Raw genomic sequence first — 144,179 nt, 5'->3', positions numbered from 1 at the left:
CCATGCAGGGAGCCCGATGTGGGACTCGATCCCGGGTCTCCAGGATCACACCCCAGGCAGTGCCAAACCGCTGCACCACCGGGGCTGCCTGGATCATATTTTTAAACATACACTTAAAAGGTACAATCTTGTCCTAAAAATTTATGATCATGAATGTCCCTTCACTTAAAAAAAAAAAAGTGTAATAACATCTTTAGACTCTTTGCTATTTTTTAGTATTTAAACCTTGTGTTCTCTCCCCGTCTCCCCACTATGTTCCTAGAGAGCGACAAACCCATCTCTGGGTGAAACATATGCCTGTTTTGAGACCCTGTGTCCTATAGATTTCTGAGTTCCTATCTGGTTTGAAGTCCCTTGTCCCCTACCCCCAAGGCAGTCTTATCTCAGCTCTGAGCTAGTGTTGTCCATGAGTCCGTCAGTAAAGAACCATTCACTAAGCTTCTGCTCCTCACGTGCCTTTCCTCACACATGAACACAAAAGACGGAAAGGGAGTCCTGGCCCTTGAGGAGCTCTCAATCTGGTGAGGGAGGAACGTACAGCCGAGTAATCACAGAAGTATAACTGCAAACACAGGAAGGTGCTGCGGTGAGGGCACAGAGGGAGACACTCTCAGTCAGCCCTTCTGGTGGGATGGGTGAAACTTTCTAGAAATCTTTGGATTGAACTAGTGGGCAGGTTGGAGGAGAAAGTGGAAGGCGTTACTAGCACAGAGAAGTAGATGAAGACATGATGACACAGGGAGTTCTGGGAACTTCGAGTGTATCTGGAGGGCAGAGTGTTGGAGATTGGGGCTAGGGATATAAGTCAAGAGATTAGCTGGGATAGGTTGGTAAGCAGGAGCCAGATCAGGGAGTCTGCTCATTATGCTGAAAGCTGGGGAGTGGGGGGCACACTCAGGAAGAATGATGTGCAGAATGACTGGGGAGGTTAGACCCAAGGCAAGGAGACTAGATCAGAGGCTACTGGGGCGGTCAGGATAAGGGATGATAAAGGCCCAGTGAAGGCAGAACCAGTAAGGACAGTGAGGAGTTGGACTTTGAGAGAGTCAAGAAAAAAAGAGAGTCAAGGATCCTTCTCAGGTGTTCCGCTGGGAAGTTGCCATTCCTCGAGAGAATTAATTAGAGGATCAGCAGGCAAAATAGTAGATTCATGTGGAGACGAGGGATACTTAGCCATTGTAAGGCACGGTACTCGGTGCTCAAGGGGCACAACAGCTGGAGGTGAGAGATTCTCACACACTGTGTGTGGCAGGCAAATCGCAGGGCACACGGCTTAACCAAAGTAACGAGCCACCTCAAGTATGGGCTCCAGGGCCGGTTAGTAACCAGATTCAAGTAAGTGCAAGTCCACCTCGGTGGATTTTGGGGAGCAGAAGAGATGGCAGGTTCTGATGCGATGGGCAAGCCTAAGAAAGTACTTTCTAATGGATCAGTCTTCTTGAGGGGTCAGCACAGTTCGGAGGAAGAAAAAGAATTAAAGTTGCGTGAGACTTAGGTAGGCCTGCAACAGACCTTTTGAAAACATATTTAAACACAATGCAACACACACACAGCCCCTGGAGCAAAGGTTGATAAAATCCCTTTTGCAGCTAGGGAGGGAATTAGGGAGAGAATTCTACTTTCAAGGAGCTGAAGCTGGGGAGCTTTTGCTGATCCCTTTTGGGGGTAGTACTGACTGATGGGGAGCCATTTAAAAGCTTTGAATCTAAAAAAAATCTAAAAAACAAACAAACAAACAAAAAAAAATAAAATAAAAGCTTTGAATCTGAAATCGGCATATAGATAGGAGCACCTGCCTGGCTCAGTCCGTGGAGCATGGGACTCTTGATCTCAGGGTTGTGGGTTCAAGCCCCATGTCGGGCATAGAGCTTATTTAGAAAAAATATATTAAAACCAGCACATAGACAAATAAATTATTTATTGTTATTTGCATAGGTTCTAGGTAGATGTGGCCTGGAAACAAATCTTAAAAAAGATATAATTCAGGATTTTAATTGACCACAAATGCAATGAATCAACAGCATAGTAGTGCTGAAAGAAAGGTAATACTACCCTGGTCTGCACGAATATTCTACAGCAGTCTTACTGGTTATCTTCTTGTGCTAGTTTGAGTACAAAGTAAAAAATGAAATTATGACTTCTACCCTAAAAGAAACTCCTCTTCCTGCAGGGGAGACACACACTTTTTTCTTCCTTATTGCTATGCCAACAGAGATATGGCCCCCCCAAAGGTCAAACAACTGTTGGTCATTTATGGGAGAGTTGCAACACTAAACCCTCAGCAGAGAGGCAGATTATTTCTCACTGTGTTTATATATTTCTTAGCAACGGGAACTGCATGGCTTGTTTTCCTATGTGACAAGCCCTGACAGTGGCAAGAAAATCTGTGCCAGAGAGCCATGGGAGTTTACTGGCTCTAGGCTCTGCCTTCCTGGAAAACCTAGCCTGGATACCTGAGGGTATAAACAGCCAGAGGCAGTTTTCTGACACATCTAACTTTCTCTACAACACTACTTGCAAACAATCTGTGGACCAAGAAAATTGGAACTACCTGAACACCTATCCTCTCCCTTACATTTGTAAGCCTCCTTTGCAAATAAGAGTGGGCCTGACTGGTTCTGGCCAATGGTTTACAGAAAAAAAAGTGATACACATCACTCCCTGAGGCAGTTCACTGTTGACCTATCCCCAGTGTCTTTCTCTGCTGCATTAGCCTGGAAGGCCAAGATGTATTTCTCACATTAAGGAGAAATACATCTTGCATAAAGCTGTTATTCTCAAGTTTGGCCATTGCAGCAATTAGCATGAAGTTTGTCTTGACTAATAAACTGTGAAGCTTCCTTCTTGACCTCCCCATATGGCACTGTTGACTTACTGGATGTCCCTCACTGTGATGACTCTCATTCTTCAGTGGTTCATTATCCTTTACCTTTTTTTTATTTTTATTTTTATTTTTATTTTTATTTTTAAGATTTATTTATTCATGACAGACACACAGAGAGAGAGGCAGAGACACAGGCAGAGGGAGAAGCAGGCTCCATGCAGGGAGCCTGATGTGGGACTCGACCCCGGGTCTCCAGGATCACACCCCAGGCTGCAGGCGGCACCAAACCGCTGCACCACCGGGGCTGCCCCCCCCCCTTTTTTTTAAAGATTTTATTTATTCATGAGAGACAGACATACACAGAGAGAGAAAAAGAGAGAGAGAGAGAGAGGCAGAGACAGAAGCAGGCTCCACACAGGGAGCCCAACTCGGGACTGGATCCTGGGTCTCCAGGATCACACCCTGGGCCAGAGGCGGCGCTAAACCACTGAGCCACCCAGGCTGCCCTATCCTTTACCTTTGTATGCCCTGGGGTACTATGTTCAACCCTCTACACATCCAGGTCAAAATGGAATCTGGAAAAACTCACCTAGTCTTGGGATTTCAATTATCACCCCTCTGGTGACAACTTCCAAATCTACATCTCTGACTTGGGGTACTTCTGACCTTATGCCTTAAAGTCATGCAAAATGTGGGGCTTCACAGGGTTCATGGATAACTGGTTTTAATAGATAACAAAACCCTGTTAAGATGTATGCATTAGGTTTCCTCCCTAAATTAACATTTCTTAAAAGTTTGCAACTTAAAGGGATTTTTTTATGTCAAGCATTTACAAAGTAATTTTAACCCAGGTTCTGAGGGTTACAAACTAGGACAAAGAAATGATGAGTTTTGTAATCTGAAACCTGTTATGTACTGATCAACAGGAACACCCCGGAATGAAAGGTTTTTCCAACTTCTCTCCACAGCTCATTTCTAGTTACCAGCATGCCACCAAATGTGGAGCTGGGAAGAGATGCACAGTTTTTGTGAAGAGGAGAATGCTTCAATCTTCCCTTGTCTGGGGCAAATCTTTTTCCCAAATGGGGTTTCTGACTTCATTCTGTACTCACAGCCACCAGCAGGGCCATAATCCGGAGGTTATTTCCTTACTGAAACAAATCATTGGTCTTCTGTGCAGGTTATCTTCCCAGGTTCCCTTCATTTCTCATTTGGTCTCATTCCCCTGTGCCAGTGTTGCTCAAATTTTAGTGAGCATGAGAATCGCTTGAAGGTTCTTCTTAATAAACAGATTGCTGGGCTCCATTCTAAGCTCTATTCAGTAGGTCTGGAGCTGGGCATGAGAATTTGTATTTCTAACAAATTCCCACATACTGCTATTGGTTCCCAGAACTACATTGATGACAGTCACTGTCCTGTGCCTAGGGTAGCAGTTTAGCAGCTCAAACGGGCTCTAGCTGGATGTTTTCCTAGACCTGCAGCTAACCAGCTCTGTGACCTTGGACAGGGTATTATTCCAAAGGAAGATCACAAGCTTCAAGATTCAATGATCGTATTGACTTTCCAATGTATTGTTATTTTGTTTATCCATCTTAGCTGGTTACTATTCCATATATAGCATTTGGAGACACAAAAGCAGAGCATTGGGTATCTCCAGATTTTGCAAGCAGCAAAGTCCCCCATCAGGCTTAATATTCTCCTGGGTGACAATACACACACTAAAATTAATGTACGATATTGTCTTTCCTGATGCTGTTATAAACACAGCACATTTCCCTCTAAAGGTAGAAATTGAAGATAGACAAATGGCATTTATAAAGACATTGAAGGCGCCTGGGTGGCTCAGTTGGTTAAGCATCTGCCTTCAGCTCAGGCCATGATCCCATCCTGGGAACGAGCCCCACATTGAGCTCCCTGCTCAGTGGGGAGCCTCTCTCTCCTGCTCTCCCTACTTGTGCTGCCAAACACATAATTTTTTTTTTTTTAATTAAAGACATTGAATACATTTATTCTACTGGGGCAGATTATTAGCCTTAAAGTCCAACAAAAAGATTTCCTTCAGTATGTAACAGCACCCAAGGACTCCTAACCATCATCACCAATTTAGAAGGTTATTGAGCCAACTGTTAGTATCATGAGCATGACATTGTAAGCAGATGTGGGATTGATGTAAAGGGATGATATTCTGCTGTCTGCTGGGGAAACCACCTCATCTCCACCCCCACCCACTGCCCAACACCTCTCATAAGTCCAGTTTATGCTTGCAGCTTGGATTTTCCCACACCTTGTCATCCTCTGCCCCCTACCACTTAAGGTCATTTTCTCTCATTATTTCCATGCTGATTTCCTCCTTGACTGCAGTGCAAGGGCTTGTATTTGGGCTAAACGGTCTTTACTTCTGAATTATTTAAACTTTTTGTACAAACCCATGTACAGCTTACATATGACTCAGGTAATCTCATTATAAGAGATGTGGAACCCCTACCATCCACTGTCTGAGCCACTCAGCTGGCTCCACACTAGAGTATCAGGCCAGATTAAATTACTCCTGTGGGTGTTCTGGTACCATTCCTCCAGGAATAGCCTCAAAAGTGAGGAGTCTCCTTTGCCTAATGGAATCTTACTCATCCTTCAAGATGCAAGTCTGATTGTCTCCTCTGACTTCCTTTTTTTTTTTTTTAATTTTTATTTATTTATGATAGTCACAGAGAGAGAGAGAGAGAGAGGCAGACACACAGGCAGAGGGAGAAGCAGGCTCCATGCACCGGGAGCCTGATGTGGGATTCAATCCCGGGTCTCCAGGATCGCGCCCTGGGCCAAAGGCAGGCACCAAACCGCTGCGCCACCCAGGGATCCCCTCTCCTCTGACTTCCATCTGCTTCACTAGTATTGCACTTATTTTGGTAACATCCCATATTGCGTAGTCTCATATGAATTGTCACTCCTGAATTCCCAGGGAGTGGCACAGTGCCTGGCACTTGAGACTCAGTAAATGCTCTTTATCTGCTAATCTATTTGTGCATAAAATTAATCCCTATTACTGTTTGTGCACGACTTGCACTTCTGTACACAGGCTTGAAAAAAAACCATACATGCTTTGTTATATAGTATTCAAAATAGAGAAGCAGTAACTTACGCTTTACTCACCATTTTGCAAGGGGCAGGGTGGTCAAAATATTAAAAATACTTAAGAATATTGTCATGTTTTTTGGTCTTTATTCTCACATGTGCACTTGCACCCACACATACCATCTAGAAGCTAACTTAGTATGTTTTACTGTGCTTCTAAATCTAGACTAAATCATTACACTCTTAATGGAGTTGCATGTTACTATAGTTCAAACCAGTTTTGCAATTAATAAAAAATATTTACTTAGCAACTGTTGAGAGCAGTTTCTAAAAATACCCACCTCCCCCCTTTCTTCCAATCCTAAATATCTAATGCACTTTATCACCACCAAGATTTGTGCCACTGTCCACTGGCAGAGAACCAATGTATGGCTGCCTGACATCAAACAAGAAATTGTTTCCAATGGTTATTCAAACTATTTACTTCTCTGTACAGTAACATTGCAGACTTAATATGGTAATGTTGAGAGGGCTACATTTTTTCTACTTAAGACACTATAGTCCATAAATGTCATTACCAGGCTATAAAAGTACTATAGTACTGAAGGAATACTCTTTCAGTGAATGGATTAATGTATTAAAATAACCTACACAGACCTGATTGTATGAAAATGCTCCAAAAATGTACAGGAAATAGGGATCCCTGGGTGGCACAAGGGTTTGGCGCCTGCCTTTGGCCCAGGGCGCGATCCTGGAGACCCGGGATCGAGTCCCACGTCGGGCTCCCGGTGCATGGAGCCTGCTTCTCCCTCTGCCTGTGTCTCTGCCTCTCTCTCTGTGTGTGACTATCATTAATAATAAATAAAAAAAATTAAAAAAAAAATATACAGGAAATACAACCACAAAGAAAAATAACTTGACCAAATTTGTGTATCTAGTAGAATGCAATTTTAATGCATTCCACTCTTGATCATAGATAGCGTATCTTACACAACCCAACACTGACCATTTTTTTAACCCCACAGGCACCCAGGGGGTTTCCACCTGCCCAGCCCCACAGCCACCGGGCAGCCCCCTCCCGGCCGCTGCCAGGACCGTGGGTGGCGCGGCGACCCCGCCCCGCGGGGGTGGGGGTGGACGGCAGAGTCTGGGGGAGAAGGGACTGTCCCCACGGGCCCGACCGCCCTGACCCCAGGCGGAAGGGTGAACCCCAAGGGTCTTTTAAACCTCTGCGCTGGGCGCGCTAGGTACCTGGGCAGGGGTGATACGTAATTTTACATTTTAATTGCTTTAAGGTGATTTCAAAAATTTTTTTTTCCAATTTTACTAAGACCAGTGAGTAGCAAAACAGGCTAACATTTTCTTGCCATCATTAGCACGCAGATGAGGTACTTGGTGTAACTAGGTAAAAGTTGGCTGATAAATGTAATAGATAAACGAATTGCTCTGGCTTGATGGCAAGTGCCACTGGGAAGGAAATTCTTTTTGGCCTGGGTTCTAGTCTTGGTTGTGGTTAATTTCAGTACATGAATCTTTTTGGGCTTCACTTTCATCAACTGATTTTCAACAGACTGAAGAAAACAATGTAGTATTTGGTCCTAAATGCAGACTCTACTAACATCCCAAGCTTATTTCTGAAAACCTTTTAGGGCATGGTTTTGGACTTTTAACTCCTAGGATGCCATCCCATTTGATATGCATTTAAAGATATATAGACAACAAATTATTTTAAAGGGGTAAGTTGTTAGAGATGTCAAGAGCATGGAAGTTAACTACTGCAGCCCTGTGGTTCAGGATCCTCAAAATTAAAAGGGAGACACGACTTACCTCATGGGAGGCTGTGACAATTGGGCGAATACATGTAAGACACTTGGAAAGGTGCCTGGCATATAGCATTCAACAAATCATGGTTAATATTATCAACCTCTTTTTTTAAAGATTTTATTTATTCATGAGAGACAGAGAGAGAGAGAGGCAGAGACACAGGCAGAGGGAGAAGCAGGCTCCATGCAGGGAGCCCAATGTGGGACTTGATTCCCAAGACTTGGGGATCACACCCTGAGTCAAAGGCAGACACTCAACCCCTGAGCCACCCAGGCGTTTCCAACCTCTGGCTTTCAAATGGTGACAAAATTTATATAGGGATGGGTACCAGGTCTAACCATATAAAAACTAAAGGAAATCAGGTTTCGATCCTGGCTCTGTAAAACTTGACAAAGGTTGTATCTTGGGTAATCCTACTTTTCTCAATTATTTTCTAATGGAAAGAATATTAGTTGTTTCAGGACTGTTCTAATGAAGTCAGATGAAGCACAAAATTTTGACAACTGCCAAGTTCTATATGGATTCAAATTCCTTAATTCTCCAAGATATTCTATGAAACTTAGTATTTCAATCTTTAAAATGGGGACAATCACACCACCTTTCCAACTGAGTGTCCAGGCTAGTTATTTCTTAGAATATCTCCTGGCAAGGTGTATTTTTACATGGCAAGTAATAGTTTTAGGATGACATAAACATTCCTGCTCATCAAAACTGTACCTTCTCCCTTTAGTAAAATTGTGACTTTTCAAACACAGCATTACTTTTCTTGGCTGGTACTCTTTTAAAATAAGCTTTCCCTTCTCCCCATTTTTTATACGAATAAAGAAATCATGGATATTTAGTGTTATATTGTAATCAATACTTTCATAATCACATTTGGCCAATAGGAACATTTGGGGTGTGACTCCAGCGTTCTGACATGCACTCATCATTTTTTGAGATTTCCTTTCATTCTGGCACAACAGAATGTTCCAGGTTCATCTTCTATTTTCTCTATCCCAGCCCTGAAGCTGGACATTTCTCCAAGAACCCATGGTTCCTTTTAGTATTTAGAAATTAAGATGTGGGTGCTCAGGTGTGCTCACTGCTACTGTTAATATCACAGGTTCCAGACCCTCAGCGAACACAGCTGGAAAATAAAACACGCATACACACACACACACACACACAGAATATTAAAGTCATGAATGACAAAGGGTGAGGAATTGTTCCGAATTAAAAAACACTACACAAACACAACTAAGTACAATAAATGGCCCTGTGTTGGATCCTGAACAACTCGAAGTGTTACGAAAGACACTTGGGATAACTGATGAAACAGGCTGAACTAGAAAATTGGGTCAATCTTAAAATGTTCTGATTTTGGTAACTGTACCACAATTAATACAGGCAGGTCTTTGTTCTTAAAGAAATCTACATTAAAATATTTAGGTACAGAGGCACGTGAGTGCCTCAGTTGGTTAAGCATCTGACTTTTTAGGCTCAGACCATGATCTCAGGGTTGTGAGATCAAGTTCCTTATAGGGCTCTGCACTGGCTGTGAAGCCTACTTACGATTCTCACTCTCCCTTCCTCTTCTCTGAACCCCTCATGCTCTAATAAAGAAGATAAATAAAAATAAAAATGTTCAATGCACGCTTTAAAGAGATGTGCAAAAAAATAAAGGGGCAAAATGTAAACTGTTCAATCGGTTGAGCAGTGGGACTCATTTTACTAGTCTTATACCAAAGTAACAAAAATTAAAAGCTTAATAAGAACCTTGTAAACTAAAGGCTTATATAAAATGCAGACAATTTCTGCAGATATTGACTCAGTTCACGGAGATGACCTAGCTCTGGCCTTGTTAAGGTTTGAACCATGATACTTAGTAGATAAATGTACAACTCATGATTTTAAATCAACGAAAAGGCACAATTTTAATTCAAAAATAAAGCTAAAACAATCTGTACTTCACAGCTTTCTTAAGGATTTACACCCAAGATGGGGCTGAACTTCACAACCTGGAGATCAAGAGGCATGCTCTACTGAGCCAGCCAGGTGTCCCTATAACCTCTTTATTGGTATCAAAGAGGTGCCTGGGTGGTGCAAGGGTTTAAGTGTCTGACTCTGGGTTTCAGTTCTGGTCCTGATTTGAATCCTATCAAGGCCCACATCAGGTTCCTTACTCAGTTGGAGTCTGCTTGAGACTCTCTCCCTCTACCCCTACTTCTCACTCTGAAATAAACCTTTAGGGGGATCCCTGGGTGGCGCAGCGGTTTAGTGCCTGCCTTTGGCCCAGGGCGCGATCCTGGAGACCCGGGATCGAGTCCCACATCGGGCTCCCAGTGCATGGAGCCTGCTTCTCCCTCTGCCTGTGTTTCTGCCTCTCTCTCTCTGTGCGACTATCATAAATAAATAAATAAAAATTTTAAAAAAATGAAATAAACCTTTAATGGCATCAAAGAAATGTATATATAAACACCTAAATTTTGCTACAGGTGAAGGTAGTTTTGGGGATAGTAACTGAAAATACTGGTTTCCTATTCACTGGTTTTCCACACCCTTTTGCTTTCATGGAATGGCCCTGGTCTCCCTACAGCTCACATGTGTTGCCCACCTCCATTAGATCCCTCGAGTACTTTGTGATCCTTCCAAAGAGCACTTGATTTTTAACTTCCCTTTATGGTCCTACACCTGTTCTCTACCTTCCATACTTCTTTCAGTTTTCATTTACTGCTCACTATTGATCTGCTCCCACATTTGTCTACACTTCCATTTTTAAAACCTTAAACTCTAGGACCGTTTGTCCCTGCTGGGTGCTCTCATAGCACCTAAAAGCTTATTCTTACAGCAATGGTTACATTGAGCTGTTGAAAGGGTTTTGGTCACTTCTGAACTCCCGGTAGCTGCACAGCTACTGACAGTCTAAAATCAATTTGGAATGTGCACTGATGTCAAAATAATTCAGTTCATTTCTTCAAATCCTTCTGCAACCAAATACGTACCTATAAAAACAAAACATGACTGGAGTGATAAAATGGCCATGTGATGTAAGAAATCCTCAATTTGAGTATCAGACGACTAACCAGAACTCATACATACTCTGGTTGGCTTCCTCGGTATGAAGGATGTGGATCTAACCTACTGATCATTTAAACACTCTATCCATCTCTACCTTACTCTTCTACCCATCCAGAAGTCATTTAGGGAGTCAGGTGTTCTGGCTCAGGTCTAGGGTAGTACTGACACCAGAGAACCTTTCCCAGTACTTAAATCATCACCATCACAAACATGTCTTCATAGTAGCCAATAGGAGCCATTCCTCAAAAACAAAAACAAAACAAAAAAACGTCTTTGAGGGATCTGGTATGGTAAAGGCAAAAGGTCAAATGAACCAATTCACCCTGCCAGGCTGAAAAAGAACAGGGACCAAAACAACAGAATGAAGTGTGAATTCCCAGGTCTCTCCAACTTGCAGAGTTTTCCTTCTCATCGTGCATTCTAGTTATGGTGGGTCCACAATGTCGTTTGACCACAACCTAAAACATGCCTTGGACAGCTAGTCTAATAGTTCCCCTATTGCTCAACATTTTCATTACTTTTGCCTTTTGCCTATGTTCTCAAAACTGATCTAACAAGTCATTTAAGAAAAAAGTCATTTCATTGCAACAATGTACCGTTTGGTGATACACAACCTGGTTAGATCGACTTACTCTTGATTCATCACCATCTTTGGCCATTTAAAAGGGGACAGCATATCTGAGATGAATTGTTTCTGAGACTGCTACACCTCATAAAGACTTACTTACATTTTTATTACATGGTTATTCATATTAAAAACAGAGAAATCCTAAAATATTGATACATATCCATTTCTCTCAGGAAGAGTCTCTAAAGGGACTGAATTTTCTGGAGCTGGGAGTCTGGGGCACCCTTCTTAGAAGACCCACAGTTCATTCTACTTAAGTTAAAGAACCCATTCTCTGTATTTCAGCAAATGTTAGGGAACACTAACTTATTGACTTGGGTTCTAAAATCTTGTTTGGTATTTTTATTACAATGGAATTAAGTTTATAATCATTACAGTATTCTCTGCTTGAAACATTTTAATAGTGTTGCAAGGACTAGTAGAAATAGGAAAATCTCTTGCTAGTTGTTGATGGAAAATAGTAGTAAACGCAAACCTCCAAAATGTCACTTGTAGGCCATAGGAGCAGGAGCACAACCATATGGGAGGAGATAACCAGTCTCTCCCTTCATATATATTCTTTTTTATTTTCTTGTTATACCTTCCCAAAACAGAGACATTCAACAGTAGTTAGAATGGCCATCTCCCAACATTTAAAAAAAACTGCACCCCCCAATGGGTGAACAAAGTAGAGTAGTAACCTAGAGTTCAGCTGGGTAAGCCACTGCGGAGCCTTAAGTGGTGAGGTCTTCCAATTTCAGAGTGATGTGTCTTCAACTTGTATCATCATTTTAGTGGAAAAACATAATTTAATTTTGGTGAAATGAGATTCATCTCCCGACAGGATTAGTAACAGCATTCACTGAATTTCACATTCTTCTTTTGTGAACTGTGAAGAAAATGAATGGTAGCTAGAAGATCAATGGGATTCCAGCTCCAGCTGCAGATGGAATGAAGATATACCAGGACAAAAACACCTATATTTTGATTTACAAAGCTAACAGCAGTTTTAAATCTGCAACTTAATTACAGACCAACTACACCACAACCTTTTCAAATGGCAAAAATACAAAAAAGTTAAGTGTTACAAAAATATTTCAGAAAAAGTGCATAGTCTAAGTGCATAGTAAATAAAAGCACTGAAAAATATCTTGCTAGAGGGAGTTCAGCTTGGAAAAGTTATTACCAAAGCTAAACATTTTTATTTTACACAAACTATACTCAAAAATAGCTTTATGAGACTGATTTCTGGCTAAAAGTATCAAAGGGTTTATTAGTCAAGAAACAAATACCTTAACTGACATGGTGGACAGAAAAGAAACAAGTAAGCTGCCTACCTCAAAAGTTTGCACTCATTAAGATTTCTGCATGTGATGGTGCTAAGAGATCTTTAATAGCAGAACGTGGTACTCATGGGATTATTGCTAAAGTAGTTTTAAGAAAGAAAAAAGAAATAAAACAAATTAAGCCTGACACAATCCGACCAAATATGTGTCAATGTACAGTTTCAAGGTTATTTTTACAAAATACCTACATTTACACAACAGGTCCTGTCAGCATTTTCAGACAAAAGTTCTTTTAATCTACAAATGAATAAATTACACTATTTAAAGAATTACTGTCAAGCTTTTCTTTCTCTTGGGTCAGAAAGAGGCAAGAAATGAGTGCATTTAAGATTGAGAGGAAGCACAGATAACTGAGGGAAAATAGGGGCAAAGGGAGGGTCAGCAATCATATGAACCTCACCTGGTGGGATGCTCTCCAAGGTTAAGAATCAATCTGCTCAACTCCAATTAACAAGGAATTTAAAGAAAAACTACAAATGGTAGTTAAACCCTTTAACGCTTTCATTCTTATTCAAAATCAGTCCAGCTGTGTAGTCTGAGGCTGCAGGAATTACAACACCAAGTCCTGGCAGCTGCAGCTACTAGGTATTGTGCCTGCAAGTCATTAAAAAAGGAAAAATAAAAGAATGCCTTTCCCCTTCAGACGAAAGAATAATTTTTTTAAATAAAAAAATCTGAGGAAAAGTTATAACACTAAATCTAAAATGATTTGCAAAGGAATAGTATGTAACAAATGGCTTGAAGTAGTCTATTAAAAAATTGGGGAGATTTTGATTTCATAGTGAGTCAGCAAGGCATTTTTGTTGTTAAAAAAAATCTCATTTCCTTACAGAAACAGTTTTTAGTTTTTAATGAACTTGTAAACAAAAAGCTCCCATTTCAAAATAAAAACAAAATCCCAGATCATATAGATGTTTACAGTGATTACATTTATCTAAGCAACATACATACATGTTCAGTTGTAAGATGTTAACTAAACTTCTGTGACAAATATGCTTTTTTTTTAATACCAAGAACATTATAGAGTTAATGCAGAGTCCTAAGGATAATCTAGTAGTCACTAAGTTTTTCTTAAGTCTTCACTTTAGATGCTGTTATTTCTAGCACAGGTAAGCAGGCAGAGTCTTTCGTATGCTCAAACACTGGAATCTTTGGTTGCTACCATATCAGCTGGCTTGCAAACAAGAAGCCAACCATTTTAAGAATGTTTTAAGTGAACAACTTGCAAACCCCAGGGATGGATAAACCCTAAGAATGCACAATTGTGAGCATTTACAACCATCACAACTGTGGCTGAAGACTGTTCATGCCGTTCTTCTGAAATGAGATCTCAAAGCAGTATAGTTCAAAATAAAAGATTTTAACAAAAAATTGGCATATGCACAATTTCTCCACCAATTTGTGTGTGTCAACCATTTAGTTAACTTTTCCACTTGAAAAAATGCAATAGAAAACTGGACACCATGTTTCACTATCTCAGTTAATATTCACAATTACAGCGGCTACAACTCAGGACACGGCATCACCAATGCTGCCCAGAGCCAGTTTATACTGAAATTAAGTTCTTTACACCAAGTAAATGGTTGTTCACAACCACTGGCTAGTGTACATATGAACTAAAATTCCTAGAATTGGGGAGAAACAAATGCTGCTCCGATCATCTGCTCTGCTTCTTCTGTTCCTCGATTCATGCTTAGAAACCTGTTAAAAAAAAAAATCAGAACAGAAAAAATAATTAAAATTCCAAGTTAAAAAAGATTTAAAAAAAAAAAAAAACCCTACACCCAAATTTGGGAAATTGGATGAAATTGAGCTAATAATTACTTGAGAATGGTGATTCGTGTTATTTTCATCTATTTGAAAATGACTAGCTCGATTTTTAGAACAACAAAAAACCTTTTTCTGGATGCTTTTAGGTAGGAGCTGTATCATTCTTCCCAGTCAGCACACAATTCTCAAGCTACAGAATTACTGGTGGTTCCAATGAGCCTGTTTTGTTTACTTTTATTTCTCTAGTACCTAGAACATACTATGTGTTCTAATATCTATTGAATGAAAAACAGATTGCTTTGCCTTAAAAACTACAAAGTATATACATTTTAACCATACTGTGTGCAGGAACCTCTCTGCACATTTCTGATGCATGTAAGTAACAGTAAGCTTTAACAACGAATGTATTCAAAAGATAACTGAATTATTCCATAGAACACAAAACTGCTATGTATATGATTTTTATACAGAAACCATATACCTTTCAAAAATTTTTACTTTCATCAATTACATTAAAAGGGAAAGGTTTTGCTCCAGATCTGAAAATATAAACAACTGAAGCCTTTACTTCCCACCCTACACATACTACCCTCCTCCCCCACAATTAGACTTTTAAGACTTCCACATCCAGGCAGGTTTGAATAGAAAACAGCTTTAGGTAGTAATAGCTGCATGTTCCATCTGTGGTTAAAGACCACTAAAGGAAATGCTGATCTCTATTACCTACAAGCTTTATATATGGCTAGAGGCAGAAAGGAAATAAGCCTACTTTTCAACAATAACATGAGAATCCCATTAGTACCCTCTTCTCACCAACAGCCATTCTTTGAGGTGCCCATGTCCCTTGGTTCACCACCCCCTGCAGACTCATTATAAATAACTCTTTCTAGCCCACTCCGATCTCTCACTTCTTTAGCACTGAAATCACATTTTTGTTAATCATAAACTTCTCCCGTTTTTGTGCTTCTCAAACATTTGTTGGGCCATCTCCAATGGGCTTTGTGGGACAAATAATATGCTTCTATAATTTACTTAGCACGTATATATGCCCCCATTTTCCCCCAGAATAATGCCAAATATTTATAGATCATTTGTTGGTTAATACTGTCTCAACCTGTTAACTAGGAGCTTTTCCATTTGAGAACAGAAAGTCATCTTCATCCATTTAAAAATATATTGTGCTTGAGACCTGAGGACAAACAAGTAAGTGTCATATACTTCTTTCTCTCTCTACATTACTAACAGAGTAGGCACACAATAGACCTTTGTTGCCTGCCCAAGTATTAAAATTCATAAAGCAAATGCCAAAAATGAAAAACAAAACAATGAAACTTTCTGAAAATGTACTTCACTACAGGAGTATTTGGTGTGTATTACTAAACAGAAATACCAAGGTAAGTATAAAAAGAAACGGCTGTCAAAGCAATGAATTAAATTTTAAAATAAGACCATATTCTGTAACCTAATTCCAATGTTAAAATACAGAGTATCATAAAGCAGATTAACACTATGAATTAGCTAAACAGAAATGACCCTTACCCTGATGAGCATTTGAAGTCCTGGAATTATACTTAAATATGATAAAGAAAAACATTTACACAACTACTAAAACAGTTTATCATAGCTTGCTATGCAGTTACAATATATGGAGTAATTTAATCACTATGTTGAATATACAAATCAGCCTTAAAATAGAAACCAGTGTCACTGACTAAAAAGAAAACGTAAGTCATGTCAACCAAAATATTAGAAAATTTGGGGTCTCTAATAGGAATAAAAATTATACCTAAATAAGAATTTATCTGTTCTTTTAATCTGGTATTTGAGAAATTACTGGGTCAATTAATGATTACAATTGCTTAGGGATCAGACAATGGCTAGCCTAAAAATATTCCTGGTAGAATAGAGCAGTCACATCCAGATATAACTCTTCAGGTTGGCCAGTGGTAGGATATGTGTGCATCCAGGGATCAATGCTTCTCCAGTGAATTGTTCTAAGATGTTACTGAAGTTAAAAGAAAAATCTCAATGGGAGCATTTAGCAGGTAATTCAGCATTCAATCTTCGAATGCTAAGCATTCTTTTTCCCCAGCGTGCATGAGTCCTTGGTTTTCATCTTGTAGTTTGGGTAGTCTTCTCCTGGCTTCTGGCTTCTAAAAGTCCCAAAACCCATCTTCACTGCAACAACAGTTAAAATAAGGAATGGATCCCTTTGTTCCTAAAAAAAAAAAAAAAAAAAAAAGAGGAAAAAACAAAGTTAAAACAGGGTTGGACAATCATTGGGACCACTGAATTATAATAGCTACATTTAAGTTTCTTTTCAAATCTGCAAAAGGAAAAAAAATGTTTATGTGTATTTAACTAATGAGATTCTACCCCTTACTCCAAAATCTGAATAGTATATATTAGCTCTTTCTTATGAATTCACTTCATATGTCCTTGACTTTCTTTTTTAAACAGAACCACAAATTAGTTCAAAGGGCTATTTATATAATAGTATGGCTTGATGGGCTTTTGAAATTTTTGGATCCTTTCACAGATGACAGAACTTTTAAAAAATAGTTTGAAGACAATATTAATCTTCACAATGCAATGCCATTTATATGAGTCAACTTTTCTATAACATGCTTGTGTGGAATTTTTGGTTGCACAAAAAATCAGATCAAGCTTGGACAATTTTGAATCAGACTGACACTATAAAAGTTAAAGAAGAAAAACAAAAACTATAATAACTTTTCCTAACTAAAAAACTAAAAAAAATGTATTAGAAATTGGGAAAGAAAATAATTTTATTTTTATCACTACAAATAAATGACATCTTAAGTATACAAAGTACACATTACCCCAAAACTGTATTAAAAAAAAAAAAAAAAAAGACTAATGATCTGATTTCTTTTGTCTTCCCTAATAGAGAATTCTGAGGTTGTTGAACTTTAAAATACCTGTTACAATGGATTCCTTCCCCAATTGGTAGATGGTCTGCATATACTGAGTCACAGCAACACTCTACTCTTCTGTCTTCTAACTGATGTGGTATCCTATCCATCCAATCTGACAAGTTGAAGTTTGATCGGTCCAGCAAGCCTTGGAGATGTAGGCTTCAGATCACCACAAATCAACTCTTGCACACTCCTCTTCATTTCTTGTTGGATTACTGAGCTCTTCTCTCCAGTTGTACTGTCCATAGTGAAAAAAGCTGACAAAAATTTCAGCAAGCAGATGTAGCTCCCTGGCACTTCTTTAGATTGAGTGTATTCAGAGATCAGTCTCCAGATATTTCAAGGTCTTCCCCTGTGATTTGGGTTACGTTGCTGAGTGACCAGCCACGTTCCTAGCAGCAGTTGGTGAAGTCAGAAAAAGTTAAGCTAAACATAAATGGTAGATGAATCCCAGTAAATACTGGAAGGTAACTCAAGGAAGACCATGGGCATTGTAGGAGAATGTGATGGAAAAATCTATCTTTTGTCAACAATTTGACATCCACATACACGATGATAAAACTATGTTTAGTATCACTGGCAGGAGTAGTGAACAGATGGATAAAGATAATGAGAAAAGAATTATGTAAGGATCCAACTTTGGCTTCACTACCTTCCGGAATTCTCCCCTTCTCTGACCTCAAAGAAATGGTGAACTTAACTGGATTCTGAATGTCCTAAAAATATTTCCTTTTCCTTTAGTACTTCTTAAATGTCTTGATGAGTACTTTTGTGATAATCACATATAGTTGAAGAAAAGGAAGTGAAATGAATTTGAAAGTGCCTCAGATATGAATCTTTTATTTTTCTCCTTAACATGTACAAAACAGTAATTATAATCTTGTGGCACATGAACACTGAAAATTAGCCACTGTGGTGGGCTTTATGAGAAATGCCTTGTTTCATACTCTTTTGATGGGTTTTGGAATGGAATATTTCAAAAGATCTTTTCTTTAGAAAATTAATTAGAAGTCTAATACATAGAAGAAGCCCATCTTAGCTGAGTAAGTCAGCTTACTGTTTTGAAATAAGAGTAAGGCAGACTTTAGAATCTCTTAACGAAAATTCTTAACCAACTGCTGAAACAATTTATACTTTTCCACAGAAACATTTGATATAGATTTTTCAAAAATAAAAATAATAATGCAAAATATGTTATTAGTCAAGAGCACCATTTGAGGGATTTTTCCAGGAACATATTCCTGCAATATACAGCTTTACTCGCTGAAGACTCATTTAAGAAACTGTATTCTCTGCTGTGGAAAACCTCTGAAGAGTGTAACTCTGTGAATGAAAACTGAGATGCTGTATTTAAAAAGCATCTTCTAAAATTTTAATACTATGATGTTATCATCACTGAAAGGATTTCTTGGAATCAGCAAATAGTTGAGTTGCATGGGCTCTTCCTTGAATAAAAAACTATTGTAATGGACCCTAAGATGGTATGCTTTTTAAAACACTCTTAATACTTAAGAGATTGAAATCAGTAAATAAGTAACCTAAAGTGACTATCTTCATTCCAGACTTCAACTCCAGACTTCAAGATTTCTTGATAGTCTGGATAATGGGGTTTGGGCCAGGAAAATAGGCTCAAACTATTTATTTTCATGCCACCCTCAAACTTGATATACTTCCATAGCTTTATACATAAGAGATATCATGTGAGATCGGTTTGGGGCTCTATACCCAAAATTAATGTTTTCAAGAAGTCAAAGATCAAATACAATTTTGTTGTTCGTATTCTACAATATGGAACATTTTAGTAGCAAGCAACATTTCACTTGGAATCAAAATATATCACCTTAAAATGTTTCTCTGAAGGTTATCACAAAGGTAAGTGATAACATTTTATGGAAAGTCAAATTTTTCAAAATTTTACAAGTTGGTGTTTATGTGATAATTTGTATAAGCCTTGTCTAACACTGCTATGAAAATTCTATGAGACTTTCTTGTTCTAAAATATATTCTACCTTCAATGTAGAGCTCCAACTCATGACCTTGAGATCAAGAGTCATATGCTATACTAATTGAGCCAGCCAAGCACCGTAAAAATTTTATAAGATTTTAAAGTTGCTTTTATGAAAAATAGTTACAATACAAAATTAAGGATTAAACTTAATTTACAATTTCTTTCCAAGGAAACACACTAACTCCGTGGATCCAACTTCTCATCTTTAAGACCTAAATAAGGCAGGACAAAAATTCTGCTTGTTTATTGAGAAAGAGACAAACAGTAAACTAACAATGGAACTAATTCAAAATAAGGGAATTCTTTCTGAAAGCTGCTGAATGCCTGAAGTGAAATGTTCTAGGTCAGATGAGATTTCAATCTAATTTTAGTTCTAGAAAATGCAACTCGTGATGATCCTATTATCCCAGCTAGCTTTAGGCAAAAATTGGTTTCATTTTATGAAAAAAAGTAAATATCCTATAGATACCAGGTATAACAAGTCCTAAGTCTAAAACATTACACTGGTAGGATCATTTCTCAGCGACACTAGCTAGTAAACCTACTTCATTAAGAGGTTGACACTGCGATTAGTCATACAATGATTAAAACACTCAAAGGGACAATTAAGTCCCAACTGAGATGCAAAGGCAACCATTAGTGTTTGCTATCCTGAGCTGAAATGTCATCATCTAAGAACCCCCATTACATTAAGTCTTCAACTGTGAATCCTTCCCAAATACAGAAACGTGAAAGAGAAGAATCTCAACTTCATTCCTAATAGATGAGCTGCTGGGATGAGGATGACATCAATGAATTCTATTTCTTGAAAAGTATCCTCAGATTAGAGTCTATTTTTAAATCACAAAATTGTTTAAATACAATTCCAAAAAAATAGACCAAAGAAGACTAAGTTCAGACTAAAGCAGTTGTTCAGAAATTAAATAATTAGAAGCCAAAGACCAAACCTTACCTGCCCACCACTTCCAGAAACTAGTCAAGTATCAGGAGGTAATAAGCCCCAGAAAGGGGGGAAAGAAAAACAAACAAAACCACGAAACACAGGAGTCGAACTGTATGGCAACAGTGACAAGAATGGAACTGTGCCCTAACAGTTCTACTCCTTAGTAGCACTAGGAGTGCCAGAGACAGAAAAGAAACAGACTACCAGTTCAATGGCATTTGCCCCAGTTTTTTCAATTCGCGAAGCCTAACTGCAGAATTCAATTCCACAATGAACTCCCAGACCCTGAATATTTGCAAGATGTTATAAAATAAAGCCCAAAACAAAAAAATTGTTTTGAAATTAAGAACCTTATGTAAACAGCAACTAAGAAAGACCTGGTTTTTTGACTAGGAAAGACGTGTCGAGCTTTTCAGTTATTTGAGCTTTTAAGAGCGCAAATGAGATGCTCTGCAACTGAGAAGATAGACACTTTGGGGGCAATGCCAGACTCACCTCTGAAAATTAGATCATGTTCACAATTTTCCATTTTAAATGCTAAAGCATTAACATGCAGAAAAAAATTCTTAACACTGTTAGTCTGGAAGAAAGTCAAAATACCATGGCCAACCAGATTCATTATTAAAAATCAACAAGTGTTAGGTCTAGGATTTTGGATTGATTGATTATAGCATATTCCCAACACCAAATGTGTTTTGGAAAGGGTTAATGAATGAGTAAAAAAGATGCAGTTGTTAAAAATGACCCAAAATCCCAAGAGAAATGATATAATATATATACACACATATATGTATATACAAATACATATACATATATATATGAACAAGGACATTTGGGTTTAAAGTTAGTAGTCAAATTTTCCAAGGACGTCTTTTTTTAAAAACACAGAGCCAAATTTTTATGTATTTTAAAACCACCTCCTTGATCTAACACTGTTAGCAATGAATGAATTACCCAATTTTGTGCTCAATTTGTTCCCTGTAACGTCACTTGGTTCTTGGCTACTAACCTTTCATGTTACTCTTGGTTTTGTCAGTTTGCTTGCCTGTGGGGGTTTGGGCCTGCTGACCCTGCCCACTTGAAGAGGCTGCCTGCTGTGCTGCTTTCTGCTTTAACATTGTCCAATCAAATGTGTAGTCATATTGGTGGTTCAGGGTCCTGGAAAATATAAAATGATATATGTTAATCCTTTAATAATAGAGTCTCGCTAAACACTCTAATGAGCTTTCAAGTCAGTAAAGGCATTTTTTAACAAAAAGAAGCCGCCTTTATTACTTTCTTCAAAGAGGCAGCGGGGTGGGAATAAAAGGCAGAGTGAACAACAAAAACATGGAGTCAAGCTGTCAATTATCTAGAGAACCATCTGAGTAAGAGGTACCTTCTAAGAACAAATCACAGTAAGTATAAGAATGTAAGCTTGTGGGAGATATGTGTATGTTGGTAGCTTAGAAAGAAGATTTTTCTGGGGTTAGAGGATTACCCTCAACTCTTATTCTTTTCCAACTAAAATTTCCAGCCACATGTACTTTATTTCCCCCCTCCACTCAAGACCAATTCTAGGTTGCACCTAGTGAACCCTAGAGTCTGAGGCCTGCCTCCACACAATCATAGACCCCGTAACTCTATTTTAATTGCTGTTAGTTTTGATATTAAGTAGGGTTCGGTAGCAAAGTTGGAAAATTTCAAGGGCCCCCAATAATCACTTCTGTATCTAATATGAATTGCAATTATCATGAAAAGTTAGATTCTACTTTGAGTTTGAGTCAACTGTTTCTTATTCGAAACTAAAATAATTTCAGGTACATCTGCACCACAAATGGAAAGATGTCAAAAAAAAAAAAAAAAAAAAAGCACCTCAGTTTCTTAAAATTTTATTCATAGGGTTGTTAAACTCATGTTAATTTTCCACTTGTCAGAACAGATGTGTTGGATGGATTTAACTCATTTCCCTCACTGGAATCTATAGTCTTAAAAACACCTTAAAAACTAACCTGAAAAGAATGCGGAATAGCTGCCTCAGATACATGTAATCCGGGGCTTCCTCAAAGCGTAGCCCACGACAATAGTTTAAGTACATGGCAAATTCTGCAGGAAACCCCTACAAGTTCAAGAGTTAAAACACAAAGAACAAAATTTAAGACAAAAAAAATGTATCTAAATACAAGTAAAATTTGTTTTTGAGGAGTGTTTCACTACTTGGCCATAAGATCAAGAACTAAACTTACTACAATATGACTTGGTATCCCCATAAATTTAACACAATTTCATCATTCTGACCACCTCATCATGTAAATCTTGTAATACTGGCAAAGTAAACATGGATCCTTTCCCTACAGTATAATGTTCTTAAATAATTTGGGTATCCCACTTATTATTTTTCAGTGTCTAATAATTCAATGGCAACACTGAACAAATGGAAGAATGGAGGCCAATATCCTCCTCTACCACAATAGGACAGTGAACTGGCACTTTCTCCCTCTCAAATTACCTCTTTTTGGATAACTGTATACCTATATAAACAGAAAAGTAAAATCACTAAGAGTACAAACATACAAAGCAACCAATGTTGTGATATAAATCAACCCAATGCTTTATCCTAGGAACAGACTGGGTTTGCCTTTTCTTTTTTCCGTAACTGTGATGATATAACATACATAACATACTGTTTTTCCACTAACATTTTATTGCAATTATCATTCTGTTATTTCCAACCTGTTCATAAGCTTCTGAATGGTTGCATAATATCCACACCAGTGAATACATCATAATTAACTTGTTCCCTATAACTAGACATTTAGGTATTAAAATTTTCATAAACAATACTAATAAGTACATCTGTGGCCATAAACTTTTTCCATGCTCAGTTTCTTAGGAAAGATTCTCAAAAATGTATAGAAAACATCTTTAAGGGATGCCTGGGTGGCTCAGCGGTTGAGCATCTGCCTTTGGCTCAGGGCGTGATCCCAGAGTCCCAAGATTGAATCCCACATTGGGCTTCCTGCATGAAGCCTGCTTCTCCCTCTGCCTGTGTCTCTGCCTCTCTCTTCGTATCTCTCTCATGAATAAATAGTATCTTAAAAAAAAAAAAAAAATCTTTAAGCCTATAGATATTTATCACCAAAAAGATTTTGCCACCAGGAATGTAGAAATGAAAATTAAAACAAAAATCCCTAAACCCCTGCCTTGAGTATATGTGAATGTGAAAGGTTTCTAAGTTAAAAGAGACCATCTCTTTCCACAACCTTCCAATTTTGAGAAACTTCTCCCCAGCGGGAGGTTAAGGTGAGATAGAATGGACATACTTGCAACATTTAATTTTATTGGCTGTATTGATATAAACAGATTTCATTCTTATGTTACTTCACTGTTGAGGAGTGGACAGCTGAAACCTTTTAAGTGATAGATATATTGTACATTGTTTATTGAAACTCTTAACATGACTTTAAAATTTTTAATATACATTCATGTCTGTGTTAATGGTGAGCACCATATACCAAATAAACTTGCTTTTTACATGTATTTACAAATGGTGCTAAACCACCACAACTATAAGTCCAACAGTTTTCTTCATGCATTGCTACTTTATGAAAACAGGTAAAATCTTAAAAGAAAACTACCAATATCGTGTTAGATATGAATTAAGGAGTTACCAGTGGACCACAAGACTGAAAACAATCTCACTACTTCACAGCAATACTAACATTCTGTGTTCACTGTACCCTTGGTCAATTATGTGTGGCCAATCCAGAACAACCTAGTTATTTCTAGATCAAAATTAGAGACAGCCCAGGAGCAGACAATGTAACCCTTTCTTTTCCTGTAAAAATGGCTGACTTTTCCAGTAAGCCAAATGCATCATCGTGTTGCACAGATAAAGTAGTGTATAGAAAATGTTTTGCTTCCTGAAGTATACAGATTTTGGAGTTATTTGGGTGTACCATAATACATGAACATTTTATTCACGGACCTAAAATGTATTTTATAATTTAGAATAAATCCCAAAGAGTCTCAGAAAAAAATATAGTATCTCACCACTGACCCCAACCCTTCCTTTACTATAGATCTAGAGAAAGGAAAAGCAAAACTGTGGACAGGGAGACATAAAAACATTACCTCTCCCCCTTCCACAAAGTACTATTTCAACTCCACGTTGACTTTCTCCTTCTAACACCCAACTATATAAATTATATACTGTCTACTAATAATCTGAGTTATCCAATTGCCTCAAGATGACCATGTTCTTCCTATAAAGAGATCATGGTTATCCATCACGTCAGAGCTATTTTTCCATTCTCAACTTATAGGCTTCTCAACAAAGTTTGAGATTTTAGGGGAATAAGCCTGACTCAAATTGTCATCTATATTGTTAAACACTGGCTATTTTGGATTGCTATGATCTGCCTTTGTTTTTCTACTCCTTGATGTCCCTGCCAACGGTTGATATCCTTTCTTTACTGGCACCAGTTTAGGGATAAAGAGAATTATTTCCTAATTTTGTCACAAATTGATGAGGTTCCACTAGAAAACTTTACCTGCCTTCTTCTTTCTTAAAATTTTAACTGATTAATTATAGGGCCCAAACAAACCAGAAACATAAAACGTTTATTTAAAATGACTCGTATGGGGGCACCTAACTAGCTCAGTTAAGCATCTGCCTACGGCACAAGGTCATCATCCCAGATGAGTCCTGCATCTGGTTCCTTGCTCAGCAAGGAGTCTGCTTCTCCTTTTCCCTCTGCCCATCCCCTCATATGCGTGTACTCTTTCTTAGATAAATAAAATCTTAAAATAAAATGACCCATATGTTCAAGCCACTCTCAAAAATACTCAGAATTATCAAAATGAACATTTAAAATGATAAATAGCTAACTACCTAATGAGATGTTTAAGTTTCAGAGTTCTTGGATTATTATTGTATTAAAACAAAAAAAAAGAAAAGCCATCATGCACACTTACCTTACATAAAACTTCAACAGGAGTGGACATCTTCTTTTCACTAATCTTTTCATATTTTTGTTTTTTTGTTGCAGCCTGGGGAAAATAAGAATCAAACCAGATGACATATTCAATACTACTGAGAAGAACCTTACTAGTATAACCCACCAGACAGAAATGTAAACTTGCAATTCAAGAGAAATAATCCTAGAATAAAAAAGACACCAAAGTATATAATATGCCAAAAATTCTCTCCCCTAAACAATTAGCTTTTTAGAGGAGTTTTTAGCTGTTAGGAAAAGGTAAGTCTTAATAGGAATATGATTTAAGAAAAATGAGTGAAGTCAAATCTGAAGTTTTCATATTTAACACAAGGGCAAAAATATAAACAGAGCAATACCAAAATAAGGGTCCATCATTTAGTAACGTTAGTAAGTGAAGTCAAAATGTTTTTCCAATGTAAAAGTCATATTGGATAGAGCTATCCACATAAGCACTGACCAAATGGTCTAGTTCATAAATGCTCAATAAATACAAGGATCATTTTCCTTAAAAGTACTAATAAAGTGGCAAAATAAACCATTAGAATTCCAGGACACAGTGAGTTATAATTAAGACACTCAAAAAAAAAGTCAAGGTGATACTCCTAATTAATAGAAACAAATGTTAGGATAATTATACTAGATCAGCCAGTTTTACTACACAAAAAAAATATACATTTTCAACATACTGGCAACACATCAAAATTAGAAAGTCTCCAGCTTTAACTGGCCCATGTCAATTTCCATTCAGATTAAAGTTACTGGTTACCGGTGGGTACCTGCTTACTGTCCAGAGGAAAATTGTTCTTCAGGCCTAACTATGGGATTCCATTAACTTAATTCTTGCTAAAATGATCAGATTTTATTTTTCCAATAAAAGGTAAAAATAAGCCTCATTTTTGAAAGGGAATCTTATCTCCAACATGTATTTTTATTCTTTTTTTTTTATTATTATAAAGATTTTGTTTATTTATTCACAAGAGACAGACAGAGAGAGAGGCAGAGACATAGGCAGACAGAGAAGCAGAGAAGAGGATCCCGTTGTGGGACTTGATCCTAGGACTCCAGGACCATGCCCTGGGCTGAAAGCAGATGCTCAACCGCTGAGCCACCCAGGCGTCCCTATGTATTTTTATTCTTAAAATGAAACAGAAAACTGTTAACAGAAGTCTCATTTACCTTTAGTCCTTGCCATGGCAGGCTGGTTCTATTAAAATACATCAAAACATATCCTAATGATTCCATGTCATCTCGGCGACTAGAAAAGAAAATGTAATTTATGAGCTGGAATTATTATGGAAAACGTGAAGAAAAGGTAAGCACACAAGTTTTCCTAAGTGAGGAGAAAGAGCCAATTTGGTGGTTTGTGATAAAGGTGCTTAAAATAAAAGTTCATAATGAGTTGCATGTAAATAAAATTTACTCCCAGAATATAAAATTATAAAAAAATCTACAACACATTTGTGCAATTTAAATTTTAAAAAGCAAAAAGGATTTAGCTAAACAACTTTCCAAATGAGGTTAATGAAAATGAAAGAACAAAGTAGGAGGTTATAAAAAATAACTTGAGGGATGATGAAATAAATCAATATTTTAAAGCTAATTAAACTTCTATATGAATATATTCACATACATACACTGAATATTTCTAAAGCTCAAAATTCTTCTCTTGAAGTTCCCTAACCTGGAAACATCATTTATCATTTCTATGCTTCTTTTAAGGAGCAAAAACTGACTGACAAAAGATGAAGGGAAGACAAAAAGCCGGGGGGTGGGGGGTGGGGGGTGGGGGGGGTGGAACCTAGAAAAAGCACAGAGATCATGACAATGTTTACCTTAAACCAGATCCTATTAATTTGTGTAGGAGTAAAAGAGAACATGAGATGGCCTACCAACCCCCCTTTTGGTCCATCAGGACTCAGACAACATTTTCCTTATAAGTAATACATTCTCCTCCAAAACTTAACTTCTATTGCTAAAATATAAAATGTCCAAGATTAGCTTTAAGAAATAAAGTACTGTATTCAGCTGAAAAAAAAAAATAAACACCAAGATAAAACTGCATTTATGCTAACCTTTCCACCATGCAGTATTTTCTCCCTGAGAGGCAACCTTAAAACAAAGAAAACAAAAGGTCTCTCATTTAATTGGCTTCTCAGCTCTGACTAAAGCCAACAGGTAAAAGGATTAACAAGCGTCCTTCACATCCTCAGCCAAGAGACATAGTTAGGTATCATAAGAAATTAGCTAAAACATTTCAAAAACCCTTTAGTGACTTTTGCTATGGATCTGATAAATACATTCATTTTTCAAACTTACCTCTGTTCAATACCAAGATGTGCATTGATGCTAGCATATCGGGCAGTGCCAGTGAGATTTTTATCTTCTCTGTATGGTATGTGTTGCCTTGTCCTGTTGTCTCTGTACTTTTTGGCCAAACCAAAATCAATAAGGAATAACTTTAAAAGAAAATAAAGAAGATATTAGGTTTCCAACCTTGCTCAATTGAATTGCTTCCTATTCATTACACAGCATCTATACCATCTTGTTCAATTAGATTAAAATAAAGTATCATAAGCAAAAAAGATAATGAACAAACTTAACATTCCAATAAGCTTCTACTAGTCCTCATCAATAAATCAAGTTAAAAAAAATACAGTTAAGTGGTTGATCCTTGTTAGCTGAACCAATTTCACAGGCCCAGTTTACTATATACTAAGGAGCCTGTCTTTAGTAAAGCAGTGAAGAAATATATACATGCTTGATAGTAGAGTTGACAAGTGTGCTGTGTGCCATGATGAAATCTGACATCCTGTTATTGTTGGTAAACAAGCATGAGGTTTCAAAAACTAAACTATCTGGAATTCTTCCATTTTACAAAGGCCATTCTTCATCAGTATGCCAACAGAATGTTCATTATCTAAAATAAGACAACCCTGAAAGTTTGATATTGACAACAAAACCAAGATTTTTATGAAAAAATAAGGATTTTTTTTAAAAAGCATGCATTACAGTCTATTACTTCCCACTGACATTTATCCACATATCAGGTTAAACTACTGGGAAATACAAGTTGATCAAAAATCTTAAAAAAAAAACAAAAAACTTAGTGTTTATTTACACCATGATAACACAACTAGCAGTTTAAAGGAGTTAAAAACCAGACTAGTATTTTAGAACAAAATAATGTTTAGTGTGGTCTTATTTATATGGTACACAGAGAATAAAAATTCTTTTATAACGTAGCTAATTTTAAAAAGTAATTGGGGTTTATTCTCCATGATTAACACTTTAAAAGAAGGAACATACCTATTTCTGACAAAAAAAAAATTCAAAATATATTCATATTTACCTACCTACTAAAGCAAAATAAATAATCTTTACTTCAAATTTTAGTCTTGATCATAAACTCATTTATTTAAGTTATGTTTACAAAGATTATCCAACAAGGCAGGTCTTTGTGCCCCCACAGTACATACTATGTGCCCTAGATCTTTTTTTTTTCCCCTAGTTATGCCTAAATTTTGTAGTTCTTTTCAAAAAGCAGATTTTGGATCCCTTCTGCTCACTTTATAATCTGTGACGTCCTGGGAAACACATTACCTAGCTTATTAGGGTCTGTTTAAGAATAAATAAAGTGACTGATTTAGGTGAAAAAAATCTGATCAAACTCCTCTCTTAGGAGGATAAAAAACTTTTATAGAGGGGCATGTGGCTGGCTCAGTTGGTAGAGCATGAGGCTCTTGATGTCAGGATTGTGAGTACAAGTGTCATGTTGGGCACAGAGATTACCTAAATAAATAAATAAATCTAAAAAAAAGAGAAAGAAAAAGAAAAATACGTATCAGGCAGACTGTACCCTAGCCTTAACTGGACACTGGATAAGACACTAAGATTTGAATCTGTGTCACCAAGGTAACAATGAGATACTTATTTTGACCTAGTCTACCATTAAAGAATGAATATTAAATTTTTAGTAAAATTTAACTGGATGACAGCTCTCTAGTAAAATTAAATTCACTTCCTCAGCAATCACATTATTAAACGACTATGAGAAAGTCAGTCTTATAAAACACAAAGAAATAAAGCTCACACTCAAGTTTCTCTTGCTATGAAAATGGACTTAGTATACAAATATTAAAATGAGCAAACTACATTTCTGTTAAGCAAACCAAAAATTATGACTTAAGTTCTGCAGATTCACACTTAAAACAAGGCAAAAACAATCACAAAAGGATATCCAACTTTAATTTTAAATGTTTTTAAAAATACCTTTAATAATTCTGTGGGTTTTAAATAAAAGGTGATTAGGACATGACTCTCCTCTAAAGGATATTTTCTGGGATTGCTTCTTTTAATACTTCCAAATGGAGAAGACAGGAACTGACAAGAATATACCTGACAGTTTCATTCCTATTTTAGGTCTACATTCAGTAGAGCTGCATTTGCAACTATAACCAGACATTTTCTCACAACTTTTTAAAAGATTACTTTATAAAACTTCAGTGTTTACTAGATTCTTTCCTTCCACAACTCTAATGGATGAAATGTAGTTTATTAAGAAAACAAAAAAAATATATACAAACACTATCTTCTCAAACACGATCTCAAACTTTAATCTCAAAACAAAAAAATTACAAAGCAAATCAACTCTAAATTTTCTTTTCCTATAAAAACTGAGAATGACTCAGGAAAAATAATTTCACTGCTAAATGAAGTGTCTTCTTTTAAGAGCAAACAACTGAAAAGGAAAACTATGCAAAATTTAAAAAAATCTCAATCTCTTGGTGGTTTCATCATCTTCTGGTACCTATCAAGCTGCTTTATAGTAGCCCTCTGCTTGGAATTTAAAAATGAATATTAACATAATGGAAGTGTTTACATGACACCACAGAATACCAAGGATACAACCAAAGAGCCGCATATATGTAAAGGAAGAACCAAACCAGGAAAAGCCAATATTCAGTAAGTCCTAAGATAATGTAATTTTTTATAGATTTGCATATGCAAAAAGTCTAATGTCTTTGGTGGGTCAAGCTGCTTTTCTGTGGATTTGTATTTTGTGTTCCAAGTAAAATTTATGCCTGTGTTATAGAATGCAGCCTATTCTTCAAACACATGTGGGAATGAGTTAATGTTGGACATACCAGGGTAATTCCATCCAGCAGAGGTGCACTTTCCTCAGAAACACTACCACTAATTTTAGCTTTTAGTATATCTAGCAATTTTTCTCTTAAACAGGGGTCACATTTCCCTGCCCTTCCAAAAAATTCACAAGATCACTTTTCCTCGCAATTGAACTAACCTGTATGTAGAGAAAATAAACAATTCAATATAATTTTATGGAAATTACTAAATGATTATGCTATAAAATATAAATGTGTGAATGAATGGATAAGCAAAAATGGGGCACTAGGTGCTTTGTAATGTACCTAATTACCCCCCCCACCTCTCTCCTTCCAATTAAGAATTAGTCACAACTGTTATTTCTTTGTGAATAAACAGAAGTTTGAATTTCAGAAACCTATTTAATAGCAAAAGAAGATGGTCCCTAGAATAACGGTGGACGGTATGGAAAAGGATTAAACAATCACCCAGATGATGCATGTGGTATAAGGTACGGAACATACTTTTAAACTACAAAGTATGCTCATACACCAAATACAACTTTTCTCTTTTTGATTAGTCATGTCAATACTTGCTTCTCAGTATGTACTAAATTGACTGATCAAGATTCATTTATTTTCTCAAGAGCATAACAAAGCTCGCTAACTTCTATGAAAGTTAAAAGAAAATGTGGAGTTCCACCTACATAAAAAGATTTTTTAAGAAAATTATTGGGGTGTGGGGCAGCCCCAGTAGCGCAGCGGTTTAACGCTGCCTGCAGCCTGGGTTATGATCCCGGAGACCTGGGATCAAGTCCCATGTCGGGCTTCCTGCACGGAGCCTGCTTCTTCCTCTGCCTGTGTCTCTGCCTCTCTCTCTGAATAAATAAATCTTAAAAAAAAGAAAAGAAAATTATTGGGGTGTTTACTTAGCCTGCCAAAACCTAAATCATCAGATTATCATTCCTTTTAATTGAACTCACGTATTATTAATGGTAATTGTTTCTAAGTGCTTCAATGATGTTATTGTTATATTGTTAGACTGCAACGTTTCCTAGTTCAAGAGTATATAATGCTCTTTCAGCATATTAAAAGCAATTTGGTTGAAGTTGGAGAATTCATAACTCTAGAAAATCAATTCTAGAAACGCTAGATCTCATATCTAAACTACACTTACCTGAAGTTCACTAGGAAAGGGGAAGAGAGTTGAGGCAGAATATATTCATCATACAGCACTAATGCAACAGAATTTAGATATGTTTCATGCATTAAAGTTCTGCAACTCCAAATACATCTTTAAAAACTAAACAGTCTTATCTCAAGTTTACCATTAGACAAAGAATTTCAATACTAGACCAACATATCATTTCCTCATGTGGATGTTAGAGATCTAAACATAATCCTGTTTTCATTTAGGTTTTCTCTAAACTTTACAAGCTTTAAGCAAAAGCCACAAAAAAAAAAAAAAAAATCTTAGTAATGTTATATGTTTGCCAAGTATGTCTGAATAATGCCAACGTAAGAGATGCTTGAGCAAGATCTACATTCTCCAGAATTAAAACAAAACAAAAATAATCAAAATAAAACAATAAAAAAGAAAAGCACATGAATTTGGGATTGAGGTTGGAATAGGAGACAGTTTCAGACCTGGTTTAATCCTGAGAAAGATGGGTCCTGAGAAGTACTAACAGTCATGCTTCTTTTCCTCTTCCCCACTGGAGATTCTAAACACTAAACAGACAATAGAGGGTGGCAGTGCATCAAACAGTATTGCTTACATTGCAACAATGGCCGGCGCAGACAGGCAACACCGAGGCATTAGAGAAAGAACAGGGTAGCCAAATGCCATCCTTCTTCCACCAAGCACTGTAGCTTCTCAGTTTTCCAAATAAGAATCACATGCTCAAGAACATTTGAATTCTGGAAAATACTCAAGTTTTTAATGCCACTATATTGTGTCACTGCCTGAATCAGGGATAGCAATGGTGACATTTGGCTCTTTAATTTTTAAATAAAAAGAATGGGGAATTTGGCTCTGTAATATTTGGTATCACAATCTGCCCTTCCCCCAAAAAAGATTGTACAGGGGAAAAAAATCTTCAGTAAGGAAGAGGTAGAAGGCATTTAGTCACCTCAAAATTGTATTTCATAAGCATGCAGGGCTAATTACTGGAAGAGATGAACAAATTCACTAAGATTGGAGTGGTCACTCCTAAATATCAAATTCAGAACAATTTTCCAAATAAGAAATTTGACTTGGAAAAAAAAAACCCTCAAAAGCCCCCCACTCTTTTCTCCCCATGAATAGAAAACTGCTAGAACAAGCTAACCAAAGAATCCAGTCTCATAAAACTGGCATTTTTTCCAAACTACAATACAGAAAGAAAACACTAAAAACCAACTACATAAACAAAACACTAATCTAAAATGTTCAAGAACAACATTTAGAATTGGAATCTTAAAAGTTAAGTGAAACACTGCACTTCTACCCTAGGGTCTCTCTGAATCTGTATTAACAGCAATCTGCTCCATGATATATATTTTTTAATATCTCTAAAGAGGATACAACATATTCTAAAAAAGTTATCATCACGGGGCAAAATGGACACCTTAATACAACTATGTAATTAACAAGCTATTTTTAAAGGGGGGGAAGCAAAGAGGTATTATCTAGGTCATCATTTGATTTTAAGCCAAAAACCATGTACTGCAATGTTGACATGCAGAACACAGATCACAGGAGGATAATGGGTATTTAGCAGGAAGAAAATGGGGAAGGAGGGCTGAGAAATGGCCAAAGATCAGGGTCAAACTGACAAAACTGCCCAAAAAATTAAGACCAGTAATTTCTTTTATCTTAATTAAATTACCAGGTTTTGCAGTAACAATTAAGAACCTGGATGCTTCAGAGAGAGAAGCTTTATAATATTAAAAAAAAAAAAAAAAAAAAAAGGATGCAATTTGGGAATGGCAAGATAAGTTATATATAGATATACACACCTTTTGTTATTTAACATTTAACTTTCAACAAAAAATTTAATTCCCTAAAACTTGGTCAGACCAACAGTTATGTCTCACGCATTAACAAATAACACCAGTTCTAATGGTAATGGCTACAAGTTGGCATTCATACAGGCAAACAAAGGTAAACATGTATAGCCAGACCTAAAAACACCAAACATTTCCTAAAGATTTAATAAAACAAATGGGAATCTTCCTTCCAAAAACAAAACAAAACAAAAAAACAACAAAAACCAAAAAGCCCCAAGTTGTCCTGAAGTTGAGAATTTCTATCAGATCATCAGATCGTAACATGCTTAGTGCATTGCCAATGCTGCCTGTCTGCCCGAGCTCAACATTGAATCGATAAATAAAGCAATTCACTCAATAAAACTAATCATTGCAGAAAAAATTTCAACACAATTAGTTTCTAACTACAATCATGCGCCACTAGCTAAAACCCAATCACCCCGTATGTTCAACCATTCTGAGACCCCAAAGCATACTAATTTTGTTGTATGAACATTCATTTCACTTGACTATAATTTTCCTTTGAAAGGGGGAGGAAGGGTAGAGAATCCACCCAATGATGCACCCAAGTAAGAAACTGTCAACTACTTTTGAAGCAGGCCCAAAAGTTATCCTTTTGAATACACAAATCCAAGGACTGAAGAATTCTCATTATGATCATGCTCAGTCAGCAAATGTTAACGCCATGGTGACAGATGGGTCAGTGGTTCCCACGCTGGCACAAGCACATATATTACAAAAACCCACACTTCAGAGACAAAGGTTAAAATCTGATTTTAGCATTCAGGAAAAAAAGTATATGGGGTTTTTTATTTTTTGAATGAGTGAAAAATAGATACAATTGTTGAATAATTAAGTAACATATGATTACATTTCATTATAAAGCCCTTGGGATTTTTTTTTCCCATATAAATAATTAACCTTGGTTGGGTTAAGTTGGGAGAAAATTTATTTCAAGTTACTAAGTTAATAGAGTTAGCTGATCATCCTTCTAGCACAAGCTTTTAAAACAATCATCAACAGCAAATACAATTTTCTATGACTTTTAAAGACTGAAAGTTTACCAAAGCAATGCCTGGAGTTTTTACTCTTTTGTTCTTTCATGCAAAGAACATTTGACTAACCTTATTACAGTGACGCCCAATACCCATTAGGAAGTTATCTGGTTTAATGTCTCTGTGTATAAAATTCTTTGTATGCACATATTCAATTCTACTGATCATCTGGAAAAAAAGAGGGGGTGAAAGATAATGTAATTTGAATTGTAATACAAGAAAGCAACACATTATGTCTCAATTATTTCAGTATCTCAGTTCTTCAAGATCACAGGTATATTTGAACAACTTCATTTAGAGTTCACAAAGATAGTGCCAGACAAAATTAAATGTAAACAGCAACCAGGCTCTCCATTTATCTCTAGATTGATGGATACTTAAACATAAACCTGCCTTATTCTTTGGCATGTTCTAGTATTGATGTTTATAATAAACACAACATCTAACCTGGTAGGATGAATCGGTGTTTGCAATTTTTAAGTTACAAAGTAATCAATTTGGAATTTTCAGTTAGTAAGAGCTAAATCATTAACTTTCCACAACCAGCTCTCTGCCCCCCCACCCCCACCCCCGGGGTAACCCATGTTAGAACAGCCTGGCATTATCCATTTCCATGCTCTTATTCACACACATTCATGAAGTCAAGACACACATGTCTTTGGGAATGAGGATGTTGACCAATTGAAAGATATAAGGTGTTACTGTTTTAAACTAGAATAGAAGCATCCTACTCATTTTCTTCTTGTTTGCTTGTTTTTAACTAAACATTCCTGGAAGTTAGTAGCATATAACACAAACATAAAACATGGGACATACACATGCTGGGTTTCATTCCTTAGATGCTTTTTGCACTCTCCCATGTTTTTTCTCCACACAAGCAATCATATTCAAAAACTGAATAGTAAGCCTATCATTCTAACAACCTTTTCTTAATTTCTTGGAAATTCTATCAAGTCAAATGGTACAGGTCTTAGCATTCTTTTTAATGGCCACAAATATTCTATGGTATAAATAAGTTTTCCCCAACCATTATTATTCCCACTGTCTTACCACTGTAAACAATAATGCTATTAACATATATTTTTAAATATTTTTATTTATTTATGCACGAGAGACACACAAACAGAGAGGCAGAGACCCAGGCAGAGGGAGAAGCAGGCTCCATGCAGGCAAGGAGCCCCACACAGGACTCAGGGACTCCATCTCGGGTCTCCAGGATCACACCGAGCCTAAGGCAGACACTCAACCACTGAGCCACCCAGGCAGCCGGCTATTAACGTGTAAATCAAATGCTTCCTTACCTTAGTAGTGCTTTATTTCTATGGGCTATAAACCCCATACAATTGTAGAGAGTGGCTGGGTTGAAGCAGCTATCATTTTGATAGGTAGCACCAGACTATCTTTAAAATAGGCTCTAACTTTCATTTTCCAGCAGCACTTGAGAGTATTCTTTTTTCCACTAACCAACTTATTTTAATTAGTTCTTTCTAAATTTTGCCAATATGATAGTTACTGACCTAACTTCTTTGCTAACACGTAGTTTAGAAGTCTGGTCATTTACTGTTTTGTAAGTATCAATCCATACTCTGCCCACTATTCTTTTGGCTTGTCCTTTTCTTGTTAACTTTAAGAATTCTTTGCATATAACAATATTATTATTGGGGCACCTGGGAGGCTCAGTGGTTGAGTGTCTGCCTTCGGCTCAGGGTGTGGTCCTGTGGTCATGGGATCAAGGCCCACATCAGGCTCCCTGCATGGAGCCTGCTTCTCCCTCTGCCTATGTCTCTGCCTCTCTGTGTGCCTCTCATGAATAAATAAATTAAATCTTAAACACACAAAATGTTTATCCTTGTTATGCAAAACTTTAAATTTTAAAGCTGTCTTTTAACTATGGCATCACTTTTTATCATTTCTAAAATAGTTTTGTCAAATTATCAAATATATCTATCTTTTCTGTAAGATAGTTAAGTATTTGAAAATGTTTTCAGTATCCAAAGACAAGCATTACCTTTCTACCCATATGTTCTTGCTCCTCTCAGTAGGATGTGTCCGGATTCTATTTTTCATTTGTCCCCATTTTCCCTAGAGCTTTTACTACCATACAGATTTTGAACTTTGACAAGTATCTCTTGAAGCCAAATCTGTAATCTCTAACTTAAACTATTTACGTTTTCAAGAAAGTAGATGTATATAATGTCCGAATACCACCTTTACTTATAAGCAGCAACTTGTACTTTATTAAAGGAAGAAAACCAAAACATTTGTCTCACCTGATGTGCTTTTTGTCCAAGGCTAAGTGATACTGGATCATGGATTCATTGGGAAAAGGCGTGGCAGAAGATAATAAATGGCACAAACTACTTACCCTCAAGTAGTTATCTAGCATCTACAGAGCCCAGACTCAGCAGCTACCTCCTTAAGTCACTGCTTTATTCTGCTTTATTGCCACCCCTCTCCTTCCTTGAAGTACATTTTTCCCGTTACCAGGGTACCCAATATACAGCCTTCTATCACAAAACCATGTACATCATATTTTTTTCATTTTTCTCTACATCTTTCTGTACACTCCTAGATGAAAAGGGGACCACAGTGTTTATTCTTCTTTGCACCTTCCAGTGCTAAGTAATGCAGAAAGGCCCTCAATAAATGTTCACTTATGAATACCTATGTGTTACAGAACCTACAGAATACACTCTTTTGACTGGATTCACTCACTTGTTAGTTAACACATATGAGGAGGATCTTAACCTTTCAACATGGGAGTTCTTAATGTACCACAAATACAATGTAATTTGCTAATACTTGCTTGAGCCACTTGAAGTTTTTTATGTTAATCATACTGGAAAATCGGGTGCTGATTACAAAGAATGAACACTATTTTCTAATTCTTTGAATTTGTACTTTTAAGAATTCTACCTCAAAAAAAAAAAAGGAATTCTACCTCAAATGCTAGTTTATCATCTCATTTTATTTTGACATCCAATCTAAAATTTAAAAGTCACTCTAGGGCAGCCTGTGTGGCTCAGTGGTTTAGCACCGCCTTTGGTCCAGGGCGTGATCCTGGAGACCCAGGATCAAGTCCCACGTCGTCGGGATCCCTGCATGGAGCCTGCTTCTCCCTCTGCCTGTGTGTCTGTCTCTGCCTCTGCCTCTCTCTCTCTGTGTGTCTCTCATGAGTAAATATATAAAATCTTTTTAAAAAATTGTTTTTAAATAAAAGTTACTCGCTACAGCATTTCTATATTTTGAGCCCTTTCTTCAAAAATCTTATAAAGAAACCTGTGTTCTTCACTTAAACAGACTCCATCTGATGAACAACTTGAAAACTACTAGTCTACAGGTAAGTAACAAATCAATATAATCCCTTTCTGTCCTTTGCCACAGGAAAACCTCTATTAAGTTGTATTAGAGTAGTATAACACTTGATGAGATCTACGATTTTTTTTTTTTGGCTGAACATAAGGTTACATATTACAAGATGACACATACTCTGGTTTATAAAAATTTACATTACAGTTAATATTAGTATTCTCAAATTTTATTTTCATCAAAATTTCACATACCTGGTCAGCTAACATAAGTACAGTTTTCATTGTGAACCTTCTTGAACAGAAATTGAAGAGGTCTTCGAGACTGGGTCCAAGAAGATCCATGACTAGTACATTGTAGTCTTTTTCCTGACCATACCACCTAGCAAAATAAAGGGGGAAAAGGAGAGCTTTATGAAAAGGTGATTATCACTTAATATCACTAAAATTTTTAAATTCTTAAGATTTAATAATAAGATAGTTTTCCTTATCTAGTTTTTTTCAAAGTTACCCCAGGGGCCCCTGGCTGACATAATTCAGTGGAGCATGCCACTCTCGATCTCAAGGTTTTGAGTTCTAGCCCCACACTGGGTACACAGATTATTGAGAAAATAAAATCTTTAAAATAAAAATAAGTAAATAAATAAAGGTACCATATATATATATATATATTAATCTACATTTTAAGTAATCTCTACACCCAATGTGGGACTGGAACTCACAACCCCGAGATCAAAAGTGGCATGCTCCACTGAATGACCAGCCAGATGTCCCCAGTTAGGTTTCATTTAAGGTTAAGTTTTCCTCTATTCAGATGGTGAGTCCACTGACTGACTACACTGCTCAACCCAAAAAAAGGGTAAGTAGAGTTTCTTCTGTCAAGTGGCCCCACTGTATTAAGACAGAACTTGCACAGTAACCTTAATGCTCCTCTTACCAGAGCATGTGAATTCTATATCCATCTGTCACTGATTCCCATGATCTTTGGCAAGTTCCTTGATGTTACCTGATGCTACTTCCTAACTGAAGAAATGGACACTATACCAGCCTTACAAAGTGAAGATCCTTTTTACTCCTGTCCCATCACAAGTTATATTAATCAATAATTACTCTTTTTTTAAAAAAAAAGGAGTCACATTTTTGCTTAGATTGATTACAGAAAATAACAAGTATTACCACAAAGATAACATGTGCTTTTTTTTTTTTTAAAGATTTTTATTTGTTTATTCATAGAGATGCAGAGAGAGACAGAGAGAGAAGCAGGCTCCATGCAGAGAGCCCGACGTGGGACTCGATCCAGGGTCTCCAGGATCACGCCCTGGGCTGCAGGCGGCGCTAAACCGCTGCGCCACCGAGGCTGCCCATACATGTGCTTTTAACTGGAGCCCTGTTTTAATTATCCAATGCTTTATTACTATGGGTAAATAGACTGTCCTCCCCAAACTCAAGAAATAGCTACATTTTAGAGATTCCAAGGACCTTGAATTACTATAATGATTTTAAGTTTCTATATACCTGTAACTCTGGTAAGGGCATTTTCCTAAATATAAGCACTACTGTTTGTTTATTTATTTTAAAGATTTTATTTATTTATTCATGAGAGACATACAGAGAGAGAGAGAGAGGCAGAGACACAGGCAGAGGAAGAAGCAGGCTCCATGCAAGAAGCCTGACATGGGACTCGATCCCAGGTCTCCAGGATCACACCCTGGGCGGCAGGCGGCGCTAAAAGGCCAAGCCACCGGGGCTGCCCAGCACTACCATTTAAATTTCAAACTTGGGTGGCTCAGAGGTTGAGCATGTGCCTTTGGCTCAGATAGTGATCCTGGAGTCCTGAATTGAGTCCCACATCAGGCTCCCTGCATGGAGCCTGCCTCTCCCTCCACCAAGGTCTCTGCCTCTCTCTCTCATGAATAAATAAATAAAATCCTTAAAAATAAATAAATAAATAAATAAATAAATAAATAAATAAATAAATAAATAAATAAATAAAATGGGATTTCAAGCTTATCTAGATTCTACTTGAAAATTGGCCAACAACAAAAAAAAACTTTTTTAAAGAAAAAGTTACTTTAAAAGCCAGACTGGAGTAATTTCTTTGTTAACTTCAATAAAAACTGATACCAAGATTTACCACTGTTTGACAAGTTTGTTTTAAAAATGTTCACAAGAGGGAAAATGGCTATACAAAAATCTGTGGCAATGTCATTAACAAATCATTAGTCTAATGGGAAACTGTTTATTGTTATTTTTTAAATTTTGCTTTAATATGTTGTTTCATTGATAAGCCAGTTACTTAAAAAAATCAAGATTAAAATTAAATGTATGTGGGGTGCCTGGGTGAGCAGTTGGTTAAGCAGCTGAGACTTTGGCTCAGGTCATGATCTTGGGGTCCTGGGACAGAGTCCTGCATTTGGCTCCCTGCACAGCAGGAGTCTACTTTCCTTTTCCCTCAAATAAATAAAATCTTTAAAAAAATTAGAGTATGTGGAGTTAAAAACTGGCATTTTCCCAGGAAATGCAAACTTAACTACCACATAGGTGGATTCCATATTCAGACACAAGGAATACGCTCCCTAGAATCATGTTATGAGATAAAAGATCAAAAAGGAACTAGTATAAAAAGTTCATATACAGCATATCTGGGTGGCACAGTTAAGTATCAGACTCTTGGTTTCAGCTCAGGTCCTGGTCTCAGTGTTAGAAGCCCTGCTTCAGGCTCCACATTCAGCGTGGAGTGTGCTTCAGATTCTCCCTCCTTCTCCCTTTGCGCCCTCTCACTGGTGCTCATTCTGTCTCTCTAAAGTTATAAATCTAAAAAAATTCACACTCCTTCCTATACTTCTGTTCCAACTGTTCTTGATAATTACTTTGCAAACATGATTAATAATTGCTACCAAACACACAAAAAGGAACCAATTTTCACACCCAAATTTTGCAGAAAAAAGTAGCCTGATGGGAAAAGTTCTTTTTTTTTTAAGTTTCTACTTAATCTTTCAGAGATCTTGCCCACTACCCTAAGCAACAGAAATGCCAATGGCAGAGTTAGTCTAGAACTTACTGTACCTAAACTGTATACAAAGCTGTTGGGATCCTGGGTGGCGCAGCGGTTTGGTGCTTGCCTTTGGCCCAGGGTGCGATCCTGGAAACCCGGGATCGAATCCCACGTCAAGGTCCCGGTGCATGGAGCCTGCTTCTCCCTCTGCCTGTGTCTCTGCCTCTCTCTCTCTCTCTCTCTCTCTCTCCCTGTGTGACTATCATAAATAAATAAAAATTTAAAAAAAAAAAAAAAAACAAAGCTGTTATTTTCCCTCTTCCAGCCTTTGTTTTCCATACAGGAATTCAACACCCTTCACATTCATTCATTTACTTGAAAGAAAGACTCACAGTGGTGGGTTTCTGGGGCTGGAGGTAGGCACAGAAGGGATGGATAAATACATCAATAAATAATAATATTAAAAGACAAATGATGAACCAAGTGAATAGGTAATAGAAATTCTTCCCTTTTTCCTGTTTATTTTTCCTCTTAACTGCAGAGGCAAATCTGTGCTACCAGCTGTCAAAACTTCAAAATCAGTCTCTGCCATTATAAATACCAATACTAAAAGTTTATATCAATACTAAAAGTTATAGATTTTTAATATACATCTTATTTATCTAGGATTTAAAGAAAAAGAAATGTTCTATACAAGAACACCAAATCCAGAAAGAGCTAAAGAAGTGAGAAGGCGGCACAAAGTCAAAGGTGAAAAGGGAAAGCAAAAACCAATTCTCCTCAGGCCATATGTCATCTCTACATGGACAAATTTCCATTGGATGTCTAAGAAAACTACAACATTTGAGCAAATTTTACAACCATCTATCTAACCCAAATACAAACCTGAAATGTACAAGGCACAAATTTGTATTTCCTATCTTCATGCAATTACACAGGATTTCATGAAGCATTTTCTGAGAAGTCACCTGCAAAGTAGGTCTTTAACACAATACTCCCATAATAATTAGAAACTGGAAGGAATTAAATGAATTTCAGAAACACGCTAAATAAAAGAATCAAGTTATTGGGCATCTTTCTCCCCACTTGTATAAGTGTGTTAAGACATATCTGCTATTCTCAACGTCAAAAAGATTAAATAGTCCATAAAAGGCAGCTAAGATAGAAATGTTGGGCAGCCCGATGGCTCAGCGATTTAGCACCGCTTCAGCCCAGGGCCTGATCCTGGAGACCCAGGATCCGAGTCCCAGGTCAGGCTCCCTGCATAGAGCCTGCTTCTTTTCCCCCTGCCTGTGTCTCGGCCCCCTCTCTGTCTCTCGTGAATAAATAAATAAAATCTTCTTTAAAAATAGATAGATAGATAGATAGATAGATAGATAAATAGAATGGGAATGTGGCAAAAGCACTTTTCTCCACAGAAAAACCATGCATTTCTAAATTAGGTCTTCCTGCTGTATAGAGACTGACACCAAAACTCCTTAAATCTAAGCGACAGGTGTTTCTATCTTTCCTACTTCCTTTTGGTCTCAAGGAATATATAGCTTATTTCTCTAAAGTTAACACCTCACTCTCCCCATCTGTGCTTTCTACCTCTCTAACTCATCCAGACATTAGTACACACAGATTAGGAGCCAGGAACAGTCTACTACTTATCCAGTTTCTACCCTCACCTCCATGTTTTCCACTTCTATTCTTTTTTTCTAAGTTTTTTTTTTAAATTTTTATTTATTTATGATAGTCACACACACACACAGAGAGAGAGAGAGAGAGAGAGAGGCAGAGACATAGGCAGAGGGAGAAGCAGGCTCCATGCACCAGAAGCCCAACATGGGGATTCGATCCCGGGTCTCCAGGATCGCGCCCTGGGCCAAAGGCAGGCACTAAATGGCTGCGCCACCCAGGGATCCCTCCACTTCTAAACGAGCTTCTAACTCTGCTTTCAACCTCAAAGTCTTAATACCCAGACACCAAATAAATCTTAAGTAGCCTGTTCCACACTGGTCGCCCACTTCACAGAATTCCCATAGCCACTGACTACTGCTTGAATCCACTATCAAATCCCTTGACAATACAATATCCAGGGCTCTGTCACTCTGTGGTGTTCCTGTCTTTATACCTAGTAGGATAGACCTTACTGTTTGTTTGAAATTGTCTTCACAGAATCTGGCTAATGAGCAAGCACTAATCTGATTCTCTGCAATCATTTAAGTTTGTAGACAATCTGAAACCAACCAACAAAGACTCCAATATTATCTTTAGACCTTTTTTATGTTGAGTATGGTATTCGTTGCTACTAAGTATACCATGATAAAGTGATTGCACAATGTAGTTACTCAAATATCTATGAGATTAAAGAAAGAACTCTGGTTTGATTTGGATCTTAATTTTTTTTTAAGATGTATTTATTTATTCATGAGAGACACAGACAGAGAGAGGCAGAGACACAGACAAAGGGAGAAGCAGGCTCCTTGCAGGGAGCCCGATGTGGGACTCGATCCCAGATCCCGGTATCACGACCTGAGCCGAAAGCAGGAGCCCAACCGCGGAGCCACCCAGGCGTCCTGGACCTTATTCTTACTAAGTTTCAAAACATGCAGAAAAATCAAGTAACTTAACAGATGAAACTTTAAAAAAAAGTGCATCTCATTTTCCATTTACTTGTTTTAAATCAATGCTTTCAGACCTAGTGTTGCCTGACCTATCAAGGAAGTAGTAGGTTGAAGAATGAGTTTGAATTTATGTAACCATCATTATCTAGAGCATAAGAAAGCTATCTTAAGGTCTGAAGAAGATGCTAAGAGAAGGCAAGGTTTACCTCTTTGTTCTCATTTCCCTTCCTCTAAACCCATATTCCAAACTAAACCTTGTTAAAAAAATTAAGACACATAAAAAACAGAAATGTTAGACAATACATGCACGAGTCATTAAGCCGACAAAAAGTGCTAAAAGAATTCAAGAAACCAAAAGATCAACGGTATTTACATTTGTCAAAGAAGTCTTGTGAAAATGGTCTGTTACCAGTCAGATGCTGACAAAGGGACAAACAAACCTCCCTATTTTGATAGGGAGATAGTAAAGGCATACTAGGCAGGGACAAAAAAAAATAAACCCCAGGCTCCTCTAAGAGTAAATTTAAGGTGGCTTATAATTCAGGGCTCTATTATAGACTCTTGAAAGCTATGCTAAAGAGCTTTAAATTCTATAAATAACTGGACCACAAAATCACATAATTAAATCAACATTTTAAGATTAGCCTTGACATCAATATGCAATGTAGAAATCGGGAAGTGGGAGGAAAGACAATGACACGGTGATAAATTAGAAGGTTAGAGCTGGAGGGGTGCCTAAATGGCACAGTCACTTGAGTGGCCGACTCTTGGTTTTGGCTCAGGTCGTGATCTCAGAGCCCTACTTAGGGCTCCATGCTCAGTGCAGTCCACTTGAGATTATCTCCCCCCCAATAAATAAATAAATAAATAAACAAATCTTGGGCAGCCCGGGTGGCTCAGCGGTTTAGTGCCGCCTTCTGTCCAGGGCCTGATCCTGGAAACCTGGGGTCAAGTCCCACCGTCAGGCTCCCTGCATGGAGCCTGCTTCTCCCTCTGCCTGTGTGTCTTTGCCTCTCTGGGTCTCTCATGAATAAATAAAATCTGTAAGTAAACAAATAAATCTTATTTAAAAAGTGTTATAGTTGGAGATTTAAAGCTAGAGGTTTCTTTCAGAAATGTTTATGAAAATAAAAAAATCTTAGAAAACAAGTAAAATGACTGAAGTATCTTAAATACTGCTTATGAGACCTAAGGACTCCCCAAAACTAAACTAGTATAATTATCCTAAGTATGCAGTTTAGGGCACCTGGGTGGCTCAGTCGTTAAGCGTCTGCCTTGGGCTCAGATCAAGATCTCAGGGTCCTGGGGATCTCCCTCAGCTTGTGCTGTTACTCTCTCTCAAATAAGTACGCAATTCAGATTAAAGCACTCTAATATGTTCCATCTCTATGACTAGGACAATAAGAGAAGACTTGTTTAACGTAGGCCTTCCCTTCAGACTGTCAGTTTGATAGGTGTGATGGTTAATCTCACACTGACTGGGTTAAGGTATACTGGGATAGCTGGTAAAGCTATTTTGAGGTGCCCCTGAAGAGGTCTCCAGAGATTAGCATTTGAATCAAGATTAGCATGTGAATGATAGACTAGGTAAAGAAGATCAGTTTCCCCAAAATGGAGGGCTTGAATAGAACAAAACTAAAAAGCAGAGGAAGGGAAAATTGACTCTGCTAGAGCTGGGACATCCATCTTCTTTCTTCAGTCATCCATGCTTATGGTTCTCAGGCCTTCAGGCTTGGGACCAAAGCTACACCACTGGTTTGTCTAAGCTTCCAGCTTACACACCTCAAATTGTGGTACTTCTTTGCTTCCATAGGTGTTAAGCCAATGCCTCATAATAAATCTCCTTCTGTTTATCTCTATATAATCCATTGGTTCTGTTTCTCTGAAGAATCCTGACTAACACAGCATAGGTGGCCACAGTATTTGTCTTGTTTACAACTCTATATTCCCAGCCTCAGGCACAATGCCTTACCCACGGGAAATGCTCAGTATCATTTGCTAAATTAAAGAATGAAAAGCCAGAGTAGAGGCTCTAACAGGCTAGTGAGTGCTTGATTAGGCACATGAGGAAAACAAAACAAGGAATACAAAAACACTCTGTACTGCAAGTATAAAAATATCAGGAAGCATTTACTCATCTTTGATTCAAATTAGCCAAGTAATTATAAAAGTTTACAAGTGATTTTCTTAACAGGTACCTGTCTCTTCCTATGCCACTTATCTTCCCATCTTTAAGTCATTAATGTCAAAGTCTTCACTGAATAACTAAAAAGCAGGAGCGCTGAATCAATGCTATAATAGCATCTCCATTCTCAAGACACCGTCTGTCAAACTTGGTTTTTTTCTAACTGATCATCATCCAATCTTGATGTTCCTTTTTATAAGGGTAGAAAATAAGATCTGATCTAGTTCTGATCTAGTATAATCTAGCTGATCCACACTCTCCCACCCAACTCCTAAATTACCAGACTTTAACAGGACACTCTTAAAAAAAAAAATTTATTCATGAGAGACACGAGAGAGAGAGAGAGAGAGAGAGAGAGACAGACATAGGCAGAGGGAGAAGCAGGCTCCATGTAGGAAGCCCGATGTGAGACTCAATCCAGGCCCTGAGCCAAAGGCAGAGGCAGACGCTCAACCACTGAGCCACCCAGGCATCCTAACAGGACACTCTTCACCACAACAGAACCCCTCTATTCTCAATTTAAATACTTGAGTCTCAAGTCCTTCTGGTACTGCATTCATTTGATTACTTCTAGAATCTACAGCCATCTTAAGAACTTTAGTCTTTGACACTGTAACTTCTAACCTAAAACTGTCAGAACTTACTAAGCTCCATCTTATTAATGGCACTCATTACAGCCCTTTTGAAAGAGAACTACACACAGGACTAAGTGTGGGTTACTTCTTAATTTTCTATTAATTCTTGATAAATAAGATTGCGTGTGTTAACTCTCAAGCTCCTTAAGCTTCCTTGCTCATAATTGCTCCTTAGATTTGTGCCCTCTATTTTACAGGACACCGAGAATTTAACGACCCAAGTTTGGTTTCTCCTGCCATGAAAATTTAAGAGCATCAATCTATTTCCTTCTCTTACAACTTCACATTTAAAATACAATTCAGGGCCACAAGGGTGGCTCAATCGGTTATGCATTCAACTCTTGATCTCAGCTCAGGTCTTGATCTCAGGGTCATGAGTTCAAGCCCTCACTGGGATCTGTGTTGGGCATGGAGTTTATTTAAAAAAAAAATTTTTTTAAGCAAAATAAAATATTCAGATTTTAAAAGGTAACACACAATTTTTTATCCACAATCCTTTGGATTTTTAACTTGCAGAAATACTTCCAAAATGGTTTGAGATTCAGGGCATTTTCACTAAAGAAAAGAACTTCAGTGCTATCTGGCTACTGTAAGGAAGTGGAGGATCAGGTTTAATAAACAGACACACTATGGAATACCTAGAACTATAACCATAAACACTTATTAGACTGATTTCTTCATACTGACAACTGCTTTTGACATGAAGTAACTGAGAAAAGAACCACAGTTTTACCTGTAGGGATAGCAATCAAAGTAATAATTCTGATAATGTGATGATACTAAAAACTTTTAAATATATTAATTCAAACTTTTAATTCATTTTTAATTCTTTCTTTGAACTGTTCAACCCTTTTTAACTGGCTGATTTTCCCACCTTTACAATGTCATATGCCTGAAGAGGGCATTAGCAAATATGGAAGTAACTGAGACTTAAATAATGATAGGAAGGGAAAAGAAAATAAATATTGGATACCTACTAAATGAGTGACCAACTTTGCATCAAATGTATTTAGCCACAAAGGCAACAAAGAACTTGTCTCAACAAGCTGGAGAGTGGAGGTGGAATAACTCCTACACCAACATTTCTAAATCGTTTTGGTGCCACAGATCTCCCATCTTTGGTAGTCTGATAAAGCCTATAGATTCCTTCTCAGAATATTTTAAATGCAGAAAATAAAATACATACCATTATTAGGAAAACAATTACAAGGAAATTCAGCCACACTAAGACTACTTAATTTTGATACAGTAAAGTACATGATCTTTATTAATGAGGCATAAGAGTAGATCTAATTAGTACTATAATTATGAAGTAATGTTGAATGTAAACAATATTCTGAGATACCTGCAACAATAGTGTTATGGAAGTATCTGTGACTTCTATTGGTGACAAAGCCATAGGTACTGCTAAAACTAGTGGGAGATTCTGTGCCTACATTTGTAACAGAAATACAAATTTTCCTCAATTTACCATGGGGGTTATATGCTGCTAAACCCACCCTAAGTGGAAAATATCCTAAGTCAAAAATGCATTTAAATATACGCAATGTACTGAACACGATTACTTAGCCCAGCTTACTTTAAATGTACTTAAAACAATTAAATTAGACTACAGATGGGCAAAATCATCTCACACAAAACCTATTTTATAATATAGTGTTCAACGTTTCATGGAATTTATTAAATACAGTACTGAAAGGGAAAAAGAGAACAGTTATATGGTGTAAAATGGCTGTAAATGTACCAGTTGTGAAACCTCGTGATGACCTGACTGACTGGAAGCTGCCTCCCTGCTGCTGCCCAGCAACATCACAAGTATAATACCACATATTGCTAGCCTGGGAAAAGATCAAAATTCAAAGTATGGTTTCTACTGAATGCATGCCACTTTCACAGCATCGTAAGCCTAAAAACCATTAAGTTGAACCATTCTAAATCTGGGACCATCTTACTAGATTCAGTTAGAAGTTCATGAAAGTAAAAGATGTAGGGGCGCCTGGGTGGCTTGGTTTGTTAACCTTACACCTTCCATCAGGTCATGATCCCAGGACCTTGGGATCTAGTCCCACCCTCAGGCTCTCTACTCGGTGGGCAGCCTGCTTCTCCCTCTACCTCTGCCTGTAGCTCCCGCAGCAACCCTGCTTATGCTGTCAAATAAATAAATAAACCCTTAAAAATTTTAATTTTTTCCTTATCCCCTCCCTCTTGGGAGGGTAAAGTGGGACACGGGCCTACCAGGTTAAGAATCCCTGCTTTGAAGCCATTTTTTAAAATTTATTAAGTTTTTCATTTTAATTCCAGTTAGTTAACATACACTGTTGTATTAGGTTCAGGTGTACAATATAGTGATTCAAAACTATTTTACATATTGCTCAATGCTCATCATACTAAGTGTACTCTTTACTCCCCCTCACTTATTTCACCCACCCACCCCCAAAAACTAGTTTTTTTCCTCAAAAACTAATTTTTAAGGTAAAGAGACCACAGCCCAACTGAACATCAAACATGTTTTATTTAGCAATATCACTATCAACTAAGATAATTTGTTTTCCTTCTTCATCCTAATCCTCCAAAACTGCTACTACTAATCCTTTGGTCACAATATACCCTTGAATTAATGCTGTAATGTTTAAGTTTGAAATTAATTACATGAAATACTGAACACTATAACTTGCCCTGTTCCTTGCCCTTTGCCTTTGCATTTATGCAAAGATGCATAAATGTTCCCTAACATTTATAAAAAATTATAAAACCACAAAACCAAAAAAATGTACTTTATATATGGGCATATCACTATCCAGTACTAAACCTATCACTGATTGACCTATTCAATATTTATGGTACCTAACAAAAAACTAAGTAATTCCTGCTTTCATAGCTTAGAGCAGTGCGTGTGCCTGCAAATAATACGTGATTGGGGCGCCTAGGTGGCTCAGCTGGTTAAGCGGCCAACTCCTGATCTCAGCTCCAGATCCCAGGGTCCCGAATTCAAGAGCTGCACTGGGCTCCAACAATGGGCATGGAGCCTACTTAAAAACAAATACAAGTGATAAAGGAGAGACCAGTGCTGAGGGGGCCCAAATTATGGCAACCTAATTTATCTTTCAGAGAGTCACGAAGGAAAGCTTTTCTGATGAAGCAGCATGGTTGGGACACAGTGAAACAACATCTCCTTATTTACTTGTTTACCAGTTAACTTGTTGAAAATCTAGCTTCTCTCTAATATCTTACTCTAATTTTTTTCTTGATTCCCAGTAAAATGGTTATCATTCTTGTCATACTACCCATAACTATATTTCAAAGATCACAAACAATCTGATTTTTGTCAATTTTTGTCACTGCTCTAACATTTGGTAGTGGTGTTACTGAAGACAGCAGGTAGAGAAATGGACAATATAATCTATAGCTTTCATAATACCAATTATAAAGGCTTCAATCTTTTCTAAATAGCAACAGAAAGTTGATAAGTGGCTGTTTTAGAGTTGGCAGGATATGGATAGTGGTTGTTAATGTTCCAGTTTCTGGGATGATAAAAATATTCTATTATCAGATTATGGTGACAGGCACAGAACTCTGCACCTACATTAAAAACCAATGAATGGTACATTTTATCTTTTTTTTTTTTTTAAAGACTGTATTTATAGGCAGCCTGGGTGGCTCAACGGTTTAGCGCCGCCTTCAGCCCAGGGCCTGATCCTGAAGACCCGGGATCAAGTCCCACATCAGGCTCCTGCATGGAGCCTGCTTCTCCCTCTGCCTGTGTCTCTGCCTCTCTCTCTTCATCTCTGTGTCTCAAATAAATAAATATATAAATGAAAATCTTAAAAAAAAAAAAAAGGACTGTATTTATTTGAGAGAGTGAGTACACTCATTAGGCAGAGAGGAAGAGGGAGAAGCAGACTCCCAGGTGCCTCTGAGCAGGGGGCCCGATATGGGACTCAATCCCAGGACCCTGGGATTATGACTGAGTCCAAGGCAGATGCTTAGCCAACTGAGCCACCAGGTGTCCTAAATTGTACATTTTAATTATGTGATGATTTATATATGTCATTATCTCCTTAAAGCTGTAAAAAAAAAAAAAAAAAAAAAAAAAAGCTTTTTTTAGATGTTATCTGGCTGGCTCAGTCAGGAGAGTGTCAGACTCTTAATCTCAAGGTTATGAGTTCAAACCCCATGTTTGCACAGAGATTACTAAAATTAATTATTTAAAAAAACATACTTTCCCGAAATCTGTTTCTCCAATCTGATTCAATACTTACTGAACCTACCGTGTGCCTGAAACTGCAGATTAAGCGCTATGGGAACCTTTAACAAGCTCTGTAAGTAATAATCATGCATGGTTTTTATGTCTGGAAATGCTAAGTATGATTCACAGGGAACCATAATGGGGTCCTGCTCACCTGATCAATCAAGGTAGTTTCTACATGATTCGGGGTACTGTTTGGGGCTCATACTCAGGATACCACCCCATCCCTTTGATAAGGAAACATGTCCTCACACTGTCTGAGATCTATACATGTTTCCTCCTAATTTTTAGCAAGAGAGATAAATTCACACTATATGCCAGGTGCATAGCATATGCTCAAAAAGAATTGAAGTCTCAGGAATTTTTTTTCCTGTTCACTGAAATGTGCCCAGTACTTTAACTATGCCTGGCACATAATAGGGGCTCATATAGGTTTGTTGACTGAATGAAAAAAAATTGCTTATCCTCGAGAAAGTACTGTAGGAGGTGCTGTGAAGTATATTAGTTCCTAAGACACTTTTGAAAGTCTGAGCTTTCATTTGAGAGTAGAAGCTAACATTATTATTCTCTTTGTTTTGTTTTTTTACTCCGTTCTTTAAGAGGGATACAAAGTAGTAATATTATGGAGGTTCAAAAGTGGGAACACAAGGATTCCAGTAGGTGATAAGAATAATTTTAATCAAGGGGTGCTTGGGTGGCTGACTCTTGCTTTTGGCTCACGTAGTGAGTGATCTCAGGGTCATGGGCTTGAGCTCTGCATCAGGCTCTGCATAGTCCTGCTTGAGACTCTTTCTGCCTCTCCCCAAAAGGACCCCCTCAAATAAATTAAAAAAAAAAAAAAGAATTTTAACCAAGTGACAACAGCCAAAAAGAAAATCTAACCCAAATACATAATGAATAGCACAGTAAAGGAATGGAAAAGAATGGTATTTATGTAAAAATATAAATTCTAGTCTCCTTAGAAGAATTTCATTATTTTAGCTGTTACCAAGAATAATGTATTACATTGCACACTTCTAATGTAACTAAGACTTGGAAAATTTGAAACTTAAAACTTACAAATATTTCATTCTATTATTTCCTAACAATGCAGTTTATTAGTGGATCTCATACTTCCCTTGCCGTAAAAGTCATCTCAAGGACAGAACAGTTTGACAGTGTAGGCAAATTTAACAGGTAAATTAGAGCAGCTTCCAGATGAGTTGAAACACAGGATAACTTCAATTTCAGGTTAACGTGCATACCTCTCCACTATACACTTAATGATGGCACAAATGAAACATATGGAGGATGAATATGGTATATGCATAGCTGCTGTCATCATCTTGTCTCCCTTAAAAAAAATAAAAATTAAAAAACCCGCCAGTACAAAAGTCTCAACTTCCTGATGTTGCTGAACTAGAATCAAACGAAATTCCAAAGGCCAACACCAATAGATACTAACAGATGCTAATAGATAATTAAGCTGGTAAAAGTCCACAATAGCAAGCCTTCACTGTGAAATGGACATTAGCATTTAATGATAAGGTAGTATTTTTACACCAGCATTTAAACCTAAAGGAACTAGCACAATCACATTGTCATTTGTAAATTGGTTGCCAGCTAGTGAGTTCAGCTGAATACTTAAATACTAAGTACTATAGAGATGATAAATATTCTCATTAGGAACCATGCACGCATCAGGTACTCCCAAAGTTCTATAAATGTGCAGAAGCCAAACTCTCTACAGGGTTCCATTAAAGAAGTAAATGCACACAGATGGGGCACCTGGATGGCACAGTCAGTTAAGCACCCAACTCTTTGCTTCCCCTCAGGTCATAAGCTGGAGCCCCATGCTGCTCTCCGAGCTAAGCACAGAGTCAGAGCTAAGCAGAGTCTGCCTGAGATCCTCTCTCCTCTCTGCCCCTCCCCTGGTTGCTGGCTCTCTAAAATCAGAAAAAGAAATATTTAAATAAATAAATAAATGCACATAAATTAAATAAAAGCAGAATTTCCCTATTATGAAACATTAGTGGCTTTTTAGCTGACACTATGCTGAGAAATACATCAGCAAGACATGGTTCTTTCCCCCAAGGAATTTCTAGAATGCTTTCTTATAAGAATGCATCTGGGATATGTGAGTATGAAAATGGTTTCAAATATTGGTGTCAGATACTTTTCAGAAATCAAAGCATTTGATTGTATGGGATTACAGTGTACTTTCCATGGCCATGTTTCCTGGTATAGGATTTCCTGAATTAACCTTCCAATTCACAGGAGGAAGTAAGTTAAGAAACCAGGCTTATCAAATTATAGTAGGAAAAGATGGGAGTTGGTGGGTGTGGGCAGCAAAGAACAATAATAACCTTGAAATATGGCACAGTAAAATGATTCCTAAACTCTGCTGCACAACAGAATCACGTACAGAGCTTTTATTAACCCTTGATGCCTAAGGCATCCTCCAAACCAAGTAAATCAAAATACATAAGGTTAGGAGCCAAGAGCCAAGTGTCAATTTTTTTTTTTTTAAGATTTTATTTATTTATTCATGAGAGACACAGAGGGGGTGGGGCAGAGACGCAGGCAGAAAGAGAAGCAGGCTCCATGCAGGGAGCCCGATGCGGGCCTTGATCCTGGGACTCCAAGATCACACCCTGGGCCAAAAGTAGGTGCCCTACCTCTGAGCCACCCAGGTGTCTCTCAAGTGTCAAGTTTTTAAAACTTCTCCGTGTTATTCCAATGTGCAGCAAAGTTTAGGAACCACTGGAATAGTATGAAAAAGCAGTAAGATCTATTTAAACAACACATTAGGGGTGCCTGGGGTGGTGGCTCAGTCAGTTAAGCATCTGCCTTCGGCACAGGTCATGATGCCAAGGGTCTTCAGATAGAACACCAGGTCAGGCTCTCTGCTCAGCAGGGAGCTTGCTTCTCCCTCTGCTGCTCTTCTCTCTCTCCCTCACCTACCACTCCAAGTTCTCTCTCATGTAAATAAACAACACATTAGCTATGTGAGTTTAGGCAAATTAACCACTCTGACTCTCACACATTATATGAAACCCCAACTTACAGGATTGTTTTGATGGTTAAATAAGACCTTGTGAAATGTCTGAATAATGGTCGAGTCTACTTTTTCTTCTTGCACATAGATGGAAAAAGGACTGTTTAGCCACACTACAGTCAACCAATCCCATGACCCCAGGGTCATGACCCAAGGCAAAGGCAGATGATCAACCACTGAACCACTCAGGTGCCCAATCTCATCAATTTATTATTATTATTTTTTAAAGACCTTATTTAAGAGAGGGAGAGAGAGCACAGAGCGAGAAGGAGAAGCTGACTCACTAAGCAGAGCCCCGTGCATGGCTGAATCCCAGGACCCTAAGATCATGATGTGAGCTTAAGGCAGATGCTTAACAGACTGAACCACCCAAGCACCCTTGATCTCATCAATTTATATAATGCATTATAAAAAAACAAAACAAAAAAACCTCCTAGGACCTCATTTATACAAATTCCCTTTCATAAATGAAAGCTGGTATTACAAATTACAGAATTCATTCTAGGTTGAAATCTAGATGACATCGCACATGGATCTCTAACTCCTGGCTCTCATATAATGCTCTTTCCATTTCCTTTTATATGGAGGATCAGAATGCACTCTCCACCTAAATCCTTTTGTACAATACTTCCAAAGTCCCCATTAAAACCTATCCCACTGAGGACTTTCAGAAAAGGAAAAAGCAGTATTCTAATTCTTCAAAGGAGAATAAGGCAAAGGTCTCAATTGCCATTCAGTGTTCAGCACCCTACCTTGATTATTAGGCAACTTGTATAGTCTATTGCATGGTGATAAAAACATTATTAACCTATAGTTTTGTGTATGGACAAATCATCATATCCAGAAAAAACATGTAAATATGATCCAGAAGACCAACATTAAAAAAAAAGCTATCTTGCCACAAAATGCAGCCTAGCAAGGATTAACAGTATTCCAAAAATAAGATATTCTTTATCTCAGTAGGGAGTGTGGGCTATACCAATGTATGCATTTGTCAAAACTCATGTGATGGCACATGAAATGCTATACATTTCACTACATATATTCATCTCATTCAAAAAACAAAAAACAATCCAAAATCATAGAGGTGCCTGGGTGGCTCAGTGGGTTGAGCATCTGCCTTTAGTTCAGGTCATGATTCTAGGGTCCTGGGATGGAGCCCACGTTTCTCCCTCTCCCACTGCCTGCTGCTCCCTCTGCTTGGATTCTTTCTCTGTGTCAGAGAAATAAATAAAATCTTTAAAAAAATAAAAATAAGGAAGAATCCCTGGATGGCCCAGCAGTTTAGCACCTGCCTTTGGTCCAGGGCATGATCCTGGAGTCCCGGGAGCAAGTCCTGCGTCAGGTTCCCGGCATGGAGCCTGCTTCTCCTTCTGCCTCTGCCCCCCCACCCCCACCCCGTGTCTATCATTAATAAATAAATAAACTCTTTAAATAAATAAAAATTAAAAAACCACTATAATATGTATTAGTTGGGACACCTAGGTGCCTCAGTGGTTGAGCGTCTGCCTTTGTTGTGATCCCCAGATCCTGGGTTCTAGTCCTGTATCAGGCTCCCTGTAGAGCCTGCTTCTCCCTCAATGTCTCTGCTTCTCATGAATAAATAAATTTTTAAAAGATTTTATTTATTTATTCATGGAAAACACACACACAGAGAGAGAGAGAGAGAGAGGCACAGAGACACAGGCAGAGGGAGAAGCAGGCTCCCTGCAAGGAGCCCAATGTGGGATTCTATCTCCAGGATCACACCCTGGGCTGAAGGCAACACTAAACCACTGAGCCACCCAGGCTGCCCACCCAGGCTGCCCAATAAATAAAAGCTTAAAAAAAAAAATTCATTAGTCCTGTTCTGTGACTACTGGTCATTTAAATTTCAAGAGCCAATTGAAATGGTTTTGGAAACAAAAACAGTAACAAAACCTATCATTTTAACTAGGTATTCACCTAAATTTTGACAACTATTAAGGGGAGTGTGTGTGTGCCTGGGTGGTTCAGTGGATTAGGTGTCTGAGCCTTACTTTCAGCTTGCGTCAAGGTTTTGGGGTTGTAAGATTGAGCCTCACAGTGGCATTGGGCTTCTGGTTCAGTGGGGAGTCAGTTTGGGATTCTCTCCCTCTCCCTCTGCCCCTCCCCGGCTCATGGTGCCTGCATGCTCATATGCTCGCGCTCTCTACAATTAATGGATAAATCTTAAAAAAACAATAATTAAAAAACCATATGAATCTAGTTAAATAATACAAACAATAAGTTGCTTACATTTATAGAAGACTTTTTCCCTTTCTCTGAATGAGGCCAAATTCCATTAAGTGAAGGAGGCATAGTTTAAGTCTGGTAACCCTTCAGAGACTGCAGTCTAATTTATGAGATATTAGGCTGTACCTCTCAGGTTTCATTTAGTTCACAAATGCTATTTAAGCATCATTACATTATTTCATAACTAGAAATCCATTATAAGCCAACACAGAACACCTTTAGTATATTGTGGATTCAGTTACTGAGTTAAAAAAAAAAAAAATCACATTGCTCATGCACCCAGTGATCTATAACAAATAAAGACATATCTGGTGTAGATGTCATCTTTGTTCTCTGATAACAGCATTAGAATTTATTTGCAAGGTATATGCTCAGTGCCAAAAAGCTAAGATTAAAATTTAAGCTGTTTTTAACATTGAAGAGTAAGGACTAACTTATACCTTATAATATCTTCTTTAATACTTGACATTCAGAGAGGGCAAAAAAAGTGGTTGAAGACAAGGAACCAATTCTCCTATGCCCCCGCCATCACCTTTATTTTATTCCTATTAAAATGTATTCCAGGGACATCTGGGTGGCTCAGGGCATGATCCCGGAGTCCAGGGATCGAGTCCCCCATCAGGCTCCCTGCATGGAGCCTGCTTCTCCTCCCTCTGCTTTATGCGTCTGCCTCTCTGTGTAACTCTCATGAATAATATATATTTCACTAACTTACTTCCTTCTAAATGACAATTGACAGGTCATCTGATGCAGATGGCATTTTTAAGAGTCCTTAGCGGGGTCTCTGTACTAAAATAAGACCCAAAGGTAGGATTCAGACCTAACATGAAGCTGTGATGAAATGCTTTCTAGCTACCATCATCCAAAAAGTCTTAAAACTTCAGAGCTAGATTGAGATCAACTAGGCCAGTGACTTATTCAAGTAGGGAACTCTATGCAAACGAAACTCTACCCAAAAGCTCAGTATAACGAAACTTGTTCCAGAAGAGTAGGAAACCCTAAACTTTTCTCTTCTGTATTCTTTGCTATTCCAAAAGAATTAGAAAATTACTAACTTGGTAAAATCCTCTTTATTTCCTAGATGAGAAAACTGATAGGCCCAAAGAGATCAAATGACTGACTGATCCAAAATCACATTGGTAAGGACAGATCTAAAGCTTGGTATCATAAATGCTTCTTTAGAGATCACGTTAATTCAATTCAAATTGAGTACCTTCAAAGAAAGAGAAGGTTGTAACAGAAAACAGTACGTTTTAATGAACTTCCAAGAGTTAATGATTTCAGTTCCTTAACTAAAGAATGACCTTAGTTTCTTAAAGGGAGACTGAACACCACCCTCATTCCGCTCTTTACACTGAATACTATGTTTTTGCATAATCTTACCAAGTAAAGATTAGTCAGGTTGGCTATGTGGGCTAGATCATTTTCAGCTCTTGTTTTAGGATATCCCAAAGTATCTTACTATAAATTCAAGCAGTTGTGGGGTGCAGGGAAGATGAGTTAAGTGGAACTGTAGCAAAATCCAAATTGCTTTTTAAAAGTAAGCTCTATACCCCACATGGGGCTTGAACTCACAACCCTGAGATCAAGAGTCATATATGCTCTATTGATGGAGCCAGCCAGGGACCACAAATCTAAAATTTTATATTTATATCCAGCTAAAACAATGGTTAATACATAGACTGCTTCATTTAATCTCGATAAAATCAATTTAATTCAGTACTTACCAAATAAATATTTATGTACATGCTATATATAGATGTGGAAATAGTGGGGAACAGAAGGATAGGATGGCAGACACGCCCATCAAATAAAGAACACTTGATGTAAATCTTTCTTATCCTTTTCACTGCAGCAGAAAAAGTTCTCACACTTTACAACCAATGAACCACTATTGTTTCTATGTACCAGACTACCACTCCGAAAACAAATTTACTCTTTCCCCACCCTCATCCAATTACTACCTTCTGCATTAGAGACTACTCCCAGAAGCCACATTGTATTCTTGGATGCCCTCCCCAACCAGTTCAACCAAGCTTTCTTCCTTAGAGCCAAAGCCTGAAATCCCATCTCCTCTCCCAGGAAGCGCTAATGTGAAAGCCAGGTTAATCTCTCTAGCTCCACCCACAGTTTATAACTACAACTCTCTGTACTCAGCATCTTGTAACAGATGCCTACTATTTTGCTCACAAGTTAATTTCATTTATTCATGTGCTTATTTAGTATATTAACTATGGTTCTTATTGGTCTGTATCAGCACTGCCTTTAAATAAAAGCTATCACATAAAAGGGTTTAGCACTGAAAATGCCAGATGCTTACTGCTTTCTGAAAATTATTTTGTACATTAAATTCAACCCGATTTGTGAAATGTCTAAAATCTCTCAACATGGATGAATCTTAAGAGCATTATGCTGAGAGAAGTCAGACACAAATGACCTCATACTCTATGATTGCATTTATGTGTAATTCTAGGGAAAACCAAAGTGATGGAAAGCAAATCAGTAGGGGTCAGGGGTGGAGAGATATGTTTAAAGGCAAAAGAAGGGGAGTTTTAATTTTTTGGCTAACGCAACTGACTTTATTTTGAGGGACTAAAAAGCTAGATATTTTAATAAATATTTTCATTCATTAAAAAGTTTTCTTCCATTCTTCCAGAATAACATTTATTTTCCCATACAACAGGTTTTGGGAGGGAGGGGGAGGTGAAGAACCGGAATCATTTAAAATCTCCCATTATCCTGGATTTCATATTCATCTACATTACAAAATAAACCTGAATGTTTTTTCTAAATAATTTATCACTAACAACCAATACAACATCTTGTCATTCAATTTCTCCATTAAAAATAAAAATGCCTATCACCACTGGAGATTTAAGGATAGTATTACATTGGCAGTTTCCACATCTGAATTAATGTATGCAATCTAGTTCTTAAATTCAAGGTTTTAAGAAATATAAACTGGAATACAAAGAGATTAGAGTAACTATCACTCCACTTAACTGTCTCTGGTTCTTTTTTTACAAATGTTATTTTTGACTGTTGAAAAATGGATTGGCTTTAAACTACACTTTAGCCTCTATTCGAGGAAGATGCTCCTTAATCTCAAAGTCAAAATAACCTTTAAAGTGAACCATTCAAAAAAACCCCAATGTCTGTATCTGGTTATCTTTTATCCTATTACTGTTTGCCTTCACCAATATCCTATCCCTCCAAAAGGCCACAATTTCCCTGTTGTGAGGAGTTACTGGCAAAGTAACTCAACAGGTTAAAGTTACTTACCACACTGTGGTTCCGTGATTAATCTTTATTTTTAATGCAACTGATTTGAGTCCATTTCAACACAGCAATGCTCTAACTGCCTTTGCCATTACTCATGAAAATTTGGTACACAAGCTGAAATGTAGCAAACGCTACCCTTCATGAAAGAATAATTAACACTTTTAAAGGGGCTATGAGGAATTTTGCATAGTACAATTTAACCATTTCACATCCCATCTGGTGCAGAGATCACAGACTGTCATTATGCCATCTCCTTCCTTGAACCCCATGGCCGCCCGCACCTTTATTCTTGGCTTTTCAAAGGTTTAATCCACTCGGGGCTGCTAAACGGGGAACCAGGGAAGAATAACTTATGAACTCAAGCATAGCAAAGGGCAGGAATATGCGGTTGAGTCACGTCGTTCCGCCATTTTCTAAGCGGAGGAGGAAGACATGTTGGAACAAAAACACAACAAAAGAGCAGCCATTTCCCAAGCCAGCTCCAATAGCAACCCGAACTGGCCGAACCCGGTCACTTGGCACCTTCAAATCCACTCCACTGGATAAACCTAATAACATCAGAGGTGCCGACGTACCGAAAGCAGCAGACAACCCTGCAGCGTAGGGATCAAAGATGACCCGCATACTTAACTTCAAGTGAAAGCCCCGAGAGGAATGACGGCAGCTAAATGGAGCAGAGTGTAACAAACAAATTCTAAAGGAAGTTGGCAAACTAAAAAATCTCGGTGACTGTGGCGTCTTACGGTTCTCGGCAGTAAACCCAGGTAACTCAGACAGGAAGGCCCGGATGCCGCCGGTGCTACTGCTCGCCTCCGCCCGTTTCCCCCATGCCGTCCTTCCCTCGGTGCGACCGCCCGTTTGCTGACGGGTTCTTACCGTATGTGGGGGATGCCCACCCCACCTTGAAGAATCTTATAGAGTTTGCTCTCGTACAGCAACTGGGGATGCCTGGCCTTCTGAGATTCTAGCTTCACTGCCACTTCCTGCAGGGGAGAGAGGGGAGGATGGCATCAACATCCCTGAGGATTCAATGTCACTTGGGAGAGGAGGGGGAGACATCGAGCCAAGCTCCCACTCGAGACTAGAAGGTGAAGCGAGAGCCTCACAAGAGAAAGCTCCCTTTGTGATTATAAAACGAGGCAACCGGCCTCAAAGGCCTCTTCAGGGGGTCGTGACGAAACCGGCACGTCCTCGAAGGTGCAGAAAATGATTCATCCAGAAAACGTAATGAGAGGTTTAGAAGGAAACTGACGATGGAAAGCAAGAACCCCCGATATAATAAATCCATTGGGGGGAGGGGGGGGACCGGACATGGGCATCAGAGAAATACGATGTCGCCGTTCTCGCTTTACACGACGGCTTAAAAAAGTTCGATTAAAGAACGTTTTTAACAAGCTGGGAAACTTCATAGGTTCTCCCCGCGCTTCCTACCGGGTTCCTTGCCTTTTAGGGAGAGGGAGCGGGGGAGGCTCCTAAGCCAGGAAGGCTGGCTCCCTCTCCCGGGCTCCCCTCCCCAGGAGGTGCGTGTGTGGTGGGCAAAGGCCCGGGCGCTACGGGGGCCGGCGCGGGGGAGGCCTGGCGCGGCGTGGTCGTGAACCCCACCCCGGGTGATTACCTCGCCGTTGGTAATGTTGATCGCCAGGTAAATGTCCCCGAAGGAGCCAGACCCGATCTTCCGTACCAGTTTGTATTTCCCTCCGACAATGAATTCGGCCTTGGAGCCGCTGCTGCTCGCCATCCTGAGAGACGAAGATGGAGCCTGGGGCCGAGCCCCGACACCTCTGAGGGGAGCACGGAGGCCTCTGGGGCTCGTCCGCGGAACAAGGCTGCGGCGGACGGCGGCAGGAAACGGACAACGTGGGCTCTTTCAAGGCGTTACGGGGCCCGGAATCGGCCGAGGGGAACCTGATCGCCGCCGCTCAGTCAGGGGCCGCTGCCGCGGCTTGTTAAGGGGGTCCTCGCGGTTACCAGACTGGGCCACTTGTTTCTGGGCGGCCGCCGCCGGCTCGCTTTCACGGCGACGTCGCGGGCTGGACAAGGGGCGCGGTGGTGTAGGGCGGCGATACCGCTGCCACCAGCGCCGCCGGCTCCCGCCCGGAGGGACCCCTGTCACTCCGCCGACGCCGCCATCTTGTTACTCCGACTCCAGCCAACACAAAATGCCCCCAGTCCCCGGGAGCCGCTTCTTCACGGCGCAGAGCACGCTGGGAAAGGGATCTCGGGCGCTAGCCCCGGAGGGTCGACAGCGAGAGGGAGGGCGGAACCGGATCCGTGAGAGTCGCGGCCCACGCTCCGAGCGTCACCCCGGCACCGCCCAGCCACGCATGCGTCCTGCAACCCTGCTGATTGCGCAGGCGTGCGGCGGCTTCGCCTCACCACCCCCCGCCCCCCGCCCGGGGCTCACTTCCACTTCCGGTCCTGCTACCTGTTGGTCGCGTCTGGGCCCTCCGGGTCTCCGGGAGTCCGCGCGCGGCCCTGGGCCTCGAGAACGCGTTAGGGAGGAGTCGCCTTCATTTTTCGTGGAAGATGGGAACTCCTGCCTTCCTTGGGAGTTGGGTTTTGACATTTGCTCTTTGTTTGATTCTTTTTTTTTAACCTTTGATCTTTCCCCGGGCCACGCCCTCAGGCCGGCCTGGTCCAGCCCACTTCTGTTTTGCGAGAGGCCCTCGCCTCTGGTGGCCGGGGACAGAAAAGCAGCCCTTACGGCCTGGCTTTGGTCAGGGCTCCCGAATTTGGCGGAGTCTAGCGGGTTAGCCTCTTTAGGAATTAGGATTACGCGCTGTATGGAGTGCCGGGGAATTTCGTTTTACGGGGAGGGGAAGCGGGAAAGCAGGAATGATCTCCCCTCTTGGTGGTGTTGTTCCACTGATACACTTGGTCCCCGGTTGGGAAAGAACTAACACCTGATTCATAATTTTAGAGGCAGATGAGTCAACAGAGAATAAAATTGACAACTCTGGGAAAAAAAAAAAAAAGAAACCGCACAAAGAAGTTATTCCCGCCCCCCTCACCTCGAAGGCTCCGTAGTCCTACCTTGGTCATACCGAAAACTGCGGTACCGATCCAGAAAAAAGAGACCTAAGGTGGAAACAACTATTGCAAAATATGATTGATAACGTTTAAGACAGCAAATGTTCATGTTATTGTTAACCTTTATACGGTAATTTTTCTTTTAACTGAAGATTGATTAAAAAATCAAATCTTGACCACATTTTGGTTTACAGAATTTGACCTGAGAAAACGGCCTGGTAAGAGCGTTCATCTGTAATAGGAATGAACCCCTGATGGATGAATCAAACCTCAGCTGTAAACATGCAACCGGAATCTCTCAAAATGAGTTCGTTCAAACGGAAATGGGAGAAAAATATAGACAAGTGCAGCCTGGAAAGCTGATCCAATAATTAGTAACGACTTTCATCCTGAAAGTTACCTTCGCTAAAATTCTTGCATTTTATTCTAATTCCGATTTAAATACTTGTATTCATAAAGCTCTAATCCAAATGTGTTGAATGTGAAAACAGATCCCCTAAGCTTTAGAATGAAGCGGGTTTTTTTTTTTTTTAAGATTTTATTTATTTATTCATGAGAGACACGGAGAAAGGCAGAGAGAGACACAGGCAGAGGGAGAAGCAGGTGCCCCCCCCCCCAGGGAGCCGGATGTGGGACGCGACCCCAGGACCCCAGGATCACCACCTGAGCCGAAGGCCGACGCTCAACCGCTGAGCCACCCAGGTGTCCTAGAATGAAGTTGTGGTCCACCAAAACTCAAGATTGCCTGACTCCCAAACCAGCACTATTTAGTGACTCAATTTTCGTTTAGCGACTCTAAAGCACGGTTGGCGTACTTAAAATTCTCTGCTGTTAGATTCTAGTCTTAGAAAAAAAAAAAAAAAAAAGCCAAGCATAAGCATCTTGAAGTTCCCAGAGATAGCTACTATCCTGCTGATTTTCTACCACAGACTCCAAAATTTAACGGATTCCACAGCTTGAGGAGTTCCCCACACTGGGTGGGATATACATTTAAGGCGATTTTTTGATGTGCTGAGGATAGAATTGCTCCAGTGTAGGAGATGGAATGGGGGAAGGGGGTTGGGGTATGCATGGAAGGGAGTAGATAAGGATTCCCAAAGCTTTGTGTATGGACAGGGGCAAGTCTAGCAGTTTTCCATAAAGATATTAGAAAAATAAGAGCAGTATAGTACATATTTTCTTCATTTATTTAATTTCAATTTGTACTTTATTCTGAGATTTTATCTGAGTTTTATCTTCCTACACATGTCATTAAAGTGTCATCCTTCTTAAAAAAGATCTTATTTATTTATTTGACAGAAAGGAAGCATAAGCAGGGGGAGCATCATAGGGAGAGGGAGAAGCAGGCTCCCCAATGAGCAGAGAGTCGGACATGGAGCTAGATCCCAGGGTCCTGGAAGCATGACCTGAGCTAAAGGCAGACGCTTAACCGGCTGAACCACCCAGGTGCCCCTACAGTGCCCTTTTTTTGTAAAAGGGTCCCAATGGTAGATGATTGTTTTGTTCTTTTGTTTGTATCCTTATTTGTCAAAGTTAAAAACTGACATTTTTATGTTTGCCCTCTTTTTTTTTTAAGGTTTTATTTATTTATTCATGAGAAACACAGAGAGAGAGGCAGAGACAGAAGCAGGCTCCATGCAGGGAGGGCATGTGGGATTTGATCCCTGGACTCCAGGACCATGCCCTGAGCCAAAGGCATGTGCTAAACCACTGAGCCACCCAGGGATCCTATATGTTTGCCCTCCTTTTTGGTTGTTGCTGTTTATTTTGAACTTTTATAAACTATTGAAATCAAACACACTGGGACCCACCCGTCTCAATGACCTATAGAAGCCCTTCCAACTTTGAGATTTGCTTTAATGTGTATATTTGGTGAGCCTCCTCATTTGTTTCCTGCCTGTTGTAGTCACTATTCCAGCATTGACAATATCCAGCAAAATGCTCCAAAAAGCTGATTTCAATTACTTCCACCTTAAGATTTAGATTTGTCCAAAAAAAAAAAAAAGAAAGAAAGAAATTTGTCAGGTTTAAGGGCAAATGTTGGAGGGGGTAATGTAGAAAATAAAGTTTTTAGGCATTGACTATGACTCAGGTTTTTTCTTAAAATCATGCATCATTTCTGGTAATTTTCAACCTCAGCAATTGAAGAATTACCTGTTTTTGGTGCTACTATTAAAGTTACAAATCATTCTTTACATATCGAATCAGCAGCAGCTTTGGTGTAATGGAAGGAGTCTTCTAAAATGTGCCAAAATGCAATTCTTGGATCACATGAATTCACTAAAAATACAACCAAAAATATAGACTAAAGATTTTAGACCTTGAGGGAAATTTAGAGATCATCTACTTCAATAATCACATTTTTAAAAGCTTTGCAATGTACAGAGTGGCTTCACACACATTGTGTCTGCTAGGACACAAGAGGCTTTTCCAAGATCACACAGATCTTAGTGACAAAGAAAGGTCTAGAACCCCAACCTCTAACCAAAGGAATTAGAAAAAGGAGTAGAATGAAATTTGGGACAATCATCCCCTAGTGATTACTTCTATGTTCATAAAGAGGTCAAAATGAATTGAAAACTTTGTAAAGCCACAGTACTTACCCAAGGAAAGGTCACAGTAACCAGAGTGCATTTTTGAGTAAAATGATAAAGACAAGCACAATAATTATAGATGGATGCTGTAAGGAAGAAAATGAAAACAAGAGTGGTATGCCAATCTCAAGAGTTGTTTAGTACAAATAAATAGAAAAAATGGAATGTCTTTTTTTTTTTTTAAGATTTTATTTATTTATTCATGAGAGAGAGACACACACAGACAGGCAGAGACAGGCAGAGGGAGAAACAGGCTCCATGTAGGGAGCCTGATGTGGGACTCGATTCCTGGTCTCCAGGATCAGGCCCTGGGCAGCGATAAACCGCTGAGCCACCCAGGGATCTCTGAAAAAATGGAATGTCTTAGAAGATGTCAAACATTGTCTTAGTGCAGTTCAACTGTTAGACTGCTTTGTGCACAAACAGCATTGGATAAGTAAGTTAGTGAAGTCACTGAAAACAAGTCCATCAGAAATGTCCTGTTGGATCAAAGTGACAATCCATTTAGTCTGTTTAACAGTCTTTTACGGTGACTGCAATTTCTGCATCCCTTTCTTGTCTCAGTTCCTCTTTTCCTCCTCCTCATTATTCATGAGGTTTTGTAAAAGTGGATTGCTGCATCTATGATAGCTACTTCAAATACATGAGACATTCTGTGAACATTTCTTCAACTTTCGATGGAATCATTATCCATAAATGTATTTAATTTCATTCTCTGAACTTATTTATGCTTTTGACTCATATGGCTTCAAGATTCTGAAGATTGATAAGTTCCATTGTATGTTACCCAATGACTTTTTAATAATCATATATAGATATAAAACATGTACTGTTCTTTTTCTTATAAATAACAAATATTTGGGGTGCCTGGATGGCTCAGTTGATTAAGCCTCTGGCTCTGGACTTCAGCTCCAGTCATGATCTCAGGTTCATGAGATCTGGCCACATCAGGCTCTATGCTGAGCTTGGAGCCTGCTTTGAATTCTCATTTTCTCCCTCACCCTATGCCCCTCCCCTTACATGCACTCTCTAAATGAATGAATGAACAAATAGATAAATACTTTAATAAGTGACAAATATTCGTTTGAAAAATTTAGATAGGGGATCCCTGGGTGGCTCAGCGGTTTAGCGCCTGCCTTTGGCCCAGGGCGCAATCCTGGAGTCCCGGGATCGAGTCCCACGTCAGGCTCCTGGCATGGAACCTGCTTCTCCCTCCTCCTGTGTCTCTGACTTTCTCTCTCTCTCTCTCTCTCTGTGTGTGTGTCTAACATAAATAAATAAATAAATAAATCTTTAAAAAAAAAAAAAGAAAAATTTAGATAAATCAGAAAAAAAAGAAAATAAAAATCTCTTAAGAGATAATCACCAAGTGTTAACATTTTTCTGTGTATAAATACCCAGTCTTTTTATATGCATGTTGTGTGTGTGTGTGTGTGTGTTAGGTGTGAGTATATCTATCAAATATGTGTATACATATATTTATTTATTAAAATTTACAAGTTCTCATAATGCACATTCAGTTTTGAGATCTGTTTTTTTCCTCAGTTAATAATTTGTCGGACACATGTTCCCATAGGTTAAAAGGAAAACCACAGGCCCAAGATAGCCTCTCCTGAGTAAAGGCCCCAAGACAGTAGACCAGGCCTAATCTAATTGTAGTTTCAACCTCCCTCAGAAATGTAAGCCTTAACCGGTCAGTCAAGAATTTGTGATAACCACCAATGAGATAAACTGTCTCTTAGGCCTCCTCCAGCTCCCCAAAGGAAGGTGAGGTAATCTGTATAATGAGACCCCTTGCCCTTCCCCCTCAGGGGAGGTGATCCTGCTGGAAACAATCCTTTCTTTTCTTTTGTGTATAATTTTCTTGCCCCACCCTCATTCCTATACAAGCCTTCCATTTTGTACGACTGCTTGGAGCTGCCCTCTACTTGCCAGGTGAGATGCAATGTACAGAATCATGAATCATTTAATAAAGCCAATTAGATGTTCAAATTTACTGGGTTGAATTTTGTTTTTTAACACATGTAACTTAAAAAAATCATTTAAAAAAAATCATTTTTATTTTTATTTACTATTATTATTATTTTTTAAGTAGGCTCCACACCCAGGGTGGAGTGCCAATGCAGGGCTTGAACTCACAACCCTGGGATCATGACCTGAGCTGAAATAGAATCTGAACACTTAAGCAAATGAGCCACCCAGATTCCCCCAAAGAATCATTTTTAATGTCCACCTATAAGTATATATTGTATTGATGGACCAACATTTAACCAACCCCAATTGAGTATTCTGGTTGTTTCCAAACTTTTGATAGCATAAACAATGTCTTAATGAATATTTGTGTAGCTAAATCTATGCTCACATCCAAAATTAATTGATTAGGATATATTTCTAGAAATGCTGTGAGTCTTAAAACTCCTTGTATCATAAAATCTTCCATTTTGGTACAGTTTGTGATGATCAAACTCATATTCATGAACTATCCTCTCATTTCTTAAATTTATCTTTATGAATTTAAATCTTAATTTTCTCACTCTATCCTTAAAAGAGGTTGTTAGGTTTTCTTTTCTGACCACCTGTTGTAAAACCTAATAAATTTAGTTAGAAGGTAGCTTTTCTTTGCTGCTCTACTATTCCTTTCCCCACCCATTTCAAAATCTCAAGAATTTTGCAAGTCTGTGGTTTACAAGGATGTGCTCATACAATTGAAAATGACCCTATTATGGACACAGCTAACAAGACACATTTGTTGGCCTTTAGTGAAACAATTGTATTCTACAGATATTTAGATTTAGTTGAAGAGAGGGGAAGACTAGTTTCCTGTAAGAGAAAATGAAATCAAAGGCCTCTCGAAATCAAGACTGCAGTTAACCAAATGGAAAAACAGAATAATCTCATATGTTTTCACATCTCCTATATTTCGCATGAGCTCAAGTATTCCCATGAAAATAAGTGTGCAAGGTCTTAGAGATGGAGAAGAATTCAGCTCAACAGTGTTCTAAAACTTAGATTAACCTAAGATTAACCTTAGATTACTGTAGTAAGATTAACCTTACTACAGTAATCTTAATTTAAATGCTTAAATTAGGCACTTCAGTGTACTTTATTAAATGAGAATGTGTCTTTCATCACCTATGTAGGTAAATCATTGCCATCTACAGTTAGAGTAGTAGAGGACCTGGAAGTTTTCCTAACTTTAAGTAAAAGCCCATGGGGATCCCTGGGTGGCGCAGCGGTTTGGCGCCTTCCTTTGGCCCAGGGCGCGATCCTGGAGACCCGGGATCGAATCCCATGTCGGGCTCCCGGTGCATGGAGCCTGCTTCTCCTCCCTCTGCCTGTGTCTCTGCCTCTCTCTCTCGCTCTGTGACTATCATAAATAAAATAAAATTCTTAAAAAAAAAAATAAGTAAAAGCCCATGGAAACAATAATAGAGGAATGGAAATTAATTTTATTATTAAAAAGTAGTTGAGGTCAGAGAGGAGAAACAAAAGTAGAGTATTTGAGGACTAGGTAAAGTGATATGAGGAAATGTATACTGACCTACATAGAGAAATCGGAATTTTATTTTATTATTTTTTTTAAAAGATTTTATTTATTTATTTTTGAGAGACAGAGAGACAGAGACAGAGACAGAGAGAGAGAGAGAGAGAGAGAGGCAAAGAAACAGGCAGAGGGAGAAGCAGGCACCATGCAGGAAGCTCAATGCAGTACTGGATTCTGGGACTCTGGGATCGGGCCCTGGGCTGAAGGCAGACGCTCAACTGCTGAGCATCCCAAGAAATCTGATTTTAGTTGTGACTCTACCTTAAATATTTTCCTAGGCTTCAATGTCATAATATATATATTTAAAAATTTTTAAATTTATTCATTCATGAGAGACACAAAGAGAGAGAGAGGCAGAGACACAGGCAGAGGGAGAAGCAGGTTCCACGCAGGGAGCCCAACATGGGACTCGATTCCGGGTCTCCAGGATCAGGCCCTGGGCTGAGGGCGGCGCTAAACCGCTGAGCCACTTGGGCTGCCCAACGGTAGAATCTTTTAAAAGAGAAGTCAGATTATAAGGTTCTTTCTAGCTTTAAATATATTGTGCTATTTACTGAAAATGACTCCTAAATTTTGGAGGAGGAGGAAATTTACATGCTCTTTTTCTTTTACAGCTTCTTAAAATACAGATAATACATAAAATTCCATTGGGTAGGCCCTTACCTGTTCTCCTTACCACTTGTCGGGAAGATCAGATTCTCTAACAGTGAAACATAGGAAGAGTTACATAGTTGGAAATTAGAAGAGGCTCCCAAGGCAGAGACTGGGAAGTATCTTCTTTTTAAAGTGTTTAAGAAAGGCAATAATTGAATCTTAGTTTTAGGTATAGCTCTCCCTAAAGGTGAGGGGAGAGGTCTCAGTGAAATGTCTGTAGGCGTTACTTTTTCTTTTGTTTCTGGGTGGGTTTGTTTGTTTTTTTTAACCTAAAAAAATCTTTAGATTCTCATAGAAGGAAACCATGAAATGATTTTACTCAACACAGTCTTATTCTTGGCAAGGAATGAGATTCAACAGTGGAAATCAAGCAAAGCTTGTTTCCTGTCTTCTTAAAATACTGTTTCCACTAGCCCCACCCCTTCCTTTCAGAGTTGCTTTGAAATAATGCCTGAGGCTTTAACTCATTTGCAGGCAATGAACATTCTGCAGTGTCATATTTTAAATGCCAGAGATATGTCCTGACAGGAAGGAAATTCAAATCACTGATGTTCCATGTACTCATTGGAAACCATACTAAGGGCAGGACTTGAGAAGATGAAATGCCTGTTTCACCCTTGTGTTCCCCATTTCACCCGAGTTATCTGGTTCTGGCCCAGTGGGTCTGACCTGGCAACATTTTGATAATTAAATTATATTTCAATATTTCTCTTTTAATCACACAAACCATTAATTCCTGGAAATGTGCTGTCATGCATCACATTTGGGGATATTTGTGTTGGCTATTTTTATTTGGAAGAGTTTTGTGTTTTGGAGTTTCTGCCATTTCTATATCCCTTCCTTTTCTCAGCCCCTGCTCTCTTCCTCTGCATTGTTCATTGGCAAGGGCACGAAACTGTGCTCCCAGTGACTCATTATTACTCACTATAGTAATCTACTCTTCTTTGTGAGACTAAATTTGGAAGAAGCTTGAGTCGCCATTCCTGAGTAGAATGGGTCCTAAAACGCATCCTGTTAACTCTCAACTCCCCATATTAATGCCAGGAAGTACTGATCCTGATTCCAGAAAATCCTGGCCAAGCCCAAAGCCGCTGTAGAAAGACTTTCTGCAGTGAGCAGAGCCAGGTGCCTGATTGGGGAAAAAAAAAAAAAAAAGAACTCTGGATTGTAGGGCCCTAATCCACAAAGCAAAGCAAAGTAAGTCAAGTTATATTTGTATAGCCCTTTACAGTTCATAAAGTATTTTGTGATGCACAAACTCATGTTTTTCATGACCTGCATCAGAGCATCTATCATTATATTTATCTTGTATGTGAGCAAGGTGAAGCTCTGGCAATTTACTCAACACTACCAGCCTTTGAGAACTCCCCACAATCCAAACCACTCTTCTATGATGTATGCCTGTTCACTTTCACTCTTAGCATGTCCTGTCCAAACCCCAGAGCCTGCTCTACATCTGAATAGGGAGCAATTAGCAGTCACTACCTGAGCAGACCCACATTTGACTAAGTCATCCCCTTCTAAGAGGTGGGCCAAGCCCATCTGTAGCTCAGTGGATTTCTCAGTGTTGAAGTTCTGCAACTTGGTGCTCTATCAGGGTCTGACTTTCTGCTGAGTCTGAACTCCCACACTTTTGAGGGCTGACACCCAGCTCCTCCAGGACCAGTAGTCCCCGGCTCTCTAGCTGGTTTCTTGATCCTGGCTACTTGATCTCAGTTATTTACCTCCATCCTCCTGTCCCCACTAGCTATCCCTCTTGGACAGCACTGTTTATTCCTGCCTAATTCTGGTGCTAATTTCTTCTGCCTCTTTCCCTTTCAGATTCCCAAGTCAATTGACTTATTTAAATAGCTGTCCCCCAGACTTTCCAGCCCTTTCCACTTCCTGTTGGACCCTGAACCTGATCTGAAATCCCATGACTGTTTCTTTTCTGTGTTCTTTCTGCTAGGCAAGTGATAGACATAAGACCCTTTTTACTTACCTTCTGGCTCCTTCTAACCTATATTACACACACACACACACACACACACACACACACACACACATATATACTTTTAAGTGTGTTTGTTTATTTAAGTAATCTCTGCACCCAATGTGGGGCTCGAATTCATGACCCCCAAGATCCAGCACGACATGCTCTTCCAACTGAGCCAGCCAGATACCCCAAGACCCAAATATTTTTATATTTTCTTTTGCTGCTTAGAATTTCAAATCCTATTGACCTTCTTAGCCTATATTTTCTTGTCTCACACTGTATCATTGATTGCCACAGCTTCTGCCCTAGTTGAAATAGGATATGTAAAAGCACTTTGTTTAAGCCATAAACCTCATACAAATATACTCTGCTGCTGTTATTATTAGGTAATTCAAGCCAGAGGTGACTTTTTCTAACCTTCCTGGTGGAAGGAGATAGGCTGTCAGCTGAAATAGGAACTTCATAATTCTTGTACAAAGCCAAAAATAAGAGAAGTAATAACTATGACAGTACAACAACTGATTTCTTTATGTAGATGATTACTTTTCACAGGGTCACCATAGACTAAGATGTGTCACAGGAAACAAATGAAATATTCTAGGCTAATCTAAAGACCTCAGAAGGGCAGCCCGGTGGCTCGGCGGTTTAGAGCCGCCTTCAGCCCAGGGGCAGATCCTGGAGACCCAGGATCGAGTCCCGCAGGGGTTCCCTGCATGGAGCCTGCTTCTGCCTGTGCCTGTGCTTCTCTCCCTCTCTCTGTGTGGATATATCATGATTAAATAAATAAAATCTTAAAAAATAAAAAAATAAAGGCCTCAAAACCTTTCTTTGAATTAACTTGAAGACACCAAGTTTTCAGATGACATCTACCCTGATTGATTTTTCATGCTATGATAATAATTACTTTTAATATTTATATGGCATTATAGTAGTATTCTTACCTATATTACGTCATAAAAATATTTCATGGAAAAAATAATTTCATTGTTTAAGTTTTAAAAAAAAGATTTATTTATTTATTTGAGGGGGTGGAGAGGCAGAGGGAGAGGAGAGAGAGAAGCTCAAGCAGACTCCTCACTGAGCTCTGAGCTTGACACAGTCTCACAACCTGGAGATCAGGACACTGAGATCATGACCCTGAGATCAGGACCTGAGCCAAAATCAAGAGTCGGATGCTTAACTGACTGAGCCACCTAGGGCCCCCTTCATTGTTTTACATTTTTATTTTTTTTAAAGTAAATTCTATGTCCATTGTGGGGCTTGAAATAAGGACCCAGAGATGAGGAGTCACATGCTCTACTGAGCTGGTCAGTTTCCTCTAATTGTTTTAAATTTTTAGGTAGGGCAACTGAGGCAGATCTCTAAATCTGAGATCTCAGTTAACTTGCCCAAGTGCACTCAGTAAGCCAAAGGTGCATCGTGCGCTTGAACTCAGACTTTTATGATTTTTTCTTTTTACTTTTATGCTTCTAAAAAAAATCCTGCTTTTTTATTTCTCCGATCCATGCATCTCAGAACTGTAAAACACCCTGGGAAACTGCTCCTTTATTTCAAGATTTAGTGAAGATATAAAAACAGACTTTCACTTAATAGATCACAGAACATGCCACAGAGGGTGGGTATGTTCAAGAACCCATGCTGTGTCATGGTTTTCAATAGTTATACAATACTGCCACCTTGTGGATTTAGTCATTTTCTAATACTTTTGCTGACTTCTGAAGCCTAGCATAATGCATGGCCAGAATCACCCAGCTGGATCTGAACAGTCTAATGTAAAATGCCCAGGAAAAGGCTGGAGTCAGATAACTTAGAATAACACTTGAGGGGGCTAGGCAAGTGTCAAGAATTTGAGCAAAGTTTTCGTACTTCCTGAACAAGTTCAAACACTGCATTGTTATTTGCATCCTCTTATAGAGAAAGGGCCTGCTTTTGTTTTGTACACAAGATAGTTGTGTCATGTTAGATGAAAGTGTGACCTTGTTATTGTCTATTCAAAGACTCAGTATGGTTTCAGGGGATGCACAGGGGTGCCAAGTTGACAAGGGATGGACTTGTGATGGTTAATTTTATGTGTCAACTCAGTTGGGCCATGGTGCCCAGATCTTTGGTCAAACGTTATTCTGAACATTTCTGCAAAGGTGTTTTTTGGAAAAGATTAATATTTAAAATAAGTGAACTTTGAGTAAAGCGGAATACCCTTCACAATGTGGGTGGGCCTCATCCAAAGAACTGAAGGCCTTAATAAAACAAAAACTGGTCTCCCCCAAGCAAGAAGGAATTCTGCTCACAACCAACCTTTGGTCTCAAACTGCAACTCTTCCCTGGATACCCAGCCTGCCTCCTACCCGGCAGATTTTGGACTTACTAAGCTTCCACAATCACATAAGTCAATTCCTTAAAATAAATCTCCTCCCCACCCCCATCTCTCTCTCTCTCTCTCTCCACGCGCGTGCGCACATACACACACACACAAACCTATTGGTTCTCTTTCTCTGGAGAACTCTTAATACACTCCCATACTTCGTTCAGATCACAGCTAAGATGTTCTCTCCTGAGAAACATTTTTCCTGACTAAATTTTTAAAAATAACCCACATCCCCTATTCATACCTAGCTACTCTTCAGGTCTTTACCCTATTCTATTTTCCTTCATAGCACTTATTAGTATGTAAATTTCTCTCATGAATAAATTAATTAAAATCTTTAAAATTTTTCAATTAAAAAAAAACAATATCTGTAACATGGACATCTTTACATGTCCATGACTATAGATAAACCTTATTCTTTTTATTGGTTGCATAGTAGTCTATGACATAGACATTGGAATTGAGTTGACTATTTCCTGCGTACAGTTATTTAGACTATTTCCAGCTCTTTACTTTGATCATTTTTTCCTAACAATTTATTTATTTACTCATGAGAGAGAGAGAGAGAGAGAGAGAGAGGCAGAGACACAGGCAGAGAGAAAAGCAGGCTCCTCGCAGGGAGACTGATGTGGGACTTGATCCCCAGACCTAGGATCACGCCCTGAGCCAAAGGCAGGCGCTCAACCACCAAGCCACCCAGGCATCCCTGATTATTTTTTTAAAAGTCCCAATAAACAATCTTATGCACGTATCTTTGTGCACTTGTGTGGATTTCTTTAGGATAAATGAACAGAACTGAGATTGCTGAATCACAAAGGTTTTATCAACTTACTGTCTTACAATTTAATTACACGCTTGCCCACACAATTACAGATCCTTAAATGTGCAACAACAGGCCCTTGAAGCTGTATTCCAGGACAAGGAGTGCACATTGCAAAAGAAGGAGTTTCTCTTTATCATCAGACATTTTTTTCTCATGAGGTTTCCAGGAAAGCATTGCATTGACTAAGGGGACTTCCAACTAGGAACCAATAAATAAAAATCAGATATTAAAATAACTCAAACAAAACTTGAAAGGATACTGGCCAAATATTTTAACTGTGGTTTGACTTGGTGCTGTGTGACCAGGCTAAAGCACAACAGTCAAAGGAAATTTTTCACAAGGAAGTTTATTATTATTATTATTATTATATATATTTTTTAATTTATGATAGTCACACACACAGAGAGAGAGGCAGAGACACAGGCAGAGGGAGAAGCAGGCTCCATGCACCAGGAGCCCGACGTGGGATTCAATCCCGGGTCTCCAGGATTGCGCCCTGGGCCAAAGGCAGGCGCTAAACCCCTGCGCCACCCAGGGATCCCCTACAAGGAAGTTTAATACAAGGCTGGCTCACCTCCCATTCTATCTAACTATTCCTACCCCGTCTCTTTTGCCAGCTCCCCTATCTCTGCCTGCCTCTTGCTTGTGCTCGCTTGGCCTTCTCTTCACATCCTTCCTGTTTTCCCAGGCCAACTTCATTCACCCTTATGCTCAGGTACTTCCAAATCTGCATTACCAATCCCAACTTGCTTCTCTCAGAACCTTACACCCATCTCCCTACCGGACACCTTCACTTGGATATACTCCAGGTATCAGCTGCTTTAAAAGTAATCTCATTACTTTCCTCCCAAACCTTTGCCCCAAACCTGTTCCTTCTCTAGGATGCCCTTTCTTTAGTAAAGATTCCAAATGTGCACCTAGTTGTTCAAGACAAAAATCTCAGAGTTGGCCTAGGTTCTCCATTCTCTTACATCCTGTAGGTTATCAGATATATCTTCAACATTTTATTCTTATCCTTTCCTCTTCTACTTCACTATTACTACAGCCTTAACCTGAAGCCTTATTATCTCTTCCCTGGCTGAACACTACAACTTTCTAACTAATCTCCCAGCCTTCAGCCTTATATTGTTCCAGGATCTGTTTCCTACTAGATGGTGTTTTTAAAATTCACATAATCTCACGCTGTCCCCATTCCTCAATGACTCCCCCATTGCCTACAGAAATAGTTTAAATTCCTTAGCATGCCTTACGTGCCTTCCACAATATGGTGCCTGCCTGCAGCTGTCACTGCACACTCCAATGTATAGCATTCAATCCAGTTATAATGAAGTGATCGCATTTTCTGAAAACACAAAGTAGTTGCATACTGATGTGCACATGTGCAATCCTTTCTACCTCACATAACTTTCCATGCCTATCTGCTTGGTAAGAATTCTTTCTTTAAAGACTCAGCAAAGGGACGCCTGGGTGGCTCAATGGTTGAGCAACTGCGGTCGGCTCAGATCATGATCCCAGGGTCCTGGGATTGAGTCCTGCATTGGGCTCCCTGCAGGGAGCCAGATTCTCCCTCTGCCTATGTCTCTGCCTCTCTCTGTGTGTCTCTCATGAATAAATAATAAGATAAAATCTTAAAAAAAAAGACTCAGCAGGAAAGGTCACCTTATCTTTGGCCTCCCATCTTCCCTGTAGAATTGCCCACTCTCTCCTGCAGCAGACACTGTTGGCTGCCTACCCAAGGGCATTCCCCTTGTTTTTCCTCTCCCCACCAAAGACTCCAATTTTATTAAGGCTACATGACTATATAGTTCATAGGGAGCTGGCCCCCTGTTGGGTCATCATCCATCTAAGCCAGGCAGCGATTGGTTTAGGTACGCTTTGGTATGACATGCTATTCAACTCAATGAGATAGGAGAAAATGTCTGCTGGGGAGCTTTTTGGAGGGCTTGTTCTTTTGAAGAGACACTTAAGCAGAGATGGTCTTTTCTTCTAATGGATGTTATAATTTCTAGATGAGTTGGATTTCTGGCGCTGGAATCAAAAAACTACTGACTAGTAATATGGCATAGTAAAAGCAAAACATTTTCCCAAAACTGGTCTAAATATCATGATGGTGGGGGTCCCTGGGTGGCGGCTCAGCAGTTGAGCGCCTGCCTTCAGCCCAGGTCGTGATCCTGGGGTCCTGGGATCGAGTTCTGCATCAGGCTCCCTACATGGAGCCTGCTTCTCCCTCTGCCTGTGTCTCTGCCTCTCTCTCTCTGTGTGTGTTTCTCATGAATAAATAAATAAAATATTTTAAAAAATAAATATCATGATGATAATGTGTTAAAGTCAATTCCTAGAGCTGAGGCACTTTTTCCATGATGGAATTCCAGCAAAGTAGACATAGATGGTATCTCCCAAACTTCAAAGCTAAGTTTCCACATATTTCTACCGATTAAGAAGACTGTGACAGAGCTCAAGCCTGACTGAGTCTGTGTGAGACAGCTGTGCGCTTGCCTGTGGGAAGAAGGAGCTGGTAAACCTAGAAGGGAAGAGGGAACAACCCTGTCTTTGAAAGGGTGATTATGCCTGCAACAAGCCAGGAAAATAGGTGGAAGCGATTGGAAACCAGGAAGAGAAAGAAACAGAAGAGACATGAAGTGGCGTTTCTCAGCCCAAATTATAAAACTAGCCCAGCGATGGTGTGACAAGTCAGACGCGAAGAGGTTTGGGGGTCCAACAGCTGAGGCCACAGGCCCAGTTCTACCCCTTCCTAGCTGCCAGGTCCCCAGGGAGTTTCTGTCTCTGAAACTCTCATGTTTCTTATTCATAGAGCACGATGAACTTATCCTTTAGAGCTAACTAGTATAATTGGCTTATAATATGGGCTCAATAAAGCAGACACTCTTGTTATAAAATTTTTTATACTTGAGATTAAACAAGTCTGTTAATATGATAAAAGTTTAATTCTGCTAAGAACATAGCAACTAATAATTTCTTGACTTGTCTTTCTAATGGTTTAATATCTTCAAAGATAGAAGAAATAATGACATTCAGGGGTACCTGGGTGGCTCAGCAGTTGAGCACCTGCCTTTGACCCAGGGCATGATCCTGGAGTCCTGGGATCGAGTCCTGCATTGGGCTCCCTGCATGGAGCCTACTTCTCTCTCTGCCTATGTCTCTGCCACTCTCTCTCTCTATGTCTCTCATGAATAAAAAAATAAAATAAATAAATCTTTAAAAAAAAGTCCTCTATTAAAAAAATAATGACATTCAGACTTAGAATTTTTTTTAAAAGATTTTATTTATTTGAGAGAGAGAGAAAGAGAGAAAGAGCATGTGCAGGAGAAGGGGGGGAAGGGCAGAGGGAGAGGGAGAAGCAGGGTTTCCACTGAGCAGGGAGCCTGACTGAGGCTGGACTCAGGGCTCCATGCCAGGACCATGAGATCATAACCTGAGCGAAAGTCAGACGCTTCAATGACTGAGCCATCCAGGTGCCCCAGGAGAATTTTTCCTTAAATGATGACGAGGATATTTGGAGAAGGCAATCATGTGAGAGACAGAATGATGTAGTGGTAGACTTGGCTAAAGACTTGTCACCTATGATCCATGTAACCTGGGATAGGTTAGGAACTTAATCTCTCTGAGCCTCAGTTTCTGCAACTGTAAAATGAAAATAATATCTATTATATAGGGTGATTATCAAGATTAGAGATCATCTGTGAGAAATTTCTGACATGTATTAGGCATTCAATAAAGGGCATTTATTTTTATTATTACTGTAGAAATTAGAGTGATACATTTCACAAAGTTGGATGAAAAAAATAGATATAATCTCAAGACTGAAACTCTAGGGGTGCCTGGGTGGCTCATTCGGTTAAGTATCTGTGTTTGGCTCAGGTCATGATCCTGGGGTCCTGGGATCGAGCCCCACATCAGGTTCCCTGCTCAGTAGGGAGCCTGTTTCTCCCCCTCCCACTGCCACTCCCCCTGCTTGTGTTCTCTCTCTCAAATAAATAAATAAATAAATAAATAAATAAAATCTTGAAAAAAAAAAGACTAGGTGCAAAAAAAAAAAGATTATGTACCAACCAGAATCTTTTGGTTGCAAGCAATAAAAGGTGCTTCTGGTTAATTGATGCAAGAAAAGGAATTTACTGCAGTGCCTGGGTGGCTCACTCAGTTAAGTGTCCAGCTTCAGCTCAGGTCATGATCCTAGGGTCCCAGGATCAAGCTCCATGTAGGGCTCCTGCTCAGCTTGTTCTTTCTCTCTCTCTGAAATAAATAAAATCTTTGGGGGAAAAAAGGAATGTTACTGAAACAGTATTGAGCTCAAAGAATCAATGGACAGGGTGGAGAACCAGGCTAGGAATACAGGCAGACACAAAGGGAGGCTGGGGGCAAAACTCACAGAGGAAACCACATCACAGAAAAAATGGGGCTGCTGGACACGGGCAACATATGGAGAATAAAGAGAGGGGCATAGCTGCCCCAGCTGCCATGTGCCACAGATACCATGTGCCACCATTACCAGAGTAAGTTTTGCATATTGCCTGCTTCTCTGGGCTCCTATCTCCTGAATTGCTATCCGGGGGGACTGACTGAGTCCAAGCAATCAGTGATCAGGGAAAACTGATACCTGGGCCTTTTGGCTTCCATGAATGAAATACAGGCCCTGTCTCACACTGTGGCCTGTTCTCCAAATTCATAAAGGCAATTGAGAGGCTGAGCAATCTGAAAAATGATAGATGTCCACTATGTAGTTATTTTCTAATAATTTGTAGGCCCCAAACAGAAAGAATTAAAGAGTATAATCTGTATAAAATGCTATATAATACAGAATCTGAGCTGAACTCTCAAAACCAGAAGAGGTGGCTATTACACTTACATTTTTTTTTTTTTTTAAATAAGCTCTATGTTCAACATGGGGTTTGAACTCTCAACCCTGAGATTGGGTCACATGCCCTACCAACTGAACCAGCCAAATGCCCCTTTAAAATTTTCAGCTTATCAGAGAATTTCTTTACAGCACTAGTATTTTCTTCCCAAGTCTTTCCTTTTCTTTCTCTCTGAAGTCACTTATAATTGCAAAGTTGAGCAAAGAAAGGTTGAGAAGAGGTAAAAAGAGGTAAATTATGCCAAATCTGTACTTAGAAGCACAATAGCAGTGGTGCCATAAGCCTAATAATCTGATTTGTTTTTCTTTTCTTTCTCTCTCTCTCTCTTATTTTTTTATTTTTTTATTTTTTTTAGAGAGAGAGAGAGGGAGGCAGGGGGAAGGGCAAAGGAAGAAAAAGAGAGAGAGGGAATCTTAAGCAGACTCCACACCTGGCACAGAGCCCAACATGGGACTCCATCTTACAACCCTGAGATCATGACCCGAGCAGAAATCAAGAGTCTGATGCTTAACTGATTGAGCCACCCAGGCACCCTCCAATTTGCTTTTCTGATAAGTTTTTTTTTAACTGCTTACCTCTTTTAGAGTCTCAGTCTTTTTTTTTTTTCTTTAAGATTTTATTTATTTATTTGAGAAAGAGAGAGCACAAGCAGGGAGAGCAGCAGGCAGAGGGAGAAGCAAGTGCCCTTTTTTGGCACATGGTCTTTTTTTTTTTTAAGATTTTATTTAATTTTATTTATTCATGACAGAGACACACAGAGAGAGGCAGAGACATAGGTGGAGAGAAGCAGGCTCCATGTAGGGAGCCCGATGCGGGACTCGATCTTGGGACTCCAGGATCATGCCCCGGGCTGAAGACAGGTGCTCAACCGCTGAACCACTCAGGCTTCCGGGCACATGGTCTTTAGGTAGTGCTCAACTCAAGTCTGATGCTGCTGCTTTTTTTTTTTATAAAGATTTTTAAAAAGTATGTATGTATGTATGTATGCATGTATGTATTTATGTAATCTCTATACCTAACATGGGGCTCAAACTCATGACCTCAAGATCAAGAGTTGCAAACTCTAATGACTGAGTCAACTAGACACCCTTGATGTTGAATTGCTTTTAGCACAGATCTCTGGATAAAGTCGTGGTCAAATTTGCAAGGGGTCTGGGAGTTCCTTCTGGACTCCCTTGAAGCCCATGCATCTCAGGCAAAATGTCTGCTGCCCCATCCTAAACCACTTCTTCCTCTGTCTCCCACAACTTCTTAATTCACACTCACTCATCCACCTAGTCAATAAAAACTTATTCAGCACCTACTGTATACAAGGCAATATACCAGGCACTAAAAGGAACCCAAAGATTCTGTAAGCTATAGCCCTGACAATATACTTTTGAATTTCGAACCAGGAAAATTTTAAAGAAATTTAAAAATTGATCACTCTGGGGCGCCTGGGTGGTTCAGTCAGTTAAGCATCTGCCTTCGACTCAGGTCATGATCCCAGGACCTTCTCAGCCTCTTTGCTCAGTGAGAGTCTGCTTCTCCCTCTGCCCTTCCCCCCTGCTCGTGATCCCTTTCTCTCAAATAAATAAATAAATAAATAAAATCAATCTTTAAAAAATTGACCATTCTGTGAAGGGTAGAAGTGAAGACGAAGGAACTCTTATCTTTGAGTTAGTGTTATTAGGGGCAGGGTGATGTCCATTTCTTTGTAAATGTTCTAGAAAACCAATCCCAAAAAGTACTTGGATTCTTTTTTTAGAGGTTTCAAGTTGAAAACAGACAAGTAGCTCTCTGGAGCACTGAAAAAAGAATGGCTTTTCTGAAGTTGGCCTTTAGATTACTGCTTATCAAATTATTTGAGACTAGGATAAAAGATGGGATATTAGTGTTAGTACTTTAGGAGTTTAATTCAAGATAACCGAGAGTCCTCAACAGAATCTAAGAAATGTCTGTTTCAAATTAAAATACTATCCAGCTTGGGACACCTGGGTGGCTCAGTGGTTGAGCGATTGCCTTTGGCTCAGGAAGTGATCCCAGAGTCCTGGAATCGAGTCCCACATAGGGCTCCCTGGAGGAAGCCTGCTTCTCCCTCTGCCTATGTCTCTGCCTCTTTCTATGTGTGTCTCTCATGAATAAATAAATAAAATCTTTAATTAAAAAAATACTATCTAGCTTGTCTCCTTTTCCTTAAGTAACCAAATAAATACTTCTTGGGGGGAGTGGAACCCTACTACTTCTAGGATCCCTGTAATACAGCAATTGCCCAAGGAGTGTGGACACTTGTGTCTGAAATCACAGAATACTCAATACAAGCAGGGAAGAGGGGTGCACATTAGCAATTAAAGTGAAACAGGTAGAGCAGATGATTCCATACCCCCAAGAAAAGACTGGTCACCCCACACCCCTTGACACACATACTTTACAGGAGAACTGAGGTGCTAAGCACTCAAGACCCTCCCCACAAACAAGAAGTCTGATTTAGAAGTCAGCCTTGCTTTGGGGCCAGGTCTTTAGTCCCCAGGGGCCTTTGGATAGGTCACCTAACCACTCTAGGATTCCATATCCCTTCAAAATTCCTTCCAAATGGGAAAGAAACTTAGAAAGTTAAAGACTAAACCAGTCTTTAACTTTTACGGGACTCTTCTTTGAACCATTCCTGATAAGCCTCTCTATTTGAATGCTGACTCAGAAAAAAATATATTTTTTATTACCAAAGTATAGTTACATGCAATATTATATTTTGGGTTTTCTTAATTGTTTTAAAGTTTATTTATTGATAATCTCTACACCCAGCATAGGGATCCTTCTCACAACCCCAAGATCAAGAGTCACATGCTCTTCCAACAGAGCCAGCCAGGCACCCTGCAGGGTTATACTTTGAAAGTTGACCTTTACTGGCAGGATGCTCCCTCTCCCCAGGCACTGAGGACACTTTGAAATGTTGTGTTAGAGAAGTTCTTCCTTACATGTTGCAATGTCCCTTATAGATTTCCCCAAGCTAGTGACTTCTCAGGTCATACCCATGAAGTCTAGTCCATGGATCAGAAAGCTTTCAACTTCCTTTGCTCTTCCTGTCTACAGACTAGACCCCCTCTCTCTTTCTGCTGTTCTCATCCATCACATTCAAGATGACTCCATTTTGGTCCTCAGGTCTGTTTGTTTTTTTTTTTTAATAATAAATTTATTTTTTATTGGTGTTCAATTTGCCAACATACAGAATAACACCCAGTGCTCATCCCGTCAAGCGCCCCCCCCCAGTGCCCGTCACCCATTCACCCCCACCCCCCCATGTGGGTTTTTTAATAAAATTTTATTTATTTATTAGAGAGAGCACCAGTGGTGGGGAAGGGCAGAGGGAGGGGAAGAAGCAGACTCCCCACTGAGCAGGGAGCCCAATGGGGGGGGGGGCGAGGGGAGCTCCATCCCAGGACCCTGAGATCATGACCTGATCCTAAGCAGATGCTTAACCTACTCAACCACCCAGGCACCCCTGGTCTTCACGTTTTTATGGATGCAGACTAGTGGTTAAGCACCTCCAGGCCTCTGACACTCTGAATTTGAATTCTGGTCCTGTAGCTTAGCAGCTTTTTAACAGTGGGCAAGTTACTTTCATTTTCCTGGCCTCTGTTTTTCTAAAATGAGAATAATAACAGTAATAATAACACGAAGCACGTCTATTTTATAGGGAAGTTGTGAGTGTGACCAATGGGAAGACACAAGTAAACTGTTTAGTGCAGCGCCCGGCACTTCGCAAGCATCACTACTATCGCTCTCACTAATAATAATGACCCGGAAGCCCTAATAATGAGAACAAGAATTAGAACCGAGAAGCTTTAGGAAAGCTAAAATCCAGTCGATTCCTGACCCCACACACAAGGTCTGCCTTCCCGGATAGGCCACTTTTTCATAGCAGTTCTCAGGTCCCACGTGCGACCTCGGAGAGCGGGCACCTCGTCTGCCGCACGGGCCTGGACACTGAGGGCGCTGACCGCGGTCCCACTTCTCGGCAGGGGCAGGGCGAGGGCCGGGCCAACACCTTTGTATCGCAGGGAAGGACACTGGGGCGCAGGGAGCCCGGCCGCTGGCTCGTGGCGGAGCTGGGCCAGGGGCACCCAGACCTCCTGGGCGGACGCCCCGGGAATGACAGCGAGGTCCCCGCTAACAGCTGGTGCTCGGGACGCGCACGCGGACACAGGTACTCGGGGGCGCGCGGGCCCGGCTCCCCGGCGGGCGGCCGGGGCGCTAGGCGGCGTCTGGGGGTGCGGAGCCCGGCCGGGGAGGCGGCTGCCCCAGCTGGCGCGGTGGGTGCGGCGCTCCCCGCAGCCGCAGCTCAGGGCGCGGGGGGCGGCCAGGGCCACGCCGGGGCCGGGCGGGGCCGGGGGCGGCGACGGGACAACAACCTGGCCGCAGACAATCGACAAAGGCTCGCGGCCGGGCCGCCCCTCCGCGGCGCACGCACGCGCGCAGCGTGGGCAGAGCCGCGCCCGCCCGCGCCCTCCCGCGCCCTCCGTGGGACCCGCGCGCCCAGGCCCGGCGCGGCCGCGGGGCGGGGGAAGGAAGGGGGCGCCCCTCCCGCGCGGCGGCTCCCCGGCGCCCCGAGCCCCTGCGCCCCGAGACGGCGGCCGCGGCCAGGGCCAGGGCCAGGGCCAGGGCCAGGGCGGGCGGGCTGGGCGCCGAGGGGCGCGGGAGGGCGGCGGGGAGGCGGGGGCGCGCGGTCGAGCTTTGTGTCTGGGGCTCTTTCGGGACTGCGAGCAGCCTGATCCACGTGACCCTTTACAGGTGGGGCGCTGAGGCCCGGAGAGGTAAGGTGGCCTGGGGGGGAAAAAAAGGATTATTTCTTGCATCGGTTTGTTTATCCCTGGGTAGGATTTGGGGTGACTTTTTTTTTTTTTTAACATATCATTTATTTATTCACGAGAGACACACACAGAGAGGCAGAGACACAGGCAGAGGGAGAAGCAGGCTCCATGCAGGGAGCCCGATGTGGGACTCGATCCTGGGACTCCAGGATCACGCCCTGGGCTGAAGGTGGCACTAAGCCGCTGGGCCACCCGGGCTGCCCCTGGGGTGACTTTGAATAAGAATCCCTAGGTTGAAACAATGGAAAAATACAAGCAATATTAAAGAATCCTTGCCGAGGAAAATATAATTATGACTATAGGCCAGGAGGAAAGAGAGAAAGGAAATGTGCACTCCCTGTGTTGAGTGGCCTTGGCCAAGGACCGAAAAGTAGTGCCAAAGGGGGACCAGAAGCCTGACCCTCCGGCTCAGCTCCTCAGGGCTGCAGTGCTTCCCTCCCTGTGCAGCGAGCGCCCAGAATCTGCAGGGGGGAAGAGAAACTGACAGCAGCCTGGCCCCGAGCTTCGCCTTCTTGGGGTCCCTGACCCCTTAGAGATCTGGGTTCCTCCCCACAGAGGGGTTCATGTGGAACCTTGCACACAGTTTCAGATTTGACATGAAGCATTCTGCCGTAAGAAAGGACCGAAGGCTGGCACTCAGGCTGCGCTGTTCAGAGGAAAAAAAAAATTTTTTTTTTTCTGCTTTAAAGGGAGGTAGCTGGGAAAGAAGCGAGTACCTGCTGTCAGTCCAGTGTCCTGACTCTGCTAGCCGTGTGATCTTGGACACATAGTTTAACCTCTCCAGGGCCCAGTTTTTTTGTTTTTTGTTTTTTTCTTTCAAGATTTTTTTAAATTCAAGTTCACTTATATAGTGTAGTATTCGTTTCAGCCCAATGTCCAGTTTCAGCTGTAAAAGAGAGATTGTCTGCTTCATCCCTCCAGTTATTGTCAGACTTAAGAATGATTGTTGAGCCCAGTGATTGACCCTTAGGAAGTGTTCAGTAAAAGTGCTGGTGCACAGAACCGCAGTGGCTCACAGCTGTGCCAGTTAGGAGAGGTGATGACCTGGAAGACCTTGGGCTATATCTGAAATAAATTTTAAATAATTGTCAACGTGAAACTACAAAGTGAACACTTATTATGACTTATGAGCGACAATGCATGACTTGGTGATGATAATCTAAATAAAAGTGCAACAGTGCACATCAATATTTGGCCTAAGGTGAAATGCTGAAAGAAGAAGCTACCAGACATTCTAATAAGAACTGTTTATTGGGCCTTGCTTGCCTCTCGAATGGAACCAGCACCTGTATCACTTGTTTTTAGATGAGAGGAAAGAGGAGGGGGGATGTGGGGACCTGGGCAACACCCAGTCTTGCCAGCTGGTGGGGGCTCAGCTGAGTTTCTGCCAGGGTACAGGAGTTACTGGCAGTTGGCTCTCATCCCTCTTGGATCAGCAGCTTGCCGTGGTAAACAGAGCCTTGGTTGATTCTGTTCTAGATCAAATAAATGGCTTTTTATTTAACCAGTGGGGGGGTAGTGGTGTTTGAGAGCTGTAACTGAAGCAAAATAGCATTTGTTGAGCTTGATTGTCCAAAGCCTATTGCTTGTTTATTGACAGGCTTAAGAGTTTTGAAATCTGCAGATCCAAAATTTTGAGGACAGGGCCTGGGGCGGGCCTACTTACCTATAAAAAGAACTGCTCTTACAAAATAGTGTGTTGTCTCCTTTCTCTACCATTTTAGGCCTTGCAAATAGAGTCAGGGAAATATGGCTTAGGGCAAATAGCTGCTATTTAATTTGGGTTAGGTTGCATACTACCTGTCTGGTGGGTTACATTCCTCTCTGGGTGTTTATAAAGGAGAGTTTTTTTCTAAAAAACAGAGAATGTGTATGTGTGTAATGTCTCTTGCCCCCCTCTGCCTCCCCTTCAGCCAATCATTTCTCAACCCAGAGAAGTCTTTTTTTCTGCAAGCTCAGTGACTTTGGCAAGTTCCTTCCTTTCCTGCCTCTGTGACCTGATTTTGTTTCACAGTAGCTCTGTTAGAAGGTTGGGTTTTTGTTTGTTTTAAAGATTGTATTTTATTTTATTATTTTTTAGAGATTTGCTTATTTGAGAGAGAGGGAGGGAGCACGCAAGCACAAGCAGGGGAAGTGGCAGAGGGAGAAGGAGAAGCCGATTCCCCACTGAGCAGCTTGATCTTGGGATCAAGCCCTCTAAATCAGTACTGGAGCCGAAGGGAGATGCCCAACTGACTGAGCTACCCAGGTGCCCCTGTTTTAAAGATTTTATTTATTGGCTCAGCGTGGAGCCCAACATGGGGCTTGAACTCATGACCTGTGATCAGATCTGAGCTGAGATCAAAAGTCGAACACTTAACTGACTGAGCCACCCAGGTGTCCCTGTTTTGTTTTTCTAAAATAAGCTCTACACCCATCATGGGGCTTGATGGTGCCACAACTCCAAAGCCAGGTGCTCCTAGAAAGTTCTTTCTAATTTGACCTTTAGATTCCAAACATTTGGTGCTGCATAGGATAACATAGAGCAAACATACTTGCACTCTCAGTCCAAGACTCTTTCTTATTTGAACCCAAGGACCCCTTTCATGTTTCTCCTTCCAGCCTCGCTGCCTTCATTCCTCCAACATTTCTTAAGTAGGATGAGATTAAAAGCAGAATTTCCTCAAGAAATGATCTATAGACTACCTGCATCAGAATCACCTAGGGGCTTGTGGAAATAACCTCATTCCTCACTGCCTGAATCTGAATCTTCAAGGGTGGGGGCAAGAGTTTGCATGCTTGAAAAGTGCTCCTGGGTGATTCGTATGCACCTTTGGTTATCTGTGTGGATTTTTGGGATGGGATTGGTAATGGAGGACTATATACTCCCTATAAATTCTGTATTGTTTGTCTAAATTATGTAATGAGTGAGAGCCTCTTATGTAATTTGAACAAACTAGGATGTACATGTAGTTGGTAAGCACTTGAAAAGATACTCAAGATAATTCATCATTAGGGAAATACACATCCAAACCACATTGAGATTCCACCTCCTATCTATTAGGACGGCTAAAATTAAAAAGATTGACTATAGCAAGTGTTGATAAGGATGTGGAGAAACTAGAACTTGTATGCACCGTTGGTGAAAATGTAAAATGGCACAACCACTTTATTTTCTTAAAAAGTCGAATATATACCTTTCTTGTGATCCAGACATTCCATCCCTAGGTCCAGGTTTTTTGTATTAGAAAGATAGAGAATCAGTTCTTTATCCAGTGCATGGATATTCTTTCACTGAAAAGAAAGAGGAGAAGAAGCCAGACCAAAAAGAGTACATACTCTAGAATTCCACTTATATAAAATTCGAGGGGAGTTGCTGTCTCTCACCTGACCTTAAACTTTTCGGTGGTTCCAAAGAGTTGTGTATGATTATTTTAGTCTAACTCCACTTGTTACAGTGTCTTGGCAGTTTGATCTGTCAGTGTTTGTTCATATCTTTAATTCATTCAATTAATTGAGCACCTACCATGTACTTGACCTAGAATAGACACTAGGTAACGTGTTGGTGAATAAAACAGACATAATCCCTGCCCTCATGGAGCTTACCCTTTATTAAATGAAACAGTAAAACAAATAGGATAAGAAATATAATTATTGGGGGGAAAGGAGTGCTTCTTTGGAAGGGGGATGTGAGTCAGGAAAAACTTGTCCGGGTTTCAAGCAGAGAAGTAAAGCAGTCAGTTTCATGTTTTTGAAACACTCTGGTGCTGTGCATCCAATCAGGAGACTGTTCTAGTAGTCCAGGAGAAAGGGGTAGAGGTTTAGATTCAGGTGGCCTTAGAGAAGAAAGCACTGAAAGAATAGTGCTTTCATCTCTTTAATCAAACTGGCAGATCCCAGAGGTTGAGACTGATCAACATTCTTTGAATAGTGTAGTTTTATGAGTTTTTAGTTCATATTACTGTCCTTTGGCCCCCTCCACCCACACCCCTAGCTCTCAGTCTCCATCACCACAGGTCTTGCTCCTTAGAGACACTCCTTAGAAATACGTCAGCACCTTGCTGGGCCAGTTACTCGAGTCTACAGCATTCCTTTGATCTGCTGACCTAGCTGCCTTTCAGTAAGGGAATGAGGATAGTCTGGTAATTCTGTTTTTGTTTTTTGCTAACCTATGCTGGCTCCCAGTGAGCTCTGTTTCCCTTTCAAAAGGCTGAGGGACCCTCTGTTTTTACCGAAGTGGCAGAAACCCAACTCAGAATGGCTAAGGCCAAAGAAGGGTGAGGAAAGAAAATATATTAGCTCCTAAAGAAGTCCAGGGGTACCTGGACTTTCAGTTAAGTGTCTGACTCTTGATTTTGGCTCAGCTCATGATCTCAAGGTCATGAGATTGAGCCCTGTGTTGGAGTCAAGTTGAGAGTCTCTTCCTCTCCCGCTAATCGTAAAAAAAAAAAAAAAAAAAAAAAAAAATTCCAAAGACGATCAGTCGATCAGTCTCTGTCATGGCTGAAGCAGGTAATGTAATCAGGGCTCAGTCTCACAGTCCCTCAGTCCTCAACTCTATTTCTTTGGTGTTACCGGCCCTCTGAGGCTCTGGTGTTTCATTCCTATTACCTATTATTATCATGATCAGCTGTTGTCACCATCTGCTTGAATATGATTAACCAAATATCCTTAGACGATTTCTTGATCCATTGGATCCATGGTAGTGCTATTCTTTCCAGTTTAACAATAATAGTAACGAAAGCAACTGCTACCGATATTGAGAGCTTGCCTTGTACCAGGTACTCTGTTAAGCACTTTACATGGATTATCTTATGAAATCTTATAACCACCCTATAAAGAAGGTTTTGTTTTATTTTGTTTTTTGTTGTTTTGTTTTGTTTTATAAAGAAGGTTAAAAGCATCCTGAGAAAGCTAGCCAATTGATTGCAGAATCAGGATTTGAATTTGGGTTTCCTGGCTCCAGGCCTTCACAGTGCTTCTTGAAGTCCAGCCATCAAAGGGTGTACCTATTTCTTACTTTTTCTGTACATGAATCTTTTTTTTTAAGGTTTTATTCATTTATTTGAGAGAGCATGTGTGCACATGAGAGAGAGAGAGAGAGAATATAAGCAGGAGCATGGGGGAGAGGCTGAGGGAGAAGGAGAAGCAGGCTCTTTGCTGAGCAGAGAGCACAGTCCTGAGACTCCATGGATCATGACCTGAGCTGAAGGCAGATACTCACCACCAGGGGCCACCAGGTGCCCCCTGAACGTAAATCTTATATATACATGGCAGTCATAGCAGGGACAGAGCTTTAGAAGTTATTCTTATAATTCTGTCCATCCCAGATTTCTGGGTTTATAGTTTTGGAAGCTCTTTGTACAGTACCCTTCTCTCTGTTGTATATGTCCTCATACACCAGGCACATTAGGCAGGACCCCAGTGTGGCCACTCTTGTTTCTATAGGTGTTTCCTCCCTTAGTTTTTCTTTTTTTCTTTCTTTTTTAAAAGATTCATTTATTTTCATTTGAGAAGGGGGCAGAGTGAGAGGGAAGGAAGAGAATCCCAAGCAGACTCCCCAGTGAGAGCGGAGCCCGACATGGGCCTTGATCCCATGACCTTGAGATCATGACCTGAGCCGAAATCAAGAGCCAGACACTTAACTGAGCCACCCAGGCGCCCCTAGTTCTACATCTTAATTGTGGTGGTGGTGGTTATACAAATTTAACACGTGATAAAATGGCATAAAACAATCATTCATGAGTAGTATACTGATGCCAATTTCCTGGTTTTGATACTGTGCTATATTTAAATAATAGATAACGCTTAGAGGAACCTTGTTGAAAGGTGCACAGAAACTCTGGTTCTATCCTTGCAACTTTCTGTTGAATAAGTCTGTAAGTCTTTTTCCTGTCTGTATTTCAAAATAAAAAGTTTAAAAACAAAATTTTATGTAGCTTAACTTATGCACTATCTCTGCAGCTCTCTCTGGACAAGTACAGCTCAAAAGCCTGGGAGAGGAGGCTGGTATCCTTGTTCCATTTCCCGGTGTGGCCGGATAAGGAGGCTTGTCTCAGAGAACGAGCTCCGGAAACATGGCTTTCCATAGAGCCCAGTCGTGCTCAATCCTGGGATCTCTTCCATGTTTCATGATAGGTGATTGAGAACTAAAATCAGTTTAGCCTCCCTGCTCACTCTTGCTCTCTCTCCAATAAGTAAATAAAATCTTAAAACAACAACAACAAAAGCAAAGACACAGAACTCTCCCATGACCACAGTGTTCTCCCTGGTGTTCTTTATAGTCACACCCACCTGCCCTCCACCCTCATCCCTAACCAGGTAATCACTAACCTGTTCTATATAATTTTGTACAAGACATAAATGGAATCACACAGTGTATGACCTTTTGAGATTAGTTTTTTTTTTCAGTCAATACCCTCAAGAGCCATCCAGGTGATTCCAGTTTATTAGTAGTTCATTCCCTGTCTTTTGTTTTCTTAAAATTTTGTTCATTTATTTGACAGAAAGGGAGAGCGCAAGTAGGCAGAGCGGCAGGAAGAGGGAGAAGCAGGCTCCTCACCTGAGTAGGGAGCCTGATGTGGGGCTCAATCCCAGACCCTGAGACCATGACCTGAGCCAAAGGCAGACACTTAACCGACTGAGCCACCCCCATTACCTGTTCTGAGTATTCAGAGGTATTGGATCTCCTAGTTTGTTTTTTTCTTTAAGTATTTGCCTGTTTTTTTTTTTTTTTTAAGATTTTGTTCATTTATTCATGAGAGACAGAGAGAATGAGGCAGAGGCATAGGTAGAGGGAGAAGCAGGCTCCATGCAGGGAGTCCAATGCGGGACTCCATCCCAGGACTCTGGGATCATGACTTGAGCCAAAGGCAGATGCTCAACCACTGAGCCACCCAGGTGTCCCATATTCACCTGTTTTTAATTATTTTTTTCAAGTAGGCTCCACGCCCAATATGGGGCTTGGACTCCTGACCCTGAGATTAAGAGTCATGCTCTACCGACTAAGCCAGCCAGGTGCTCCTAAAGCATTCACCTATTAAACTCACCTATTAAAACAACATTTGATTTTCTCTACTTTGGCTATTACAAATAATGCTTCTATGAGCATTTGTGGGCAGGTTTTTGTATGGACGTAAGTTTTTTCTCTGGAATAGAAGCCCTGAGGTATGATTTCTGTTAAGTGTATGTTTCATTTTAAAAGTAACTAACAATAAAAAATAAAAAATAAATAAAAGTAACTCACAAACTATTTTCCAGAGTGGCTGAACCACTTTGCATTCCCAACAATAATGTATGTGCGACCCAGTTTCTCCACATCCCTGTGACAGTTATACTATATATTTTTCTGGTAACAGTGTTATTGAGATATAATGTATATTCTATACTTCACCCACTGAAAGTGTACAAATCAGTGGTTTTTAGTATATTCTTTGAGTTGTGCAAGCATCACTATAATAAATTTAGAACATTTTCATCACCCCCAAAAGAAACCCTTTACCCAGTAGCCACCACATTCCATACCCTATCCCTTCAGCCTAGGAAACCTATGATCTGTTTTTCTACAGATTTGCCTGTTCTGGACATTTCATATAAATCAAATCATAAAACACGTGGTCCTTTGTGACTGACTGCTTTGACCTAGCATCATGTTTTCAAGATTCATTCATGTTGGAGCACATATCCATAGTACTTCATTTTCATTGCCAAATAATATATAATTGTATTTTTTAAAGATTCTATTCATTCATGGGAGACACAGAGAGGCAGAGACATAGGCACAGGGAAATGCAGGCTCCCTGAGGGGAGCCTGATGTGGGACTCAACCTCAGGACCCTGGGATCACAACCTGAGCCAAAGGCAGACGCTCAATCACCGAGCCACCTATGTGCCCCCAATATATAATATTTTTAAAGAAATAAAAGTGTGTTTCTTTCTATGATACAGACTGTATAATAAAAGATAACAGATTGCCATCACAGGGAGGTTTTACCAGGCCTGCTTAGAGCTCCAGCTTGCAGTTAACCTAAGGGCAAATTAATGCTATTTTAAATATTTAGCAGTTCTCTATAAAGTATTACTTGTGTTTTTTGCTTATTTAGCAACAGTTCTGAGTAGTGGAACCTGAGTAGCTCTCTCTGAAATCCTATTGGAATCTTTCTAGAGAACCTACGCACAGGGTGGTAAGTGTCAGCGATTCAGGTCAGGATCAGGTCAGCAGGCCACAGGCAGTGTTCAAGAGCTGGAATAGAGCTGTGCATCAGACAGATGCATTCCAGGATCTTTCTAGGCCCTTTGCTCTCCCCACTCAGTTTACATATTATCTGATCCACAGGTCAGTGCTTATGGCCCAGGCCAGAAACTTCTGCTGCTACTAGGTCCTTCCAAAGGACCATTTATGTATGCAAGTATCATCAGTATTGTGAGACATAGAGAAGGACATGAGGTGAATGGGTGCTCATCTTGTCTCTAAGCGTTTAGTGTCTGGCCAGGAAGGTGAGGCCTGGTTCTAAATAACTCTAAATAACCAGGTACAAATTTGAACGGGACTTGTGCCACTTTAAATATTAGGAAATATTTTAACCATCCAGAAAAGAAGAAAGAACAGTGCAACAAATACCATATTCTTACTATCCATCTTTGTTTAATTTTAACATTTTTGCCATATGTGCTTCATTATTTTTTAAAAGATTTATTTATTTGAGAGAGAGAGAGAGAGAGAGAGAGAGTGTGTGTGTGTGTGTGTGCGCATGCAGAGGAAGAGAGAGAAGCAGACTCCCCGCCAAGCAGGACCCTGAGATCATGACCTGAGCTGAAGGTAGACCCTTAACCAACGGAGCCACCCAGGTACCCTGTGCTTCATTATTTCTAAGCAAATAAAACATCTCTATACTCAGCAATAAAAAGGAAGGAACTATTGATACATGCAACAGTTTACAGGCATCTCCAGGGGAATTATACTGATTGAATAAAGTCAGTCCTCAAAAGGTTACACACTATAATGATTCCATTTACTTACATTCTTGAAATGACCAGATTATAGAAAGGGAGAACAGATTCCTGGCAGCCAGGGGTTAAGGATTGGATGAGTCTGGAGGAAATTGGGTGAAGAGGCAACATGAGGGATCCTTGTGATAGAAATGATCTGTATCAGTGCCAATATCCTGGCTGTGAGATCGTGTCAGAGTTTTGCAAGATGCTACCATTGAGGAAATTTGGCAAAGGGTACACAGAACCAGTGTATTATTTATTATAACTGTATGTGAATCTTAATCTCAAAATTAAAAGTGTAAATAAAAACAAAATGAAACAAAACACCGTCAGATGCCATTAAGTCCCTTTTGATACTGTCCTTAATTTCATTTTTCTGCTTCCCTCCCCAGAAGTTACTACCATCCTGAATTTATTGTTATTATGTCCACAAAATTTTTAATCATGGTGCTCTATACGTATATATCTCTAAACACTATCTAGCCTTGTTTTATGTATTTTATTTTTTAAAAAAGATTTTATTTATTTATTCGTGAGAGAAACACAGAGAGAGAGAGAGAGAGGCAGAGATACAGGTAGGGGGAGAAGCAGGCTCCACGCAGGGAACCTGATGTGGGGCTCGATCCCGGGTCTCCAAGATCACACCGTGGGCAGAAGGTGGTGCTAAACTGCTGAGCCACCTGGGCTGCCCTTGTTTTACATATTTTAAATAAAAAAATAGTATTCCACTCTGTGTACCCTTCTGGAATTTCCTTTTTTTTTTCTTTACAGTGTTGTGAGGCTACCCAAGTTGATACATGAATTTGCAGTTTGTTCATTTTCACTGTTGTTGAGAATTACATGGTATGGATATGATACAAGTTATTAACCCCCTCTCCTGTGGGGGAGATGGATATCTAGGTGGTTTCAAATGTCCTGTCATTATCAGCAGTGATGCAGTGAACACTCGTCTCCATTCCTTGTGTATAGGTGAAGTTTCTTAAAGTCAGGACATATCTAAGAGTAGAACTAATTGGCCTAACAGTGTGAGCATTTTTAACTTCTCTAGTTGTTGCCAAATTGCTCTTTGGAGTGGTTGCAACAATTTATATTACAGTACATGAGACTTCCCATTTATATACAGTCTCACCAACATCTTTATATTTTGCCAATGTAATGGGCATGAAATGGTATCTCATTGTGATATTTTGTTTTTAAAGATGTATTTATTTATTTTAGAGAGAGAACACAGGGGAGGGGGCAGAAGAAGGAGAGAGAGTCTCAAGCAGACTCCATGCTGAGCATGGAGCCCGACACAGGGCTCCATCTCATGATCCTGAGATCACAACCTGAGCCAAAACTAAGAATCCGACATTTAACCAATTGAGCCACCCAGATGTCCCCACTGTGGCTTTACTTATTCACATTTGCCTACTTACTAGTGAACTGAGCATCTTTTCATTGTATATTAGCCATTTAAATTTCTTCTTTTGTCAATGACCTGTTCATACCTGTATTAGCCAGAGATTAGTTGGAAAGAACACACGTCATTCTATTTTAACCAGTAAGGGATATATATATTTTTAAGACATATTTGAGAGAGATAGAGAGAGAGAGAGAGAGAGAGAGAGAGAGAGAGAAAATGAGGGTGAGGGGGCAGGGAGCAGAGTGCCAAAGAGAGAGAGGGAGAGAGAGAGAATCTCAAGCCGACTCCATACTGTGTGTGGAGCCCAGTGCAAGGCTCAGTCTTACGACCCTGTGATGGTGCTGTGAACTGAAATCAAGAGTCACATAGGAAAAAAAAAAAGAGTCAGATAGATACTCAACTGACTGAGCCACCCAGGTGCCCCTAACTGTAAGGGATTTAAAAGAGTGTGTTAGGTGCTTACCACATCAGTGGAGGGGCTGGACAAGTGGACCACAGAACACAATAGGTCCCAAGGTAGTGCTACAGGAATGACCCTCCAAAGGCATTGCTACCCTCTGCAACAATCAGGAAATTGGAGAATTGGGAAGCTCCTGTCTCTGTTGCTGGCTTCATAATTCCATGACTTTAGTCATAATCTTTTGCCAGAACTGATGATTTCAGAACAATGCAATACTTGTCCCATTAAATGGATACCTCAAGCACCACCTCTCTTCTGACTTAGCTCAATTCTAGATTCAGGGCTCACGTAAGACTATCTGATTGGTGGGGCTGAAAACACATGTTGGATACTTAGCTGTAAGGAAGCCTAGAAAGCTGGGGTGTAGCTTTCTAATTTCAGTATTATAGGAGGAGGTTAGAATTAACATTGAATGAACCAAAATACTGTCTATGCAATAATATGCTTTGTTTTTCTTTTAGATTGCCTTGTTTAAATGATTCATAGAAATTCTTTATGTAGTGCAGATAATTAGACATTTGCTGGTTACATTTATTACAAATATCTTCTCCTGATTGGAGGTCTCTCTTTTCCTTTTGATTGTAGAATTTTTTGATAAACAGAAAATTTCCATATCACTGTCATCATATTTATGGGTCCTAACCAATCTTTGTACATCTTATGTCTTGTCGAAGAAATCCTTCCCATTCAGAGAACAGAAAAATAAATATTTTCCTATGTTTTCTTCTAAGAATTTTAGAGTTTCATATTTGACATTCAGGTCTTTAATATATCTGGAGTTTATTTGGGGTGTGATGTGGGATTGCATTTGTTTATTTTTCTATATGGGAAAACACTTATCCTATGGACCATCCTTTTCTGAATGACTTAAAATGATACATGTGTCATATAAAACATTTCCATTATTACTGTGGTCTATTTCCAGGCTCTCTAATCTGTTCTACTAATATGTTTGCCCATGTATCAACACTCTACTTTTTAATTACTATGGCTTTCAAGTAGATCTAGATATCTTTTTTTTTTTTTTTTTAAGATTTTATTTATTTAGGGACACCTAGATGGCTCAGTGGTTGAGCGTTTGCCTTTGGCTCAGGACGTGATCCCGAGGTTCTGAGATCAAGTCCCATATCGGGCTCCCTATGGAGAGCCTACTTCTCCCTCTGCCTATGTCTCTGCCTCTCTCTGTACCTGTGACATAGGCAGAGGGAGAAGCAGGCTCTACACAGGGAACCCGAAGCCAGGCTCGATCCCAGTACCCTGGGATCATGACCTGAGGCAAAGGCAGATGCTCAACTGCTAAGCCACCCAGGTGCCCCAGATCTAGATATTTGATAGGACAGGTGCCTCATCTTGTTCTTCAGGATTCTCTTAGCCATCTTGGCCTTTTACTCTTCCGTATATATTTTAGAATTATTTTATTGTGTTCTAGTGAAAAACAAGACCAAAATGAAACCCTGATGGGGGGTTTATTGGAATTATAATTGGATCCAGTTGGGAAAAATTTTTTTTCTTTATGATATTGGGTCTTCCTATCCATGAACATAGTGTATCCCTACTTGTAATCATTTCTTCAATTCAATAATTTCAATAAAGTTTTTAAAAAAATTTTCATGAAGATCTTATACATTTTGTGTTAATATATCTCAGAAGGAATAAATATTATTTGTTTTTATTACAATATCAAACCTTTTTTTTATCCTGCTGTCTTTAAATCGCATTCAAAATATTATTATTGGTATATACAATTATAGGATTTATTTTTAAATATTGATATCCAGCAAAATTGAGGAATCCCCACTTTTCCTTACATTTAGTTTTTAGCTCATATCAAAGCTATTTTATATCATATAATTTAAAGAGATGGATGGTTGTACATTTGTTATGAGAAACAGAGAGACGGATAGTTCTATAATATTTTATTATGAAAAATAGCTGATTCTTTTTCCTTCCTGCCCAGGCATGACCAGGTAATTTTTAATATAATTTTTAGCTCATTACTTTATTTATTTATTTTTTAGCGGATTACTTTAAAGTTTACCTTCATGGGGTGCCTGGGTGGCTTAGTGGTTGAGTGTCTGCCTTTGGGTCAGGGTGTGATCCCTGCCTGGGTCCTAGGATCAAGTCCCTCATCAGGTTCCCCATAGGCAGCCTGCTTCTCCCTCTGCTTATGTCTCTGCCTCTCTCTCTGTGTGTCTCTGATGAATAAATAAATAATATATTTTTAAAAGTTTACCCCACGTCTTTTTTTCCTTTTTTAATTAATTATTTAATTAAGATTTTATTTAACCCTCCATGTCTTTAAATAGCATGCAGCTGCTGTTATTACTGAGCTTTTCATTTAGGTATTGTGCTTTGACTTTCTACAATGGAAGATGAAGATTTAGTTGTTGTTTTTTTTACTCCCCCTCCACCACACATGTACACACACCCCTCCCATTACCTTGTTCTCTCAATATAGTTATACATAATATTATTTAGATAACTTGCAATATAATGTGTGTAAATTGTATTTATAACTGAAATAAGTAGTAACATACAATTACTTTTATTTCTGCTGCACAGCTTTTTTAAACAATTATTTTGTGTTTGTTCATTGGTTTGTCTCTTAGTTTTATATGTATGATCTGTATGATTATCCTGAGAGAAACACCAGATTCACTACCAATTCAATAAATCTGTTCTCAGGACATTCTAGTACCTTCTGAAATACTGTAGACTGTTTGGCATCTGCCTATAGCCAATGGTCAATCCTTGAATTTTTCCTTCACCTGTCTGGGGATTTCCCTGGTCCCCCTCACATTACATCACCAGTCCCCTGTACCCTATGTCTTCTTCTTTCCTATTTCTTTATTTTGGTGGGGCACATTCTCTCATAGTTTCCTGAGAACAAGGACATACAAAGATGAATTCTCTAGGCTGTCAAGGTTCTGCAATTTCTCCTCAATGTATCTAGGTGTGGATTTGTAAAAAAGCTATCCTGTTGGGGACTTGTATTTTCTGGATCTAAGAATTCATATTTTTTATAAAGTCTGGACAATTCTTACTCTTCTCTTATCTCTTTGAATTTTGCCTCTCCTCATTCTCTTTATTCTTGTATTCTAGAACTCAGATTTGATGCATGAACCTTCTGATTTCAATATCGAGATCCCTTCAGTTCTCTTTCATATTTTCCATACTTTTCTCTCTCTTTAGCAGTCTGGATAATTTATTCAGGTCTGTATGCCCTTTTGCTGTTTCTCTTTTCTAGATGTCTGTTTAATCTGCCTATTCAGTTTTTAATTTCAAAGACTAAATTTTGGGATCCCTGGGTGGCGCAGCGGTTTGGCGCCTGCCTTTGGCCCAGGGCGCGATCCTGGAGACCCGGGATCGAATCCCACATCGGGCTCCCGGTGCATGGAGCCTGCGTCTCCCTCTGCCTGTGTCTCTGCCTCTCTCTCTCTCTGTGACTATCATAAATAAATAAAAATTAAAAAAAAATCAAAGACTAAATTTTTAATTTCTGTAAGTTCTGTTTGGTGCTTTAAAAAATCACAATCATACAGGTCTTTATTTTTTTATAACATTTTAAAAAGATTTTATTTATTCATGAGAGACAGAGAAAGAGGCAGAAACATAGGCAGAGGGAGAAGCAGGCTTCCTGCAAGGAGCCCAATGTGGGACTTGATCCCAGGACCCCGGGTTCACGCCCTGAGCTGAAGGCAGATGCTCAACCACTGAGCCATCCAGGTGCCCCAGGTTTTTTTTTCTTTTATTGCTTATTTTATAGTTTTTACCTGATATTCTTTGGATCTAATCCTGTTCATTGCTGTGGAGTTCTTGTCTGTCATTTTGGATTGTAAACTCATTTTCAGGACAGGGCTGGCTGCTGGAATACCACATGACCTAGGCTCTAAGGACATGTTCTTCTGGAGACATTTTATTTCTATGGGCACTCAGTAGCATTAGTCCAGAACTGTTTTTGTTAATTTCTCACCTTTGGGTTACTCAGACCACATGTATAATGTCAATTTGAGCCTAAAACTCCATGAAGGCAGGCCTATTTTTATAAATTTTCAGAGGGGACTTTTTGTCCTCATGTAGGACTCAAACCAAGAGGACTTCATCTTCTGCATGAGCAGGGGACGATGTTTTGACCCACCATTTCACTGGAGTCTGGGAGTCCTAGTTCTGTAAAGATCTGTTCCCATCTGAACACCAGCACCCAAGTCCCTGGTTCCCCGAACTTGGCCATGTGCCCCTTTCCCTGCCTACCCCTCCACTTTGGGCCACAACTGCTCAGCTGCTTCAGCTCTGCTTTCCAGTTCCTCTGTTTGGGGGCTCTGCTGTTTCCTTTATTCTCTTGCAAGCCCTGCCAGGGCATGAAAAGGAAGTTGGTAATATGTGATCCAGCGTTTCCAGGATGTTATGTAGTAGGGAGGGTTTTCAGGACATGGTATCCACAGGACTGCCATTTGTACTTTTAAGCCTAGAGATAAGGGATTGTGGGAGTTTCAGGGAGGGAGAGTCCATCTGGCTGGGAGGATCAGGAAGGGGAAGGGAAGATGAATATCCAAGCATAGAGACACAGGAGGGGGTGGGGCCTGGCAGGTGCAAAAGCACAGAAGCAGGAAATGATTGTGCAGACATAGAGGAAAGCATGCAGCTCCCTTTTGGTGGTGTATGGTCTGGGAAGGGAAAAATGAGCTTGGAGCTGGACCACAGAGCAGCAGGGAGCTAACTGTTTAAGCCTTACAGCACGAATGCCACGATCACAAGCTTTGTTTCAGGAAGTTTAAGCTGGAAACACCTCCAGGATGCATGGGTGTGGGTGGCAGCAAGAGGTAAAGGGATTTAGACTTGGAAAGATGCTCCTGGAGGCTGTGGAAAGAGCCCAGGGGTCGGTTGTGAGGCCTGAATGGGGTAGTGGGGGGTAGAAAGGAGGTAACCCCTAGGACCCCCCCAGGAGAGATGGTGAGGGAGACTCAGCTGAACCAAATAAAGAAATCTGGGTCAAGAGCTGGGGAAATAAATAGAAGAAAAGCTAGGCAAGCAAGCATATTATCTGACTCCTCGAAGATAAATCGACAATTATCTGAGCCATGTTCTACCTTTTAAAATTGTTCAGATACCACCCACAAATGCGAATACACAGTTCTTCCTGCAGCATGCAAGCCAGAGATGTTTTTAGGCCGCTCGATGAATAGTTGTCTTTGGATGAGAGACAGCAGTGTTCCGGTGGAGCTCCCAAGAGTGAGTCGGGATATGTTTGCCTTTCCTAGAACCTGCTGACATGGCTGAACATGGGACTGATGAGCCGTCCTCCAGGACAGGGAGTCCCGATGGAGAAGGTCAGGTCTTGGAGGACAGATCGTTGCTGCATCAGAGGTTGGCTGTCAGGGAGCTCATTGACACTGAGGTCTCCTACCTGCACATGCTCCAGCTCTGTGCCTCGGACATCAGGAGCCGCCTGCAGCAGGTATCTTGGTGGGGCTGCACACAACCTTCCTTAGGCAGACATGGCTCTTGGCTTCTGAGACCCCACATTGGTTTCAGGGGCAGGCTTTTTTTTTTTTTAAGATTTTATTTATTTATTCATGAGAGACACACACAGAGAAAGAGAGAGAGAGAGAGAGAATGGCAGAGACACAGGCAGAGGAAGAAGCAGGCTCCATGCAGGGAGCCCGATGTGGGACTCGATCCCAGGACTCCAGGATCAGGCCCTGGGCCAAAGGTGGTGCTAAACCACTAAGCCACCGGGGCTGCCCCTCAGGGGCAGGCTTGATGGAGGGGAAGGTATGATGGGTGTGAAGCCACCTGGATATAAGCTGTGTCATTTCTGTGTATTGGCCATGCAACATTCAGCAAGGCCTTTGACACACTGGAACCTTAGTGTATTCATCTGCTACACAGGGAGAGGAATAATCAGCTCAGAGAATCAAGTGAGCTAATGGATAAAATAGCCCTTTATCGAATTTGAAACAGAGTGCTTAAACTGACCTGTATTGTACTTGTCTCATTTAGAAGATGGCAACATGAAGATATTATTGCTATGATGGGTTTTTATACCTCTTCCCCCTGATTTCAGAAATAATAAGGTTCTCTCTATAAAATGTTAAGTATCCCTTAACATGTAAGCTCCATTAGGTCAAAGACTGTTTAGCTCAATAGCCCCAGATCTGGACTCATAAATCAGAGACTTCAATTAGTGTTTCTTGAATGAATGACATACTGAAGTAGGAAATGTGGGAGGCCAAAATCCTCTCCTATTTTACCCTCCAGATATTAGGAATTTTCTCTGTAGGCATTAAGCAAACAACTATAGATCCTTACTTATTCTAGCAAAAATAAGAGCATACTCTAGAGATTTTTTCTACAGTTAGGTACTTGATTGTGTATCTAGGGTACACACACACACACACAATCTCCTACATATACCTGTGCACATATAAAGATGTCCTGCTGTGGTATTGCCAGTTAATGGTAGCCAGAGTTCAGACTTCTCAAGATAATGGTAGTGAGTCCCCAGTGTGTTGGAGCTGGAAGGAAGTCCAGCTTTCCACCCTCTGTGACAGATAGGGAAACTGAGAGAAGAAACATGATGGCTACTAGATCCAGGATAAAACACCAATTCAGCTTTCATTTCATGCTGAGTACTCTGTCTCTTCCTCCCTTCTCATAATGAGAACACCTAATTTATGCATCAATGATAAAGTTTTTCAAAGCCTCACAAACATTCTACTGGGACAGTCTTCCCAAGAGTAATAGGACCCTGAAGGTATGAATGTTCTGGACTGATCTCCATGGCCTTCAGTTAAGTCATCTGCTCAACTACCAGAGACTCCTATGGCTTCTTTGTTCCTTCCAGCTGCCCCAGGGAGATCTGGATGTCCTGTTCTCAAACATTGATGATGTCATCGAGGTGAATAACAGATTTCTTCATGATCTACAAGAGACAGAATCCAGGGAAGAGGAACAAGTGCACTTAATTGGTAAGCAAAAGACAGGGCAGTGGTCAGCCTCAGATTCCTGTGGAACTGTCCTCAGCATGTGGGCATTGCTGCACTGTCACCAGAATTTCAGGGTAATGTAGCTCAAGGGGGGTTTCTTTTGGGGATCCCTGAAACACAGCATGTCAGAGCTGGTAGGACTTTCAAATACTATCCAGCCCAACCCCATCACTTTACAGAGGAGGGCATTTGCTGGGGTGTAAACACAAGGAGGAACTAATTGGTGAATCCAGGTTCCCATTCTTTTTTTTTTTTTCCCCAGGTTCCCATTCTTAAGGGTTGACAAGTTAGAGAGAAGAGAATTTTAGGTAATAATTTGGAATTTGAAGAAAAGAAACAATTGTAGTAACCTTTGGGCATGATAGTAGTTCCAAGAAGAGGACATTTAAACTGAGACCTGAGTATTAGGAAGGAGATACTTAATAAGATCTGGAGGGAGAGCAGAGAGAATGGTTGTGCAAAAGGTCCTGAGGTAGGGATAGGCCTTAGAGTGAAGGACAGACAGAAAGAACCCTGGTGTGGCTCCAGGGGAGTTCGTGAGGGGAATGTGTTAGGGGATAAGATGGAAGAGGTGGAGAAAGACCAGATCATGTAGGGCCTTCTAGGCCATGGTAAGCAGTTTGGATTTTATTCTGAATGTGATGAGAAGCCATTGGACAGTTTTGAGCAGGAAAGTGATATGGTCTCATTTATGTTTTTTGATGACCTATTTGGCTGTTGTGGACGGTGGGTTGTGAGAGTGGCAAGAGTGGAAGCATGAGAACATCGGGGGCCTTACTGTCACCCTGGTGAGAAATGGTGGGAGTTTATTCATTCTGGAATGGTTAGGATGACCCTGTAGAGCATAAAGAAGGAGGGATGAGTGGGTATAAACCTCACACACCTGTGTCCCTCATTCTCCCCATCTGTTGCCCTGGGGTCACTTGACAAAACCTCAAGGTCAGGGGTTTCTGAGGGGTGTCAGATGGGGAAGTTAAAGGAGTGCCATATAGAAAAGAGGAGGGGGGAGGGAAGGGCACCCAGCACAGTACCCACCCAAGCTCCCTGGACTTTACATCACCGATCTGCCCTTTCTGAGACATGAATGATCAGGATTAAAAATAACAAACACACAAATTTTTTAGAAAGCCCACTGAGTGTTTACTAAAAGCCTAGCACTATTCCACTGTCCATATATTAACTCATTTCATCACAAGAACCCTGAATGGTAGATGCTGTTACCTCATTTTACAGTTGAGGACACTGAGGCACGTAGAAGGGAAATAACCTGCTCTAGGTCACACGGCCAGGGATTTGAACTTGGGTATTCCGTCTCTGGAGCCAGTGCTCTCAACAGTGGCACTGAATAGCTTCCACGTAGTAGAGAATGGGATCAAAGCCTGTGTATTGTATGTTTATTATTCCTTTGAAAATAGAGTTCCTTATTGAAACAGCAATGTGAATGAGTTACCATTTCCTATAAACGATAAATGAATACTAAATTAAGGAACAAGATTTTTTTTTTAAGTGTCTGGGTAGATATTCTCAACTTTCATCATTTTATCCTTATTTCTGTTACTCATTACCACTTATTTGAGTGGGAATCAGTATAGCCTCAGGCTGAAGACACGCTAAAGATCTGGGGACCCTGAGGTCAGGTTCTTCTGTTCTGTGGTTTGAAGTTCAGTGTGCTTCCTTTGTTTAAGTGTCCTTGCTTGCAGTCTCTACCTTCCTGGTTGTTGTGCAGCAGAGTCAGGATGTCACTTTGTTTCCCAGGCATACCTAGTGACAACTCCATTCCCTGCCTCCCTAGTAGAGCTGCCAGATAAAATACAGGTCCCAGTTTAACTTAAATTTCAGATAAACAATGAATAATTTTTTAGTAGCAGTACATCCCATGCAGCATTTGGGTCATACTTATACTATTTATTCATTGTTTTTTTTTTTAATTATTTATTTATTTATTTATTTATTTTTTTTATGATAGTCACAGAGAGAGAGAGGCAGAGACACAGGCAGAGAGAGAAGCAGGCTCCATGCACTGGGAGCCCGACGTGGGATTCGATCCCGGGTCTCCAGGATCACGCCCTGGGCCAAAGGCAGGCGCCAAACCGCTGCGCCACCCAGGGATCCCTATTCATTGTTTAACTGAAATTTAGTCCTGTACTTTTTTCCCCTCTGATTTGGCAGTCCTATTTCTTGATGTTTACAGAGTCTACAGAAAATAGCCCCCTCATCCTTTGCCCCTTGTGGTTAGCCTAAAAGAAGCACAAAGAATCCACGTGGCTCTTCTCTTTGGTGCACTATGTCCTAGGTCACGACTGCCCTCGCTCCTGCCAGCTCTCTATTCCCCATCCAGCCCCCATGCCTCACTGTGCAAGGAAGACCCTTTTTCCAGTCCTGTAGCCACAGCATTTAAAAAAATTTTCAGACCTCAGGCATGACTGTCTTTACCAGGCTTTTCTCCTCCCAGGTGACTTAGGTCTCCCATCCTTTTGACCGAGTCCAACACAACTCTGACCTTCCCAGGAGTCCCTACCCTGGGTTGTCTCATCAGAAGGCACCATGCTGTAGCTGGGTACAGTCCAATAGAAATGCAATTCAAGCCACAAATTTAATTGTAAATTTTTGAGTATTTAGAAAATTAAAGAAGCAGGAGAAATTAATTTTAATGATATATTGGATTTATCCTAGTGTGTCCAAACTAACATTTCAGCATGTAACCAATATAAAAATGATTCATGAGCTATTTTACTTCTTTTTTTGTACTAAGTCTTTGAAATCCGGTGTCTTTTGTATTATACACATTGCAATTGAGATCTTGTATTTCCAGTGCCTAGAAGCCATGTGTAGCTGGTGACTACCACATCTGGGCAGGGTGGGTCTGATGGGTTGGAGTCTGGCTGGCAAGGCTCTGCCGGCCACAAGTTCCTTCATGTCTCTGAGCCTCAGTCTCTGCCTCTTTGAAATGTGCCATTCGTGACTCTGAGTAACATGTCCTAGCTCTTTCATTCTCACAGTACTGTGACTTGTTGATTACTATTAGTATTATCCCCATCTTACTAAAGGAAAGCCTGAGGCTCAGAAAAGTTAAGTAACTTCCCCAAGGTCCCGCAGCTTGACCAGGCAGGGCTGAGCCCTAACTCTTGTCCACCCTGCCTCTCCTTCTCATCTTTCCAGTTAATCCTGGCTACGGGTATTCTTCTGATGCTGGGAATAACTTTTTCACTACTGTGACTTGTTTACAGTCTGTGCCCAAAGGACAAGAGGAAAGGAAACATGTCTGTATTTCTGCATTCCTGGCATTCCTGCTCCTTTGGATAGCTGTGCTTTCTGGGAGTTTGCCTTCTTCGGCCCCTGGTCACATGGGTTATGATACAGTTTCTTTGCCATCAGTCACATTCCCGCTGATGTGCACTGGGTTAAGGAGAATGTGAGAACCACCCTAGATGTCAAGGCAACGCCCGGGCTCTCTTAGCAGGGAGGGGTTCTGCACTTGACTCATCTCTTAGCATGCAGATTCTCGATAGCTACACTTCTGTGTCCTCTTTCCTATCTTCTCCCTCCTTCTGGGGGCTTCTCCTGAGGCATTCTCTCTGAGGATTGGCTGGATCAGAACTGGGGAGGAGGACTGGTCCTGGGTGGCAGTCTCATTGTGGAAATCTTTGCTGAAAGCTGGACCACGGTGGGCAAGGCAACATCCCATGCATCTGACGGGGGCCTAGTCCAGGTCAGAGGCTCAGCCTGTAGCTTCAGCAGGCAGTAGGGTCAGCTGGGCTTTCTGTGGTCCACAGTTCCCCACCCTCTTTCATGGCTAACACATTTCTCTTCATCCTAATCACTTCCCTCTAGATGGACAACCAAAGACTCTTGTGGGTACTTGAGGTAGTGTTCTTTTTGTTTTTGTTTTTTTAAGATTTTATTTATTTATTCATGAGAGACACACACACAGAGAGAGAGAGAGAGAGAGAGAGAGAGAGAGGCAAAGACACAGGCAGAGGGAGAAGGAGGCTTCATGCAGGGAGCCCGATGTGGGACTCGATCCCGGGTCTCCAGAATCACGCCCTGGGCTGAAGGCGGCACTAAACCCCTGAGCCACCCAGGCTGCCCTTGAAGTAGTGTTCTAACAGCCATTCCCATAACCACTTTGGACACCCTAGTTAAGTCTCAACATAGTATAGATCTCTTTTTTATATTAATAGACTACTTTTTATAATGCTTTTAGGTTTATTGAAAAATTAAGTAGAGTGTACAGAGTAGACTGTACAGTAGAAGGTATCCTCACCCCCAGAATTTTGTGCTTTGTCTGCTCTAAAAATCTTCCTATTCATCCCTCCTTCCCCATCACCATTGGTAAACACTGATCTTTTTCCTGTCTCCATAGTTTTGCCTTTTCTATAATGTCATATAGGTGGAATCATATAGTAGGAGGCCTTTCCAGAGTGGCTTCTTTCACTTAGCAATATACATTTAAGGTTTCTCCTTTCTTTTCCTGTCTTGATAACTCATTTCTTTTTTTTCTTTTTCTCTTTTTAATCACTGAATAATATTCCACTGTATGGACATGGCACAGTTGATGGATTTACTTACTAAAGTGCATTTTGATTACTTTCACGTTTAGGCATATTCATTTATTTATGAATAAAGCTGTTATAAACCTTGGTGTTCAGGGTTTTTAAAAAATCATCTTTAAACTTCTTTATTGTGGTAAAATCTACCTAACATATACAATTTGCCATTTTTCCCATATTTAAGTGGGAGTCTAGTGGCATTGAGTATGTCTACATTGTTGTGCAACCATAGTCACTGGCTATCTCCAGAACTGCTTCATTATCGTAAATCAAAACTCTGCACCCTCTAAACTACAACCAGAGTGGCCTCTGGTCACTCCTATTTTACTTTCTGTCTCTGTGAATTTGGCTACCACTAACTCATCGAAGTGTAATCATACAGTATTTGTTCTATTATATTTTGCTCTCACTTAGCATAGTGCCTTCAAAATTCTTTTTAAACTTTTTAAATTTTAAAATAATTTTAGATTTATAGAAAAGTGGCGGGCAGACCCGGTGGCACAGCGGTTTAGCGCTGCCTGCAGCCTGAGGTGTGATCCTGGAGACCCGGGATCGAGTCCCACATCGGGCTCCTTGCATGGAGCCTGCTTCTCCCTCTGCCTGTGTCTCTTTCTGTGTGTCTTTCATGAATAAATAAATAAAATCTTTTAAAAAAAGTGGCAAATACAGAGGTCCTGTATAACCCTTGATCTAGTTTCCCCTGATTTTAACATCTCAGATATTCCAAGTACAATTGTTAATACCCGGAAATGAAGATCATTGAAATGCTGTTAACGCTACAGACCTTATATTTCACATTTTCCCAGCTTTCCTATGAATGTCTTTTTTCTGGCCCAGGATCCAATCTAGGTTACCACGTTTCACTTTATTGCCATGTTCTCTTAGCCTTCTTTAGTCTTGTCTGTCCTTTGTGACCACAATACCTCTAAAGAATCTGAGCCAGGTTTGTAACATAGCCCTCAATTTGAAGTTTTCAGTTATTAATATTGAAATGATTTTATAGATCTTATGAAAGTTTATGGTATGTACAATATATATTTTATAAGTTATAAAAATGTATATTTTGTAAACATTTTATATATTTACAAAATTAAAGTGATTTTCATTCTTAAGTTGAGGTTATGCAATTTTGGCAATAACATCATGGCCAGCGTCCTGTCCTCCTTAGTGCCTCAGAACAGGGGCACATGATGTTGCTATGTGTTATTACTTAGAATAATGTTAACTTTGTTTTTTTTGTTTGTTTTTGTTGTTATTTTTAGATTTTATTTATTCATGAGAGACATAGAGAGAGAGAGAGAGACAGAGACAGAGACATAGGTAGAGGGAGAAGCAGGCTCCATGCACCGGGAGCCCGACGTAGGATTCGATCCCGGGTCTCCAGGATCGCGCCCTGGGCCAAAGGCAGGTGCCAAACCGTTGTGCCACCCAGGGATCCCTCCTTCTACACTTATTAATTGCAGTTTTTCTTCTCACCTATTCACTTGTTCAATTATTTGTTTATGTCAATATGGACTCTTAGACATTTACTTTGTTCCATGAGTCAGAATCTAGTACTATCATTATTTATTTTCTTGTTCTGATTGTACCAGTTTTGGCCATTGAGAGCTCCTTCAAGTTGGCTCCTGTGTCCTGTGTCCTGTCAGTATGCCTCTAACAATTTTTGAGTGCATCCTGTTTTCTGACACCACAAGATGTTCCAGGCTCATCTGTATTTCCCTGCCCCATCTTCGGAATCAACCATCTCTCCCAGAAGCGCTGGTTCCCATTTGGGGGGAATGGTATTTAGACACCAAGCTCTAGGCTGTAGGTGTGCTCATTGCCCCTGGGGTGTCATTGTTGCCTTGCCCTGTCAGCTAATAGAGCTAGGAAATATATACATACTAATGTATGCATATATACTTATCTATATTTCTTTCTATACCTATCTATCTTTATCTATATATTTATTTTTTTTAATTTTTATTTATTTATGATAGTCACAGAGAGAGAGAGAGGCAGAGACACAGGCGGAGGGAGAAGCAGGCTCCATGCACCGGGAGCCTGATATGGGATTCGATCCCGGGTCTCCAGGATCACGCCCTGGGCCAAAGGCAGGCGCCAAACCGCTGCGCCACCCAGGGATCCCATCTTTATCTATATATTTAAAACCATGAGTTCAGGGGCACCTGGGCAGCTCAGTGGTTGAACATCTGCCTTTGGCTCAGGTCATGATCCTGGGGTCCTGGGATCGAGTGCCACATCAGGCTCCCCACATGAAACCTGCTTCTCCCTCTGCCTATGTCTCTGCCTCTTTCTCTGTCTTTCATGAATAAAAAACAATGAGTTCATACTGATACCTACAATTCCAGTCCATTCACTCCATGCTCACCTCTCATCCCTTTTACCCTTTCCCATTCCCTCATTCTTTCTACCCCAGTCCATCCACCTGCTACAGGTAACCAATCTTATAAATTTCTGATTTAAAAATATGAATACTTCACAGATTTGCCTATTATTCTTGTGCAGAGACTATGCTAACTTTGGTATATGTGCTGCTGAAATCAAGCACTAGAGTGATCTATTTATTTATTTATTTTAATATTTTGTTTATGGGGGATCCCTGGGTGGCTCAGTGGTTTAGTGTCTGCCTTTGGCCCAGGGCATGATCCTGGAGTCCCGGGATCAAGTCCCGCATTGGGCTCCCTGCATGGAGCCTGCTTCTCCCTCTGCCTGTGTCTCTGCCTCTCTCTCTCTCTCTCTCTCTCTCTCTCTATTATGAATAAATAAATAAAATCTTTAAAAAAATAATATTTTGTTTATTTATTCATAAGAGACACAGAGAGAGAGGCAGAGATGTGGGCAGAGGGAGAAGCAGGCTCCGTGCAGGAAGCCCGAGATTTAAAAATATGAATACTTCACAGATTTGCCTATTATTCTTGTGCAGAGACTACGCTAACTTTGGTATATGTGCTGTTGAAATCGAGCACTAGAGTGATCTATTTATTTATTTTAATATTTTGTTTATTTATTCATGAGAGACACAGAGAGAGAGAGAGAGGCAGAGATGTAGGCAGAGGGAGAAGCAGGCTCCGTGCAGGAAGCCTGACGTGGGACTCGATCCCAGGGCCCCAGAATCACGCCCTGAGCTGAAGGCAGACGCTCAACTGCTGAGCCACCCAGGCGTCCCTAGAGTGACTTATTTATTTATTTATTTATTTTAATTTTAATTTTTTAAAAAGATTTATTTTATTCATGAGAGACACAGGGAGAGAGGAAGAGAGGCAGAGACATAGGCAGTGGGAGAAGCAGGCTCCATGCAAGGAGCCTGATGTGGGACTCGATCCTGGGACTCCAGGATCATGCCCTGGGCCGAAGGCAGGTGCTAAACCGCTGAGCCACCCAGGGGTCCCAGAGTGACCTATTTAAAACAGAAACCAGATCACCTCTGCTCAAACCTCTCTTATTGCTTCCAGTCACCATTGGAATAAAATCCAAACACTTTACTCTATCTAACCTACCTACTTTGTGGCCCCATGTGATCTGGTGTTAGTTTCTTTTTATTTTCTCTGCTTTGTGCCCTTGTTTGGTCTGGCTATTCTTGCCTTCTTGCTGTTGTCCTTTTGTCCAGTCTTCTCCTGCCTACAGTTTAAAGCCCTTTGCATTTTTCCTTCCGTAAGCCTGGAGTGTAGCTTCCACTACACATTTCCAGGGCCAGGTGGTTCTGGTCTCTGCTAAATATGCACATCTTCATGGAGGCCTTCCTTAAATATATCTTCTTTCTTTCTTTCTTTCTTTCTTTCTTTCTTTCTTTCTTTCTTTCTTCCTTCCTTCCTTCCTTCCTTCCTTCCTTCCTTCCTTCCTTTCTTTTTTTTGATCTACTACTTTCTAACACCTTCTATTGATTCTTGGTATCATCATCACCTAACATATGCAGTATATTTACTTATTGTCTGTTTTCCCCACTGGAATATAAGCTCCATTAGGCAGAGGCTTTGTTTTGTTCACAGAGCTTGGAAGAATGCCTGCATATAATCCATAAATAAGCTGTTGGTAAATATTTTGTGAGTAAAATTTCTGTCAGGTATTTTTACATGCATTATTTGATTTATTCCTAACAAAACACTAGGAGGTAAATACTGTTTTTATTCCAGTCTATGGATAAGAAAATGGAGGGTCCAGGAGGTCAAGTGCTTGCACTAGGTTGCGCCACAGGGGAAGGATTGACTGGAGATCTAGCCCTAGTTTTCTCTGACTCCAAAGCCCATACCTGTGACTATCTGTGCTCTGCTAAAGTGTGTCTTTGTAGACTGGAGGTTTGAAGTTGTACTTGCCACACATGGTGATTGTAAAGCTATAACACAAGTATACTGTGTTTGCATATGGTTTGTAAACTGTAAGGCAAGTATGATAATTATTAATATTATTGCCATTATGACAGCTACCCTTTATTAAGACTCCCAGTGCACCAGCCTGAAGCTCTGCATCATTCTGTCACTTAATCCTTATGGCAGCCTTTTGAAAGTGAGATTAAAAAAATGGAAACTCAGGAAGAAAAGGTAACTTGCCCAAAGTGGCAGAACTGGCTAGACCTGGCTGTCTCACTCCAGAGCTGAGGGCTTAGCCATCTCACTCACCACTTCTGTGTCCCAAGTAAGGGAACATACAGATATGCCTTTGAGGGCTTCTTATTGCCTTTTCACCATCAGGTAACTTATTCCTGAAATTCCAAGAGGAGTTGGAACGAGTCTACAAGGTCTACTGTGCCAGCTACGACCAGGCCTTGCTGCTGGTGGAGGCCTACCGGAAGGAGCCAGAGCTGCAGCGAGAGATCCAGGGCATCATTGAAACAGTGGTGTGAGTAGAATAACCAGGGAGCACTGGCTTCTGCTGCCATTGACCTTGAGGTTGGGAGCTGTCAAGGTCTCACCCCTCCTTGGTGCTGCTCATGCTGCTTCAGGAGTATCTTAGGTTAGGTTGCGGAGACAAACAATTCCCAACTCTCAGTGGCTTCAAATAACAAAGGTTTATACCTTCCTTATGCTCCACTGTGGTTGACTTGAGCCTCTTCCCTCTGCCATCCTCACTTTGGGGCCTAAGCTGACATGTGGCCCTCTCTGGATTATTGCCAATTACTGTGGAAAAAGACAACAGAGATCTGGAGGGTCTGATGCTGGTAATTAAGTGCTCCAGACTAGAAATGATATTCATCACTTCTCATAATTCATGGGCCAGAACTAATCACATGGCTATGTCCAACCACTGGGAGGCCAGGGTGTGCTACCCTGCCAGGGTGTCCAGAGGTGGAGAAGCAGAAACATTGGATGAACAGCACTCATGTCTCCCATGGGAAGGGCAGTGAGACGGTGGGAACTATGTGCTGTAGGTGGCAGTGGTGTGAAGCAGGTTTGTATTACCTTGGAAGGCCTTTCTATAGATAGCTGAAAACTGCCCCATGAAACAGAATCAAAACTGCCCTGAGTGGCCTCACTGCCCAGAGCTGGCATCAGTGGGTAAAAGATATTTTTTATTCTTTATTTTTTTCAAAGATTTTATTTATTCATGAGAGACACACACTGAGAGAGAGAGAGAGAGAGAGAGAGAGAGAGGCAGAGACACAGGCAGAGGGAGAAGCAGAGAGAGAGAGAGAGAGAGAGAGAGAGAGGCAGAGACACAGGCAGAGGGAGAAGCAGGCTCCATTCAGGGAGCCGGACGTGGGACTTGATCATGGGTCTCCAGGATCAGTCCCTGGGCCGAAGGCAGCACTAAACCCCTGAGCCACCCGGGCTGCCCCTAGAAGATATTTTTTAAATTAAGATTTTGAACGGATAATAGTTACATAGTTCAAAAGCTTTAAAACATTCACATTTATGCAGCAAAAAACAAAAAAAAAAATCGTGTCCTGTCTAATCAAGTCCCTTCATCCACACAAATACTACTCCCAGCCCTAAAGTAGAGGTAACCACTTTTAAATGGCTTATGGATCTTTGCAGCGTTCCTTAATACATATAGAGCAAATATAAGTTTATACTCTTATTTTACTGCCTTTTTAAAGAAAGTTTTTTTTTTTCACTTACCATATGTCTTGGACATCTTCCCATTTCAATATATACATGTATAATCCTTTGAATAGCATGTTCTTCTACCACATGGCTGCTCCCCAGTTTATTTAACTAGTCTCTATTAATGGACAGTGGTTTGCTTCTTTTCTTTTGATATTACAGATAGTGTTCAGTGATTATTCATGAGCATATGCCATTTTAGTTAGGTGCAAGTATTTTTTTTAAGATTTTATTTATTTATTCATGAGAGACACAAAGAGAGAGAGAGAGAGAGAGAGAGAGAGAGAGGCAGAGACACAAGCAGGCTCCATGCAGGGACCCCGATGTGGGACTTGATCCCCAATCTCCTGGATCACTCACTAGGCTGAAGGTGGTACTAAACCACTGAGCCACCCGAGCTGTCCAGGTGCAAGTATTTTTTTTTAAAGATTTTATTCATTTATTTTAGAGAGAGAGAGTGCATGTACATGAGTGAGGGGAGGGGCAGAGGGAGAAAGACTCTCAAGCAGACTCTGTGCTGAGTGCGGAGCTCCATGTGGGCCTTGATCTCTTGACCCTGAGATCATGACCTGAGCAGAAATCCAGAGTTGGATGCTCAACCAACTGAGCTACCCAGGTGCCCCATAGGTACAGGTGTTTCTGTAAGGTAAATGTCCAGACGTGGACTCCTTACTCAAAGAAAGTATGTATGGATAATTCTGGTATTGCAAAATTTCCTTCTGTAAAGGCTATACCAGGTTACATTCCTATGAGCAAGATGTGGGTGTCTGTTTCCTTATAGCCACACCAGAGTGTGTCATTAAACTTTAGAATATTTGCGACTGAGAGAGGTGACAAATGGTGTCTCATTGTGGTTTCATTTTGCATTTACTTCTTATTATTAAAGTTGGTCATTTCTTTGTATATTTAAAAGTTGTTTATATTTCCTTGTCTGGGATTGTTCTTCTTTTCTGTTTCAAAAAGGCTTCTATCTTCCCTCAGGACAAGCTCCCCAAATAGAGATAGATGAAGGTCATTTTCTGATAATCAGAATAGTGTAGGAGGAAGAGAGGCTACTATTATTTCATCTTACTTAGATGTTCCCTTTACACCCAGAGAAAGGCCATGTAGATTTAGATCTTTGGAGATGACATTGCCTCCTGTGGAAGTTCCTACTGCCTCCCCTCCTCCCTTGCCTATCCCCTTAACCCTCTGAAGCCTCCTTTTCAAGTACCCATGTCCTGGCCCCTCCCAGCTGCCCCCCCACCAGAGTACATACACTCCCCCCCACTTTCTTTTTTAAAGACTTTATTTATTTATTCATGAGAGACACAGAGAGCGGGAGGCTGAGACATAGGCAGAGGAAGAAGCAGGCTCCATGCAGGGAGCCCGATGTGGGACTTGATCCCGGGACTCCAGGGTCACGCCCTGAGCCAAAGGCAGACACACTCAACTGCTGAACCACCCAGGTGTCCCACACTTCCTCCCTTTGATCCATCCTTCCATTGTTCTTACAAATTTAGATTTTTGCAAGGTCACTAAATACATTTCAATAGGAAAGTGGCAGGTTACAAAAATGAGGAAAGCAAGGAGGCGGATGTGGAGCAAAAGGGAGCAGTGGAGACTGCAGCCAACCAGAGCCAACAGATCCTGTGTAGAGACAGGCTGCAGCCCAGCCTCTCCCTTGGGCTGCTCTATCGAGTAGCTTTTGTTATGTAAGAGACCATCCCAAAACAGAATGGCTTAAGACAGACATTTATCTGGCTCATGCTGCTGCATGTTAGCAACGTAGCTGGGCTCAGTAGATGATCCTTCTAGCCCTGGCTCCGTACTTCATATGCCTGTCATCAACTGTAGGTCAGCTTTGCTGATCTTGGCTGGGCTCTCTTGTGTATCTGAGACACGTGAGTTCTCTCAGCTCTGGCCATACAGCCTCTCATCATCTGGCAGGTGGCCCAGGCTTGTTCACATGGTGGTCACAGGTGAGACAGGGAGAGAGCAGAAGGGAGGGCAGAGGAAGGGGGAGGGGGTCAGGGAGGGACTTCGGAGGTCTTGGCTGGGAATCGGCATGCTGTGACAGACCCAAGGGGTGGAAAAATAGACCCGACTGTTCAAAGGGAGGAGCTCCGAAGACATATTCAAAGTGTGTGGATACAACAGTAGCCACCACAACAAAGGATGTAAACACAGAGAGTCAAATAATTACAGCCCTAGTTTACAAACCATCTGCCTCAGTTGCCGTGTAGGAATATGAATCCACTGTGGCCAGATCCTCTTGATTTTTTGAAAGAAGTCAGAAACTTTGATATAACATCTCCCAGGTGCCAAATACTGGCATTTAGCTCAGACATGTTGGAAGCACTCTCCAGGGGCCCTGGTTGGCACAGAGGCTGCTATTTGTCATGCTTTCCACACTCTGGTCTTTCCCAGCCAGACCAGTCCTGGCTTTTTCATGGGCCCTGGTGCCACAATGCCCAGTGGCCAATCTGACTCTGCCAAGGTGAATCTAATTCACCGCCATTTCATGTCTCAGAACCTGGTTTCCTTGTGTGTAAAGGGGGCATAATAACTATACCTCATTGGGGTATGGACTAATGGTACCCAAATGACACTGTAAACCCCAGTTGTCTTGTCTAGGCAGGGGTTGTATTTCTCTGAAACCACACTGTGGCTCTCAGCTCTACTGGTTTCAATGCTCCTTTTTAAAAAAGAATTTTATTTATTTTTGAGAGAGAGAGAGAGAGAGAGAGAACAGCAGGGGGAGCAGCAGAGGGAGAAGCAGGCTCCCTACTGGGAGCCTGATGCAGAGCTCAGTTCTAGGACCCCAATATCATGACCTGAGCCAAAGGCAGATGCTTACCTTTTTTTTTTTTTTTCTAAGAGAGGGAAGGAGGGAGGGGTTGAGGGTAGTGGCAGAATGAGAGGGAGAGAGAGAATCTTAAGGAGGCTCTATGCTCATCACAGAGCCCTATGAGGGCATCAATCTCATGACCCTGAGATCATGACCTGAGCCAGAATCAAGAGCCGGATACTCAACCAACTGAGCCACTAAGGTGTCCCTCAATGCTCCTTTTTTATAACAAACATTAAATTATCATCCTGACATATAGTCTTGAAATATATATATATATATGTGTGTGTATATATATATGTGTGTGTGTGTGTGTATCCTACATATATATAGAGAACTGGAAAAAATCAATATACTGGCTTAACTGTAATAAAAAGGAGAAGTAAAAGGAAAATAACGTCTAATAAAGTGATATTATTTCAGTGTGCAAATGCTTGGGCACCACTACCCGAGAAAATCTAATGAAGCAATCAGATGCTGGCACCTACTTATAATAAAGAAGTTTGGATTCAAGGAAGGAAAAGTCAGAAACCATTCCCCATAAGAAGTATCGAAAAAGGAAAGAGCAGAGAATGTGCATGCCCTAGCATGACAAGTAGCAATGAGAGCAAATTTGACCTCCTGGTGTATGATAAGGAAAAGAAGGAAACAACATAAATGACGTAGGGATAACATTACATTCTAGGGGGCAGAGGATGTGAGGAAGTAGGATGTATGATGTTCTTGCAGATGATCTGGGTCTTGTTTATGAAAGGTAGCATCCTAATAATTTCCAGCGTTGTGGTAAGTAGATGGAGTTGAAGTGCCCCCCAAAAAATCCCAGTTCTTGAAATCGCAATTGCAATCTTGAGGCATTCATTCAGTCTGTGCATGCTCACAGAGACTGTTGTCCATGACAGCACTGTTGTCCATGATGCAAGGCTGACCTTGCAGATGGCCTGCTGCTCTGGTCCCTGCCCACTGAGTGCCTAGAACAGCCCAGTGCCTGCACATTTCCACCATGCCCTCAATGAGAGCCTGTGCTCTAAAGCTGCACCAGGAATGCCATTCTTCCTGCCAGCATTGCTTTTCAGCTCCTATCTCTTGAAACAATAATCCTGGCTTTCTTGTGTGATCATGGGATTCTTTCTAGAGCTTAGTCAGATTCTTAGTGATTCCAAAATGCATGCTGCCCCCTACCCTTTATTTGGGTGGGTGAGTGGGTGGAGTGTTTAATTTGTCCTGTCTCTTAATGCAGCTCCTGCATTAAGGGGGTCAAGGGTTTGCCCTGGCAGGAGGCAGAAGTTCTGCAGCTAGCAGCAGGGAAGAGACTGGCCTGCAGAGGCAAGCACAAAGCACCCACAGTTTCAGAATGATGGCTGGGGCAGTGTTTGGAGAAGGCAGACAGTCTTTGTTTTCCTTTATTGGCAATCTTGGCAATCTTTGTTTTAAATATAAAAGTAATGTATGCTTACTGATAAAAAGGGAATATTCAAACAAACACAGGTATATAAAGAAAGAGTAAAAAAGTCCATCATCCCTTGGTCTCACATTTCCTCATTCCTCCACCTGATAGTTAACCTTTTCTATCCAGACTTTCTTCTGTTCATTTACAGACAGACAAGATGGATGGAAAGGAAGGAAGGGAGAAATTTTAAGGGGCTCCTATTACACATGCTTTTTTAGAACTTACTTTTCATTTTTTATAAAGATCTTATTTGTTTATTTTAGAGGGAGAGGGAGAGGATGTGGGAGGAGGAGCAGAGGAAGAAAGACAAGTAGACTCTACACTCAGGACAGAGCCCGATGCGGGGCTTGATCCCACAACCCTGAAATCATGATGTAACCTGAAATGAAGAGTATTAGACGCTTAACCAACAGATCCACCCAGGCACCTCAGGAACTTACTTTTTCACTTTTTCACATAACCATGGTTATAAATATCTTTTCACAACCCTAGGAGTAGTTCTACTGTGTTCTTGTTAATGGCGGCACATTTCCTTTCCAGGGTGGCTCACAGACTATGGTCTTTTAACGAAGCCCCTGCTGAGAGGTATCTGGTTTGTTTCCAGTTTTTTACTGTGATAGAGTTGCTGGTAACTTCTGCTTTTATCTTTGCTCCCTTGAGTTGACATTTCTGTGGATAAATTTCTGGAGTAGAATGATGGAACAAAGTATTTGTACATTTCACAAATTGCTAAACTGCTCTTCAAAAAGAATTTACCAATCACTGCTCCCACCAAGAGAATATAAGTGGGCCTGTCTCCCTGTACCCACCCAGCTCTGGGAATTATCTATCTTTCTTTACTTTGCTTTGGCTTTTCTTTTCTTTTCCTTTTTATTGAAGTTCGATTTGCCAGCATATGGTATAATACCCAGTGCTCATCCCATCAAGTCTTTTCTTTTTTTTCCCTTTGTTTTTTCTTTTCTTTCTTTTCTTCTCTTTTTTCTTCTTCTTTGTTGGGGAAGGGGAATTATCTTTTAATTTGTGTTGCCTATTTGACGTGCCGCTTAAAAAATTTTCTCCAGGGCTGCCTGGGTGGCTCAGTGAGTTAAGCATCTGACTCTTGATCTCAGCTCAGGTCTTGAACTCGGGGTCGTGAGTTCTAGCCCCATGTTGGGCCTACTTAAAAAAAATTTTCCCCCTCCAGATTACCTTAGAAAAACTGTAAACATAAAAGGCTGCCGTAATTCTGTTGTGACTCCTTGATAATTGTGGAGAAGAATGTGATCATCTCTTTGAAGACCCCCTGTGCTCTTATTTGTGGAGTGACAGCTGTCCCCATGAAGCAGTTGGCCCTTTCCCATGGAAAGTAAGCCCAGAGGACAGAGTTTTGCAGATATCTGGTGACTTTTTCCATCTCCCCTGCCATGGTCAGCCAAGTGCTAGGAAACCCGTGGTGAGAGCAGATGGTCAGCGTAGGCATGTCCTGACAGGTAATCCTACCCCTGCCACTCCCCTAACACCCCACAGCTAATGAGGAGCACCCACCTGCTCTGCCTATTCTTAGCCTCACGACTGCTTTCCTGGATATTTGGACTGGAAATATTTCCTTAGGAGGAAGAGCAAGAGGCAAGAGGCAAGGGTACCATGGAGAGGGGGCCAGAGAATGGCTGTGAGCAGCATCTGTGAGTCTTCTTGGAGGAGGAATGCTTAGACACTGAAGCTTGAAACTTCTTGAAAGGCAGATCTGAGGGCCACTGGTCATGATCAAGGGAAGACTAAGGGAGCCTTTCCCCAGACGCCATTGACTTGGGCACTCTTTCTGCAAATCCCAGACATGAGCAAGAAAGGAACTAGAAGTAGTCGTTCACTTATCAGTAGTGCATCTGGAAGGGATCTTGACACTACTCATTCTTGGGTTTTGTTTTTTTACTTTTTTCAGTGAAAATTTTCACACTTGTAGAAAAATAGAAGAATGTAATAAATATATATCACTCTTTAAAATTAATCAATGTTAACATTTTGCTTCATCTATTTTTAAGCTAAACTATTTTAAAGACAAATAATAGACATCATGACCTTTTACCTTTAAATACTTTAAATGCATCTCTATAAACTTAGAATTCCTGTGGTTTTTTTTTTTTTTAAACTTTCAACTTTTAAAGCTGCAGAACCATTTTATTGAACGGAATATCAGATGGATGTCCAGCATACAGAGTTGTGCTTGGGACATAGCCCAGTGGATATGTCACACAGGCAGTTGACTGTGTGAGTCTGGTGCTCTGGACAGAAGCTGGAAATGGAGTTCTGGGTTGGGGATGTGTTTAGAGTCATAGGACTAAATGAAGTCAGTAAGAGAGTGAGTGGAGGGGGGTGAAGGCTCTAGGGCACTCTGGCATTGGAGGAAGTCTAGCAGAGGAGGCCAAGAGAATGGCCCATGGAACAGGAAGAGCAGGACCAAGGGTACCTCTGGGGCTAGAAGAAGAAAGTGTTTCAAGAGCAGGGATTAATCAGCTGTGTCTGCTGCTGAGAAGCCAAGGAGGCAGAGGACAGAGAACTGATCATTACATTTAGTACAGATGGGGGACCAGGGCCCAGACCTAGCAGTGCCTGTCTAGCATCTAGATCTCCCGCATTATAGTTGAGGAAACAGAACCACATAAGGAGGTTGACCTGCCTGAGAGTACACAGCGAGTTAAATGGCAGAGCTGGGCCTAGAGCCCAGGGCTCCTGGTGCCCAAAAGGGTGGGCTTTCCCTACCTAACGCCAGCCTTCTCCCTCAGGCCACAAGCTGGGCCCTCAGGCCTCAGTTTCTTACTGGTAATCCCTCTGCAGAGGATTACCAAGTACCCATTGCTGCTGCAGAAAATCCTGGAGAACACAGTCCCTGACGCCAGTGCCTACCCTGTACTTCAGAGGGCTGCCTCTGCCCTCCAGGACGTGAACACCAACATCAATGAGTACAAGAGGCGCAAGGAAGTGGGTAAGGACTTGGGGGATTTAGGGGCTATGTCAGTAAGAATGCTTCCAGCTACAAAAACACTAATCTCAAACTATCTTCATTAATAAAGTAAATGTAGTGGCTCCTGTAACCTCAAGTCTGGAGGTAATAGGATTTTAGGTAGGGTTTGATCAGGGTGCTGGCTCCATTTCCCTATTACTCTCTCATCTGGGCTCTTTACTGTGTGTCAGCTTCATCTTTAGGCTGGCCTCCCTCATAATAGTAAATGACTATTGCTGTTCTAATACTCATATCTGCACACTACCACCACCCCACGCACCCCCAGCATAAAACAGGGCCTTTCTTCGACTGACATTCAGATAGGTCCCATTTGGGTCATGTGCTCACCCTGAACCAATCACCATGGTTAGGGGAATGTCATGAGCCGATTGCTTAGGGTAATGTCATGAGCCGATTGGTGTAGACCTGGCTTATGTATTATTCTTGGAACCAATGACTGTGGCCAGGGGGTTGGGACTATATGAATTGATTTATCCCAGCTAGCACCCACCTCCTGAACCAGAGTAAGATCGGTCCCATGCAAACCACATGGGTGTTATGCTGTGGAGGGGAAATGAATACCAAGGAATCCAAGAGATGTGTATATACCTTGGGAAGGGCAGCTAGTGCGTGGGGAACTCTGTCTCCCAGATTGTTAAAACAGAAAGGTTTGGAAAATGAAGCATTGTCCCAAGTAGAGAGTAAACTCACTTGCACGACCTAGACGGTATAATAGTGATAATTTAGCTCATGATTACTAAGGGCTGTGACACGTCTTTCATTCATTATCTGGTTTGATCCTTAGCTACCCTCCGGGGCTGGCAGTGGCAGCCCCATCTCACAGGTCAAAGGAAAGCTTAAATCATTTGCTCCAGATCATAGAGCCGGTGAGAGCCAGAGCCGGGTTTCACACACAGGCCCGGGGTGGTGTGACGGATCAGTGAAAGGCCCTGCACCAGGAGTGGGGAAGCGTGGTTCCTAGCCTGGCCTGGCTGACCATGGCCAAGGAGCTTCAGGCCAATCATCTGTCTCTTGAGTTCTTTAGAAAGTCCATTCAGACCCACTATCTTATGTGATCCACCTGGCAATCATGTAAGGTAGCCAGTCTCATTGTACAAATGAGGAACAGCCCCAAGAAGTGGCGCCTTGCCAAAGTCAAGCAGATGGGCAGCTGTTCCGCCAGAGCTCACACCTTGGAACAAGCCCTGGGCTTTTCCTCTACAAGTTGGGGTTCTAACAGGCGTGCCGCTGATGTTTGAGAAGAGAGCCCAAGTAGATGCCTGGCCAGGCATGTCTGGGCTGCCTACTTTCCTTGGTCAGCTTTGGTCCCCATGCCTTGACTCTCCTCTGTTGGCGCAGCCTCCAAGTACACCAAAGTGGAGCAGCTGACCCTCCGGGAGCGGCTGGCCCGCCTCAACACACACACCCTCTCCAAGAAGACCACTCGGCTGAGCCAGCTGCTGAAGCAGGAGGCGGGGCTCGTGCCCAAGGTGAGCGTGGATGGAGAAAGGGTGGCATCCCAGTCATTCCACAGGGGCAGGTGGCTTAGATTACTTTCAGAGATGAGGAAGCTGAGGCTAAGGGACTAAAATGACCTCTGAGCACTGCGTCACCAGGCAAAGGCCAGGGTAGGACTTTCTCCACTGTATCCTGTGCTACTATTTCTCTGAGTTTCTTTTTACGCAGATAGGAGAGCTAATCTCGGGTCCTGGCAAGGAACCGGCCTGGACTAGCTACTAGTAGCAGTTCAGGTTGATGGAGTACTTACTCTAAATCAGGCATTATTTGATCAACACAATGAAATAGGTGTTTTTATTACCCCATTTGCAGAAGAAGAAACAGACTTGGGGAGAGTAAAACACTTGCCCAAGGTCACACAGCTAGGAAGCAAGTGAACCAGGACTCATATGCTCATATATCTGATTCCGTGGCCTGAGTACAAAACCATTAAGTTGCACTCACTGCCTCTAACCGTCCCACTCATCTTTAGGGCTGGAGGACCTGGCTTTGATGGGTGGGGCTGTGGAAAGGTGGTCCCCAGTGAGAGCTTGGGACATGGCCGTGAGTGTATATACTACTCCCCTCCACCCTCCCCAGGCATGGATATTCTCTGCTCTCACAAACCTCACTCTCCTCTCAGACAGAAGACAAGGAATTTGATGATTTAGAAGAGAGGTTCCATTGGGTGTCGTTGTGTGTGACGGAGATGAAGAACAATATGGCTGTTTACCTGGATAATCTGGAGGTGAGATCCTGCAGTTAATAATGGCTGGGCTGGGCTGGGTCCCCTAGGCAGGAGGCATGCAGAGCCCATCCGCCAAGCTGGTAAAAGCACCAGCTGCAGGAACCAAATGGACATGGTCACCCAGTCTCTGGCTGCAGGTCAGAAGAAGGGCCACAGGCAAGTGCTCCCCAGTTTCTGAACTCATTGAGCTCTTAGGGGGTGAGGTTCCCACTGGCCAGGATTAAAATTCACTGGGGTCTGAACCCTCCAGAGGGACCCTGCCAGTCTGGCACCTGGAGCAGGTAACAAACTCAGGTGCCTGAAAGAGTCAGGCAGGTAATATTATTTAGTGAAATGTACAGGTGTCTGAGGCTTAATGTGTGACCAGTTGTTTATGAGACTTTTCAGTAGAGTTAAATACATAATAATATTTAGAATTTGACTGAATATATGGATGATTCAGATCTAAAGGGGCAGCTGTTACTTGGCTTAGAGAAGCTGTTGCTGTTTGGGAATCTGGAGCCAGGGTAGCCAGTTCTGATTTTAGGGGGAAAAAACAACTTTCAGATGAAATCTCATGATCTGTCCATGTGAGCAACAAATTAGAAAAACTTAAATGCTATACAGGCCCAAGAAAATGTAGCCCGCAGGAACACCAGCTTGCATGCCATCCAGCTCAACATTTTCCTTGTGCCAAAATCCTCCTTCACTTTTGTCATTGATGCTGACTCATTCCATCCCTTTCGTCCCTTCCTGTGGTTCTCAGTCATGTCCATTTGCACAAAGCAGCTTGGTCAGATGATAACAGGCTCTTTGGATAATGGGATTTGGGGTGGCCTTCCAGGAAGTGTGGAAAATGAGACAGGTCATAGTTGCAGGCCCGTCTGTGAGGGGCAGGTCCCCCTGCTTGTTCCTGCTCCATCCTGGGCCCCCCAACAGAAGGCAGCAGGATCCTGTCACAGTACAGCGAGACAGGAGGGGAAGGCTCTCAGAGCCCACAAGAGAGAGGATGGAGAAGCCGTGAGAGAGAAAGCAGAGGCACGTGAGAGACACATCTGGCTTTGCAGAGTAGGACAGGTATTTGGAAGCATTAGGCTATGTTTCCCCGGATGCAGGCTTACATGACAACACAGTGTAGTTGTAGAAGCCCATAGCAAGCACATGACTCCCTTTAATCCTCTGAGTCCAGGAGAAGCTTCTTGTTTTGTTTTAACATTTTATTTAGTCATTAGAGATAGCAGGAGCAGGGAAGAGGGGCAGAGGGAGAAGCAGACTTCCTGCTGAGCAGGGACCCCAGTGTGGGGCTGGATTCCAGGGTCCTGGGATCATTACCTGAGCCAAAGGCAGATGCTTAATGGTCTGAGCCACCCAGGCATCCCCAAGAGAAGTTTCTTTTGCTGGTATCTCTTTAACACAGGCAGAGCCAGTCTTGGATTGGGTGTAGTCTGCAGGCAGTGACATCCAGACAGAACTTAATGACATTGTTTGTTTTGATAGCAATTATTCTTTTTTTAAAAAAAGATTCTATTTATTCATTCATAAGAGACACAGAGGGAGAGGCAGAGACATAGGCAGAGAGAGGAGAAGCAGGCTCCATGCAGGGAGCCTGATGTGGGACTCGATCCCAGGACTCTGGGATCACGACCTGAGCCAAAGGCAGATGCCCAACCACTGAGGCACCCAGGCAGACGCCTTATAGCAATTATTCTTTTTTAAAAATATATTTATTTATTCATGAGAGAGAGAGAGAGAGAGAGACAGGCAGAGGGAGAAGCAGGCTCCATGCAGGGAGCCTGACGTGGGACTCAATACTGGGTCCCCAGGATCAGGCCCTGGACTGAAGGTGGCGCTAAACCGCTAAGCCACCCAGGCTGCCCTATAGCAATTATTCTTACATGCCTATTTATGCAGTTATTGCTGGTTGCCCATTGTGGTAATGTCATAAGGTGATTTAAAAAAATACATTGAGGGATCTCTAGGTGGCTCAGGGGTTTAGCGCCTGCCTTTGGCCCAGGGCGCGATCCTAGAGTCCCGGGATCGAGTCCCACGTCAGCCTCCCGGCATGGAGCCTGCTTCTCCCTCCTCCTGTGTCTCTGCCTCTCTCTCTCTATGTCTATCATAAATAAATAAATCTTTTAAAAAATACATTGATATAAATAGGAATGGTTAGTTGATTTCAAGTATTAATAGAATATGTGGACTATGGACATGGCAGTAAAATCACAAAAGTGATATGCAAACACATGAAGTTTGGGAAGCATTGGAATCAGGAGAAAGATGTTGGTTCAGTTTAAGGAAGAACATTCTAATCACCCAAGATGTGCAAGGATGGAAGAGGCTGGGTGCTTCCCTCTCATGGTGGGTGTGCAGAGAGCCCAGATAATCTCTTTGGGAGTGGGGGTGGGAGGTATAGGTGCAAGAGGGCTACGATGGGTCCTGATTGGCCGTCTCTCTCGTTTGCTCTGGGTCCAGGCTTTCCTCCGCTTCAGGCCCCAGGAATACGATCTGGACATCCCTGGGGGGCCTGTGGTACAGTACTGCAGCCTGATGAGAGAACTCCAGCTGCAGGCCTTCCCACAGTTCGTGAGTGGAGCTTCTCCTTTCCCCTTTCTTGGTGAGACAGGTGATAGAGGGCGTTAAGAATATTTAGGGGCCTCCTGGCTGACTCAGTCAGTAGAGCATGCAACTCTTGATCTCAGGGTCCTGAATTTGAGCCCCAGTGGATTGTCACATCTGTAACCACCCAGAGTAGTCAGCAAAGCGGGGATTATTATTAATGCATTTTACTGATAAAAGTAGCCCCAGCTGATGTTTGTTGTGCCTCACTATCTGCCAGGCAGATAAGCTGCTCAGCCCTTTACGTTCCTCATCTCTTTTAATCCTCACAACACAGCTTATAGGGTAGATGCTGTTAAGAGTCTCATTCTGCAGGCAAGAGCTAGAGGCCAAGAGACGATGACTTCCTAAGTTATTCAGATGGTCAGTGAGTAGATGATATCTGATCCCCAAAGACTGTGTTTGTGATCACCACTCTACAAAATCTTTTAAGATCCGTGTGCAGATGTTAGGAAGTGCCAGGCACTCTGCTAAGCTCATATATGCACTATCCCCATTTTTCAGATGAGTGTGTTGAGGCACAAGAAAGATAGATAACATGCAAGAGGTCAGAGCTAGTTGGTTGGTGTGGGACTGGTGCTACCTAGGTCCCAAATCCCGTTCTCCCAGTGCCTACCCTTTGCCACCTCCTTCCCCAGCCCCAAGCTCACCTCTCCCCACAGAAGCAGCGGCTGGAAGGCCTGGTGTGGCAGCCATTGTGCAGCCTGGCTAAAGCCCTGGCTGGCCCTCAGAACCTGATCAAGAAGCGTCTGGACAAACTACTGGACTTCGAGAGGGTAGAAGAGAAGCTGTTGGAGGCGGGCAGCGTGACATATGAGGAGCAGGAGGCCCGGCACACATACCAGGCCCTCAACTCCCTCTTAGTGGCTGAGCTACCACAGCTTAACCAGCTGGCCATGCACTGGCTGGGCCAGATCCTGTGCACGTTCGTGGGCCTCCAGCGGGACCTTGCAAAGCACGTGCTGCAGAGGGCAGAGGGCAGCTTGGCCCAGGTGAGGCCTCTTGGGACTGGGGCTCCTCTGCAGAATAGCCAGGCAAGGCCTCATAGCGCCTTCAGCCAGCTGTTGGCATGGGCTGGGATGGAGTGAGATTAGGCCATCAGGGGCTCAGGAGGTGGCCCCAGACACCTTCTGGATCTCTCTTGTGTCAGTTCTCCCTGCACTAGTGGAATCAGATAATGAAAGCAAGGATAGAACTGGAACTCCAGGCCATTCATGGGCTCTGGGATTCATAGGCAAAAGGCTCTGCTGGGAAAATAGCAGACCTTGGGGTCAATCCTTAGAGTGTATTAGAAGTTGGTGACAGAGGCCAGGCCCCTTCTACACAATCAGGGGTAAATGTCTCCAGCTGGTGTTCCTGCCTACTTCTAGAAGCTGCGTCTTCATGAGCACTTACTGCATACCTTCTGTGTATCATCCAACCTCCTCCTCACAGTGACCTTGTAGAGCAGGTAACATCATTATCCTCATTCCGAAAGGAAGTTGAGGCACAGAGAGGTTCAACAGCATGCCCAGGGCCACATAGCTGATGGCAGGATTTGAACCCTGGCAGTTCCACTCCAGAGCCTAAGCTCTGAACAGTGCTTGAACATAGCTCTGAACAGCCTATGAGAAGAGCTGGCCCTGGGGCAGTTCCAGCACTCCTCATACCACATGCCATCTCCTGTGTTTCATGGGCCCCAGCTCAGCGGTCCCCCACGCATGCCTCACCACCTCGGCAGCATCTTGTCCTACTGCACACCTATAGTCCTGGTTCCAGCACACCCATTCTGAGCATGACCACGTCCCTTTGCATAGACTCCTTCCTTCCTGGGATGCCCCTCCAGCCCATTGCCCGCCATGCCTGTCCCAGTGCATGGTGTATGGTAGGAACACCCCAAATATGTGACAGGTGAATGAAGCTCCCCCTGAAGCTCTCAGGATCCCTCTCTCTGGCTGGGAGAATTCACCCATCCTCTGTAGTCCAACAGCCCTTAGGATGTGCAACTAAGCACTTAGCAGAGGTTGCCTTTGGTTGGGGTGCTGGGTGAAGCTGTTTCTCCTTATTGAGGAGGGCTGGAGCTGTTGGATTTTATTCTTTTTGGCCTTCAAAGCATTTAGTACAGAGTTCTGTCTCAGACACTCCCTTTGAATTTAATTAAGCCTGAACCATCTGTAAAAAGAAGTGTTCCTCTTTCCTTAAGGCAGAGGGTCAATCTGATTAGCCGATCCTGGCATTCTCTTCCCGCCCTCTAGTTTTTTTGTCTGCAGGGCGGCCAGGCCCCTCGTATTTAGACTGGGAGGTGCAGGGCTGGGGACTGTTGCAGAATGCCAATAGCGGGAAGATCAACTTTATAAAAGCAGAAAGAGGGCCTCTCCTGTAATTTAGAATGTTCGGGCCAGTCAGTGATTGGTGCCAGCTTCTTTGCCTGTGGCTCATGGCCCATCCACCTGGACCAGTCCTGTGGAGCCCGGGGAAGGCCTGCATGGTAGAACAAAAGTCTGTCTGCCTCCCGGGGGCGGTGGAAAGGCACCAGGTCAGAACCAAGAGCCGGGGGTTTGGTGACAAGCAGAGAGGATGCGTCTCTGTTACTGGTTCCTCCAGGGTAAGAATGCTGGAGGTGGCTAGCAGGGCCACGGTCTCTGATGGAGCATTCCTCAGAACTCCTTGGGTTCCCAGCCAGCTTAGGCATAAAGAAGAACATCCTAACCTGCATAACGGGGAGACCCGGGAGGGGTCGAGCCTCCGACAGGGTACATTCAGTACAGTGTTGTCAGGGCTCCGACTTTTGCTCCACCTCCCAGCCCTGTTTCCTCTCTGGGCCGGCTTCATTCTCGGCCGACCTTTTTCTGCGTGGTGGGAGAGACAGCTTTACATCGCAGACACCTTCACACCTCAGAATCTAAAGGAACAGTTTTCCTCTCGTTCTCAGCCTTCGTATGCTAAATCTGATGGGAGGATTCCACTTGGTCTTGCTTGGGTTTATCATCTAGTCTGTGGGCTGCTCACAGTTATGGGAGAAGGGAGGCCGTGACCGCCAGCCCTGTGGCTACAGCTCCACAGCAGGCAGTACTCATGGACCCCCCCCCGCCCCAGGCACACTTTCTCAAAGGACCCTGAGTGGGGTAGTCGCAGACAAAAAGACCCAACTTCACACATCTGGGGCTAGAAGGTAGGCTGCCAGAGTCTGTCCCCTTTGTCCCGGAGAATGCTCTGATGACATGTCTGTCCTACCCAGCTGCCCCACTCCCACCTCTCGGAGCCAGCCTTCAGGAAGCTGGTAGAGGACACGCTGGGCCAGACTGGTCACCAGCTTCGCTCCTTTCAAAAGAACTTGGACAAAGTGCTGCCGCCTCTCACCACCCAAGTAAGTGCTGGTCCTTGCCCGTGGAGGGTCCAGACCTTCACCTGCCAGTGAGGCAAGGCCCCACCCCTGTTCCGCTCTCCTTGCACATCCCCGGTCCTCCCTGGGCCCTTTCCCTCTTCTTTCTTTCTGTGAGCTGGAGGGGGTGTTGGGATTCACACCCACCTATGCACATGCTCTTCGTGGCCGGTACACAGCACAGCAGAATAGTAAGCGAAATCAGACATAAGAACAGAGAAGTGGCATTAGCATCCAAAAACCTGGAACTTGCACTTTTTTTTTCTTTTAATCAAAGCTTACTCTGTTTCCTCACCATCTCACCAAACCTGCTTCAAATACCAGCATTTAGGATAAATAAAAAGTTGGAATAACACCTCATTTAAATTTTCTTTTTGCAATGGAATTTTTAATTGCAAAGAGTATCTTGGCTGCATTATGGTTTACAGACTTCAGCTGGTCAAATGCTTTTTTTGGGGGGAAAACATTTTTCTCTACAATATAAGGAAAGGGCATCTTCTAGTTGACTCAAAGGATATATCCAGGTTGTATATTTTCTAAGCAGAACTGAAGTAGCTGAAGGGAGAAGGGGATCCCAGAATGACAGGCCTGGACTGGGGGAAACTGAAACCGTATATTCAATTACATGTGAAATGTGAAGGGAAGTGTCAGGAGATAGTGCCAGGATTCCCCAGAAGGGAGACACAGAGCCCAGCAGAGCCACCCCAGCCAGGTGGCCTGCACACCTGGCTGCAATACAGAGAAGGTCAAAGACCTATCAGAGAAGCAGGTCCTCTCTGAGGAGGGCTGACTCCTCCTTGGGCCACAGCCGCCCTCCCCCCACCCCACCCACTGAGACTGCCCCTGTGGGGGACGGGAAGGATGTGTAGGGGGGTGGCATTGGGCCCTGCAGTGTGGGGGGAGGACAGGTGTGGAAAATAAAGAGCAGAGCAGCCACTCAGCATTCCAGGCTGGTTATAGAAAAAAAGAGAAGACGCAGAAAAACAAAACAACAGAAACGAATGGAAAGACCATATCCTAATGTGTTTTGCAAATTGGCAGGAAAAGAAGAGATACCCTCTCTTTTCCACCTATGTTTCTGCCCCACCCCACACACCCCTCCTATAAATTCCTGACTTCTTTGGCCAAGGGTACAGAGCCCACAGACGTGAGGTGGCACCCAGGACAGATACAGTCCTGGTGATACTTTCCCATGTTTCCTCTTGGTACCCCCAGGGAATACTGCCGTTCTCTGCCTGGGGCCCCCGGTTTGAGAAAGAAGGCAGATGTTTCTACACCACTGGCTTTTCTACTCGGGTTAACAGCTCCATTCTGGGAAAAAAAAAAAATGCTCTGTCTCCACTTCCACCTAAGGGCCTATTTAGAAATATCAGGTTCTCCTGGTTCTTGATCCTAACTAGCAAACTCACTGGAGCAGGGGTGATGGCAGTCTGTGCCCAGAGGTCCCCGAAGGGCACTTCTGCCTGCCTTTCCCACACCAAGCATCTCCTCCCCCAAAATAACTACGTATAATATGATGGCTAGATACACACATGTAGTCAGAGAGGGAGTATATAGTCAATCTGTATTCAACATTTTTAGTTTCTCCTTTGTTTTATAAAAAATGGGACAGTCACCCCTGAGCCCCTTCTTGGTGAGACTTTTGCTGGAAGCAATGAACAAGAAAACAAAGGCAATGCCAGGAGGTTTTTGGATGTGCGGAAAGTGCCACTGAGTCATTCTTCCCAGCTGGATGGCAATTTCCATCAGGGCAAAGCTGTCTCCTATTTTTCTGCTACCCCATTCACAAGGCTTAATGTGCCTTGTAAACAGTAGGTACGGGACGCCTGGGTGGCTCAGAAAAAAAATCTCCAATTTAGGGAGCCTAGGAGGCTCAGAGGTTGAGTGTCTGCCTTCGGCTCAGGTGGTGGTCCTGGGATCGAGTCCCATGACAGGCTCCCTGCATGGAGCCTGCTTCTCCCTCTGCCTGTGTCTCTGCCTCTCATGAATAAATAAATAAAATCTTTTTTAAAAATTAAAAAATAAAACAGTAGGTGCTCAGTAAATACTTGTGGAATAAAAGTAGCACTTCTTCACACATGAGGGAGGGTCTACACGTGTCACCCTCTGCTGGCTGTCAGAGTAGCTTCGTGAGTAAGGCCTGCTCATTCAGGCTGAAAGACCTGTGGCAGGCTTTTTCCTGCAGGATAATTTAGCTTGATGCTGTGGCCAGAATATAGGGCCCAATCCTGGAGTTCTGTAACCTGGAGAAATTTGGGAACCTGAATTAGGATTTTAGAAAATCCCAGAAGTTTAGGCCTCGGAGGGGTTTCAGAGGTTAAATTAAAGGTTTTTGTTTTAAAGATTTTACTTATTTATTCATGAGAGACAGAAAGAGAGAGGCAGAGACACAGGCAGAAGGAGAAGCAGGCTTCCTGTGGAGACCCCGATGCAGGACTCGATCCCAGGACCCCAGGATCACCACCTGAGCCAAAGGCAGACACTCAACCTCTGAGCCACCCAGGCTCCCTAAATTAGAGGGTTTTTTTCTGAGCTTCCTTTGGATACTGAGAGTCTGTGTTCTTCCTCCAAGTCAGCCATCTATTAGTGAGGAGACAATTGCCCACTGGCAGCAGAGGTAGGCTCGGCCCACGACTCCTGGCTGTCAGCGGGCGGGCAAACACAGGCACTGGCTTGGACATGCCGACTCAGGCACCTGTGTCTCTCTTCATCCCTCCTCCCCCCCAGCCACTCCTTCCAGGGGCCGAACGCCAGGTGCAGGCTCTCCTGAGCAGGTATGGCCCCGAAAAGCTGTACCAGGTGACGAGCAACATCAGCGGAGCCGGGACTCTGGACCTGACACTGCCACGGGGCCAAATTGTGGCTCTCCTTCAAAACAAGGACACAAAAGGCAACAGCAGCCGCTGGCTAGTGGACACTGGGGGTACGTGGAGCTTCATGGGCTCTTCCCCTCCCTCTGGGGAAACCTGCAACGGGAAGCCAGCAGGGAGATGCAGGCACTGGTGTTGGCAGGGGTCTGACTGTGCAAATCCGGGATGGGAATTGGCATAGGTGAAAAATGCATGGCTTGGGGCACAGCCAGCTCAGTGTGGTCAGTGACATGCCACAGATCCGTTATCAGGCACCTGCTGTGTGCTGGGCACTGTTCAAGGAAGACTAGGACGCTGCCTTGGTGACCTCACAGACCACTGAGGTAGACAGATATGGAAAGAACTCTAGCCTCACCCTGAAAGAGGTAGATATGCAGAGGGGGTGCTTCGATCCCAGCTACATGGGAGACATCTGGCATCCAGAATGAGGGATGTGTGGGCCTGTCTCCCATGCACTGGTTCCACCGTTGGATGTGCTGCTCATGTCTGGGTGCCCCAGTATAATTGGACAGGAGGCAGGTGATACCTTGCATCCAAGAGGAGGTGGCCTGGCAGTGTCTTCCAGAGAGAGGCATGTGGCCCCCAAGTGGAGGGCCATGCAGGATTATTGGGAGGGGATCCATGGACAGTTTTACCCCTCCAGATGGTTTATTATAATTGTTACAGGAATATTTTTATGATCTGAGAAAAAGTATAGCCAGTACACAAACCCGTGATTTTATTCATATTATTTTTATTAAGATTTTATTCATGAAAGACACAAAGAGGCAGACATAGGCAGAGTGAGAAGCAGGCTCCTTGCAGGGAGCCCATGTGGGACTCAATCACTGGACCCCAGGATCACGACCTGAGCTGAAGGCAGATGCTCAACCACTGAGCCACCCAGGTACCCCTTATTCATACTATTGATAGACTCACTCTTTAAACCTTAGACTTGTTCTATCAGAAAATTAAGTATTGACTCTTGATCTCAGCTCAGGTCTTGATCTCAGAGTTTTGAGTTCAAGCCCATGTTGGGCTCCACGCTAGGCACGGAGCCTACTTAAAAATTAAGAAAAATGTTACAAACCAGCAGAAACCATGAAAGGGCAGTCTCATGACTCAAGTTGACAAACAGCCAAATGAGGATTTGAGCTGGCTGCTGGGGTCAAGAGGACAGAATTTGGGTCCCCGGTCTACCACTTTACTACCTGGGTGATCTCAGAGAAGTTAGAGAGGCTCTCTGAGCTCCGGTGGCTCAGCCATCTAATGGAGACTGAGCTGGAGGGTTGATGTGAAGACGGGACAATCGATGCCAATTCTGGCACTTAGCAAGCTCTCGAGAGGTGCTGGCCACATGCAGTGATGGCAACCAGAACAGCACTGGAGTAGTTGTTCATGAGCAGGAACTGGGGCCACTTAGCAAAGAGAGGAGCAGTTTCTGCCTCTTGGAAGAAGCCATCCTGGGTGAGGAAGCAGCCCTACTCTAGGCGTATGCTTGAGGAGAAGAGGGCCAGTGGGCCCCGCACCAGGAAAGCAGTTTTCATGCCAGCCAGAAGAAGAACCTTTTATTTCTGTCAAAGCTGTTCAAAACAGAATAGGCTGCCTTGGTAGAGAATGAGCTCCCTGTCACCAGGGGTGTGCAAGCAGATGCTGGAAAGAGGGAGTGTAGGTGGGTTAGGGGTGGGATTGTGAGGTTCCTGGATGACCTTTTCAGGTCCTCTTTAGTGCTGGGAAGCTGTGCAGGAGGCATTCACATCCATGGATGGTGGTGACTTCCTCTACCACTAAAAGGGGTGGGAAGGGTGGTCTGCAGCCAGATAACGTTCTGCATGTATGTCCCTTAGGACATCGAGGGTACGTACCAGCTGGGAAACTGGAGCTGTACCGTGTCACCTCCAGTCAGGAGGAGGTCCGAGGGCAAGAATGGCCTCACAAGGACTCCTGTCACCTGACACCAGAGCCCACCCCAGCCCCAGTCTCCTCTGTCCCAGTGGTGACCCAGGTGAGTCTGGGAGAGGGATGGGGTTTGCCTCCCCCCATGGTCACCTGGAGTGGGGGGCCTTGACTTTGCTCCTGTGTGGAGAGGGTCCCACACTGTGAGGCCAGGGCCTTGGTCAGTTGGCCACACCAGTGTCCTGGTCAGGAGTGGACTGGGAAAAAGGAGCCTCTCATCCCTACCATGTCAACAACTCCTTGCTCCCTATCAGCAGGGCAAGTAGGATTCATTTGTTCGTTCATTCATTCATTCATTCATTCATTCAGTATTTGCCAGGCAGTGTGCTAGATAAGAGATGTAATGATGAGCAAAAGTAAATCTTGGTCCTTGCCTTCCTCGGATTTATAATCTGGGGGTGGAGAAAACAGCAATTGATCAAATAGTCATGTGGATAATTGTGAAATTGTGGCAGCGATAAATGCCAGAGCACTGGGTATAGGAGAAGTTCAAGAAAGGCTTTTCTGAGAAGAATGATGCTTTTGCTCAGATTTGAAGGGTGAGCAGGGATTAATTGGATAAAGAGAGCGTGCCAGGGTGTGGATGGGAAGAGCTCCCCAGAAGGTGTGCATAGTGAGCGCAAAGGCCCAGTGTATGTATGTGGACAAAGGTGGGGGGTGCGTAAGAAACTAAATGAAAGGAGTGTGGCCGGGGAAGGGAAGGTAGGGGTGAGGTGCTGATAGAGAGATGGACAGGGCCAAGCCAGCAGGGCCTTGTGGCTCTGGCAAGGGGGTCAGCCTTTGCTTCAAAGCAGTGGGAAACCTACATGCATGTTCATAGCAGCATTATTCATAATTTCCAGAAAGCGGAAACAACCAAAATGTCCATCAGTGGATGAATGGATAAGCAAAATGTGGCATAGCCATACAATGAAATATTACTTGACCACAGGAAAGAAGGAAGTGCCATTATGTGCTGCCACATGTAGTTTGGTACAAAGGCCATGTGTCCTATGACTCTGTTTATATGAAATGGCCAGAATAGGCAAGTGCATAGAGATAGGAAGTAGATCAGTGGTTGGCAGGGGCTGGGTTACAGGTTGGGAAGGGACTGCTATCTGGTATGGGGTTTCTTTCTTTTTGAGGTGACGAAAATGTTCTGGAATTAGTAATGTGGTGGCACAGGCTTTGAACCCATTCAAAACTACTGAACTGTATACTTTAAAAAGAGGATTGTTAATAGCATTTGAATTATACCTCAAAACAACAACAAAAGTGATAGGAAGCCATCGAAGGGTTTGACTTTGCTGAGAGAGTCCTTGAGGAGGGAGAAGCTCAGAGGGGTCGCTGTGAGGGCTGGATGAGATAGGGAGGCCCGGCTGGGCATATGTGAGCCTTAGTAAATGGAAACTGCACTCCCAGTTACAGAAGAGCTTCACAGGGGACAGGTGAGCAGCACAAAGGGCGGGAGCGGTGACAGGGAACAGCAGCAGGAACCCAGAGGCTGGTGGTGACTAGCCGGGGGAGGGGGGAGGGATGCCTGAGGCCAGGGGGAGCCTCAAGTGGGCTGCATGGGGGCTGCATAGAAGCCGGCAGAATCTGAGGTGTGCAGCTTGTGGCACAACCCCAGGAAGGCTCTGAGGGCCAGTGCCTGGAGCATTAGCTACAAGCAATGCATTGAGGCGGCCTCTTACTGGATGTTCCCGCCTATCAGCCAAGGACCACAGGGAGCTCCCAGGAGGGCCTGTTCCCCCAGCTCAGCCCCAGTTCCACCCAGTGTGGGCAATGTCTCTAGGAGCCCCATCCAGCTTCCCAGACACATCAGCTGCTTCCTATGTTCATGGGTCCACGTGTGTGGGATTGGCCCAGTCCTCCCTTGCTTCTGATTATTCCTGGAGCTTGGCCACAGTAACAACAGGAATGGTAAATGTAACCAGAGCAGCGTGTGTTTACTGAGCCCTGAGCGTGTACGAGGTGCAGGTGTACCTCAGTCATTGAATTCCCACAATTACCTGGAGGGGGAGGATGTTACTATTTCCATTTCACAGATGATGAAACTGAGGCCGGGGGTGAAATATTAGCCTAATAAATACCCTCCCCTCCAATTTTTTCTTCAGTTCAATGGCTTTCCTTAAAAAAATAACCAAGTCTCCTAATCCCCAGGCTCTACTCCAAGGTAGCAAGCAGACCTGGGCAGATGACATCCTGAGATCCAGGGAGGGTGTTGGGGGAGAGGGTGCCACGTCCTCTCAGTGGGGTGCCAACAGTGGACCGAGGGCACCCATTCAGACAGGCCTGGCTTCATTGCCGTGTGATTTTAAATGAGTTCTTTGACTTCTCTGAGTCTCCATTTCCTTAGCTAAAATGGGGCAAGGAGAATTACAGCGTTGTGAAAATCAACCCCAGGTAAAGTGCTGGCACAGAGCCTGGCACACAGTAGGGATTGGTGTGGCAATGGCAGGGGTAGCCTTCCTCGATAGCATAAAATGTGTCCTGGGGAGGCGGTGACTGCTCAGCCATGGGGACTGAGTCGGGTGGAGGGAACAGGATGAGCAGCCTCTCTGGGTGGTTTTCCCACCCCAACCATTACTGTGTCACCCCCCATGTGTTTCAGGTGGTGGCGGTGTACCCCTTTGTGGCCAGAAGCAGCCATGAAGTGAGTCTGCAGGCGGGCCAGCTGGTGACAGTCCTGGAGGCCCAGGACAAGAAAGGGAACCCAGAATGGAGCCTCGTGGAAGTGAACGGGCAGAGGGGATATGTGCCTTCCAGCTTCCTGGCCAGGGCCCCGAGCCCAGCTCCCTGGGGCTGGAGCCTGCCCTCTTAGGGTGCCCTGCCTGGAGCACCGTGCTGCTAAGGGATGGAGGAGGCTTAGATGCTGTGAGCCGGCCAGGGAAAGGAAGCAAAGAGGAGGCAGGGGTGGAGGGGGAGATCTGGCCAAGGGAGAGTGAAGGGCAGCCAGAGGAGGTGGTGGGTCTTGCAAGAGCGCCTGGCAGAGGGGAGCATGAAAGGCTCTGGCCAGAACCACTTGTTAGGTCTGCAGAAGAAGTGGTTCCCATCTGAAGTCACGACAGCCTGGATGGCAGGTTCGGTTGATACAGACTTGCTGTAGCTTATGACCAGTCTTGCCTTTGCTTTCACTTCATCCAGCCCTGGCCCCCGGTTTGGGCCACCCAGGTGAATATTACCTGTGTGCGATGGGGTGGTGCAGGCAGCAAGGGCAGGGGGCACACTGGAGGAGTCCTGAACTGCCTAGCCTGACAGTTCACGTCCTCCATGTGGCATCAGGAGACACACAGCCGACTCACCCTGGGAGCTGAGTCACCCTGGGCAGTGAACCCCCTCGGAGCCCTCCCTAGCAGGGGAGCAAGGGCTTGTGGAAAGGTTCTCAGGAGATTCTTGGCTCAGCCCTGGGGCAGGTGTGGCCAGGTCACAGTTCTGGAATATGTTTAGGCAAATCCAGAGGCTGTTCCAGGGAAGGGGAGATTTTGAGGGTGTGTCCCGTGGGGCGTGTGAGGCTGTTGACACCACTGCTATTGTGTTCCCTGGACTAGAGAACAGGGCATGCAAATCACTTAGGCAACTCTGTGCAGCAGGTGAGCAAAAGCCCGGTAGGTAGGGGAGCACAGGTGATGGCTTGCTTTCCTGTTGGAAGTCAGGAGGCAGGGGGAACCCCTGGTAGTTTCAGGGCCTGGAGGCAGCAGTGACTGTGCTGTCAGTTGGTTGTAGGGCCTTAGACATATAGGACACAACCTGACTTCAGTTTTCCCATCCACAAAGACCTAATACATAGAGTTGTGGTGAGAATGGCCTGAGGCTAAGGACGGGAAGCTCATTGTACACTGTGAAGTGCAATATAAATGTAAATGGCCATTGGTAGCAGGAACGCACCCCCTCAAAGTGGTCTCAGAGTGGCCCCAGCAGCAGCTGGCCCAGCTGCACACAGAAGCCCACATGTGGTCGCGGCCCTGCCCCCGGCTGGGTCAGGCACTGGGAATCAGCCTGGCGTCCTTCGGCTCAGCCCAGGGGCTGCCTCAGGATCCTTCCACACTGCGGCCCAGGTGGCCAATCTTCAGAACTTGGTGAGATCAATCCACTGTCATCCCTTTCTAAGGACCTGGAAATGTAAAAACAGTTCCTGTTCAAGGCAGACCGACCCATTGAGGGTTGAATCTGTTCAACCCCCCTGTTGAATCATCACTGCTCAGTTGTCACTTGGGCTAAGGTACATCTCAAGATTCACAGCAGAGGGAAAAGGTGGTCGGGCCCAATCTTTAATATAAATTCTACATTTTGGAACCGACCCAGGTTAGAGAGTGGGGGCAAAAACCGGTGGCAGTTTAGACGTACTTCCAAGAACATCTCCATGGTATTTTAACTGTAGTGCCTAAAGCCGGCAGCTCTGGTTTTTGGAGGGCTTTTATGAAATACATATGTGCCTGTGTGAGAGTCCGCACCTCGCTCCTCGGCTTGTGAAACAGGAAGATGCGTAGCGCAAGAGAAGCTCAGTCCCCGCCGGCCCTCTCCCGGCACTGGATTCACTCTGTGAGACGCTCGTACCTCATTTTCCTTTCTCTTTCCTGCTCACATTTCTAATACAAATAGGAAGCACAGGAGAGCAGATAATGAGATAAGCAGTCTATTTGTGGGTTCCTGAGCTTACTGAGAATCTCCTGTGTGCTAGAACCCCAGCTCAGGCTTCTCGACCTGGCTGCTTGCGGTACCTGGGCAGCTGCAGCTGTGGCTGAGGCCAGGATCCCCCCACCCCGCACCCAGAGATTCCAGTGGAGTTGGTCTGGTGTGTGGCCAGGGCCTCAGGCACTCAGGAAGCCTTCCCAGATACCTCTGGGGTGTTGCTGGGACTGGGGACCTCCCCCCTAAGACACGCAGTAGTGGACCAGACAGGCCTGCGGTCAGAAGTGGCCACCCGTGGTAAGCTAGGGTGCACCCCACCTGAGTTCTGTCCTAGCTCCGTGGTTTCGAACACGCAGTTTTAGAAGTGGTTTGGAAGAGGACAGCCTGTTTTGTCAGGCCCCAGAATGTATATTTATGAAGTGCCATTAAGAGGGACCTGAACAAAACTGGATGTTCTTGAAGGCGGGGGAGAAACCTGGAACACACTCAGAAGCAGATCTATATGGGGTGGGGAATGAAAGTGTATTCGGTAGCACACGGGCTGTGGTTTCTGGTAGACCAGGGAAGGAGGGCCAGGGTCACGGACGGCTGAGAAAATGCATGTGGAGACGGAGAGAATGGCCTGGATTTTCTCCAAGGCCTGTGTGTAACGTGCCTTTGCCCGCCAGATGCCTAGAACCATTGCACTGTCTTACTGCACTGTGGGGCCGTCACATACTAAGCTTGCTCAAGTATTTGCCTGTGAACCAAACAAGACTAATCCACGAGGGTGGCCCTGGCTCCCTGCAACAGAGTGCGACCTCTTTAACCCTTTGGGCCCAAACCCAGTTTTGACCATGAGGACAAGATTACAATATGGAAGAAAGATGAACGAACTCCTGCTTACTATGAGGAGCTCTAGCTTGGTGAATCAGTGACGTGAACTGCTGAGAATAAAGGGCTTGAACGATGAAAATGTCTCTGGAGTTTGCATGACTCTCTACCCATTGGATAGACATGCCCCAGTGTGACATGTGCTCGCTGGACACCTGCTATTCATAAAAATGGGACTCCTTTTTCAGGTATTCATTTTTTAATTTCTTTTTTTTAAAAGATTTTGTTTCTTTATTCAAGAGAGAGCATATGTGTACACAAGCAGGAGTAGGGTGGGGAGATTGAAGGAGAAGCCGACTCCCCGCTGAGCAAGGAGCACAACTCGGGGCTCAATCCCAGGACCCTGAGATCATGACCCGAGCTGAAGGCAGACGCTTCACCGACTGAGCCCCCCAGGGCCTCTAGTGTGTTCGTTTGATGAGGGTCTACCGCACACCTCTGGCGCCTGCAGGAGTCAGCCTGAGCTGCTGGGATATGGTGGGAAGTCAGGCGGGTGAGGGCCGTGTCCCTCCCAAGGCCCACAGTCTGGGGAGGGAAACAGACATTGGTGGTCAGTTACACGCAGTGTAAGTGTTAGGACAGGGTGGTAACAGGTGCCACTGGAGCCCAGTGGAGGGGTCAGCCCCTAACTGAGACATGGCAACTAAGGAAGGCTTCCTGAAAGAAGTAATACCTGAGCTGAGGCAGGGCACATATGCAAAGGCCCAGAGGTGGGCATGAGCACCTTTCATCAGGGCACTGAAATGCTGCAGAGCTAGAACACAGGGTATGTGGAGGAGTGCTAGATGCAGTGAGAGATGGCTTAGGTCAGCGTGGGAAGGAGCTTTGGGTTGTGTTCTGAGGGCAGTGGAGAGCCACTGAAAGGATTGAAGTAGAGGAGTGACATGCCTAGGGTTGTATTTTAGGATGCAAGCTCTAGATCATTCTGGGATTTCCCGAAGTTCTGTCACATGGCTCAAGTAATAATAGATTTTAAATGCATATTGCTTACATCCCAGCATCCCAGAGGGGACAGGATTCCCTACCTCCGAGGAATCTCCCCGCCAGCTGGAGGGGCAAGACCTACAGGCATCAGGCAGTTACCTGGTACCACAGGGCAGGATGCTTTCGGCCCCAGAAGAGTACTGTGGACCAGTCTTGGTAGGTGCTCAGATTAGGGGGAGTTTGGGAGAAGGGAACTGAGGTGGTCAGGGAGGCTTCCTGGAGGAGGCAGGGTGGGTGCCGGGCTCTTTGGGATAAGTGGGATCGGGGAAAGCAAAAGGGAAAGAGAAGCCTTCTTAGGCCTGGGGAGGCAGCATGGTGGTATGAAAAGTGGCCTTGCCTTTGTCCTTAGAAATCCTGAGTTCAAGGCCTACTTGACCATAGACAAGTAGCAGATGCACTCCTCATGGTTTCTGCATGCCAAGAAATGTGATGAGCGTCCCCAGCCTGCCCTGTCCTCTAAAAGTACTCATTGTAGAGTCCTGGCTTATCCCAGGAAGCCACAGGCTCCCTCCACCCGAACCAGCGTGGACACCACCGTAGGGCCTGTTGTGGCGGCACAGAGCCTCAAGTACCCTGGACTGGGTTTCCAGAAGGAGCAGGATTCCACTGCCGGCAGTATCAGGAAGGACAGGTAGCCTGAACAATCCATTCACTTAGCCTTGCTCATCTGTTCTCTCGTCGGTAATTTCTGAACTTACCTCTTCTGTTTTCCCATCTGTAAGATGGGTGCGTGTCCTGTTCTCAGGGGTTGGGTGAGAGGACAGGATGGCACAGTGTGAATGGCCATGACGGAAGGTGTGAGCTGTGGCCACCAGGTGGCAGCAGCGCCCCACCAGTCTGCGGACGGTCCCCCCCAAAATGCCCCTGGGGCTGGGCAGGGGGCGCAGAAGGACCAGATGAAAGATGTTAGGGGAGCCGGACAGGGATGGGGACTGCGCCCTGGGGCCAGATCACAGTCCAAAGGAGCTAGCAGCTTTCTGGCTCCAGCCAACATTCCAATCAGAATGACAGCCCAGTGGTGCCAGACATTCTGATTGTCCAAAAGAAGCCAGAAACCAGGGTTTTGACTTTTTTTTTTTAATTTAAAAAAATGTTTTTAAAAGATTTTATTTACTTATTTGAGAGAGAGGGGGAGACAGAGAGTACGGGCAGGGGAGGGGCAGAGGGAGAAGTAGGCTCCCCACTGAGCAGGGAGCCGGCCACAGGGCCCTATCCTAGGACCCTCAACCCCAGGCAGACTGAGCCACCCAGGTGCCCTGTTTTTATTTCTTGATGTGAAATCTCTGTGGGGATTGTGTGGGCCACAACAGGTTCCCCCTTTGTATTTTCTGCCTGCGTGTGGGTTGATCATTGTGGGTGGAGAATCTCCTCTGAAGAATTGGTTTCATAACTTTCTATTTCCTGTGAATTGCCTTCATGTTTTTCCACTTTACTCAGACGTGAATCCCCTTCCTTGGATCTCTGGGAGTGCTCTTTCCTTTTATGCTAACATTACTGTCACCATCTTCAATTTTTCTTTTAAAGATTTTATTTATGAAGATGGTGTCCCATCCATCTTCAAATTTTTATTGGATTGTGGGCCATATTTTCTAGCCCACCCATGAGGATGTCTGTGGTACCTATCCTGCAAAGTCCTTTTAAGGATAAATGAGAAAAAAATCACTGGGATTCCCTGGGTGGCTCAGTGGTTGAGCATCTGCCTTTGGCTCAGGGCGTGATCCTAGGGTCCAGGATCAAGTTCCGCATTGGGATCCTTGTGTGGAGCCTGCTTCTGTCTCTGCCTCTCTCTCATGAATAAATAAATAAAATCTTTAAAAAAAAAAAAAAAGAGAGAGAGAGAGAGAGAGAAAATCACTTAGCCCCAGCACCGGGCACATTAGTGTTCAGTAAACACAGTTATCGTTATCATGGGGACCTTGGCAGAGATGGCAGGACATTTGGAGGAAGGTTCACCAAGCCTTTCTGCCTGTATGTGGGGCGGAGACAAGGCTTGCTACTCCCCTATGTAGAGGAGCATCCCTGTTGCAGGCTCCTGACCACCTGGCTGCGGTTGAGCACAGGCCTTCCCTCAGAGGCGCCTGTCACACCCCAAAGGCATTCCTGGAACTCCCCCACCTCCATCCGTGGTGCTGCCAGGCTGGGTCAGGGTGCACAGATTTGCCACCCAGGGCAATGTTCGCGGGCATGAGTGGCCCGGATTCTCCTACCTGTCCCCAGCATAGGGCTTTGTGCTGTCTCCTGCAACCAGACAGGTCAGATGGGCGCTCGGGCAATAATCGGGCAGCAATTCTGGCCATAGGCTCAGGCCTCCTGCACCCAGGAGCATGTTGCCAGGGGACCCAGCAGCTCTGGGGATCAAGGCTTGCTGGGGGCCCCGGTAGCAGCCTAGGGAGCAAAGATTCATCCTCCCAGGCTCTGACCTATGGCTGGGCTCAGGAGCACGGGCCGCCCCTACTCAGTTACTACCGATGCCTCCGGCAGCCCTCGTGTTTCCGGCACATCTCCGGGTGCTTCCAGGGGCCCTGTCTTGGGCCCATCTGCCAGTCACCAGGGGGCTGGGCGTCCTTGGAGCCTGTGAGAGGAAAGAGCTCTAGCCGGTGGCTGCAGGCCTGGGACAGCCGTGAGCCCCGGGAGGTTCGGGGCAGAGCAGGAGTAGGAGTTGCAGCCATCCCTCTGGGCAGCTCACTTCTCCAAAGCTTGGTTATTTGCTTGCTCGCCCTCACGTGCATCCTCTGCCCTGCTCTGCTCTGGACTGTGGAGAACACGTTTCCCACCGCCACCCCCCACTCCATCCTCTGGTTTCCTGGCAGAAGGGAGGAGGGGAGAACCCAAGTATCTCTCTCTCTCTCTCTCCCCCTCCCACCGCACTCCCCCTCCCTTTGGACAGCATGTCTCCTTGTGGCCGGTGGCCGTGGTTCCATCCCCCACTGAACAGCCCCTCCCTGGAGTCCCACTGGACAGGCCGGGCTATGCTTCTACTTCCTGTCCAGTAGCTTCCCATACTAGACACTAAAAACACTGCCTTTTCCCTATGTCTCTCTAGCCTAAGGGTCGGAGTGCCTATTTTCTGTTGCTAATCTCTGGGATGCTTCTTGGGTCTCCTTCCACCTATGTAATCTCCTCCCTATATTACATTTTTCTGTTCACAAAGCGTAGACTGGTTCTCCTTCTGACCGGCTAGTGACTGATGACTGATATGTTGCTCAGGAACTAGGGGTGCAGGCAGGTACAGGGCAGTGGAAATATGGGGTTCTCAGGTGCCCCTGCCCCTTAGGCTGCCCAGCCCTCAGGGAGGATTGGGACCATCCCCACGCCTGCTGCTCTTTCCCTGGCCCAGGGGACTATCTGGCCCTCCTGCCTGGAGCTCTCAGGAGTGTCTTCAGCAGCAGACAGCAGCTGAGTGGGTGATGCAGCAGGGTCAGTGGCTGTGAGAATCTGCTGAGCTGTGCCTGGAGGGTCCTAAACAAACAGAGACCCAAAGGCAGCTGTATGAGAGCACAGCCAGGCTATGGGCAGGAGGGTCACCTTCCTCCAGCCACAGTGCCTGGAGTCTGGCCCTGGCTCAGGAGGGTAGTGAGCCCCAAGTCAGAGTGATAGGAAGTAGAGGTGGGCTCCTGGCCAGGGAAGAGCCTGCTTCTCTTGCTTCTGGGGTCTCGGGGCTCCTGGGTGTCTCAGCAGAACCTCTGGTGTGGGGAAAGACCAGGGCATTAATAGTAATCACTGCAGCTTCTGTTCACGACTCACAGGGCTGCTTGAGGGTTCCGTGAGGGAATCCATTTGACATGATTAATTCAGTGCCTGGCACACAGCAAGCTCTCAAGCGCTGCAGGCTAAAAACATACAAACAAACAAACAAACACAAACACAAACCTCGCCAGCAGCCAGCACTGTAGAACTCATTCTGCAGGCATTTCACGAGGCTTGCTGGTGTCCTACTTAGGACTGAGCCCGAGCTTCTCCCCTGGGATGGAGCCAGGGCTGGGAGCACAGATCCAGCTGCCAGGGCAAGGAAGAGGATTGAGTTGGGTAAAGGAGTTGTGAGGTTGGGGGAGCACACTCCCTGGGGGCGTCAGGGAGGCCGCAGGTATCCAGCTCGGAGCCGCCACGGGGCACTTGAGGACAGCCATCTCCTAGTGTCCGGACAGGAAAGAGATCAAGGCCAGGTCAGAGAGGGGACAGTAGGGGCCCTCAGTCTCTGGGTTGAGGTTCAAGTCCCTGGCCGTGGGGACTCAGGGATCAGGCCCAAGGATACAGAGATCCCAGTAGGGGACAGGACTAAGAGCTGGGCTCAAGGTTAGAAGCTGGCAGCACATGGGACTTCATGTTGAACCCTGGGGTCTGGCCTAGAGCTGCTTGAAACCCACCGTCTGAGGACAGAATTGGACCTAGGGAGCATGGTGGACTGGACGGAGGAGAAAGAGGTGGTGGCAGTCAGGGACCCAGGCTTCCTGTTGCAAAATGCCCGAGTTCAAATCCCAGCTCGACACTTAGCAGCTGTGCGACCTCCGTGAGCAAGTTACTCCATCCCTCTAAAACCTCACTTTCCCCTTTGTGGGCAAATAAGGAAATGGTCCTACCTCGAAGGGTGCTTGGGATGGATGTCAACATGGGATAAGGCATGGAAGTGCCCGGCACCGTATCTGATGATGCGCTGTTCTGACTGCTTAATAACTGATTGATCCCTGAGCACACAAGCCACCCCCTCCATGGGATCCCTTCCAGACTTGGCAGGCAGTGACCCGGCGCCCAAATTTTCTTTTCTCTGGGCTAACGCTCCCTGTGCCTTCACCTTTCCTCTAATGTCTGTGTTTCCTGACCCTTCACCACCTCAAACTCTGGAAAATACCCTCTCACTATGTGAGCTCTTTCCAAACTGAAAACAAGTGGATGTCTTAAGAGGCCAAAGGTTGTTCCCCTGGGAACGTAACTGGGACCTCGTCCTCAGATACTCCCTGGTGATTAGAGTCACCATCTTGAATTACTTCATGCGCTGGGGAGGCCTTCCCAGCAGGCGTGGGCGCCGTGGCAGATAGCCTTGCTGATACAGCGGCGTTGGCCAGTATGCCTTCCCCTGACTTCTTTTTCAAATTCCTAAGTCTTTTTACCTCAAATTCTTTTTCACACTCCCTGCCCGTCCAAAAAGCTATGGGACAGAAGAGCAAACATACAATAAAAACCCAAGCACAATGACACACACGCACGCACGCGCGCACGCACCCCACAC

At 42.4% G+C, this 144,179-nt stretch overlaps 2 protein-coding genes across 10 annotated transcripts; one reads left to right on the top strand and one right to left on the bottom strand.

Annotated features, from left to right (window-relative positions):
• Positions 1-11,951: 11,951 nt before the first annotated feature.
• Positions 11,952-61,681, bottom strand: CSNK1A1 (casein kinase 1 alpha 1). Of its 6 annotated transcripts, none has more exons than XR_012001239.1 (11): positions 60,722-61,422; positions 59,983-60,089; positions 38,120-38,246; positions 34,626-34,724; positions 32,119-32,202; positions 27,686-27,825; positions 26,546-26,624; positions 25,347-25,421; positions 22,382-22,488; positions 17,443-21,548; positions 11,952-16,718 (listed from the first exon to the last, which is right to left on the bottom strand). XR_012001239.1 is itself a non-coding variant. In XM_026008858.2 (11 exons), the coding sequence occupies exons 1-11, from the start codon at positions 60,842-60,844 to the stop codon at positions 14,424-14,426; spliced, it is 1,062 nt and encodes a 353-aa protein (XP_025864643.1). In that variant the 5' UTR covers positions 60,845-61,653; the 3' UTR covers positions 11,952-14,423. The 6 variants fall into 6 exon arrangements, 4 of the variants coding, with proteins under 4 accessions (XP_025864643.1, XP_025864627.1, XP_025864650.1 ...); XM_026008858.2 differs by having other exon boundaries at positions 11,952-14,431; positions 21,436-21,548; positions 60,722-61,653; XM_026008842.2 differs by having other exon boundaries at positions 11,952-14,431; positions 21,400-21,548; positions 60,722-61,449.
• Positions 61,682-82,686: 21,005 nt separating this feature from the next.
• ARHGEF37 (Rho guanine nucleotide exchange factor 37) lies at positions 82,687-138,053 on the top strand. 4 transcript variants are annotated; one of them, XM_072756897.1, is made up of 14 exons: positions 83,635-83,758; positions 97,753-97,863; positions 99,909-100,105; positions 101,495-101,618; positions 110,875-111,022; positions 119,264-119,463; positions 120,841-120,971; positions 121,622-121,726; positions 124,178-124,288; positions 124,984-125,313; positions 127,539-127,667; positions 130,410-130,605; positions 132,379-132,536; positions 135,081-138,053. In XM_072756897.1, exons 3-14 carry the CDS (start codon positions 99,920-99,922, stop codon positions 135,288-135,290), a joined length of 2,028 nt encoding a protein of 675 aa, XP_072612998.1. In that variant the 5' UTR covers positions 83,635-83,758; positions 97,753-97,863; positions 99,909-99,919; the 3' UTR covers positions 135,291-138,053. The 4 variants fall into 4 exon arrangements, with proteins under 4 accessions (XP_025864603.2, XP_072612997.1, XP_025864611.1 ...); XM_026008818.2 differs by lacking the exons at positions 83,635-83,758; positions 97,753-97,863 and adding an exon at positions 82,687-83,151; XM_072756896.1 differs by lacking the exons at positions 83,635-83,758; positions 97,753-97,863 and adding an exon at positions 83,174-83,257.
• Positions 138,054-144,179: the final 6,126 nt, after the last annotated feature.

This window comes from Vulpes vulpes, chromosome 4 (assembly GCF_048418805.1).
Source record: "Vulpes vulpes isolate BD-2025 chromosome 4, VulVul3, whole genome shotgun sequence".
Classification (NCBI taxonomy): Eukaryota; Metazoa; Chordata; class Mammalia; order Carnivora; family Canidae; genus Vulpes; species Vulpes vulpes.
This window is presented reverse-complemented; position numbering and strand designations above follow the sequence as displayed.

Coding starts and splice junctions, on each gene's coding strand:
- CSNK1A1 (XM_026008842.2), bottom strand. CDS start 60,844: ATGGCGAGCAGCAGCGGCTCCAAGGCCGAATTCATTGTCGGAGGGAAA. Junction 26,625..27,685: donor CATCTTGGTATTGAACAGAG/GTAAGTTTGAAA, acceptor TTTCTTTTCTAG/TCGCCGAGATGACATGGAAT. Junction 21,549..22,381: donor CTATTCCGCATTCTTTTCAG/GTTAGTTTTTAA, acceptor TATATTTTCCAG/GACCCTGAACCACCAATATG.
- ARHGEF37 (XM_026008818.2), top strand. CDS start 83,097: ATGACAGCGAGGTCCCCGCTAACAGCTGGTGCTCGGGACGCGCACGCG. Junction 130,606..132,378: donor CTGGCTAGTGGACACTGGGG/GTACGTGGAGCT, acceptor TATGTCCCTTAG/GACATCGAGGGTACGTACCA. Junction 132,537..135,080: donor CTGTCCCAGTGGTGACCCAG/GTGAGTCTGGGA, acceptor CATGTGTTTCAG/GTGGTGGCGGTGTACCCCTT.